Source organism: Adiantum capillus-veneris, chromosome 6 (genome assembly GCF_014529385.1).
Source record: "Adiantum capillus-veneris isolate H3 chromosome 6, ASM1452938v2, whole genome shotgun sequence".
Classification (NCBI taxonomy): domain Eukaryota; kingdom Viridiplantae; phylum Streptophyta; class Polypodiopsida; order Polypodiales; family Pteridaceae; genus Adiantum; species Adiantum capillus-veneris.
This window is the reverse complement of record NC_140936.1, coordinates 151,769,171-151,913,349: the sequence shown is the minus strand read 5'-3', so window position 1 is coordinate 151,913,349 and position 144,179 is coordinate 151,769,171. Positions and strand designations below refer to the sequence as shown.

General features: G+C 42.9%; 1 protein-coding gene and 1 pseudogene across 10 annotated transcripts; one reads left to right on the top strand and one right to left on the bottom strand.

Annotated features, from left to right (window-relative positions):
• Window positions 1–35,247: 35,247 nt before the first annotated feature.
• On the bottom strand, window positions 35,248–105,543 carry LOC147456492 (tRNA (guanine(37)-N(1))-methyltransferase-like). 10 transcript variants are annotated; one of them, XM_086514943.1, is made up of 11 exons: window positions 105,418–105,543; window positions 105,096–105,340; window positions 97,292–97,389; window positions 96,962–97,066; window positions 96,243–96,305; window positions 57,174–57,247; window positions 56,542–57,052; window positions 52,591–52,752; window positions 52,401–52,507; window positions 36,025–36,099; window positions 35,248–35,954 (listed from the first exon to the last, which is right to left on the bottom strand). In XM_086514943.1, exons 1-11 carry the CDS (start codon window positions 105,475–105,477, stop codon window positions 35,799–35,801), a joined length of 1,656 nt encoding a protein of 551 aa, XP_086371069.1. In that variant the 5' UTR covers window positions 105,478–105,543; the 3' UTR covers window positions 35,248–35,798. The 10 variants fall into 10 exon arrangements, 9 of the variants coding, with proteins under 9 accessions (XP_086371069.1, XP_086371070.1, XP_086371077.1 ...); XM_086514944.1 differs by having other exon boundaries at window positions 52,591–52,728; XM_086514951.1 differs by lacking the exon at window positions 105,418–105,543 and adding an exon at window positions 97,887–97,973 and having other exon boundaries at window positions 97,267–97,389; window positions 104,765–105,238.
• LOC147456493 (large ribosomal subunit protein eL21x/eL21w pseudogene) lies at window positions 104,195–104,742 on the top strand (annotated as a pseudogene).
• Window positions 105,544–144,179: the final 38,636 nt, after the last annotated feature.

Here is a 144,179-nt window from a genome sequence, read left to right as displayed (position 1 = left end):
TGCCGCATAATCTCCTCTAGTTGAGCTTGAGAAACTCTATAAGGAGGCTTATTAGGCGGTGAACTTCCTGGAAGAAGTTCAATTGCATGGTCATCATTGCCTCGTTTAGGAGGTAGTTCAAAAGGGACGTCGTCAATAAAGACATCTTGAAACCCCTTGAGAAAATTGGATAACTCTAATTCCTTGTGATCATTTATATTTTCTTTTGCTAAAGCATTAGGTTCATTTTGAGAATCTTTAACAAAAATAATGTACACGGAAATAGAGCTCTTTATTGACTTATTGAAAGATGTACAATGGGTATGGTGTTACCCATTTCCTTAGCATCTATGTACATATCTTTCTCCCTGTAAATTTTCCTTTCAGGGAATTTAACATTGGCAGCCATGCAATCAAACCATGGTGCCCCTAGGATTACATCCTCATGCTTGAGAGGAGAGATAAAGAAGTCCTCTTTGTCCACATACCTTTGGACATTTCCCAATTAAGGGAGTGACTGAAGCTTCTTGCCCCTTGAAAGCGCCATCTACGGGTAGGACATCTCCCATCTCATAGGCTTGGATGCCTAGCTTGGTGGCCAACTCTATGAATATGAAATTATGAGTAGAACCAGGGTCAAAGAGAATAAAAGCATCACGTTCTCTTACCTTTCCCCAAGCATGGAATAGAGGAGATCCTTTGTGGTGAGCTTCCTTCTTCTTGGATTTCGACCAAGGTAGCTCTACGAGGCTCATGGCGAGTGTTCTTTTGGGGACAAGCGCGGTACGCATGCCCTTGCTCACCGCACTTGAAACATCGGTTATCCTTGCGATAACGCTCAAGCTCTTCAGGAGAGAGTTTGTTTTTACCTTTGTAAACTCCCTTTTCCTTAGCTTTGTTGGAATTGCCCTTAGGAGACTTTTGGACATTGTCCTTCCCCTTAGGCTCATTGGAACCCTTGTTTTCCGTGGGCTTAGAATTTCTCTTAGCCCCTGTTTGGAAATTGATTTGAGAAGCCACCATAGTATGGTGTATAACTGCGGATATGGTGCGTGGCCTTTTGGGAGTTGACATACTCTGTCATTTCTTCAGTTAAGCCCGCACAAAATTATTGCTTTTGCTCTCCAAAATCCATCTTTTTGAAGATAGTGTCTTTGAGATGTAGGTCCCAAAACTTGTCTACATATTTATGAATGGATTCGTAAGGAGAGAGCTTCAAGCTTCGCCATTCGGTGAGTACTTTGTCTTTGGCATCGGTGGCCAAAAACTGCTTCATGATGGAAGCTCTTAGCTGCTTCATGATGGAAGCCTCTTAACTGCTTCATGATGGAAGCTCTTAAAGCTTTCCATGTTCGTGGAGCTTCACTATTGGCCTGTAGACTAGACCACCTTTGCCTAGCGGACTTTTGAAAGTGCATAGCTACATGGTGCAGCTTAGAGGACTCCGTGAATCCCTCATCTCCAAACGCCGCATCGAATTGTTGGATAAAGGCCAAGACTTTGTCCTTAGCACCAAAGGTGCCATCGTAGGTAATAGAAGAGATGCTCTTTCCTCCCTCTTTCAACTTCTTGAGCTTAGATGACCTTTTCCACGGGGCATAGGATTTCCTATGGCCTCTTCTTTTTTATGGTTCAAAAGCTGCACCATCGCTTTCTTCAAAAGATGAAGAATTTGAGGAAGATGGAGAAGAGGGTGAACTCTTTCTCACCTTTTTCTTGCCTTGGTTCTCTTTGTCCACACCATCACTTTCTTCATAAGAGGAAGAGAATGAAGAAGATGGAGAAGAGGGTGACCTCTTTCTCGCCTTTTTCTTCTCTTGCTTTTTGTCATCCCTCTTTGAATTATGGTGTGGAGAAGTGTGCGATGGTCTTCTTCGTTTAGGAGGTGATGGAGAGCGTTTTGCCCGCCGTCTTCGTGGAGCCATCTCCAACGAGGTGGCAGGAGACTCACTTCTTCCCCGTTATCTGCACGAAGGCAGGCGCACTGCAAGGCTGAAAAATCCCTATTCTACTTACTCATTTGCAATTAATAATAACAACCATTTATAGCTAGCTTGAGGACCTCCCTTCTTGAGCAAGAAAAGAGAAACCTTGTGCTCTGATACCAATGTAACATTTAGTGGCCTGGTAACTTGTGTGTAGCGGAAATTAACGTGAACATAGTGAGAATTTCATTAGAATAGATTCCTTATGAGCATAACAAGAGCGCTTGGGTGGAGAGAGCAACATAAAGTATAACACCTAGTTAGATAGCCATGAACAATACTTCAAAAGAGAGAAATTAAGCTATTGACAACAATTGAGGACCGGATTTACATGGAGCCGTTCCCCCCTCCAAAAGGCCTTGAATTATAGGTTTCTCCCATCAAGAGAGACATTTTACAATACAATTCTTTGTGTTCTTCAATACTAGCTAGTGCAATGAAGATGGAAGCTTCAAGCATTAAGCAAAACACTTATAAAACACAACATCAATTCCCTCACGGTCTCAGATCCAAGACCTCGCACACCTTCGAAGATGGTGAGAGCTAGCGGGGTATGCGAGTAGATTGAGAGGAAGGAGTAGTCTTAGGAGAAAGATGTACATCTCCTCACATAATCACTCATATTAGTATAGCATAGCTTAGTAATTAGCATGGTAGAGGAGATGAGCATGCATTGAAGCTTGGCTCTTCGTTGGATTTGCATCACAAAGCCAAGAGTTGTTGGTGTAGGCCTCCCTTCTCACAAGCTTGGAGTAGGTGATAAGCTTTCCATTAAAGCTTGAGAACGAGAGAGAGAGTCTTCTTGCTTCACACATGAGCTAGTGTGAGTATGTGTGGAATTATGACTTGACAAATTCAGCCCGCTCTCTCTCTTGGTCGACCCCTCTTGCATTTTACTCATGCTAACACCCCATTGGACCTCTCCCGGCTTAGCCAATGAAAATTAAGTAGCATAAGTGATAGCCTTCTGACATGTGTCCCCCTTTCCCTTTTGTGAGAGATTTAGGTAATTAATTAATGCAACTAAAATCTCATTGGACCCCTTTGTCTCCTGGCCAATAGGAATCAGGCAAGCCATTGGGCTGCTGAATGCTCATTGGACCCCTTGGGAGACTGTCCAATAGTCTTCTAGAGAGCTTAATTCTTATTGGTTCTTTTATTAAGTGCTTTTAAATTAATTAAACTAGATTTACTGTAGTCTAATTATCATTGGTCCACCTCCATGGCCATCCAATAGGATTTGAGTACACCTTGTGGGCATCTGGGCTAGGGAGCTGACATGCGTCCCTCATTCCCTTTGTGTAAAGGAGGCTTGTGAGTGTGTGTGTGTATGTGTGTTTCTCTCTCATCCCCTACTTGCAAGGCCCGCCCCCTCCTTTGTAGGATTCATGAAGACTTTTGGTACACACACAAAGCATCCAATTTTTACTAAGCTTTGACCATTCGACACAACCTTTGAATTTTGGAACCTTAGCATTTTGGAAGTCTTAATGGGCTGAACCTTAAGGTCTTTAAAGCCCATTGTTGCACATTGCTCTTTTGCACATGGCCCCCCCTTTGGATCCCTATTTTCCCTCATTTGGATCCCTACTGTGGCCGGTCTGGCAGCTTAACCAATATTCTAACTTTTTCTCCCTTGGCACTTCCCCATATTAAATGATCATTTTAACATGAGAAAATCATTTAGGAGAATTATATATTAGTTATTATGACACTAAATGTCTCTAAATTTTGTAGGTCTCGTATGTGACCCGCGTGTTGCTGCATTCAAAAAATGCATGGCTTCTATAATTCTTTTTTTCTCAGCAATTCCCACATTATGGCTTCTATAATTCTTATGATGCTATCTCCCCTCAAAGTGGAAAATATTTCCGAGAGGTCACTCATATGTATGTAAACATAGCATGTTAATTCAACAAAAGGGGTTTGTTGACCACACCTCTTACACATTTTACACATATAGAAGAGTACACATTAAAGTGGTTTTACACAGATTCAATAGGAAAGGGGTGTGTTCTATTCATGGAAAATCTACAGTTAGGGGGTTTTATAATAAATCCATAAACACACATGACATGGAAGGCCTACATATAGTGACCCCTCGAGGAAAATATCAGTGTTTAACGTCTACATCTACAAAGCCTATTGCCTTTCTAAACGTGATACACGACACTTGTTGATTGTTTCTTTAAAGCATGCATACGATAACATATCACCCTCTAATACTAAGCTTGAGATCTTCTCACATACATTACATATGTCAAGCCTAGGGTAGGACCGGGCAAGCCAAGGGCCGGGATGGAGCCATGCAGTCAAGGGGCCCTATTATTATCAAGGCAAGGCCTTCATAGGGCATGGCTAGGTGGAGAGTTGCATGCTCCAATCCCCTTTTGTCTTATACTGGTATCAGGGCTCGGTGGAGGAGGGAGCTATGGAGGAAGGAGGAAAGTATTGCATGTTGAATGCATGGCATTACATGTGATCTCTCTCTCTCTCTCTCTCTCTCTCTCTCTCTCTCTCTCTCTCTCTCTCTCTCCCCCTAATCGTTTTCGGCGTGCTACTATAGCCTCCATAGCCGTTGTTTGTGGTTTTTTATTGTATGGTGGGTGCCCAAGACCAAACAATTTGGCCAAATTAAAGATTAAGGGTGCATGCCCACTCTGGACACACACCCACATACACAGAATTCAACAAAGCTTGGCAAGGCTTTAACTCAAAGGTTCTTCACACTCTAAAAGGGAGGTGTTTCCGACAGGGGTGGACCTTGCAATCGGCATCATGTGATTTCGATAGGGTTGGACATCGCAATCGACATAAATAAAATTTTTGACGGGGACTTAAAGGGGTATGTATAGCCCGAGGCCAAGAGAAGCATATATTTCTCGAATTCGATAATCATTGATGGCCATGAAGAGCGGATTTTTCTTTGGATTTAGACATGTCAAGGGTAAGATATCAAGGGACAAGTACCACATGCAAGGCATGTGGCAAGTTGCTGGATGTTTATTTTGGAAAGCCCTGCAAGGCATGTTGCTAGGAAGAATCGTGGGCCTGCATGGTGGTCAACTTGCGATCTCAAAGCTTCATCATGAGGCTACATGGAGGTTGATTTGTGACCGCAAATCTTTGCAGACATCCTTTTACCTAAGCTACGGGGCTTTCATCGAAGCGGATTGGAATTAACTCCGAGGGCTTTCTCAAGACGAGACGAGACATGCTCGGCATGAAAGCACAAGCAAGGAATGTGGTTGGTGAGACACATATGTTTGGCAGGGCTGATTAATTGTTTTTGTTCACAAAAAATGACAACTCGAGTACGCTTTGTTTGTGTAAATATTTTTATGCATTGAGTACGGCATTCTGTTTGACAAAGTCGACAATCGGTGGGAGTTATTTTTTGTATAACACTTCCATAAGCTGCACAATGGTACTTCGTTCATGTTTTAACAACGGAGCAAGGCTCCAATAAGGCAAAGTTGCTTAGCAGTATATGCAAGTCTAGGTAAGGTCTGTAAACCATAGGGAAACATACCCCAGTATTGCCAGTTATCCAAAGAGGATAGGCAAATTACAAGTGTAATCTTGTGCTAAAGGATATGCGAAGATCGGAAGTTAGCACCAAGCAATCCAATTAGCAAGCATGTATCGCTCTAGTTGGAGTTTGTTTACCATAAGGTCAAGCATGTTTGTTGACTAGGTTTAGTCTCTTCATGTTTAAGTCAGGTTCTCAATTTTGAACACTGGTTATGGTGGGGTTGTTTACTGATGCGATAAGATAACAAGTCAAGGACTTATATTTTTTTTTATCAGTTACGTCAGTCAGTTACTTTCATGGAAAGTGAAAAGATGTACTTTTTTGAGTACCTCTTAGTTGTGATAACTCGTTTAGCATACTCAAGTGAGTTCTAAATGCAGTCTACACGCTATGATGGATATGAGCCGGTTATACAAGACGGTTACAAAGGGACAACAATGTGGAAAATCAAGATGTTATTCTTGGTTTCATTGGACCTCCTACTCAACTGTGTTTTGGTCAAACGAACAATTGGATCCACGAAGGATGGCATTGTGGAAAACATTAGTGTTCTTATGAAGATACAACCACTTTGGTTTTTGAGGACGAAAAACATTTCTCCAAGGGGGGAGTAATGCCAGACCTAGGGTAGGGCCGGGCAGGCCAAGGGCCAGGACAAAGCCATACGATCAAGGGGGGCCTATTATTAGCAAGACAGGGCCTTCATAGGGCATAGTTGGGTGGAGAGTTGCATGCTCCAGTCCCCTTTTGTCTTATAACATATGAGTTTCTGACCCTTATTTAATGGGAATAAGAGTGCTCTACTACTATTGAAGTGAGCAAGGCACGCCTGGCGAGAGAGCGAGAGAGAGAGAGAGAGAGAGACTCAGAGACTCATGCTTTGTTCTATCCAAGGCTAGCAAACTCAATGGTGCAAGCTAGATAAGTCCCCATGGTGTGAAGAGATGAGCTCTCTGAAGCATTAATGTAGTCACAAAAGTCACTTGAGAGTTGAGTTAGTACTTACCTACATCTCTATGTTTTAGTTGTGAGCAAGAAGCAGCAATAGCGTACCTTATTTGTCTTATCTACAATAGAGAGTGTCCCTCCCTTGGTGTACCTAGAGTTGGATAAATTGCTATCAAGTAAAGTGGTACAAAGTGGGAAAGTCAAACAGGTTGTCAAAGCATGCGAGATCAAAACTCCTAGTGTAATCATTGTGATTTACATGCCCAAAGTGGAGTTGGCTCTAATGTAATTATACTACTTCAAGTGTATGAGTTTACAGTTTGGATTTGACATTGACAATGCAATTCACCCCATATATTTATATGTTGCTTGCTTGATTTTTTTACTTCGCAAGGTACAATGTAATTGACATGATCACCTTATTTAAACAATAGTCAAAGAGGTCATCCTACCCATGGTTTATGTTGGGCTCGCAAAGCTACAAATCTTTGTGATACAAACCAACTAACTTAGGAGGTTGTGAAAAGGTAGGGGCTTATAGTTTTCAATGTAGTACTAGAGCTTCAAGTTCCCTGGTTATATTGCCAAAAAGACGACACGACAAGGTAACCTTTAATCATGCTTGATGTAACTCTCTCTCTCTCTCTCTCTCTCTCTCTCTCTCTCTCTCTCATGAATGATACAATGGCATAGTACATGGTGGGAATGGAGTGAGCTTTGGAGGGAGTTTTTTTCAAATTTTGCTCAACTGACCGAAAAAAAAAAGCTCGCTTTGCTCCAAAATCAATTTTTGGAGCGAGATTTTCAAAGCAAGCTTCTTCTTTTTATCCCCCTCCCCCCCCCTTCTCTCTCTCTCTCTCTCTCTCTCTCATGTACAAGTGGGCGCTACATGAGAGAGATAGAGAGATAGAGAGAGAGGAAGTTATATATATATATATATATATATATATATATATATATATATATATATATATGTAGCAAGAGAGAGAGAGATGGAAGAGAGAGAAAGATATGGATGGATAGAGAGAGACAGAGAGAGGGATTAGAAAAAAGCTCGCTCCGAAAAGCTTGCTCGAAAAACTGATTCTGGAGCGAAGCGAGTTTTTTTTTTAAATTTGTCAATTGAGCAAAATCTGGAAAAAGCTCGCTCGAAACCTCAACTCGCAAAGTACCACAGAGTGGAAAAACTATTTAGTGCTCTATGCAATTTGCACACAATTATAAAAGCATGTTCTTCTCTGAGACAAGAGATGGTACTCACATGTACATGCTTGAGCCTATCCTCCGATTCGTAATCTGCAGCATAGTAGTGACCCGGCTTAGTGAAGTGCACGAGCGAGAGCGTGTGTGAGTGTGTGCAATAATGGAGAAAGAGGAGAATAGGATACCTTGTGTTTGTAGGGGCTAAAACTCACTATCAACATGTGAGCCCCCTAATTCTATTATGTACATAATGAATAAGTATAGTAGGTGGGCATTTGGCCTAACCGGCCACATGGGGCTTTACCCCAACAACCTCCCACATAAAGGCCAATGTGGCCGTGAGAGAGAAAAGAAACCGTACAAAACCTATACAAGGCCATCATAAGTATGGCCTTAGCCAACGTCCATTGGATCAATGAATCTATGTGTATCCAACTCTAATTGTAGAGGAACTATAGAGCGATCAACCACATACTCCTCACCAAAGTGGCACACATTCCACAGGTATCTCACCATATGTTGCAAAGTACCCCTATGCTCAAGGCAAATATCAGCCACTGCACGGTTGACTTCTCCCACAAATGCGATCTCGGGTCTTGAGATCTGTCTCATACATGAGACTCCCGAATGCTAATGCAATCCTGGCAATCTCCACCAATCTGACCATCTCAGTCAATATGGCTCAGAACTCCACTCATGGAAATCACCCTGACACCCGAACTCCAATCCCTATAATCCATCCTTGTGTCCATCGCATGTCACATGCGCACTAAGAGCATCTATCTGTCATGAACCGTGTGAGGCAAGAGCAATGCCTAGCTCCAACTCACACACATCATCCTCTGGCCTAAGTATATCCATGAATGACTAAATCACGGTTGAATACTTAGCACTCAAGCCATCCATATCCGTCATCGTATCCACAAATGACATGCCCTGCTGCACAACTGTTTGCACAATTGGCTCAACATGCTCACAAACTGAAGCATCATGCAACCTATTTTCAAAGGAGACATGCCTCACCTCTGTGCATGGCTGCGTACTCACGAAGATAGTGCCGTCTTGCTCGTGAAGTACTCGCATTGCATGAATGGTGCCAACACTAGCACCTCTCGATATGACTAGCTATCCACGATGCAATCTAGAACTATGCTCGTTCAACACTACATGGCATCCACTATCTCATAATTTACTCACAGAGATTAAGCTCTGCGTCAAACCTGGCACATGGCGTACATCTCGCAACACGTATGATGCACCACTCGACAACAACAGTCTGACATCTCTTGCACCAACTATGTCATGCACTGAACCATTAGCAAGACACACACGTCCAAGCATACCACTACTATATGTGCTAAACCAGTTACGACTTGGCGTGACATAAAATTTAGCACTCACATCTCGTATCCCATGCAAAGGTAATGTGTCGTCAAAAACTGACATAAAAAAAGTCAAGAGTAAACAGGGAAACAAGTGAGAAAAACCGCTCAGATGAGGCCAAAAACCTGCTCTAATCCAAGAGCACTATGTGGTAACCAATGAATTTATCATCAACAATCTCCCTCCTGAAGAGATTATCACATACATGGAAAATGCCATAATCCGGTGAGCAAACACTCTCACAATGTGATGCCAAAACACTATGGCAAAGCAACCATTGAGTGCCAAATGCAATCAAAATGTGACTGCAAACCATGCGCATAAACAAATAAACTTGCAAGAAAAATCCGGCAGAGTTTTGGCAGTATTTGGCTATCTAACCATAATAACCATACATGCCATAAATATGCTCAAAACCATGAGCAAATCAAGCGCAAAATCCACACTCAAGCATACATGAGTTGCCCCAAATTATCAACTCCCTAAACCTAGAACACAATCTTGTAATCCTAAACACAAAGTACAACAACCACACTCTATAAGTGAGGCATATACTAGCATAAACCTGGATGAAAACCAACCAAAATATGGCACAAATTGATGCTCAAAACAATTGAAAATCAGCCTACATATGCCATTGCAAGGCGAAGAGTATCATCCTCTAAAAAGCGCACATCATGTGCATCCACATGGCAAGCATCAAGCATGCACCAAATGTATATCAAATGAGCATCCGAATTAGGTGAAAATTCAGCTCACAATCATGCTAAAATTGCTTGCAAAGCTCTTTGCAAATCTGTACACCACACTTTTTGAAATCTTCTCAATCGCACAAGTCAATGTACATAACTTGTGATGAATCCACTTTCAAATCCTGAGAGTTCGCAAGAATGCATACATCCACAAACTCAATGTATGTGCATCAATTTGTTGAAAATCTCAACCCACACTCTCTTCACTGAGAGAAAAACATAATGCGCAAAACAAGAGAATGACAAAGCTCAATTCGAGCTCTCCAAATGTAGCAAATCACCACAATAGGCATATATAGTCTTCAACTGTCTGAACACCCTGCAATCCGTCATCCAATATCTCCCAAACCATTCAGAATCTGCAAAACTTCCTTCTCCAAAGTTGTAGACCATGCAAAAACGGGTGGAAATTCCGAGAATTGACATGAAATGAGCCGTTTTTTCAGGTCAAAATAGATTTGTAAAAATCTGCAGCTGTGCACCCTAGACATGCATGCAATCTGCCAAACGTACAACAAAATCAGTGTTGAATTTGGAGAAACTTTCGATTGGAAAGTTGTGTTCCACGATGTTTTCGGCAAGGATCACGGGAATCAAGCTGAAAATCAAACTTTTTCTTAGCCAAAATTTTGTCGCAAAACAGTGCTGAAAATTTCACAGCTTCACCGCAATCTCCGTCTCAATGTCGCTGTGCTCTCCGCATTCGCCATGAGCTTTGATACCAATTGAAGTGCACGAGCAAGAGCGTGTGTGAGTGTGTGCAACAATGGAGAAGAGAGGAGAAGAGGAGACCTTGTGTTTGCAAGGGGCTAAAACTCACTATCAACATGTGAGCTCCCTTATTCTATTATGTACATAATGAATAAGGATAGTAGGTGGGCGCCTGGCCTAACCGGCCACATGGGGCTTTACCCCAACACTTAGCTCTCACTTTCAAGATGTGAGATGGTGTGCTTGTTGGTAAATGGGGAAGAGTACCTTCATATATGCACATTATAGCCCTTTCATGTTAAGAATCCTAGTATCATATCCTACTTGAGTGGTCAACTTTTGATGGGATTTGAGCTTGTTTCTCTCACATTATCATCTTGGACCAATCCCTATAGACCTTTATCTTATATCCACTTCATGGAGTCTCAATTTCCACACTCATATCCATTATTATAGGGAGTCCTTGATCATCTCAACAGAGAGCATGCGATACATTTTATTTGGTGAATTGCCACACTCATATCCATTATTCTTGAGAGTCCTTGATCATCTCAATAGACAGCATGCGACACATTTCATTTGGTCTCTTAGGTCATATTTGACCTTCAAGGATGATAATATAATCTCTCTCTCTCTCTCTCTCTCTCACACACACACACACACACACACACACACACAATATGAAACTCTCTCTTTGAGCTAGTCTCTTTGTGTCATCGAATATCTAATATCTAACCAACCCAAATGATTTTCTCATATTAAACTGGTCATTTAATATGGGATAATAAACGGGAACAAGGGTTAGAATATAGACATGTGCTTACGGATCTATCTCAACACGGGGCCAATGGTAAAGGGGCCCAAATGAGAGATGGTCTGCCAAAGAGCAAGGTTAACTAATGAAGCTTAAAAGACCTTAGGGTTAGCTTCATTAAAGACCTCCAATGGTTAGTGTTAAAAGTCCTTTTGACCTTAAGCAAGCTAGGGTTGTGCTTGAGGTAAGAACCTTAGGCAAGCTAGGGCTGTGCTTGAGGTGGGAACCCAATCTAAACTTAGGCAAGCTAGGGCTGTGCTTGAGGTGGGAACCCGACCTAAACTTAGGCAAGCTAGGGTTGTGCTTGAGGTGGGAACTCCACCTAAGGTGCTTGTCATGCTTGATGACTAAGGTACTTGAGGTACTTGTCTCAACTTCATATCAATGGAGTTGGCCACCAAGTTGGGCATTCAAGCTTTTGAGATGGGAGATGCTGTAATGGTCGATGCTGCTTTCAAGGGACAACAAGCCTCCGTTACTCCCTTGATTGGGAAGTTGAGGTTTCATGTCCTAAGCTATGTTGACAAAGAAGACTTCTTCATCTCTCCTCTCCAACATGAGGATGTTATCCTAGGGATACCATGGTTCAACCGCATGGCTGCCAACATGAAGTTCCCTGAAAGGAGAATCTACTTCACCTATAGGGGAAAGACTATGTATATAGATGCTAATGAGTCTGGTCGTACTATACCACTTGTAAATCCTCTCGCCCTTGATAAATCAATGAAAAGCTCAGTTTCTGTGTACATGATTTTTGTCAAAGAATCCCAAAAAGATCTTAATGTTTCATCAAAGGTGAATGGTAGGAATCAAGAAGAGTTAGACTTGTCTAACTTTCTAAAAGGATTCCAAGATGTGTTCATTGATGATATCCCTATGGACTTACCTCCAAAATGGTGAATGGTAGGAATCAAGAAGAGTTAGACTTGTCTAACTTTCTAAAAGGATTCCAAGATGTGTTCATTGATGATATCCCTATGGACTTACCTCCAAAACGAGGGGATGATGACCATCAAATGGAGCTCCTGTCAGGAAGCTCACCGCCTAACAAACCTCCCTATCGAGTTTCACCAGCTCAACAAGAGGAGATCATGAGGCAAGTACAAGAATTGGTAGACAAAGGAATGGTGAGGCGTAGCTCCTCTCCCTTTTGCTCTCCAGTCCTTTTAGTGCAAAAGAAAGATGGTACATACCGCATGTGTGTAGACTATCGCGCACTAAATCATATCACTATCAAAAATAGATTTTCTGTACCCCGGGTAGAAGATCTGTTTGATAAGCTACAAGGCTCTACCTACTTCAGTAGGATTGACCTTAAAAGTGGCTACCATCAAATAAGGATAGTGAATGAAGATATCCTAAAGACTGCGTTTCGTACAACGTTTGGCCTTATGAATATCTAGTCATTCCTTTTGGCTTGACTAATGCACCAGCTACATTCAATCGATTAATGGAGAAAGTTTTTAGACCCTACCGTAAATTCACTGGAGTGTTCTTTGATGATATCATCATCTACTCCAATTCCTTGGAGGAACACAAGCAGCATCTCCAAGTGTTTTTTCAAGCATTAAGGGAGAATAAGCTTTTTCTCAATCAAAAGAAAAGTGATTTTTTCCTTCAAGAGATTCAATACTTAGATCATATTATCTCTCGAGATGGTATCCGTATGGATCCATCAAAGTTGGAGGTAATAAAAGCATGGCCTAATCCAAGGAATCTACATGAGCTAAGAAGCTTTATTGGTATGTGTGCATACTATAGACGCTTCATAGCAAAATTCTCTCAAATAGCAGGACCATTACATGACTTAACAAAGAAAAAATTTAAGTATTCATGGACTGCTAAGGAGCAAAGTGCTTTTGACCAGCTCAAAGAGAAGCTTATCTCCCAACCAGTCCTTATGATTCCGGATCTCTCAAAGCCATTTGAGGTCCAATGTGATGCTTGTGGTGATTGCCTTGGAGCAGTCTTGCTTCAAGATGGGCATGCCATAGCCTATGAGAGCCGAAGGCTCAACACGGATGAACGGGTCTTAGGCATTTATGAGAAAGAGCTGTTAGTTGTTCTACATGCCCTAGACACATGGAAGCACTATCTATTGGGGACTCCATTCATCTTACAAACAGACCATCAAAGTCTCAAGTACTTCATGACGCAAACAAAGCTTTCCGACAAACAAATGAGGTGGGAAAATTTTCTTTCACAATTTAATTTTCACATTGCTCACATTGCTGGTAAGCACAATCAAGTGGCTGATGTACTTTCGCGACGACCAAAAGTTAATGCTGTGTCAATAGCAACTCACAATGATCTATCTTCTATGATAGATGAGTATGCTACTGACCCTGATTTTAAAGACATAATGTCAGCCCTTGCTTTGGGGAAGAAAGAGGAACCATTCACCTTGCAGGATGGTTATCTTCTCCATGGCAATAGGCTATGTGTTACCCACTCCCTTCGTGAGAAAGTCATGTATGAATCCCACGCTCCTCCCTATGCGGGGCATAGAGGCATTCAACCTACTCTTCGAGGAGTAGAGACGTACTTTTATTGGCCTACCATGACAGTGGACATACAAGAGTATGTTTCAAAATGTGTAGTATGCCAAAAGACCAAGTATGATAGAGGAAAGCAACCCGGATTACTCTAGCCATTGCCAATTCCTAATTCACCATGGGAGAGTATATCCACGGATTTTATCTTTGGATTACCAAAATCTATCCATGGGAAACGGAATATGGACAATAGTCGACAGGTTTAACAAGCAAGCACACTTTATCCTTGTCAAGAAGACTATTAAGGCACACCAAATGGCAACTCTCTTCATATCACAGATTTTCAAACACCATGGATTGGCAATGTCCATCGTGTCAGATAGAGATCCTACAATGACCAGTAATTTTTGGAAAGGTCTCTTTGAAAATCTAGGTACAAGATTGAATTTCTCTTCGGCCTATCACCCACAAACGGATGGCCAAAGTGAGATAGCCAATCTTATGATTCTTGATCTACTAAAGACCTATGTCACAGAAGTAGATCAACGCTCATGATGGGAAAAGTACTTAGCTCTTGTAGAGTATGCATATAATAGTGCTATCCATACTTCTACGGGAAAAGCACCTTTGAAATCATAGAAGGAAGACCTAAAAGTCCCTAGCTACTCAAAGTACATGGGAAGATCTTTGCTGCCAATGAGTATAGCCGTGACCTGCAAACATCTTTTCAAAAGATTAAGGAGGCTATATCCATCTCCCAACTAAGGCAAAAGGCTACTGCTGACAAGCATAGAAGGGCCTTAACGTTCAAAGAAAATGATTGGGTCTTACTTAAGTTTCATAAGGCTCGATTGAGGCAAAAGACAGGCAAAAACCCTACCGGGCCATCAAAAGTATTATGCTAAACTAGCAAAAAGATACGATGGTCCTTTTCAAATTTTGAAGCCAATCAATGAGGTAGCTTATCAACTCAAGTTACCTAACCATTGGCTCATACACAATGCTTTTCATGTGAGCCTACTCAAGCCCTACAAAGGAGAACCTCCAAATGAACCAATTATTGAAGACCCTCCCGAAATCGAAGATCAAGAAGAGGTACTACAACCCGAAGCTATTCTTCGGCATGAAGACAAGGTACTACGACATGGTAAAATTATCCGATGGTATCTTATTAAGTTCAAAAATTATCCTTTTGAAGATGCTAGATGGATGCAAGGAATCTAGCTTAAGGATAGTATGAACCTTGTCAACGCTTACAATGCTACATTAGAGTAACCAAGTGTACATGTTTCTTTCAAATGATTAATGTTTTTGTCTTATAAGACTAATTCTCTCTTTATTGTGCACAAATTTAAGTAGTATGCATATTAAGAATCATGTTTGGGATGACGACATCTCTCAAACACCATGTAGAATTTTTCACTCTACTTGGGAGGATGAAATGGACTAAAGAGCAGACATGCTTGCAGCAGCTATGTCTCCCAAGCACCAAATGGATTAGTCATCCATCTTGGAATGATGTCGTAGGGTAAAAAGGGATCCTCTACCCGCTCAGACAAATTGACTAATGGCTATGATTTTATCTCTTTTACCTCATAGTCGAGGACGACTATGATTTCAAGAGAGAGGTAATGTCATCAAATATCTAATATCTAACCAACCCAAATGATTTTCTCATATTAAACTGGTCATTTAATATGGGATAATAAACGGGAACAAGGGTTAGAATATAGACATGTGCTTACGGATCTATCTCAACACGGGGCCAATGGTAAAGGGGCCCAAATGAGGGATGGTTTGCCAAAGAGCAAGGTTAACTAATGAAGCTTAAAAGACCTTAGGGTTAGCTTCATTAAAGACCTCCAATGGTTAGTGTTAAAAGTCATTTTGACCTTAAGCAAGCTAGGGTTGTGCTTGAGGTAAGAACCTTAGGCAAGCTAGGACTGTGCTTGAGGTGGGAACCCGATCTAAACTTAGGCAAGCTAGGGCTGTGCTTGAGGTGGGAACCCGACCTAAACTTAGGCAAGCTAGGGTTGTGCTTGAGGTGGGAACTCCATCTAAGGTGCTTGTCATGCTTGATGACTGAGGTACTTGAGGTACTTGTCACATTTAATGAGGAAGTTGCTTGAGAAGCTTTCTATGCATGGGGGGTAAGATGCTTGAGTCAAAAAGAGAACCTACTCACTTAATGAAGAAGTTGCTTGAGAAACTTCCTATGCATAAAAATCTCAAAGTTAAGGGAATTCTAAAAGAGCACATGGGACACATGTCAGACTCTCACTAAGCTTAACCACATGGGTGCTTGAATGCTATTGGTTGGACTAAAGAGGGGTCCAATGAGCTTTTATTTCCACCTAACAAATATCTAGATATTTTCAAGCTCTCTCTCTAAGGGGAAAGGAGGACACTTGTCAAAAGACTACCCATATGCTTGATTGCATGCTGGATGTGATTGGCTAAGGGGAGAGGGGTCCAATGAGCTTGTAGCAAGTAGACTTTTCGCCCAAAGCAAGAAAGGGGGGTGCTAGGGGGATATACACCATCACCAACACTCATGGTAGAGACCATTCTCACTTGGTGCAAGTTGAGGAACACCACCTCCTTCGCCAAGCTTGTGAGAGTGAAAGCCTACACCAACACTTTTGGCTATGGAATGCAAATCCACCAAGAGTCATGCTTCAATGCTTAAGCTTGCCATCTTCTCCATCTCCATTACTATGCTATTATGTATGCTAGCAAGAAGAGTAATGATAAGTGAGGAACTACTTCTTTCTCCTATGGAATGTTTCTTCTTCCTCTTTCCTATCCTCATTCCCCGCTAGCTCTCTCCACCTTCGAAGGTGTTTGAGGCCTTGGGATAGTTAATGCTTTCTTCAAGTTTATGTTATGTTATGTTTGTGATGCATGAAGCTTTCCATCTTCATTGCATCACCAAGGTCACAAGGAACACAAAGATTGTATTGTACCAAGTCACTCTTGATGGGAGAAGCTATAATATAAATGCCTATTGGAGGGGGGACCGGCTCCATATGAATCCGGTCCTCAACTATTGTCATGTTCTCTAAACTCTCTCTCTTGCAAAAGTATTGTTCATGCCAATTTAACTAAGTACCATGTTTATGTTGCTACCATCAATTAAGTTCACCCGCTATGCTCACAAAGTAATCTCTTAAAAGTGCTTCACCTACTTTCCTAATTCCGCTACTCTCAAAGTTCATAGGCCATTTCCATTACATTGGTCTCAGAGCATTTGGTTTCTCTTTTCTTGCTTAAGAAGAGAGGTCCTTAAGTAGCCTATTAATGGTTGATTTTGTTAATTATATTAGGGTAAGTGGGACTACGATCTATTATCGGTTTTGTTGAGCCCACTATGTGGGATATGGTGCACACCTCGGGAGCTTTGGACTTAATAATGGAGTCTATTTAGACTTGCCTATGGCTTTACCATTATTGAGCCATAAGAAGTCGGAAAGGAGCTATCCCTCGATAACTTCGCTATGTTAAACTCACTCCACTACTCTCTATAATTAACCAATTCGAGCCGTGGGTGTAGATACTTAAGCGCCTATTTTCAAGGCTAAGAGGAGTAGCAACTAAGGTTTTGAATTGCCAAAGTATACACTAAGTAAACACGTAAGTTTAATTAGCATGGCTGACAATAATCAAGAGAGGAGAATGAACATTGATAACTTTGATTTTGCACATGAAGGTGCCAATGATGATGCTCCCATGTTTGTTAATTATCTTGTCAATAGGTTGCAACACGCTATTGGCAACCCCACTTTGCAAGCCGAAGTTACTCAACAACTTCGTGCTTATGGGATTTCCTTTCCTCTCCAAGAGGAGAGAGAGCTTACGAGGCCTCTTGAAGAGACCCCCAAAAGAAGACTCTCTCCCATACGAGAGGAGGAATCCAAAGATCAAGAAAGCAATGAATCCCTAAATTCCTCCAAAGATGTGGCTCCACGAAGAAGGAGGACTAAACGATCGCCAACTCCTCGCAAGAGGAAACGGTTAACCCATAGTCCTTCTCCTCGTCACTCCAAAAGGGAAGAGAGGAAACCAAGGAAGAAAAGGGCAAGAAGAGGTCACCCTCTTCTCCTTCTTCTTCACCTTCCTCCTCTACCGATGAAAGCTATGGCTATTCTCCTGGAGAATATAAGAGGGGAGGACATCGCAAATCTTACCCTGCATGGCGAAGGTCACAAAAGCTCAAGAAGTTCAAAGAGGGAGGAAAGAGTATCTCTTTTCTCACCTATGATGGAACCTTTGGTGCTACCGACAAAGTATTGGCCTTCATCCAACAATTTGATGCGGCCTTTGGAGACGAGGGCTTCACGGAGTCCGCCAAGTTACGCCATGTAGCTATGCACTTCCAAAAATCGGCTCGTCAATGGTGGGCTAGTCTTCGAGGCAATGGAGAAGCACCAAAGATATGGAAAACTCTATGAGTTCCCATCATGAAGCAATTCCTTGCAAGTGATGCAAAGGACAAAGTGCTCACTGAATGGCGGAGTTTACGGCTTCTCTCTCACGAGTCTATCCACAATTATGTGGACAAGTTTTGGGATTTACATCTCAAGGCTACTGTCTTTCAAAAGATAGACTTTGCTGAGCAAAAACAACAATTCTGTGCAGGATTACCTGAGGAGATGGCCGTGTATGTCAACTCTCAATGGCCTGACTCTATCAGCGAAGTAATCCACCATACCATGGTTGCTTCACGCATCAATTTCCAACAAGGGTTTAGACGGAATATCAAACCCATGGAAAAGAAAGACAAAAGTGATGAAAAGGGAAAAATTAATGCCCAAAATTTTCCCACGGCCATTCCAACAACAACAACAACAATCGGTCCAAGGAGAAAGGAGTTTACAAAGGTAAAAATAAACTCTCTCCTGAAGATCTTGAAACTTTTCACAAGGATCACAAATGTTTTATGTGTGGGGAGCAAGTACATGGCTATCGTTCTTGCCCCAAAAGAAATGCTCGCAATGAGACTCCTAGAGCTTCCACTATCGAAGCTTCAAAAGAGGATACTCATTGCAAAGGATCACCTCTCTCCTATGCTTGGGGAAAGGTAAGGGAGCATGATGCTTTCATTCTGTTTGACCCTGGTTCTGGTCTCAACTTCATATCAATGGAGTTGGCCACCAAGTTGGGCATTCAAGCTTTTGAGATGGGAGATGCTATAATGGCCGATGCCGCTTTCAAGGGACAACAAGCCTCCGTTACTCCCTTGATTGGGAAGTTGAGACTTCATGTCCAAAGCTATGTCGACAAAGAAGACTTCTTCATCTCTCCTCTCCAACATGAGGATGTTATCCTAGGGATACCATGGTTCAACCGCATGGCTGCCAACATGAAGTTCCCTGAAAGGAGAATCTACTTCACCTACAGGGGAAAGACTATGTATATAGATGCTAATGAGTCTGGTCGTACTATACCACTGGTAAATCCTCTCGCCCTTGATAAATCAATGAAAAGCTCAGTTTCTGTGTACATGATTTTTGTCAAAGAATCCCAAAAAGATCCTAATGTTTCATCAAAGGTGAATGGTAGGAATCAAGAAGAGTTAGACTTGTCTAACTTTCTAAAAGGATGCCTGGCATTTCATACCGACATTACCGTCATACTTACTCAAGCTCGAAAAGTAATGCAAGTTCATGAGCTTCCATTACAGTACGATGAATATATTGCTTTTGAGATGCCACCACAATGTAATAACTCAAGCATGTATGGTATGGAACAACCATTTGATGGGTATTCTTGGAGTTTCTGCATCAGATTGCACTCACAAAGGTGGAGTTGTTTCACCTGAGTGGACTCATAGACGTTCTGGAAATTTATTAGTCCTAGTCTTTTTCTTTGGGTTTTTGAAACATTATAATTAACTACTTTAAATGCACTTCTGTAACTTGGCCTTATGCTAGGGCCTTAACATGTATGGAGTTTGAGATTTTGAAGCCTCCACTACTTTGTGGCAATTTTAGATGTACAACACTTTTGGGTTGAGATGTTGTTAGAATCTAACATGACATGACTATTTTCTTCAATATACCTTGCTCACGCATCAATTTATCAACACTATTGCTCATATTTGCTCGGAATTTGGCTTTGCTCGATATTCTTTGCTCATTGATTGGAAATCCTCGAAGAAAAACAATGGATTGATTTGCAAAAAAGCTCATTCAATGCACTAAAGAATGCTTTAACTACTGCGTTTTTATTACATTTTAATAGATCATTCTTTGTCATCTATTCAATTATGGCCTATACCTGAAAATCTGCATGAGCTATGCTCTTTCATTGGTCTCTGTAGTCATTACAAGAAGTTTGTTCGTAATTTTGTTTATAAGTCTCATTATTTGACTCTCTTGTTGAAGAAAAACAATGGATTGATTTGCAAGAAAGCTCATTCAATGCACTAAAGAATGCTTTAACTACTGCGGTTGTCTTACAATAATTTGATTTTAATAGATCATTCTTTGTCATCGTTACTGACGCTAGTGAAAAAGATATTGGTGCAATTCTTATGCAAGATAACCATCCACTTGCATTTGAAATCCATAAATTTAAACCATTTGAATCAAAATTTAGTATATACGATAATGATTAAGTGATGTGCATACTTTGAAGATGAAGCATTATTTAATGGGTGTTGATTTGATGATCAAAAGTGATCACCAAAGTATCAAATATTTATCTTCTCAACCTTTAATAAACAATAGGCATATTAAGTGGGTTGCCCTTATTCAAAGTTCTTAGCCCAACATTCGATTATCAACTTGATAATGAAAATGTTGTAGCTGATGCTTTAAGTTAAAGACTCTTTCTTGATAATCTATCTATTATTACGGGTACCTCATTTGAATCTATGCATGATACTTATGCGCAAGATGATGATTTCAAAACCACATGGTTGCATATGCTTGATAATTTTGTGCACACATTTTTGGCATACCTTATACAAGATTTTCTTTTATGATTTTAAACAAAAATTGTGTATCACACAACCTGTTCGTTCTTTACTCATTGAAGAGTTGCACAAACCACCCTATGCTTGATATAAAGGATTTGGTGCTACATTTTAAAACTTATGTCGTGATTTTTATTGGCCAATTATGAAAGGTGATGTTAAGCAGTATGTTTCATCTTGTTTGATTTTCCAAAAGATTAAATCAGCGTAGGTAAAAAATTGACTCTTTTACATCCTCTTCCCATTCTTGAAAAACCTTGGGAGCACATTTCCATGGCTTTTATTTCTAGTTTTCCACTCACTGCTCACAAGCACGATATGATTTGGATTGTAAGTGATCATATCTCTAAAAAAACATAGTTCATATCGTGCAAGAAAAATATCACAACACATCGAGCTACATGTCTCTTTCTTAAAGCTGATAATATCTGATCAAGATTCCAAATTTTGTAGTGCTTTTCGGACTACAATTTTTTAGAAATTTGGTACTATACTTGATTTTACTTTTGTATTTCATCTTGAGTCTAATGGTAAAACGAAAATGTTTAATCGTGCCATCATTGATCTATTGAAAGCTTATGTTTCTTCTCAACCAAAGAGTTGGGACGATTATTTGCGTATTTTACGGTTTTTTTATAACAATACTACTCAGCCTGCTATAGGTAAATCTCTGTTTGAGATTGTGTATAGTTATTCTCTTCCTACTCTTGCTTCAGGTCTTTCTAATGTTGTGCATGCTGTTAATCGACAACAACACCTCTTGGCCACTTTTTTTGACATAAGTGTTATAGTTATTTTTCTAATAAGCCTATGTGGCTCATTTGTACAAAGTTAGTGAGAATCTACTCTATGAAGGTTCATGTAATAAGTGATAGGAACCACCCATGAACTCACGTGTAGAGAGGGGCCTCAATTTCTGGCATCAACTTAGTTTAATAACGAAATTCAGTGTCCAATTTGACAAGAGGTGCCGTTGAGTTTGCAGGCTATCACTTTAAGCCATTATCTTGCAAAATTCTCTCTCTCATGCTCTTAAGCCATGCTGTGTTCGGTAATCTTGTCTACATCATTCTCTTTTACAAGGTATCACCACCATAGCTATTTTATGTGTGTGTGTGTGTGTGTGTATGTGAATGGTGTTATCTTATATACTTTGTGTATGTACTTGGTCAAGGGAGAGATGGTGAGAGGTATGATGTGTGTGTGTGAAAGATTGAAGATTTTTTAGCACCTGTTCTTTTGATCTCTCAACGAAACCTGATCGATGTCGTTGCCTCCTATGGATGGTGATGCTTACACGTAAACAAGTTAGGAGATGGAATTGGCTATAATACTATATAAATATTTGGAATGCCCTTTCCAAGTTGAAAATACCACTATGGCTGATGCAGTGCATCCTTCAAGGCATTTCACTTGCATCAACACTTGCACATGCTACTATTACCCAATAACTAGCCAAATTGTGGTGATTAGCACCATCAACTCTGTAGTTCTTGCCACATGCATATTATCATGTTTCTTAGCCTTCAATACTCTTTGTTATTCTGTGAGGTGCATTCTCTCACCTCCAAGTTGCTTTCAAGAGTTGTGTCTGCTCTCTTGGTCATGATCATCTCATACCTCACCTCAAGGTCCACACTCTCTCCTTGTCAATATATCAACAATGTATAACACCCTAAGTTTCAAACATTGATTTTCCTTTTCCTCATTTAGCCCTCAGCCGCCCCCCCCTCCCCTCCCCCCCCCGCCCCGCCCCACACACACACACACAAAAGAAATTATAGATGTAAATTGACTATATTTGAATATGTTGACGTTAAATTCCTCCAAATTTTATCGGCTTTATCACCTTCAATTTAAAAATCTTTTAGAGGTAAATCTTAAAATTTGTAGGTGGTAGTGCAATAAACTTAGTTTTTTTTTTTTAGCACCCCCCCTCCCCTCCCCTCCCCTCTTCTCTCTCTCTCTCTCTCTCTCTCTCTCTCTCTCTCTCTCTCTCCCCCCCCCCCTCTCTCTCTCCCCATGGTCGGGCTTGGCTTGCCTAATCGGTGGCAAATGATGGGCAATGACAGGCTCCTAGCTTGCTTATCTAATATGGTAGCTTATCAGTGAGAACCCCCCCCCCCCCCCCCCCCCCCACACACACACACACACACACTCGCACCTTTCAAACATGACTTGGTACTAGCAAAAGAGTCCCTCTCTCTCACACGTGCCATCAAAGACCTCTCTCTCTCTCTCTCTCTCTTTCTCTCTCTCACACACACACACACAAAAACGCACGCCCTCATAGCCCATCAAGATAGATCCTCTCTCTCTCTCTCTCTCTCTCTCTCTCTCACACACACACACACACACACACACACACACACACACACACACAAATGCCATCAGAGGTGCATGTGGTCCGAGAACTATCTCTCTCTCTCTCTCTCTCTCCACGTATGGAGCTTGCACTCTCCTCGAGCCGACAGATGGAAGTCTCTAGAGCTCAAAGAATTCCCAAGCTTTTTAAGAAAGAGTATACATAGTTACATGACCTTCCGATTTGTGTTCAAAGAAAAAGGGAGTGTTTTTTTTTATATTGATGTCATCAAGCAACCAAAGCATAAAAAGACATTTAGAGATAAGGATTGCATTCAACAACCAAAACAAACAAAGACAAACAAAAATCTGTAAATTTAACGTCAACGTTTGCCCTCTTGACACATTTGTCAATCTAAAGCACCTATTTATAGCTTAAAACTTTGATGGTATACACTCTTCAAGAGGAGGCATTTGATATTTAGACCAGCACCTATTGTTCTATTGTTGGGAGGCATTTGACTGTGGCATCTACCCTATTGTGAAATTCTCCACGGAAAGGCATTTGATTCCTACACCCTATTGTGAAATTCCCTAGGAGAGGATATTTTAACTTTGTAGAGTGCTACACACAAGGGGAGTTTTGATGGGACGTGTGCGAGTCCACCATGGGACTCGCAGTGTTCGGGAAAAATCATTCTAACAAACATACAAAATTCCTTTCCTTGAATTTGCCAAGAAGAAATTGTAAAAAATTAGGTTATTTTTTCGGGTTTTTACACTATTTTTCTCTCTTTTGGGATGGAATTTCTCCTTTTCCCCTTGCCCTCCATCGGGATTTTTGAAATTGAAAACGGCGCGATATTAAGCTGAGACACATTTTTCCCGAACATTGCATGTGAGTCTCCTCCATATACAAGCTTGAAAACAACTCACACTAGATGGAATCCTAGTGACATCACTAATTATGCAAGCAGAAGATGCTGCCCCACTCCTATACAAAAGCCCATTTCTCAAAAGGTTATGCATCTCTTTGCACCAACTTTATCTATCTCAATCAATCTTATAATTATTTCCTTCAATAAAAAATCAGTTCTGATGTTAAAACTTTAATTAAAATAGTCAACGTTCACCAAACTCGTAACAAAAATACCTTGAAGCGCCCTCTTCTAAGGAAAATAAGTATGCTCATTTTCAAAGCACCTTAGGATAATCATCACAATTATATCTTGCTCGCTTATGTTAACTAAGAGCCGGTTCATGCACACCCAGTTAGTGTGCACTTTATCTTGAAGCCAAGAGTCTCTGCACTCGCATCCATTCACTGTCAGCTGTTTACCGAGTCCCTTTGGGGTGATCATTGTTGGTATGGACCTTGATGGGGTGATTGCACAAGTTCAAGACAACACTAGGGGTGGGCAAGGGGGATCACTTGATCCCTCCGGCCGGGGGGCAAATTTTTTCTTCACAACAAAGGGGAGGAAAAGGGCTCTTGATTCGTATGCAAATACCTCCGATCTCGAAGAGATTTTGAAGCCCTCTTTTTTTGGGGCTCGTACATTGTCAGAGGAATTAAGTGCACGAGTGATTAAGCTAAGTCAAAATAAAGCTGAAGTTGGGTATGTGATGCAGGCAAAGTTCAGTCCATAAGTTGCGCTATGAAGCTTAGAGACATGCTGTGCTCACTCGAAAGTGCTGTATTTTATGGGCCGTCGTATGATGACCCAAGGCTTATGGGCGTGGGCGACATCGGCAAACAATAACATAAATGCGATCTGCCAGTTCACGACGGTAGGAAAAGGCTTCTATGTGGCAGGATGTGCCTCCAAGAAAATTGTTCAGGATCCAGTTATGAGAGGAGGCATATGGGGAGCTTCTCACTTTGCATATGCTATGCCTTGGACGCTTGAGTTATCCCTGAATGAAGAGTTTATGGACTTCTTCCCAGTGTGGGCTATGCTCAAGGGCTTGCTGCTTTGGCTTTAAGACTATGCAGACTCAATTACTACCATGTTGGGTAGGGTGCTGTTCATTCCAAAACTAAAATGGGTAAGATCGGTCCTGGACATAAAGATCTGCATACAGTGGAATATGAGCAAGCCCATTCCCAAATATCTAGATTTGAATATGGGCAGTTTTGGCACCTACCAACAAGAGTTAGTGTTTGCCTCGTTTCCCAAATGCTTGCTACAAATGTTGCAGAATTGGTCACTATGCTAGGGACTGCCCTGAGGTGGAAGTTGCCTGCAATCCGAGGATCATGACAACTTGGAGGCGAGTCACTGGAGAGGTCAAGCCTGGAGTGGATGCCACTAGGATGGAAGTAAAGACCACTGAACAAGATTCGACATGATTGGTGGTCAAGGGGTGTGCTTTGGCATGGCTATCTCCTTGGTGGCAACCCCAAGACAGTCTGTTGATGGTCACATGGTGGCACACTTTATCAGCCAATGTATGTGATGGTTTTGTCGTTAGGATGTTATGATGTTGGTAGATGCCAAGGCTCGATTAGAGCATGGCTTACATTGAAACTTTTTTGTCTCCTTAATTTATACATCCACTCGATTGTGAGTTTGGGGAAAAAAAAAAAGGAGATTTTGTTTGTTTTTGGGAAAGTTATATTTCCAACAAGGTGAAATTCCATGATGGCCTACTGAAAAGAGGAAACTATAATCTTGAAAATTGAAAAATATGGAAGTATCGATACCGTGTGAACTAGCAAGTCATGCTTGTCCTCTTGAGATTCTTACTACCAACAAGTTACAATAACATGACAACCTTAGCGATGTGGGTTCATGATTCCATGTAGCGTGCGCGCGCGCACACACACACACACACACATCATTCCTCAAATGCGGATAGAGACTTAAACTAGCCAATTAGAGCACTTGGGTATTGGGTTATTTAGCCCTACCTCCACGTACCTCCACGTGTGGCACCTATATATCTAGTGGCATGTGGGAGATTTGGGTGATGATCTTTTCATTGCATACTACCTAATGCATTACTATGGTGGATGGTGGTTATGAGGGCCAGAGAGCATTCCTTAAATGTGGATAATAATGTAGACTAATGAACCGAACATTTGGTCCTCACTTATTTTTGTTCTATGTTTTGGTATTTTTCCGTACCTCAACCTGTAGTCCCAATATAGATAGGGCCATGTGGGAGGCTTTGGTGATGATCTGCCATTTGTATACTTCATATTGCATATACATGGTTGATGGTGGTTACAGGGATCTAATCCGCCTCCTCTGTCCTCTCTCTCTGTCTCTCTCACGCCTGCTCCTTGCCCATCTCCCAATGCAATTTGACACTCACGCAGTGTACACAATGAGATGAGAGCATCATAATAAACCCTCCTTAAAGGGATTCCAACTTATAAAGCCATGCCATATGGTTTTAAAGCTATAGCGTCTGTTTTTAAGAACCCTTTAAACATCTCTTTGAACTCCATATTGCTCATCATGCACTCATATGAATTAATATATGATGTCCAATTACCCATAAAAGTCTACAATAGGCGAAATCTAACTTCAATCTTTGTACACTACATTGGTTGGTGCTATTTACTTTTCCCACATTTCTATACATCACTTTTGCATCAGCAAATGCATCACTACTATATCTACTTGACTTTTTCGATGCTTTTATGAAACTACACTAAAGTCCATATACAAAATACACATTCCTTCCGCGATTTTTAGACCTTTGTTTATCCAATTATTTAGCCCTAAATTAGTTTTCTTCTTTCCCTAAGATTTGATGGACACTTAAGTGCCACCCTCATATCCACATTCCTCACGCTTTGAGAGTCATTGATCAGGTCATCATAAAACATGAGACACATTTCATTTGGTCCCATAGGCCATATTTGACCTTGGAGGACTATGATACAATCTCTCTCTCTCTCTCTCTCTCTCTCTCTAAGAAATTTTGTCAAATTCTTTTGCACCTTAAGAGCTTATGTACCCTACACAAAAATCAAATTTGTTAATGACATAAAAAATGGTTAAACAAGGTATATGTGTTGTATACAATACCATGTTTTGATGACATAACCTAGCATTAGATTGATGTGTCAAGTGATGAGCATTTAGGATGGGTTGGCAATGTATATGTGTTGGATCCATGAATCAATGCACGGGGCTTTTGGTATGTATCAGATGCCCAAACCATGTGGCACAAAGCTCTTTATTCACATTGCAACCACATCACAATGGTGACGGTTGCTTGTGAGCATATACTATTATACATGTCCTCATGTTTATAAGCTATTTATTAATCTAAAAATAACCCAATATATGTTTCAATTTTTTTTCTCTATATGCTTCTAGCATGGGTAGTGAATAGCAAAGCGCCCACAAACCTCATTTCTATATTATTTACCAGTGTGGTGACTCAAATTACCAAGGTTAAGAACCAAGCATTGTTCACAGCATGGTATGTATGGCAATACCTATACTGGGCAACAAATGAAACATGGGAATTGGTGCCAAAGGATAAGAAGGCAATTGGATGTAAGTGGGTTTACAAAATAAAGCATAATGTTGATGGTAGTGTGAGCATGTACAAGGCTAGACTTGCGGCCAAAGGATATGCACGGACTTGTGAGATTGATTATGAGGAGACGTTCAGCCCTGTAGCTAAGATGGCTACCTTTTTTGTGTTTATTGTAGTGGTTGCCGCATTAAAATAGGTGTTGAAACAAATGGATGTAAATAATGCACTTTTGAATGGAGACTTGGAGGAAACTGTGTTTCTTGGATTTTTTTCTCTTTTTTTTCTTATATCCACAATCATGGATAATCACTATAGGGTAGTATGTAATGAATTTTGGGGGTAAGGCTTTTCCATCTGGTCAAAGACGTAATTCACCAATGCATCTGTCTTGCTGATCACAAACACACACTATCTAGACAGGTGGTCGATGCCAACCTCAAAGTCAAAGCTGAAATCCTCCTAAATTGACCCTTTCTCTCTAGAGAGTCTCTCTCCTCTCTATTGGGTAGTAATTCTCTCTCTCTCTCTCTCTCTCTCTCTCTCTCTCTCTCTCTCTCTCTAAACATAGATTTCTCTCGTTCAACTAATAGCTCCTTCTAAAATACTTATCTTTCCCACCAAATACTCTCTATAAACTTTGGGAGTTTTTAAAAGAAATGATTATTTTTTGTGTAGAAGAACACAAGAAAACCAATGCAAGCATTGGCAAAAACCAATAGAAGATTGATGAGGTAATCATTGGGGCTTTTTAACATACCAAACGTGTGGCACAAAGCTCTTTGTTCACATTGCAACAACAACACAAGCGTGACGACTGCTTGTGAGCATACATATTTTAATGGGTATGTTATTCTTCTTTTCACTTTCCACAACACATGCATGATGGTTGCTTGTGGGCATACAATATACATGTCTTCATGTGTGTATGTTATTCTTCTCTTTCCCATAGAATGCAAAGTGCAAGAATTCGGAGAGTCCTGCAATTGTACTTTCATAAGTTTTCATGAATAGACAATCAAGGAGAATGGTGGCTTAAGGCCCTTGATTCACTATGTGCAAGAGCATATCATCTTCTCGATACCTTCACTCTTTTAGTACAATACAATACAACTTATCTCTAGTTTCTCCATGGTGACTATTCAATTGTTGCAAAGCAAGCCCATGCTCAATTTTGTTCACCACATTCCATCTCACAATCATAATTACTTAGTAAGATCTTTTCGGCTAGAGCTGTAGATGCCTTCGTAGAGAAGCCTTGTTTAGGGGGTTCTTAATCGAGGAGTATTCGTATTATTGTGGATTGGAGTGAAAGGGATACCTTAATGTGTCAAGGTAGTAACAAGCTTTTGTTACATCCCTATGCATCAAGATGGACAATTATAGTATTCACCACTACGTGCAAATGGGCCAAGGTGTGAACAAACCCTTCGCTGACGGGAGGTTAAAAAGGGCAATTGATACATCCTATTAACAAGAATCTTGGCTTATTGGGATGATTGGTAGAGTGCTCACCATACTTGGATTCTATCCCTTTACATGTTCATCCACACACTTGAATGGTATCCATCGGTGTTATGAGATGCTCACTCGTAAGATAGAGTCTTACCCATATGTTGCTAGCTTCCATGCTCAAAGGTGAGCTATACTATTTTTAACTATAAGGCAAGCTTGATGTCCATTCTTCACGCTTTTATTTGCGTATGCATGCTTTGCGTTATGTCAAGTCTACAAAACAAATCTTGTACACTTGTTAAATTAGAGCAAACATCATGTTCTTCCACATGCCATGATGACATGCAAAAACCACTTTTTAGGGTCCATGGGACCATCATGGTACATCCTAACCATGCCTCGCGAACTCTTTGATAGGATGCTTTGAGAGACTACTAGAAAGAGAAGAGGGCAAGAGAGGCAAGCAAATTGTGGGAGTTAATGGTGAGTTCTTCTTCCATGGATTATCATGTGTGTAGGTAATAGCTAGCGATAGTTCATGGATGCTTGAGTATGTCTTGTTTCAGCTCTTTGTTACCATCAAAGCAGCCCTAATAATGTCATTAACAGTTGTCAAAGGACATGGAAATAACTTTCGTGGGCATCATGGATGACTGTTGAGTACTTTACAATTTGTAGGACTATGACTATGGATGTTTTTATAGGTTTGCAATGTTTGTGGTCATTAAAAGCCACTATGGGGACAATTTTTTAGTTATGTAAAAGAACCTCTTCAAAGAGTGTAGGATGAAAAACCCTATTATATTGTGTGACTAATTTTTTCGTTTGTAAGTGCTACCTTAAAATGGAAAGGTATAAAACCCTAAATCTTTTATGTTCTACAGTGATGATGCTCTATGAGTAGCTCAATATGACTCAAAATGGGTATGTGTAGCTGATAATCTCTTCCTTGAGCTTTGGTGTTTGCAACCAATTATCTTAGTTGTAGAGAGAAAAAAAAAGGATGGACACCACATAGATGGTCTCCATGACCTCGAATCATCCTCACCTTGCACCTTCATAATCAAGCCTCTATGGTAACCACTTAGATGGTACTCTAGATTGCAACTCATGCACCACTTACCTCATGTTGCCCCAAGTTGTTCCTCCTCATTCTATGTAGCAATCTTTCATGTGGAGAATTTTTGGAATAGGTAGCCCCACTACAAGAAGAATTCTCTGATTGACATGTGGATGCTCTCTTTTTATGTGCATGTACCACTTGGCAACACATCTTGGCACAATCTCTTAGGATATAAAATGTAACAATTACATGGAAAATAGCTATTGGAACTTGTTTGAAGGTGCACATAAGGGTCGCCTAAGGAAGTGAAGGGGAACCCTTAGGCAATTTAATGTTACGTCCTACATGGTCAATCAAGTAGGGAGCCCTACATAGTAGGTTCATATTTGCATGCGCACATAACTCAAGCATCTACATGGAATGCTATTTCGATGGTTGTGGACATCACATGGGCATCCTCATGGAAAATTGGGTTATCTAAGGAGAGTGTGGGGAAGCTTTGAGGAGATCAATGGGCATCCTTAGATAACTTTATACAAGGCTTGGAAAAGAAGGTTAAGGCCTTTTTACTAGACCTCAAAGAAAATATTCTCTCTCCTCCAAGGGAGATAGAATATTTTCTTTGAGGAGATCGATGGACATCCTTAGATAACTTTACACAAGGCTAGAAAGAGAAGAGGGCAAGAGAGGCAAGCAAGTTGTGGGAGTCAATGGTGAGTTCTTCTTCCATGGATCGTCATGTGTGGGGGTATTAGCTGACGATAGTTCATGGTTTCTTGAGTAGGTCTTGTTTCAAATCTTTGTTACCATGAAAGCAACCCTAATAATGTCATTAAACGTTGTCAAAGGACATGGAAATAACTTCCGTGGTCATCATGGTTGAGTGTTGATTACTTCACGACTTGTAGGACTATGACTATTGTGGTTTTGCAATGTTTGTGGTCATTGAAAGCCACTCTAAGGACAATTTTGCGGTTCTGTAAAAGAACCTGTTGAAAGAGTGTAGGATGCAAAACCCTATGTATATTGGGTGGCTAATTCTTTATTTTGTAAGTGCTCCCTTAAAATGGAAAGGTTGTTAAACCCTATATATATTATGTTCTACAATGATTAGACTCAAAATGGGTCTATGTAGTTGATAGTCTCTTTGTTGCGCTTTGGTGTTTGCAACCGATTATCTAGTTGGAGAGAGAGAGAGAAAGGAAATGAGATGGATGGAAACCACATAAATGGTCTCCATGACCTCGAATCATCCTCACCTTGCACCTTCATAATTAGGCCTCTATGGTAACCTCTTGGGTGGTACTCTCCATTGCAACTGATACACCACTTACCTCATGTTTCCTGAAGTTGTTCCTCATTCTATGTAGCAACCTTTCATGTGGAGGATTTTTGAAATAGGTAGCCCACTACAAGGAGAATGCTCTGATTGACATGGGGATGCTCTCTTTTTATATGCATGCACCACTTGGCAACACGTGATGGCACAATCTCTGGGATATAAAATGTGACAATTACATGGAAGATAGCTATTGGAACTTGTTTGGAGGTGCACATAAATGTGGCCTAAGGAGATGAAGGGGAACTCTTAGGCAATTTAATCCCAGATAATGAAGCAACCGCTTTTTCTAGCCGCTTTAACCCATGTTACATTTACATGGCAAATTGCTATTTTCTTGTGTATGGAGTTGCACATCAAGGCAAAACCACTTTACATATGGCATGCATCCTCATGGAAAATTGGGTTATCTAAGGAGGGTGTGGGGCAGCTTTGAGGAGATCAATGGACATCCTTAGATAACTTTATACAAGGCTTGGAAAAGAAGGTTGAGGCCTTTTTACTAGACCTCAAAGACAATATTCTCTCTCCTCCAAGGGAGATATAATATTTTCTTTAAGGAGATCGATGGACATCCTTGGATAACTTTATACAAGGCTTGGAAGTGAAGGTTGAGGCCTTTTTACTACACCTCAAAGAAAATACTCTCTCTCTCTCTCTCTCTCTCTCTCTCTCTCTCTAACTCCATTGATACTTCCATCCAAGTGCTTTGGTTGTCTCTCCAAACGGAGCCATTGGTAGAAATTTGATGCCATCATGACACCTTTTAGCACAAGAATAGGTGACATCAATTTCAAAACACCCTCTAGACTCCACATCCATTTGAGTTTTATACTTGAAGATGTCTTTGCACATGCTATTGTGCATTTTGACAATTGGAAAGAAGACCTTAAAATCAAATTGGTAGAGCATTTTGTGCATTAAAGTTTGGCATTAAGAGATGCCTAAGGCATATCAGGAAAAGCTGTTTTCTAAGAGATGTCTAGGGAATATCAGTAAAGTTTTGCATGAAGAGATCTCTTCGGCATATGAGAAAAAGCTATTTTCTACACCATTCCATTTTTCGAAGAATTTTCATTATTATATTTAAACCCTAGTCATGTGACTGGACATTCAAATGTCCTTATTTCTTGTCAAAATTTTTGTGAAGATAAAACCAAAATTTTTAGGTCGTTTTCTATATGTTGTCAAATGATGAGATCAAGTATACTTGTATTCTTTTCCTTGTTGAAGGTCATATATTATTTAGGGATTTATGATAAATGTTAAGCTAAAACATTCTACGACTAAACTGTTAAAGTTTAGGCATCTCAAGTGAACTACCCAATGTGATCCCATTATTTAGTTTGGCTTTTAGGTATTTATTTTACTTATTTGTCAAAGTCTTGGGTAGGGCAATTTATTGGACTTGCTATGTAAGCAACCCCTTGCCTCCGTTGTACACACATTCAATTATTCATTGCCAAGGTTGATTGGTTCAACAGACTCTCTCTCTCTCTCTCTCTCTCTCTCTCTCTCTCTCTCTCTCCCCGCTTGGTCTCTACGCTTCCGCATTGTCGACTTTGACATGGTATTAGAACGTACGGCTTGAAGTCCTTGATGTAGAGGAGTAGCGCGGAGAAGAGCAACCCATGGAGAAGGAGCCATTGAAGAACCTGCTCGTCGTTGCCACCCTCTCCTGCCCCTGCATTTCAAAACGCAACCACATTCACTGCAGACAACCTTCTCCCCTTGGTGCAGACTCCCTTGCCAGTGTGCGTTTTGAAACGCTCCTATGCAGCTAGTGCTGGCGCCTCCCCTCCCTGGTTCCAATGTTTTGAGAAGCCCCATGCGTTCACCCCATGCCAATGCACCCCCCCCCCCTCTTGCGTTTTGAAACGCCGTCATTGGAGCAGCTGTTCCCCCTTGTTGACGCCACTGCTACACCCCAACCCGTTTGCGTTTTGAAATGCTATGGCTAGCGTTTGGTGATGCAACCTGCCTCTGTTCGTTTTTAAACGTTAGTAACAACAGGCAAATCTCCTCTTGACAGCGCTTGCAACTCCTCTCAAGTCAACCTGTGTTTCAAAACGTAGCTGCCGACACGTGTTTTCCCCTCTTTGCAGCGTTTTAAAATGTCCAACCCTTTGGAGCTCTTTGGCAACGGCACTTTTATCCCACCATTACACATTGACCCAGCGTGTTGAAATGTCGAGGGCCACCAGAAGGTCCTTGGAGTCGACGTTTTGGTGACTCGGAGCCCAAGAGAGGGACATCCGAGGAGACACTTTTGAAAGCGGCTTAGGCAACGAAGAGGCAAAGTTTTTTTGTTGTCGAGCCTTGATTTGTTCAAGGGCTTCCACATAGCAACGACGGATCGGAATTGTGCGGCGAGCATTATACGTGGGAGCGGCTTTGTGCCAATCTTGTAACTCAGGAGAGGCCACTAGTTTAAAGTTTTGGACTCCAAAGAGGGAAAGCAGATTTTGCTGAGTGGCTTGGGAATTGCAAGGGCAAGCAATGCTCCTTGTGTTGGAATTCAAGTTATTGGTGTTTGAACCCGTAGGTCGAAGTTCAATGCACATGCATCTAACAAGGAACCAATCAGACATCTAAAACACTATGGATAGGCGTGCCAATTCATTGTTGTTGGTTGGATCATGGACAAGATGTGTTCCAACAGTTCATTATCTTGGAGTTCTATATTCTGGACGTGATGTGTTCACAGATCACGAATGGAGATTATTGGATGTAGTATGGTCTACAGTTCAAAGTTTCCACACAGGCAACTGATGCTCAAGATGGGATTACTTTCAAGTACAAAGATGAGGAGAGAAACACCGAGGTGTATCTAATATCCGGGCCAGTGCAGGGGTGTCCATGGTAGCTTCTTCATTGACTTGGTCTCATTATTGATGTCCACTATGAGCTACAGAGAGGGTGTTAAAGTTTAGGCATCTCAAGTGAACTGACCAATGTGATCCCATCATTTAGTTTGGCTTTTAGGTATTTATTTTACTTATTTGTCAAAATCTTGGGCAAGGCAATTTACTAGGCTTGCTATGTAAACAACCCCTTGCCTCCATTGTATACACATCCAATCATTCGTTGCCAAGGTTCATTGGTTCAAGAGACTCTCTTGTGCTCACTCCCCTTGGTCTCTGTGCTTCCACATCATCGACTATGTTATAAACAAGCAAAGATATTGGCACTGTCAAAGAAAATAAAAAACGCCATATTGATGATTGAATGATTTTTATGCCATAACCACAAAAAGCAAAATAATAGATCTTGTTGTGCCAATTTAGTTGAAAGGAAAACAAGCACAAAAAGTAAAGAATGCACAAAATTTCAATCTTCTTTATGACCAAAAAAACAAAAGATTTTGGCATTGACAAAAGCAAATAACAAATGCACTATTGGTGATTGAATGATTTTTGTGTTGTAACTGCAAAAAGCCAACAAGTTGCATGAAGAGACCATAGCTCTTCTGCGATCTCTATTGCGCACAACGGAGGGGGAGCTATCAACATACATGTTAAATACACACAAAAAAAGTTGGTAACCAATTGGGGGCCAAAAGGATGGAACAAAATGTGATGTACTTTGAACAAAAGATTACCATTTGGAAATTTACATTACAAAATAATTACCAAATGGTGACAGGTATTTCAAGAAAGATTACCGTTAGGGGTTTTTCAAAGTACATATCTATGCTTAAGAAGTTCAGATCTATGGATAGAGGCCTCATAGGTAGACACTCTTGATTGACCTATGTTCAATTTTCATAAACATTGGTATAAAGGTTTCAAATTTTAGAACCTTGATAATAATTGGTATCTATGAATTAAAAAAGAGAGCTTTGGTAACTTTCAAATCTAGAAGGTTAGCAAATGGAAACTCAAAATTTGGGAAGTGGTAATTGCATCGTTCAACAACAAAGCAAATGAAAGAAGGCTTGTCGGATACCTAATACAAAAAATGTCAGGCTGACTGCAATAGGAAGTCAACAACCCAAAAACCCTTGGTCTACAAAATCTAGCAGTCCCTTTGGCCCCCTTCACTTCCCACAATCATCTGCTGCTCTGCTTGCTTCAATAGCGGACTGCCCAAATGACTTATTTATCCAAGAAAAGCTCAACGGCTCTGCTCTGCTCAGCTATGGTTAAGCCATTCTCAGATCTCTGTCCATTATGCATGAGGACTTGTGAAGAAAGACTTCAAAGCAAGAGAGTGACTAGGGATTGGTTGCGCTACCACTGCAGCATGGCGCTCTAATGCAACTCGATTGTTGCACGTTGAACAGTATGAGGCATCCTTTGTCCCTGTAAGTGAATGTGATCCTCCCAAAAAAACAGACCATGCTCAAAGTCTTCAACTGTAGCTGGACGATATCCTTGCCTCTTCAAGTCGAGGCCTTTTGATAGTACCTTGCATTCCCGAAGCTGTAGGTGTAGCGCATTCAGCATCTGTGATGCTCTTCATGAAGGCTACTTCCTCAGGTAAATTAAAGCTTAAGCAAAGCATGGCCTGTTACAAACAACTCATCAACTCTTGCTGAAACAAAATGTATGATAGAAGAGCTATGTTATTAACTTGCCTTGTTAGGAGCCACGTCTCTAACCTCCCATACAGTTGGATTCGTGATTGAGCAACCCAAAACACTCTCTGCATGCTGTTATCCATCCATTGCCTCTCTCTCTCTCTCTCTCTCTCTCTCTCTCTCTCTCTCTCAATCAAAATAACATGTCAAGGGCACAGCCTCAAGATAAATGTACAAAGCCAATCGCCACAAAGGTGCGATGCCCAAAATATTCTGAAATATACAGTAAGTGAACAAGACTATTTCTTGATATTTTAAAAATTTCTATCATATCTCCTAGCATGTACATTCTTCTGGGATCCAACTTAGCAAGAGGGGGCAATTTCTCCTCATGATGTATCACACGCGCACAGCAAGAGGAAGATCATCTTTGTCAATACTACGAAGGTACAGTAGCATCCCCAAGAACCCTTATAGGTTCGAAAGAAGCAGGTTGTACCTCTGCAGAAGAAGGGCCCCGTGTCTGTACACTTGTCTGCTGACAAGAGGCGCCTCTGTTTGCCTCTGCCGCCTTCTTCCTCTATTCTTTGCTTCTCTCAGCCATTGATCTCCTTAATCCTCATGATACCTCCTGTCCCTTTCGCAACACTCTCTCCTGACTTTGTTCTAGCCGATCTATCCTCCTAGTGCATCGAGCTACCATATGTCCTCCTGTACCACATACAAAACAGCGTCCTAGTAAACCAAAGAGAAATACTCTCTTCTGTATGTCACCTCCATGGATAATAGGGAGAGAAGAATCGAGGACAATTCTTCTCGAGGGGGGGTTGTAGACAAAAACTACCCTTACTATGTGGCATGTGTGTGTCCATGTAGCATGGTCTATGGATGAACTCCTCGTCTAGCATAGTCAAGAGGTGCTCACTATTAATACAGCGTCTTCATGGGCAGAGGCTGTCTAGGTGCGATCAATGTATTCCTAATGTAGAGCTGCAATAGATCCTTTCTGAGTACTGTGTTTCCCTCACTATGTGGAAGCTGGATAAAGGGTGAGTCCAGGTCATACTGAAAGGGTGGTAATCTATCCATGTCTAGTCCATGCGCTCCAAACAACCGTCTCACCTGCAAACACCAAGACTCCTGCTCGCCTGACTCTGAAAGCTGCCTAGAGGCCTCAAAGGCTCTGCGATGAGTGTCACAAAGTGATGACGTGGCTACCGACAGCAGAAACCCTAATTTCCTGCAAACCCTAATTTCTGTCAGAAACCCTAATTTTCTGAAAACCCTATTTTCTGGAAACCCTAACCCTAACTGCTGGCTGGAAACCCTAATCTGGTGGGAAATGCCACGTGGCAACAGTTCCGGGATTTGCGGCATGATTCACGGAAGAGGGGTAGCGACGCAATTTCAGCTTGCTTTGCTACGCAAGAAATTGAGAGAGAGAGAGAGAGAGAGAGAGAGAGAGAGAGAATTTGCTTTATTTACTTGCTTTCATTGAGAGAGAGAGAGAAACTGCTTTTGACTGAAAGCTTTTGGGGCTCTGCTTTTGGGCATCCCTTGTAATCTTTATATTCAAGGTTTAGGGCTCACTTCTCAGAGCATCTGGACGCAGAGTCTGAGAGTGAAACCCTAACCGCTCTTTGTACTTTGACAATTGATTTAATACATAAAAAAATACCGAAAGGGGCGCCAGTCTTTGGGGCCAATATCTCTAGGCACGGAACTCCGCCGGGCCTGTGCAAATCTATTGTGATCTGTGAATTGTTTTGAAGTGGTTATTGGGTGCTATCACGATTAATTCTTGACTTGGAGTGTCCAAGTCTGTTACAATGGTATCAGAGCACGGCCGATTTCTCTTCTACGGGAAATCCGATCCCCAATTTTTTTTCCGCGGCACCTATGGCTTCACGCAAGGATCAGTCGACTCCCTCTGCATCTGGAGATGCGGGCAGGGATCACAACGAAGATTCCGGCAGAGAGTATGGCCCGCCTCGGCCTACTAAGGCGGAGCAAAGAGAGATGAAGTGTTGTCAATTGATCGGCGCTTTGGAAAGGGAAAGAAAAAGGCAAAGAAGACTAAATCTCGCCCAGAGACTGACAGTTCTACCGAGGACTCGTCTACAGACAGCTCAGATTCCGATGATGGCAACTTTTATGCGAACAAGAAGAATTTTTAAAAAGCCAACTAGTATGACTTTCTCGAAGATAAAAGCAAGAAAGTCCGAAAGTTTAAGGAAGGTGGCCACTCGATCAAGTTCGATACTTTTTCAGGATTCTCAGATGCTTTGAAGGCTTTTTGTCTTTTATACAGCAGTTTGACATCGCTTTCGCGGGAGGACGCTATTCATAACACTCCAAGATTCGGAGAGCGGCCTCTTACTGCTCGTACTTGGTGGTCCACAGTTCTTTTAATCAAGACTGCGCCAATTAAATGGCTGAAATTTAAGAAGCTTTTTATTTCTTCTTGGTTGACGCAAGAATATGAACGAGATATACGAGCTGCTTGGAACCATCTTCGGATGACCAAGAAAGATACAATCAATGCTTACTGTGAAAGATTCTGGAGCTCTTTTCTACTCGCCTCTTCATTCAAGAAGATCTCGTTCAGAGAACAGATTGAGCGGTTCACCTTGGGTCTACCTACAGAGATCCGAGATCGCTGCTTGGAACAGAAGTCAGCTTCTATTCAAGAGTTGATGAGTCATGCGAAGCGGGGCTTTGCCATTCACTCTGGCAGTCTGATCTACCCCACAGATGAGAACATGACACAACGAGCCGAACAGACTTCTAGGAATGAAAGTAGAAAGAAAAAGAGCAACCCAGAGAAAAAGAATGCACAACCCAAGCTTACTCCTCAGGAGCGAGCTCGATTCATCAAGGAGGGGAAGTGCTTTGGATGCGGGGAACATGGACACATCTCCGCTAAGTGCCCTAAAAAGGCACACAAAGAAGAGAATGATAAGAACGACGACAGGCCTGAGAGTCCGAGAGCAGCTGAGGAACGTGGACGAAAAGGCAAGATGAAAACAGGACTGGTTCCAGATTGTGTGGGTACCGATCCGGACACCATGGATGAGAGTACAGAACTTTGCTGAGCTTGGGGCAAAGTGAAAGATCAAGAGGCCCTGATTTTCTTTGATAGAGGAGCCAAGGCCAACTTCATTTCACCGGAATTGGCGGCGCGGCTCGAGATTACTCCCGATCGGATGGGACCACTTGCAGAGGAAATTCTAGCGGCACCCGGCAAGGACGTAGCCATTACACCTGTCATTGGCAAACTTCGGTCGCATTGTCAAGGGGTATTTAGGGCATGAGGACTTCTTCATAATGCCTTTGGAGGGTTGTGATGTTCTCTTAGGGATTCCCCGGTATCACAAGAACAACGCCGTGGTTGATTATCGGGCAAGAAAAGCGACTTTGACTACAGAAAAGGGCAGAACAATTGTACTTGATATTAAACTAAAGGGCGAGTCTATCCCTATTGTATCGGCTTCGGCCATTTCAAAATTAATGAAATCCAGTCTGTTTGTTTACTCGATCTTTATGAAAGAATTGAGAGATAAGGATAGGACAAATATGTCTAAACTTGATAAAGAACGCCAAGATTTTCTCCACTCTCACACCGATTGCTTCTCAGAGAGCCTGCCAGGAGAGTTACCACCTGCTCGTCCTGAAGATCATACCATTGATTTGATACCTGGAAGCACACCACCGAATCGGCCACCTTACCGTGTGAGCCAAGAACAGAATGAAGAGATTATGAACCAAGTGAAAGACCTCTTGGAAAAGAGTCTTGTCCAACCTAGTACTTCACCGTATTGCTCTCCAGTGTTCGTTTTGAAGAAAGACGAATCTTGGAGGATGTGCATCGATTATAAAGCTCTCAACAAAATCACGATCAAGAACAGATTTCTGATTCCTAGGATCGATGATATACTCGACAGGTTACAGGGATCCTCGTGCTTTAGCAGGATTGACTTGAGTGGATATCATCACATCCGAATCGCGCCGGGAGACGTCTACAAGACAGCCTTTCGGACGACTTTTGGGTTATTCGAGTTTTTGGTGATGCCTTTTGGCTTAACCAACGCTCCTGCGACATTTAACCGGATGATGGACAGGATTTTTCGAGAGTACAGACTATTTGTTGGCACTTTCTTTGACGACATCATTGTTTTCTCCAAGAATGAGGCAGAACACAGAGATCATCTGCTTCAGGTATTTCATGCATTACGAGATCAGAAGTTAGTGATTAATGCAAAGAAAAGTGAATTTTTCCTACCAGAGATACACTTTTTGGGACACATTGTCTCAGCAGCAACTGGAGTGCAAATGGACCCGGCCAAGATAGAGACTATCCATGATTGGCCCGATTTGAAGAATGTCCATGAAGTTAGAAGCTTCTTGGGACTGTGTTCGTACTACAAGCGGTTCATACGAAAGTTTGCAGAGGTTGCTTCCCCTTTGCATGTCTTGACACAGAAAGGCATCCCTTTCTGGTGGGGATCCACAGAGGTGATTGCCTTTCAGACATTGAAAGAGAAATTGACTACGTTTTGACTTTGCCGGACTTGCAGAAGTCATTTGAAGTATATTGTGATGCTTGTGGTCGTAGTTTGGGTGCAGTCTTGATGCAAGAAGGCCATGTCATTGCTTAGGAGAGCCGATTGTTCTCTAGGCCGGAGATGACAACACAGATTTATGAGAAAAAGCTTTTGGCGGTTATCCATGCTCTTACTCAGTGGCGGCATTACCTACTCGGAGCGGATTTTACTGTCTTTACAAACCATCAGAGTTTGCGCTACTTTTTGTCACAGAAGTAGCTTTGGCAAAAGCAGATGCGGTGGGCGAACATCTTGTCACAGTTTCACTTCCAGATTGTCCATGTGCAAGGACAAAAGAATGTGGTGGCAGATGCTTTGTCTCGAAAGCCCTTGGTTCTGGCTATTTCCACGATACATCATAGGAGCTTCGAGGATATGGTCGATCAGTATGCCACAGATACAGATTTTGTAGATATTTTCACACGGATACGGGATGTGGAGACAGTAGCTGGATACTCCCTTCGGGAAGGCTACTTGATGAGAAAGACTATGTTGTGCGTTACACAGCCGTTGAGGGAAAAGGTTATGACTGAATGCCACTTTCCACCTTTTACGGATCACCGCGGCATTGCTACCACCATGAAGGGGGTAGAGAGATACTTTTGGCCGAGACTCAAAAAGGATGTGGAAGAGTTTGTGCGCAGTTGCCTAGTCTCCCAGAAGGTCAAGTTTGACAGGCATAAGGCACAGAGATTGTTACAGCCTTTACCCATACCCACCCGCCCCTGGAAAAGTATTGCGATGGATTTCATTTTTGATCTCCCGAGAACACAGAGTGGTCACGGTGGTATCTAGACTGTTATTGACAGATTTAGCAAACAGGCTCATTTCATTCCAGTGAAGAAAACAGTCAAGCTGGATCACTTAGCGAGACTGTTTGTAGCCCAGATCTTCAGATTACATGGCATGCCTGAGATGGTTGTCCCCGACAGAGACCCCAGATTCACGAGTTTGTTTTGGAAGGCAATTTGGGAGAACATTGGCACGCCGTTGCAGTTCTCGTCATCGTTCCACCCGTAGATTGATGGGCAATCTGAGATTGCAAATTCAGTGGTTCTAGATTTATTGAAGTCTTATATCTCTGATCAGAAGACTCAATGGGAAAAGTACTTACCTTTGGTGGAATTTGCCTAGAACAACCCGATACACTCTTCAACGGGGAAGACGCCATTTGAGATTGTTGAAGGTGCTGTGAAGGTTCCACCCTTCCTAAGCATGAAAGATAAGATCTTTGAAGCGGATGAATATACGCGAGATTTGGATACGGCTTTTGCCAAGGTTCGCAAGACTTTGCAGAAGTCTCAAGAACGACAGAAAAAGGCAGCGGATCGCCATCGTCGCGACTTGAAATTGAAGGAGGATGATTGGGTGCTCTTACGTTCTGAGAAGGCACGCCTAAGAAAGAAAAAGGGAAAGGAGAGGCTTTTTCCAAAGCTTAGTATGCGATACTACGGACCTTTCCAGATCACTGAAAAGATAAATGATGTCTCCTTCCGATTGAAACTGCCAAATACTTGGAGGATTCACAATGCATTCCATGTGAGTCTCTTGAAACCTTTTAAGGGTGATGTGCCTGATGATGGGGAGCCTGATGAGCAACCCGAAGTGGAAGAAAACGAGGAGATTCTTATTCCTGAACAGATTTTGGCACAGAAGAATACGAAGAATAAAGGTAAAGTCCGAAGGCGGTTCTTGGTTAAGTTCAAGAACTATCCTGCATTGGATGCGAAGTGGATGGAGGAGGAGGACCTAGCAGATACTCCACCTCGATGCTTTTGGTTTAGCATAGTCTACTCCAAACGGAACCCAGAATTCAGCTTGGCCGGAGATATGGTGCAGTGGGATGCACAAGAGGGGAGTCACTCCACTCCTTTGTCAACAGATGCCTTGATTTAGATACTAGAGTCACTGATGTCTCTTTGAGATTCAGGGATACTGAAAGCTGACAGTATTCTGAAGTATGACTTTAATAAAATGGAATTCTTGATTATGATACTGATTTGTTCTTGACTTCTCTTAAGTGTAGGAACTGATAGACGAAATGACTGCAGCACTTTGGTCTGATTGATCTTGAATAGACATGGTTGCAATAGGGGTTAGTCAATCGGACATCGATGAGGTCCCGATTGGACCTAGATGCGATTGCTAGCTACATTGCGTGGTGTAGTGATGTTGAATGAATGTTGAAGATCCGAATGAATGTTGAATGTCATGTGATGTCCTCTGATGTCTAGTGATGTCCTGTGATGTCGTGGGATGTGACTGTCGATTTGGTACATGTGCTAGATGTGTGTTCCTAGTACGTAGGTACTAACAGTCAGTGTCTACAAAGACGGTTCATGGCTTTTGTCGGTTTTGCAGGCGTAATCGCAGTCGGTTACAATGCTTTCAAGAGGGGGGTATGTCACAAAGTGATGATGTGGCTACCGACAGTAGAAACCCTAATTTCCTGCAAACCCTAATTTCTGTCAGAAACCATAATTTTCAAAAAACCCTAATTTCAGAAAACCCTAACCCTAACTACTGGCTGGAAACTCTAATCTGGCGGGAAATGCCACGTGGCAGCAGTTCCGGGATTTGTGGCGTGATTCACGGAAGAGGGGAAAAAAAGCACTAGCGATGCAATTTCAGCTTGCTTTTTGCTACGCAAGAAATTGAGAGAGAGAGAGAGAATTTGCTTTATTTACTTGCTCTCATTGAGAGAGAGAGTGTCACAAAACGGGAGCGTACACGAGCACTTAAAAATCTGAAAATTAAATAACTTTACAAATGTGAGAGAAAGAAGAAGATCGACACAGTATTGGCGACCACAAGATGGGCTGGTCCCCCCCCCGTCAAGAGTATTCTTTATTCAGGGAGAGTCGTATACAAGCACAAGAACCCAAGGAAACCCCTCCGTTCTATAATCTTAGACCCGAAGGTCGTTCTTTCCCGTAAAGGACTTAGGCACGAGGCCGTACTTTTCCCGTAAGGGACTTCGGCACGAGGCCGTACTTTTCCTGTAAGGGACTTAGGCGTGAAGCCGTACTTTTCCCGTAAGGGACTTAGGCGTGAAGCCGTACTTCTCGTGAGGGACTTCCCGTAAAAGGGAGATTCTTGCAAAACAAGCCACACAAAGCAACAACTCGCAATGCGTAATTGACAAATTATACCTCTCGCTCCTTGCTCGAAAAAGCGACCTCCATACTCCGTCGTCACTGAACACTTGCTGAATTTCCTTCGCAATGACTGATCCAAATTCCCAGCACTAACTCCTCCTGCTGCTCCTGGCGTATAGAAAAATGGAACGCTGACTGCCCTTTTATAGGCCCTTGCACCCGGCGGGAATAGAAGCCGAAAAGCAAAAGCCTGGCACCCCTAGAGAGAGGAGAGAGAGAGATCGCTGAATTCAGCCGTCCGTACAGCTTTTTGCGTAGGATTTTGGGGCCTTTGCTTTATTTTATTAATAAAGTTTAAGTGGGCAACCAAACTTTAAAATAAAGTGTGAAAATCGATGTTACACAAACACATTCCAGGCGTCCCCGGGTGCAGAACATGGCACAGATGCAATGCAGACATAGCTTCCTCACGGGGAAAGCATCTGCCCTCCCACGAAGGTTCCTGCTTTTCGTAAAAAGCTTCCTTGAACCCATCTTTATTTTTGTGCTTGCGTTCTTACACGTATTTTTCTTACTCAGTTCGGATTTCCTCCTCAGCCTACGGAATGCCCCCTTTTTGATGCACCCGTCACCCATCATGTGCCGCATCAGGAGCACTCGTAACCCGGCCCTTTCCACCGAACTTACGGAAACTCCTTCGTGATGTTTTACCGTCACCCATCAAATGACACATCAAAGTTGTCCGTTCTTGATGGCATTTCCGATAGCTACAATCTTTTAACAGTTCTTAGTGTACACAATAAAATATCCTAGAAAAAGAAATTAATCATTAAAAATAAGAAAATAGTCCAATTAGCAACATTCCTCTGGCTTCTAAACAGTTGACCTCAACTGTAGTGCTTGGATATATACCTCCAGTATCTCGGAATAAGCTGCTAATTCCTCATGTGTTATCCATTGAGCATCTAAATTTGAATAGTTCTTAAACTTAACCAAATACTTCCGTGTTATTTTTCCGGACTTGAGAGGCCGCTCCTGATGACTTACTATCTGCTCCGGTTGGAGTATTTCTTTTGTTTCCTCAACCTCAGGAGGTTCCTCAGCACTAGGCTGACTCGGAGGCGGTCCCACATACGGCCGGAGTAAACTGACATGGAAAGCATTATGGATCCTCCAATTAGGCGGTAGCTCTAATCGGATTGTGACATCATTCACTTGCTTAGTGATCTTAAACGGCCGATAATAACGGGTAGAAAGTTTTACCACCTTCCCCTTATGAGACGCTTGTTTCTTAAGTCTTGCCTTCTCAAACTTGAGTAAGACTAACTGTCCGACTGTTAAGTCTAGATTCCTCCTGTGCTTGTCTGCAGCTTTCTTATGCTTTTCCTGAGAGCGTAGGATAGCTCTCCTAACTTGCCCGTAGGCTGTGTCCAAATCCCTGACAAATTCATCTGCTGCAAAGATCTTATCCTTAGTTAAAAGGATCGGTGGAAGCAAAGGCTTACCATAGAGAATCTCAAAAAGTGCTTTCCCCGTCGATGAGTGTATGGTATTGTTGTACGCATACTCGACAAGAGGCAAATATTTCTCCCAGTCAGATTGCCGGTCTGACACATAAGCTTTTAACATATCCAATATTGTGGAATTGGCTATCTCACTTTGCCCGTCCGTTTGAGAATGGTAGGCAGATGAAAAATTCAACTTCGTACCAAGATTATCCATCAAGGCACGCCAAAAATTTCCTGTCATGCGAGGATCTCGATTACTCACAATAGACTTAGGCATTCCATGATGCTTAAAGATCTGTGCCAGAAAGACCCTAGCCATATGATCTGCTTTGATCGTTTTCTTGACTGGCATAAAGTGTGCTTGCTTGCTAAACCTGTCCACAATGGTCCAGATCGCGTCATTTCCAGTCTGAGTTCTAGGGAGGTCCATGATGAAGTCCATGGCAATACTTTCCCAAGGTTCATTACACAGGCAATGGTTGTAGCAACCCAGGCGTTTTATGCCGATCATACTTCACTTTTTGGCAAACCAAGCATTCCCTGACATACTTATCAATGTCTGCTTTAAGGCTAGGCCAAAAGAAATATCTTTCCATTGCTAAGGTCGTAGGGAGAATACCCCGATGACCCGCATAAGGCGAAGCGTGTGCTTTATCCATGATCTTCTTTCTTAATGGTTCCGCCACACATATGGCCTGATGGAGGTAGAGATAACCGTCCCGGATGGAATAGGGAAACTCATTCTCTCCACGATGTAGCTTTCCCAAAACGGTGGAGAAGTCTGGATCATTCGGATACAAATCCGGTAGTGCTTCTAATTCTTGATGATACACCGAAGTGATAGCGTTCACCCTTGGTCGCCGAGACAGTGCGTCTGCAACCACATTCTTACTCCCAGCCGTGTGAAGGATCTGGAAGTGAAACATAGACAAAAAGTTGGCCCATCTCATCTGCTTCTCAGATAGTTTCCTTTGCGTAAGAAAATACCGCAAACTCTGGTGATCAGTCTTGATCACAAAATCCGCTCCTAGAACATAGTACTTCCAGTTGGATAAGGCGTGAATCACAGCCGTAAGTTCCTTTTCGTAGATTGATACATGCAACTCTACATCCTTAAGCCGTCTGCTTTCGTAGGCCACTGCATGGCCTTCTTGGTTTAACACTGCTCCGATGCAATTGCCTGAAGCATCGCAGTGAACCTCAAATGGTTTCCTTAAGTCGGGCACTATTAAAGTAGGTCCATGGCTTAGCAAGTACTTGAGCCGATCAAAAGCTCCTTGTTGTCTCGATCCCCATCTGAAAGGGATCTTCTTCTTTGTCAAATCATGAAGTGGTCCTGCTACATGGGCAAATCCTCGGACAAACCTTCGATAATACGAACATAATCCCAGGAAGCTACGTACATCATGTACCGTAGTGGGAATAGGCCAATCTTCTACCACTTGGATCTTGGCAGGATCCATACTCACTTGATTGTGAGAGACTATATGGCCGAGATAGTGTATCTCTGAGAGAAAGAACTCGCTCTTCTTTGCATTCACATGCAACTCATGCTTTCGCAATTCTTGAAACACTAGGTCCAAATGCTTCCGATGTTCCTCTTCTGACTTAGAGAAGATGAGTATGTCGTCAAAGAATACTCCCGTAAAAGCTCGATATGGACTGAAAATGCGATCCATCATGCGATTGAACGTCGCAGGAGCATTGGTCAAGCCGAAAGGCATTACCAAAAATTCATATAGTCCAAAGGTTGTGCGGAAAGCAGTCTTATGGACATCCTCTGGGGCGATCCGTATTTGATGATACCCACTCTTTAAGTCTATGCGACTAAAGACACTTGCACCCTACAACTTATCAAGTATATCATCAATCCGAGGGATCGGAAAGCGATTCTTGACCGTGATCTTATTTAAAGACCTATAGTCTATGCACATTCGAAACGTGCCATCTTTCTTTTGCACCAGTAGAACTAGAGAGCAGTAGGGTGAAGCACTCGGCCGTACTAACCCTTTCTCTAGAAGCTCGTTGACTTGCTTCAAAATTTCCTCTTGCTGAGCAAGACTCACCCGATACGGGGGTTGATTGGGAGGAGAGCTACCCGGTATGAGATCTATGCGGTGGTCTTCCGGGCGTACCGGAGGTAGTTCATCAGGGAGTGTTTCCGTGAAACAATCTTTGTATTTTTCAATAAATTGAAAACGCTTAATTTCCAGACTAGAGAGTGAATCCCCACTAGTTTTATCCTTTTCACGTGCAAAAATCAAGTAAGCAGAAACACACTTCTTCATTTCTTTCTTAATGGAGTTATGACTTACAATTGGGAACTGCCAATCTCCTACATCAGCATGAATCTTTATTTTCTTACCCCCATGATCAAAGGTGAGGTCTTTTCCACATAATCAGGGACAGATGTCATGTGGAAATGCCATGGCATACCCAAGATGATATCACATCCCTCGATGGGTGCCATCAAAAATGATTCACGGTCCTTGTACTCGCCAATCCGAAGATTCAGCTGTCCTTGCACGGGAGTTGCATTGGTTGTCAACCCCTCGAATGCCGATCCGGATGTAACTGGTGTGCCAAGCTGAGCCGGTGTGAGACACAAACGTTCTACAGTATCCAGGGAGATGAAGTTATCCGTGCATCCTGGATCATAAAGAATCAGTACTCGCTGGTTGTTCAAAAACCCCCAGCCCTTCAGAAGTTGACGCTTCCCTTTCTCCGTTTCTGTGTTTCCTTGAACATCTGGAATTGAGTTCGAGCTTGGTGGAGCGGGTTCCTTCCTTGCTTTATCTTGCCTCGTAGGGGCGTGTTCTTGCCGTTGCTGCTTTAGCGGGCAATCCGGTTTCATATGTCCTTTCTCGCCATAGTAGAAGCATCTTCCTTCCTCTCTGAAAGTTTGAAGTTGAGTAGGAGAGAGATACTTAGTTCGCTTGCCATTGCCCTCTAGCTTCTTAGAATGATCACAGTCCCTAGATGGAGGACGTTTCCTTCCTTGGCCCCCTTGGTCATCGTAGACCCCTCTTTGTCTCGCACGGTAAGTGCTATGCTCCATTTTTCTCGGCGTCCCAGTTGAGTGCAAATCCTCAGCAATGATTGCTGACTCCATCATCCTCTGAAGAGTGTCATGCGGATACACCTTCATACTCTTTCGAAGCTGCGGTTGGAGACCCGCTTCGAACTTTCGTTTCTTTTCCTCGTCGGCGATCTTCATGAAGGGAGTGACCTTCAGAAGAACCAACCAATACTTGTCCACATAGGTTGTTACTCTCTCATGTTCCTTCTGGGCGAGCCAATCCCATTCCTTCCGTATGTCCTGCTCGAAGTCAGGCGGAAGAAACTGTTCATAAAATTCAGATTTGAATCTCTCCCAAGTTTAGGCCTGAGAACCTTCCAAAATCTTGGCTAACCACCAATTACTTGCCGTTTCCTTGAGGTGCATCCCCACATGGCACAATTTGGATCTTTCTGTGAAGTGCCCATTGGTAAGGCGACTTCAAACTGTCTGATGAAGGACAGTGCTTTGGAGATATCTCTCCGTCCGTTGTAGGTTTCGAACTTGATGTCCTTGTCGCCCGGTTTGAAGACTCTCATGCGATGTTGAGACTTGCGACCATGCTTCTTGAATCGAGGCTTATCTTTAGGTTGATGTAGGGTAGTGGTAGTAGCGGCTTCCTTCTTCTGGCGAGACAATTGAGAAGTAGAAGTCTAATCAGGAGAGTAAGATGGAGATGAGATAGAGATGTCCTTGCTCTCGTCTAGCAAAGAGAGCGCTTTTTCCTGGCCTTTCCTTGGAGTAGGCCGTTCATTCCGATCCGAAGATCCTTTGTGCACCTCGACACGTTCTTCTTCTCTTTCTTCCTGTGGTCTCACGCCAACAGTGTGGTCTGGATGCCCGGCTTCATCGGTTCCATTCGTTCTCTTCATTCCGCCCAAGAGCTTTTGGACATCTGGCAATAGTAAGACTTGTTGCAAATCCGCAAGCTGAGCTTGCACTTGTTGAAGCTCCTCTTCAACGCTTCTCCCTTGGCTCGACATGGTTCTTCCCGTTCTTCCCGGAATCGTCCTTCTTTGCAGAGAAAGAGAGGAGTCCGAGCTCTGATACCATTGTCACAAAACGGGAGCGTACACGAGCACTTAAAAATCTGAAAATTAAATAACTTTGCAAATGTGAGAGAAAGAAGAAGATTGACACAGTATTGGGGACCAGAAGATGGGTTGGTCCCCCCCCCCCCCGTCAAGAGTATTCTTTATTCAGGGAGAGTCGTATACAAGCACAAGAACCCGAGGAAACCCCCTTGTTCTGTAATCTTAGATCCGAAGGTCGTTCTTTCCCGTAAAGGACTTAGGCACGAGGCCGTACTTTTCCCGTAAGGGACTTAGGCACGAGGCCGTACTTTTCCCGTAAGGGACTTAGGTGCGAAGCCGTACTTTTCCAGTAAGGGACTTAGGCGTGAAGCCGTACTTCCCGTGAGGGACTTCCCGTAAAAGGGAGATTCCTGCAAAACAAGCCACACAAAGCAACAACTCGCAATGCGTAATTGACAAATTATACCTGTCGCTCCTTGCTCGGAAAAGCGACCTCCGTACTCCGTCGTCACTGAACACTTGCTGAATTTCCTTCGCAATGACTGATCCAAATTCCCAGCGCTAACTCCTCTTGCTGCTCCTGGCGTATAGAAAACTAGAACGCTGACTGCCCTTTTATAGGCCCTTGCACTCGGCGGGAATAGAAGCCGAAAAGCAAAAGCCTGGCGCCCCTAGAGAGAGGAGAGAGAGAGATCGCTGAATTCAGCCGTCCGTACAGCTTTTTGCGTAGGATTTTGGGGCCTTTGCTTTATTTTATTAATAAAGGGCTGCCCACTTAAAAGTGGGCGGCCAAACTTTAAAATAAAGTGTGAACCTGTTTAAACTTTTAAAATCCACACAGTGAGTTAAAATCGATGTTATACAAACACATTCCAGGCGTCCCCGGGTGCAGAACACGGCACAGATGCAATGCAGACATAGCTTCCTCGCGGGGAAAGCATCTACCCTCCCGCGAAGGTTCCTGCTTTTCGTAAAAAGCTTCCTTGAACCCATCTTTATTCTTGTGCTTGCGTTCTTACGCGTATTTTTCTTACTCAGTTCGGATTTCCTCCTAAGCCTACGGAATGCCCCCTTTCTGATGCACCCGTCACCCATCATGTGACGCATCAGGGGCACTCGTAACCCGGCCCTTTCCACCGAACTTACGAAAACTCCTTCGCGATGTTTTACTGTCACCCATCAAATGACACATCAGAGTTGTCCATTCTTGATGGCATTTCCGGTAGCTACAATCTTTTAACAGTTCTTAGTGTACACAATAAAATATCCTAGAAAAAGAAATTAATCATTAAAAATAAGAAAATAGTCCAATTAGCGAGAGCGAGAGAGAGAGAGAGAGAGAGAGAGAGAGAGAGAGAGAGAGAGAGAGAGAGAGAGAGATGAAATGAAATGAAATGTTATATTAACGTCTTCAAAAGGCCAAAATGACCTATGAGACCAGAGTGTCACAATGTGGTGGATCTGATAAAAAGTCGGAGTAACAAATGAAATGACAAAATGAAATACTATGAAATGAAATGAAATCCTAAGCTGGTAGGTGCGAACTAAGTAGCTAGCCGGGATAGCTAAATCACGGCATAAGAGATCCAGCATTGCTCACTGGCGGATCTCATCAATCTCCTCCATGGCCAGCAATCTGATCGGGCGTCGTGCATGTCGGGCCAAAGTGATCCGAATCCTCTGATGTAGCCTCCGTTGATGCTGTGTAGTCCTCCGCGGTCATGGGCGTCTGGATCTCCCCAACTCAGTCGCTCGGTCGATCAATGTGCCTCTGGTGTGAGGCGACAAGATCTGCTGTGGTAGTAGGCCCTCTGGGTGTCCATTGTCTGCTCTAAAGAAGTCTGTGATGTGTCTCTGAGACTGACTGGCCTCTCCTCTCATCAGGCTCTTTCTGTCTCTGCGCAACTCGAGCAGAAACAAACCCAAGCATCTCTAATCCTCATACCTAGTGACTGTGGAGAGTGGTCCAAAGCCCTCTCTGAACAAGTAGTGGAAGCGAACTCGTATCTCGTAGTAGACGGGGCAGTGGCATGTGTAGTGTAACTCTGTCTCAGGCTCCATCTCACACGGGGGGCATGTCCTGGCCTCTGCTGGTACTCCGCTGTATCTCCGAGTCTCGATCCGCAGCTGGTGTGAAGATGTGCGTAACTGGCCAATAGCATGCCGTATCCCATGAGACAAGTGGGTGTCCATGTATTTGGGCCTCGTCACAAAACCGTCCGCCGTAAGCTGAAGAAGATGCTCTCTGTAGAAAGCCATCTTCGTGCCCACTGCCTGTGCTGGTTGTATCCATGTCCTCCTGGTCTCTAGCTGAGTCAGGTCCTAGCAGATGAGCCTAGTGATCTCGGACTGTGTAAGAGTCAGGGAGGGTGCATCCAGTGAGTATTGGAAGGGGGGCAACCTGTCTATACTGAACCCAGGCGCCTGGAACCATGATGGCATCTCCGCATACCAACATGCTGTATCTCCCTGCATGGCTAGCCGTCGAGAGGACTCAAGTGCAAGGCGGGCGTATCTGTCTTTGGGAAGTTCCGACATGCGGTGTATGAAGGAGACAGATCTAGTGAGCACCTCAACCACTAGTGGGGGGGCAGCTAGCTCTGCTCAAATAATGGCACGTGGTACTGAAGCCTTGGCTCTAATGAGCCGCGAGATCATAGAGACCAGGGGCTTCTCCATGCCCCCCTATCCATCAGAGTGACCTGTCCTCCCGTGATGATCCAATGAAGGCCCCCAAATCTCAGCTCCGTAGAGCAATGCAGAAGCCACCAAAGTGTCAAAGAGCCAGAGCTTCGTCCGAGGCTCCTGAAACTGTACCTGCGAACACATCCTCTCCAATCTACCCAATGCCGAATGGGCTCTGTTCAATCTAGTCTCTGCTGCTCTCCTCAATGAAAATGCTGGTCCACTAAAAACCACTCCAAGGTAAGTGTAAGCGTCTGTATACTCCACCATCTCCTGGCCGTATGTGAATGCGGGCGCTGATCTCCTGATCCACTGTGGGGTGGTATTAAATACCATGACCTTGGTTTTACCAAGGTTAACAGACAAACCACTTTCATGGGCAGAGAGAACCCAAGGGCTAAGGAGAATTACCAAAACTTTGACCCAGCAATCAAAGAAAATTGTACCTTCAAAACATCTCGTACAGTTTCATGGGCTCGCATAAAACAATAGCAGTGTACACGTGGCATCATCCCCTTCCAACTTTCCTTTGTTAGTAAACCCCTGAAAACATCTGAGCCAAGGTACATCATTTCACAAGGCCCACTAAAATTAGTCCAGAAAACACACATACTTCCTGCTGGAAATGGAGCATACCAAGAAAATCCAAAGCTGAGGCAGGTAAATTCATTACTATATGATCTATGTGTTCCCAAGGTGTGGCATGCTCCAAATCATCCGATGCCTGCAACCCTTGTCCTGATGATTTGGGTTCCTTGCTTTCACCTTCACATCCTGATTTGAAAGGGAAGCCCTTGGCTACATTAAAATGCCAAAGATGATACCAAAAAAACAAGTTTCAGCAAGAGTTGAATGCTCATGTGCAAAAAGCCAGGAAAAGAGAGAGGGGTTCTTTTGTACTCAGATTTATAGAGATTATCTTTCCACCAAAAGAAAAAAAGTATTCTATAAATCTCCCAAGCCCTCCCCACTGAATAACCCCCCAATCTCCCCGTCACTTGTCCAAAGTTTCAAGATGAGAATGCATACACAATTTGCAGACTTACTTCAAGCAGATTGCATCCGCCCATCATTGTTCCTCTTTGCAGCCCCAAAGCTCTTCGTGGTGAAGAGGACCAAATCAACTCGGTTTATGTGTTCAGCAATCAAGTTGCCCATGCCTCCAAAGTGGTGAGTACATTCTGAAGCCACCTAAATGGCCCAAATTTCTTCACCAAGGTTAATATGAGAAGTGCTTACCATGATCACCATGAGACGCGTTTCATTGGGTACCACCAGATTAACAATTTGAAGAGCCATTCCAAAACGACCTTTCAAACATGGTCACTATCAATTTGAGGTACATTGTCTACACTTGAAGAATTCTCATTGTCTGCCTAGCCTGATGACTAATCGCATGGCTAACCAACCCACCTAGTCCAGCAAGTTTAGCCAATTTTATAATGATTAGGGAATCATTTTTGCCCATTGTTGGGAATGTTTGAGAACGTCCAAAGGTCCCTTGTTATAAGGGCAGCCGTTTAGTCGCCTGTAGTACACCCCATATCACTTCATTGATGAGGACACGAGTGATCCTAGGGGAGAGAAGTATGTAATGTCCATGTCATAAGAGAGGACGGTAGTAGGACATAGTCTAGGACACCCATTGAGATGGGTATCCAATGCCTCAGCAGATGTCAGTGTGAGCACGGCAAGTGTGGCCAGTCATTTAAAACAGGAGGTCAAGGCCCCATCCCTGGCGATGACCACCGCTAGCATTCTGCTAGCGGAGAGCAGGAGAGGCTAAGCTTGCACAAGGTCACCCCATAGGGGTCAGGCTGCCAGCTGGGTCATATGGGACATACGGTCTTACAATTGCACACCAAGGTCCTTTGATGCAGGCCCGGCTAGGGAGTGTTGGTGGATGATGGTTATGGTTGAGTGATTCATCCAACGCCTGTCCATAGGTGTTGCACAAGGCCGAAAGATCCTCCAACGATTGTCCCACTCTTCTTGCCCATCTCCATGTTTAGCAGTTTCTTCAAGCCCTCAATCTTCACAACCTGCATGAAATGTGCTTTAGAGATCACTTGAAGGCTGATTTGGGATGCAGCCTTGGCCACCATGCAGGCGCTTTACCCAATAGCACGATTAGTATCTGTTCTATCTAAGAGTGCTATTTGCAGGGGTGGTATGTCCAGCTCCTCATGTCAGAAACTCAAAAATCAGTTGCAAGTAATTGCATCATCAAGAAAACATGCTGGCCATTTACAAGTTTCCGGCTGTGGAAAGATATGACCTAAATGTCCTCTTTGTTAACAAAGGTTCTCACCTTCAGCTTGAGACATATGAGGTAAGATTTGAGGGACGCTCTTTAGGAGTGACACTCACTCTCCCAAAACCTGGGCAAACAATCTGGCCAAATGTCAGATTAAAAATTTGTTATACCATTGAAATGTCTTTAAAGCCACATCTGATCACAGTCTTAGGATCTATGGAGGGTGCAAGAGTGTGGCATTCATGGTGTGTGTGTAATGAAAGAGAGAAAGGCTCAATGTAAACTCAAATGATAACTACTAGATTATGCTTGATAATACTTTAGACGTCGAAATACAAAGCCTCTTATATAGGCTCAAAAGAGGATGATATCATAGCTTGTGTCACAGGGTAACACATCACGGCTTGCATCAATTGTCCTAGGTGGAAAGCTACACATGCTATCACATGGGTATACACGTGGGTTCAGCCACACAGACATTGACTACAAACCTTAGGTTGGTGCATAAGCCAAATACCATATGCCCGACAAACCTCCCCTTGGGATTTGGACTACTGACCAATTGCATAGAGATCCGCTGCCACACAGGCTAATGAGAGTCATACAAACTGATAGTCATAGATACTCGTAGTTACATAGACTATTGCCACACAGGCTATAATAGGCGGTCTCATGATATGGCGTCACACAGGCTGAAGCATCCTTCCCTCAAGCGGAAGACCATCCATATCCTCTACAGCTACCAGCGTCTACTCGTAGTTGCACCTCCCCCTGTTCCTAGTCTTCGTCTCCATTTGCTACGGTTTGTTGTTGCCACCGTTGCAGCTCGTCCATGCTTTGTCCATCATAGCTCCACGTTTGGATTTCTTCTTGAAGAAGATGTTTGGCATACATAACGATATGTGGATGATGTTAGGACAAAGACTGCTCATGAGGAAGGTCTTACCATCAAAAGTCTATGGGAAGTGTCTAGTCCTCTTACATAGAGCGCATATAAATTGTCAAACCCATAAATGATGAATAATGCATACATTTCTTCGTGTTTCGCCCATGATTATCACCTCTATGAAAAGCGGTTAAGTGCATTCTTGCGTGCTTAGGTGCTTTTAAAAGCCTCGCATACTTGGCAAAGTGCTCAATGAGTGAATGCTCATATGTCACATACATTGCTATAAAGTGGCGTTGCGGACCTGCGGCTTTCGTGTGAAGCCTCCCCTTAAAGGTTTGAAAGTTGAGTGCCCGGAATAGCACTATGTGTTGAAGGTGGGAAGGGCCTCTTAAGGTTAATAAAAACCAAGCACTTCAAATAAACAATTTCTGAATTTTGCCACGTTGACGAGCTGCCAGAGATCTTCGCAGCCGAAAATCACACTGATTCTGGAAGCCGTGAGAGTTGTAAACAATGGGGATGTGATTCATTGAATCATGCAGCACGTGCAATCAATGCAATTGGACGATTTTTTGAAATGCTGCAATTATATAGCTGTGTGTGCCAGCAACGTGTATTGGCTGCTTTGCGAGGGCTTTCGACTCCAAAGTTGCTTCACTTTCTAAACATTCATGACACTTGATCAGCACTGATGAGGCAAGGCTACTGGTGCATCAAATGGTGTGTCCACGCGGGTAAGGCCACAACTTCGCATACCCTTGGCTACAACAAGGGACTGGCGGCTTGAGGGAGACTGTCGCCAGATAACGGGACCGTGACAGCAAAATCTATGCCTCGTAGTTTGCCATCCTGATCTATGTAGCGAGAGCGGATAGATACTGAGAATCGTGTGTTTTGTTGACGGCTTATAGCCAGTTGATGACAAGCTTGTATATACGCACTACCAAGAAGTGCTGACCATGCAAAGGCTGAAGACCTCCTCCTCACTTGTTAGATTGACAAATCCAAGTGTGTTGCAGGCGAACGTGTGCTCACAGAAGGGCTGTCCCCATAATCTCACTGTTAAGAGCGCTCTCACACACAGAATATAAATGCAAAGGAAATGAACTCTCTCTCGTAATTATTGATGCAAATCTAAATGTGCCAAATACCATATGCTCAACACACAGAGAGAACCCTCCTCCATACACAGAATCGCAGAATTTTCAAGCGTTGCTGCTTGAAAACACTTTGTCAAGCTTCATCAAGAGCTATAACTAAAGAGCTAAGGAAAGCAACTCAACCTAGAAGAGATCAAAGAGACTGCAAGGATCGAATTGCAATATTCACTTCTGAGCATCCTGGAAAGACATGTTCATGCAGGTGAAAAAGTAAAAAAATCAAGATTTTGAACTGTTCACAACAAGAAAAGCATCTGCAATTACCTACTGAAAGCCCTTACTTGTGGCAGAGCTGACAGTTGCTGCCTCATTGCCTTTGCACTCCTCTGTTGCAACCAGCTGAAACTCATTTTCCTTTCCAGAAGGTGGCTCTTTCCAGTTCACTATGTGCCTGACAAAGTCTCTTGCATCCATGTTAAAGGTGTAAACTTTGCTGCTTACTTTGTTAATCTTTGTGTTGACTTGTAAATACTTTACACTGTCTGGATTAAGGTCATTTGCATATACTATGCATCCCTTTTGTGCAGCTGGAATGGCAAATGGACCAATCCCAGCAAACATATCACATATGACTTGTTTTGGCAAGAATTGGGAAACCAGCCTTATATGTTCATGCTCCAGCCTCGAATTCCAGTACACCAAGCCATAATCAACCCGAAAAGTAGCACCATATTGTTTGACTTCGGTAATAAGACTTGGATCCCCTGCCAGAACTTCAAATGTAGGAACTCTGAATTGATTTGTTATTGTGCCTACTTTGTTCAAGACCGTCCTGATCTTTGGCTTATTTTTCTTGAACAAAAATCACAAATCAAGCACTCAGCTCCTTATCATGATAACTTGAAACATACAGAGAAGTTATCATAGTGCCTTTAAAAATGCACGAGATTGAAAAAAGCATTTACGAAACTACCTCAAGAATCACTGATGCAATCAAGTGTTTGTAGCCTGCCAACTCATCCCTTATGTTAAGATGGGCAATATGCCCTGCATAAAAGCTAATTGTCACCACTTGAAAAAAGTAAGCCACAAGGCAAATTACAAAGATCTTAAAACACAAAACTATGGTCGAACATAACATTGTCCCATGTGTTTCCTATCTGTTGGAATGTGCATGAATGATTCTTAGGGCATAACTATCTCGGAAAGGCGACATTAGCAAAAAGCAAGCAAAGAAACATAGGAATAAATTGGATATCACTACAGCTACAGAAACAGATACCAGAAAACAACAGGGGTTTAAGATCAAGGTAGGAACCAGACCATCAACCAACTTAGCTGCAACTGACCATACAGACAACTCATAAGTGTTTGAGATTGATGTCCAATACTTAGGTCCACGATGACTGTGCATATCAAGGCCCAAATATGCCCAGAAATATTGACAGCTCAACAAGAGTGCAATTGTAACAAACTTGGACACTCCAAGTCAAGAATCAACCGCGACAGCACCAAATAACCACTTCAAAACAATTCACAGATCACAATAGATTTGCACTGGCCTGGCGGAGTTCCGTGCCTAGAGATATTGGCCCCAAAGACTGGCGCCCCTTTCGGTATTTCTTTTTGTATTAATCAATCATCAAAGTACAAGAGAGCGGTTAGGGTTTCACTCTCAGACTCTGCGTCCAGATGCTCTGAGAAGTGAGGCCCTCACCACTAATTTAAAGGTTACAAGGGATGCCCAAAAGCAGAGCCCCAAAAGCTTTTAAAATCAAAAGCATCAGTTCTCTCTCTCTCTCTTAGAGAGTCTTTTCTCTTTTTTTTTTATTAAAAAAAAAACAAAAGCAAAATTCACGTCGCTCATCATTTTCCAAAAAAAAAAAAAATTTTTTTTTTTTTTTTAATAATCCGCCTCCGCGATTTCCGGAATTTAGGGTTTTTGGCAAAAATTAGGGTTTGCAGGAATTTTAGGGTTTCTGGCAGAAATTAGGGTTTCTGCTGTCCGCCACGTCATCACTTTGTGACATACCCCCCTCTAGAAAGCATTGTAATCGACCGCGATTACGCCTGCAAAACCGACAAAAGCCATAAACCGTCTTAGCAGACACTGACTGTTAGTACCTACGTACTAGGAACACACATCTAGCACATGTACAAAATCGACAGTCACATCACATGACATCACAGGACATCACCAGACATCACAGGACATCACATGACATTCAACATTCATTCGGATCTTAGACCATGATTTATCGGCAATGTAGCTAGCAATCACATCTAGGTCCAATCGGGACCTCATCGATGTCCGATTGACTAACCCCTATTGCAACCATGTCTATTCGAGATCAATCAGACCAAAATGCTGCAGTCATTTCGTCTATCAGTTCCTGTACTCACAAGAAGTCAAGAACAAATCAGTATCATAATCAGGAATTCCATTTCATAAAGTCATCCAGCAGAATACTGTCAGCTCTCAGTATCCCTGAAGCTCAAAGAGACATCAGTGACTTTAGTATCAAAATCGAGGCATCTGTTGACAAAGGAGTGGAGCGACTCCCCTCTTGTGCATCCCACTGCACCAGATCTTCGGCCAAGCTGAGTTTCTGGGTTCCGTTTGGAGTAGACTATGCTAAACCAAAAACATCGAGGTAAAGTTTCACAATCCGAGGAGTATCTGCTAGGTCCTCCTCCTCCATCCACTTCGCATCAAATGCAGGAAAGTTCTTGAACTTAACCAAGAACCGCCTTCGGACTTTACCTTTCTTCGTATCATTATGTGCTAAAATCTGTTCAGGAACAAGGATCTCCTCGTTTTCTTCCACTTCGGGTTGCTCATCAGGCTCCCCATCATCAGGCACATCACCCTTAACAGGGTTCAAGAGACTCACATGCAATGCATTATGAATCCTCCAAGTATCTGGCAGGTCCAATCGGAAGGAGACATCATTTATCTTGTCAGTAATCTGGAAAGGTCCGTAGTATCACATACTAAGCTTTGGAAAAAGCCTCTCCTTTCCCTTTTTTTTTTCTTAGGCGTGCCTTCTCAAAAGTAAGAGCACCCAATCATCCTCCTTCAGTTTCCAGTCGCGACGATGGCGATCCGCTGCCTTTTTCTGTCGTTCTTGAGACTTCTGTAAAGTCTCGTGAACCTTGGCAAAAGCCGTATCCAAATCTCGCGAATATTCATCCGCTTCAAATTTCTAATCTTTCGTGCTCAGGAAGGATGGAACCTTCGCAGCAGTTTCAACAATCTCTCATGGCGTCTTCCCCGTCGAAGAGTGTATCGTGTTATTGTAGGCAAATTCCACCAAAGGTAAGTTCTTTTCCCATTGAGTCTTCTGATGCGAGATACAAGACTTCAATAAATCTAAAATCACTGAATTGGCAATCTCAACTTGCCCGTCAGTCTGCAAGTGGAACGATGACGAGAACTGCAACCGCGTCCCAATGTTCTCCCAAATTGCCTTCCAAAACAAACTCATAAATCTGGGGTCTCTGTCGGAGACAATCGTCTCAGGCGTGCCATGTAATCGGAAAATCATCGTGATCATTCTGTATTCTCGGGAGATCAAAAAAAATGAAATCCATTTCAATATTTTCCCAGGGGCGGGTGGGTATGGGTAAAGGCTGTAACAATCCCTGTGCCTTATGCCTGTCAAACTTGACCTTCTAGCATACCAAGCAACTGCGCACAAACTCTTCCACATCCTTCTTCAGTCTCCGCCAAAAGAAATCTCTCTCTACCCCTTTCATGGTGGTAACAATGCTGCGGTGACCCGTAAAAGGTGGACAGTGGCAATCAGTCATAACCTTTTCCCTCAACGGCTGTGTAACGCACAACATAGTCTTTTTCATCAAGGAGCCTTCCCGAAGGGAGTATCCAGCTACTGTCTCCCCATCCCGTATCCGTGTGAAAATATCTGCAAAATCTGTATCTGTGGCACACTGATCGACCATATCCTCGAAGCTCCTATGATGTATCGCGGAAATAGCCAGAACCAACGGTTTCCGAGACAAAGCATCTGCCACCACATTCTTCTGTCCCTGCACATGGACAATCTGGAAGTGGAACTGGAAGTGGAACTGGAAGTGTATCTTTGGTAGGAAAAAAATTCACTTTTCTTTGCATTAATCACTAGCGTGTGATCTCGTAATGCCTAAAAGACTTGAAGCAGATGATCTCTGTGTTCTGCCTCATTCTTCGAGAAAACAATGATGTCGTCAAAGAAAGTGCCAACAAATAGCCTGTACTCTCGAAAAATCCTGTCCATCATCCGGTTAAATGTCGCAGGAGCATTGGTTAAGCCAAAAGGCATCACCAAAAACTCAAATAACCCAAAAGTCGTCCGAAAAGCTGTCTTGTAGACATCTCCTGGCGCTATCCTGATCTGATGATATCCACTCTTCAAGTCAATCCTGCTAAAGCACGAGGATCCCTGTAACCTGTCGAGTATAATCGATGCACATTCTCCAAGATCTGTCTTTCTTCAAAATCAACAACACTGGAGAGCAATACGCTGAAGTACTAAGCTGGACAAGACCCTTTTCCAAGAGGTCTTTCACTGAGTTCATAATCTTTTCATTCTGTACTCGGCTCACACAATAAGGTGGCCGATTCGGTGGTGTGCTTCCAGATATCAGATCAATGGTATGATCTTCAGGCCCTCTCAAAAGCAATCGGCATGAGCGTGGAGAAAAAAATCTTGGCGTTCTTTTCTTCAGGTCAAAACATATTCAACTTTTATCCATGGTTCAGTTCTCCCAAAAGAATGAGTAAGAAAACTGAAGTTCATCAAGTACAATCTCTAAGCCCTTCATTTATCAAAGTCGCTTTCTCGGCCCGGTAGTCAACCACGGCGTAGTTCTTGTGGTACCAAGGGATCCCGAGTAGAACGTCACTCACGTGCCCTGAACACCCCTGTCATTGCAAACGAAGTTTGCCAATGCTCGGTGTAATGGCAACATCCCATCCGGGTGCCAGTCGAACTACCTCCGCCAGTGGCGTCAGTCTGTCGGGCGCAGTTCCAAATCGAGCCGCCAATTCCAAGTGAAAAGAAGTTGGCCTTGGCTCCTTCAAAAGAGCTTCTACATCCTTCACTTTGCCCCAAAAAAAACGGCAAAGTTTGTACTTTCATTCATTTGATTCGGTGCAAGTCCCACGCCATGTGGTACCAGTTCTGCTTTTCTATCTGCCTTTTCTGCCATTTTCCTCAGCTGCTCTCGAACTCTCAGACCTGTCGTCGTCTTTATCATTCTGTTCTTTATGTGCCTTATCAGGGCACTTTGCGGAAATATGTCCATGTTTCCCGCATCCAAAGCACTTCCCCTCTCTGATGAAGCGAGCTCTCTCCTCAGGAGTAAGCTTGGGTCGTGCATCCTTTTTTTTTCTCTGGGTTGCTCTTTTTCATTCTACTTTCATTCCCAGAAGTCTGTTTGGCTCGTTGTGTCATGGCCTCATCTGTGGGGTAAGTCAGACTGCCAGAGTGAATGGCAAAGCCCCGCTTCGCATGACTCATCAACTCCTGAATAGAAGCTGACTTCTGTTCCAAGCAGTGATCTCGGATCTCTGTAGGTAGACCCAAGGTAAACCGCTCAATTTGTTCTCTGAACGAGATCTTCTTGAATGAAGAGGCGGGTAGAAAAGAGCTCCAGAATCTTTCACAATAAGAATTCACTGTATCGCTCTTGGTCATCCGGAGATGGTTCCAAGCAGCTCGTATATCTCGCTCAAACTCTTGAGTCAACCAAGAAGAAATAAAAAGCCTCTTGAATTTCAGCCATGTAACTGGCACAGTCTTGCTTAATAGAAGCGTGGACCACCAAGTAGGAGCATTCCCCTCAGAGTAAGAGGCAGCTCTCCGAATCTTGGAGTGCTCTGAATAGCGTCCTCCCGCGAAAGCGATGTCAAACTGCTGTATAAGAGACAAAGCCTTCGAAGCATCTGAGTATCCTGAAAAGTATCAAACTTGATCGAGTGGCCACCTTCCTTAAACTCTCGGACTTTCTTGCTGTTATCTTCGAGAAAGTCATACTGGTTGGCTTTGTAAAAATTCTTCTTGTTCGCATAAAACTTTCCGTCATCGGAATCTGAGCTGTCTGTAGACGAGTCCTCAGTAGAACTGTCAGTCTCTGGGCGAGATGTAGCCTTCTTTGCCTTTTTTCTTGCCCGTTCCGAAGCTTTGTGTCTTGCTTCGCTTTTTGCTTTTTTCTGTCTTCTTCGCTCTAATCCGAGGAGCTAGAAGACTTGTCAGAAGAAGAAGAAGAAGAACTGGGTACTCCTTCAAATCGAACACGCTTCTTCCGTTTCTTTGCTTTATCGAATGTCGACTGACGACCCAAGTATCCCGGGAAGTCAGTGCCTTTCTTCTGCTTTTTGCCGTGCTTTTTGGCTTTCGTTTGCGCGTCAAAAAGCTGAGCAATCCGTGCATCAACCACGTTCTCCAGTTCCTTCTCCGTATATTTCTTGGAGGTAGAAGGTTTCTTGAGAGCGGGTTTCGGGAGTGGTGTTGTGGTTCTCTGCCACTCCATCTGTACCTCTTTCAAAGAGGTCTGGTTCATATATTTTACCATCTTCGGGTCCTTGGCAAAATTGAGCATCATCTTTGTTGCATCGCCAATCAATTGACGACGCTCCATCTCTGTTTGCTCCGCCTGAGTAGGCTGAGGCGGGCCATACTCTCTGTCTGAATCTTCGTTGTGATCCCAGCCCGCATCTCCAGATGCAGAGGGAGTCGACTGATCATTGCCTGAAGCCATAGGTGCCGCGGAAAAAAAAAATAAAAATTCGGGGATCGTATTTCCCGTAGAAGAGAAATCGGCCGTGCTCTGATACCACTGTAACAAACTTGGACACTCCAAGTCAAGAATCAACCGCGACAACACGAAATAACCACTTCAAAACAATTCACAGATCACAATAGATTTGCACTGGCCCGGCGGAGTTCCGTGCCTAGAGATATTGGCCCCAAAGACTGGCGCCCCTTTCGGTATTTCTTTTTGTATTAATCAATCATCAAAGTACAAGAGAGCGGTTAGGGTTTCACTCTCAGACTCTGCGTCCAGATGCTCTGAGAAGTGAGGCCCTCACCACTAATTTAAAGGTTACAAGGGATGCCCAAAAGCAGAGCCCCAAAAGCTTTTAAAATCAAAAGCATCAGTTCTCTCTCTCTCTCTTAGAGTCTTTTCTCTTTTTTTTTTATAAAAAAAAACTCCGCGATTTCCGGAATTTAGGGTTTTTGGCAAAAATTAGGGTTTGCAGGAATTTTAGGGTTTCTGGCAGAAATTAGGGTTTCTGCTGTCCGCCACGTCATCACTTTGTGACAGCAATATAAGTTCAAAAGAAACAAAACTCCTCAAAAATGATAAAGGAGTGTTTTTTAAATACTCATAGATAGAAAACTTGAATGTTATGCATGCTGACACAAAGATGTCAAATCCCTCAAATGCACCATTCAACTCTAGCACACAGCAAAACAAATACAGATAAGATCACTATAAAATATTGAATCGATGTCTTTTGTTTAGTTTCCTTGATGTGCATATATATTTACATCAAGGCACAAAAACAGAAGTTGATGAGAAAATGGATCAATTATGATGTTTGATATGAGTGTGTGAACCTACACAGAATGGCCATTCCTCATCTCACCAAGATTGAACTGTGTCATCTCTCTCTACAGTCCCTTTTAATCTGAAGCATAGAAGAAAGGTTTCCCAACTACCCAGGCAACCTATGTGTCGGAGTGTGCAGTGGAAGGAGAGAGGAAAGAGACAATGGCATGAGAGAGAAGAGAGATTGACAAAGGCTGACAAGAACGATAACTCCAGATGGCAAACTCTGAGACTGATACAAGACAAATGACACAGAGCCCCCTACGCCACATATATAGTGAGCCAGGGGAAGGTCAGACAAATATCTGTCAAAAATCACAACCAAAAATAAAACCGTCATCCTTAAAAAAATGAAATGGCCGAAACAGGCCCAAAATGGACAAAGTGCTGATGCAAACCCTAAATGTGCTTGAGATCCCTGTCCAGCAGGTGTATGGGTGGCCAGCCCACAACCAAGGGCCAGTTTACGTGTGATGAGAATCATCTAAGTAGGAGGAAAAGTATCTAGAAGGTGAATATTATTCTCTAACACCCCCTTTCATCAACAGATGTGGAGAAGCTACCGAGAAAATTCTTGACGAGTATGGAAAAGAAGAAAATCCCGAAGGAATGATCAAACCCAAAAAACGAAGACCCGTACAACACCAATGTGACAATGTCCAAGGCTAAGATGATACCGATCAAGTCGCACACGGAAGCTGATGGAGTGGCTAATTTAGAGAAACCCATTGTAGCACAACAACAAAAGACGAAAGATGAGGATCCCCCCGGGAGAGGAACACAATGAGGAAGGAGAGAAATCTGCCAAGGTGGTAAACCGGCAACAAGTCCGCACTAGAAAAGGAAGAAGGAAGCCGTCTCAAAGAAGTATAAGCCGCAAATGATTTGCCCTTCCAAGACAGACAACCAATATCAGACACGGTGTCACAAAGTGATGACGTGACATGACCTAAAGGACGGACTCCTGACGGAGAGGGGTCAAAACCGTAGTGAAAGAGGCAGAAGAACGAGTGGCCTGAACTCACTTAAAAGTTGTTCCAATTCATTGTACCCCGGCCGAGGGGCCTAAAACCTAGAAAATAAAGCGGGACCCCTAAAATTGCACGAAACTGATGACATGGCAAGCTGTACCGACTTCCACGATTTCCACCGTGAATCACGCTAAGGCACCGTGTACGGACAGCCCGGCAGGGCACTAGCTTAAGGGCAAGATGCTTTTAGACTTGACGCTTTTCATGTACCGCTTTTGGCCAGGGGCCTATAAAAGAATTTCCATGGCCTCTCTTCTGCAAGTTGGTTTGGAAGAAGAGTTGGTCAACAGACTCATGAAGACTAAGACGTGTCGTGGAAGAAGAGTCGGTCAGAAGAGTCATGAAGACTAAGACACAGTCGTGGAAGAAGAGTCGTTCAACATACTATCCTGGCTACTTGGGTCGAAAATCTACCTTTGACGCCGCCAGTACGCCAAAGGAACGTGTTCCATTTGAGGGTGTTTCCAATTCATCCTGATCTTCTTTTGATAGTTCGGAGAGTCTGACTCCAGTGATGAGGATAGAAAGAACAAGAAGAAGAGAAAGACTCAGAGACTTAGCAAAGGCAAGAAGAAAGCAAAGAAGAGTGGATCCCACAGGAAATCTCGAAAGCACTTTGACAGTTTGAATGAGGACTCCTCGTCCTCCAAGAGCTCGGATCCCTCTGAGTCAATGTACGCAACGAAGAGAGTATTCATATGGAGCCAACCAATACAACTACCTTGAGGATAAGGGCAAGAAGCCCAAGGATTTCAAGGAGAGTGGACAGACTTTAAAGTTCGATACGTTTTCTGGCTTTAAGGATGCCCACAAAGCCATGACTTTCAGCCACCGGTTTGACATCGCTTATTCGGGAGGGCGCCATTCAAAGCACTCCAAGGTACGACGAGCGGCGTCCTATTTCGACTTTACACTGTTCACCGACCACCAAAGTTTGCAATACTTCTTGTCTTAGAAACAACTTTCCGACAAACACATGAGGTGGGCAAATATATTATCAAAGTTTTTTACTTTCAGACCATCCATGTTCAGGGAGAGAAGAACTTGGTGGTAGACGCATTGTCTCGCAAGCCACAAGTTTCAGCTATTTCGGAGATTCACCATCAGAGCTTCAAGGATATGGGAGATCAGTACGCCACAGATCCAGCTTTTGCAAACTCCTTTGACCGGTTACAAAGTGGAGAGACAGTTGCAGGCTTTCCTCCGAAGGAAGGTTACTTGATGCGAAAAACTATGTTGTGTGTTACCCAGGCATTGAGGAACAAGGTTTTGACAGAGTGCCACTGTCTACCTTTTTTGGGCCATCACGGCATAGGCACCACACTGAAAGGTGTGGAGAGGTACTTCTATTGGCCGTGGCACAAAGGATGTGGACAAGTTTGTTCGCATTGCTTAGTATGCCAATAGGTCAAGCTTAACAAGCATAAGGCACCACGTCTTCTACCTCTACCCATACCTAGCCGACCTTGGGAAACTATAGCCATGGACTTCATTTTTTATCTTCCCAAGAATCATAGTGGGCATGATGGCATTTGGACAATCATTGACAGATTCAGTAAACACACAGGCTCACTTCATTCCGTTCTTGGTAAAGAAGACAGTTAAACCCGATAATCTGGCCAAACTGTTTGTCTCACAGCTTTTTCGATTGCATGGTATGCGTGAGTCTATAGTTTCGGATAGAGATCCACGCTTTACGAGCTTGTTTTGGAGGGCAATCTTGGAGTATTGGTACACCGCTACAATTCTCGTCCTCGTTCCACCCACAAACGAATGGCCATTCGGAGATAGCAAATTCAATAGTCTTGGACTTGTGAAGTCGTGCATCTCTGACCAAAAGACTCAATGGGAGAAGTATTTGCCCTTGGCGGAGTTTGGCTACAACAATACGGGGGAAGGCACCATTTGAGATTATCAAGGGTGTTAAGAAGGTTCCACCTATTCTAAGCACCGAAGCAGATCGTGTCCACACGTCTATGGGGAAGGCACCAATTGAGATTATCGAGGGTGTTAAGAAGGGTCCACCTATTCTAAGCACCAAAGATAAGATTTTTGAAGTAGATCGTGTCACAAACTACTTACATGGCATGACCCTACCTAATAAAGTTGTACCAACTTATGACCAAGGGACGAGGGGCCCTAGGGACGCAAAGAGATAAAGACCTGCGTAGAAGCCTGCTGACGTGGCAGCCGTACGAACGCCGCAAATCGCGTTGACTGCTGACGTGGCAAGCGTACAGATTTCCGCAGATCGCACTGACAATGCTGACGTGGCTACACGGATTTCCGCAGGCTACGCTGACTGCTTTTGGCTGTCAGCTTTTGGGTATTGAGTTGCTTTTGAGATTACTTGCTCTTGGGGCTCTGCTTTTAGCACCCCTTGTAATCATTATAAGTGATCTAAGGGGGCTCACTTCTAAGAGCATCTGGACGTAGAGTCTGAGAGCGAGCACCCACGGGAGTTCTACTTTGCTCAAAGATTCATATAAAAGAAATACCGAAAGGGGCGCCAATCTTTGGGGCCAGTCTTCGGGCCATGTCGACTCTTCAATTGTGAATTGTTTTGAAGTGAATCTCTCTTGTGTCGCGACAAAATCTAGACTTGGGGTGTCCAAGTTTGTTACAGTGGTATCAGAGCACGGCCGATTTCTCTTCTACCGGGAAATCCGATCCCTCTTGTCGGGACACCTATGGATTTCGAAAAGAATCAATCGACCTCTTCTGCAACCGCTGAGGCGAGACGAGGCAATACAAAAAATTCAAGCGCCTCGGTCCACACAGTACGAACTCTTGAAGATGCAACATTGACAGCAGGTTGACGAGTGCACAAAGCATATGCTTCAATTAGCTAAGAATCCCCAATTTGCAAAATTTTTGACCCAGCAGTCGATGGCTGAAGTGTATACTCAGTGCGGAAAGCCACCGAACCACCAATCAAACTGGTAACCTCCTACTCCGAGGATGTTCACTGAACAAAGAACTCCATGATGTGGTCCAGACCCAAATCAGTAAGCTTTTGGACACGAAGAAGCCATTGAAGAAGCAATTGAAGAAGCGAAAGAAGGGGACTAACTACCCCGCTTACCTGGGCCATCAATCTTCTTTTGCATCTGCATGAAAACCAAGTTCTTCATCCTCTTCTTTTGATAGTTCTTCTAGCTCTTCCTCTTCCAACTCGAGTAAGGAGGATAGAAAGGGGAAGAAGCGAAGCAAGAAGCAAGGCTTTGGAAAGAACAAGAAAAAGGCAAATAAGGTTCGATTCGGACCAGTTTCTGATAGTTCTACGGAGGAGTCACCCTCTGACAGTTCGGACTCCGACGATCATATGTTTTATGTAAAGAAGAAGCACTTTTGCAGAGCCAACCAATACGATTTCCTCAAAGATAAGATCAAGATGACAAAGCAATTTAAAGAGGGTGGACAGTTAATAAAATTTGAATCCTTTTCTGGATTCCAAGATGCTCCGAGGGCTTTGGCTTTTATTTAGCAGTTTGACATAGCCTTCTCCGGAAGGCATTACTCAGAGCACTCGAAAATCAGAAGGGCCGCATCGTTTTTAAAGGGAAATGCTCGAACATGGTGGTCCACTCTTCTTCTGAGGAAAAAAGCCCCGTTCAAGTGGTTAAAGTGGTTAAAGTTCAAACGGCTCTTTATTTCTTCTTGGTTGACCGAGGAGTACTTAGAACCATCTTCGGATGACCAAGGGTGATACTTTGGACACATATTGCAAGAGATTTTGGGATTCTTTTCTACCGACCTCTTCATTTAAGAAGGTCACTTTTAAATAATAGATTGAGTGGTTTTGCTGCGGACTCCCTACAAAGATCCGAGATTACTGCCTTGAACAAAGGTCTGAGTCTATAAAAACAATTAATGGGAACAGAACTTTGCCGTGCATGGGGCAAAGTAAAAGATCAGGAAGCCCTTATCTATTTTGATGGAGGAGCCAAGGCCAACATCATTCCACCTGAATTGGTGGCGCGGCTCGAGGTTGTGCCCGACAGGATAGGGCCACCGACGGAGGCAGTTCTAGCGGCGCTCGGACGGGATGTAGCCATTACACCTGTCGTGGATATTTGGGGCACGAGGACTTTTACATCATGCCTTTGGAAGGATGTGACGTCCTCCTAGGAATAAGATCAACGCCGTGGTCGATTGTCGGGCTAAGAAAGCAACATTGACAAATGAGAAGGGCAGGAAAATTTTACATGATGTAAAATTGAAGGGCGAGTCCATCACTATTGTATCGACTTTGGTCGTTTCAAAATTAATGAAATTCAATCTCTTTGTTTACTCAATCTATTTGAAAGAATTAAATGATGAGCAACGAACGAACATGTATGAATTAGACAATGAATGACAATAATTTTTGCACACACATCCGGACTATTTCTCAGAAGACCTGCCAAGCGAGTTACCGCCATCTCGTCCGTAGGACCATACTATTGACCTGATTCTTGGAACCACATCACCGAACCGGCCACCTTACCGTGTTAGCCAAGTCCAGAATGAAGAAATCATGAACCAAGTGAAAGACCTTCTTGAAAAGGGTCTCATCCAGTCTAGTACTTTACTCTATTGTTCTCCGATTTTATTGGTACTAAAGAAAGACGGATCTTGGAGGATGTGCATTGACTATAGAGCTCTCAGGATGAAGCAGAGCATCGACATCATCTGCTACAAGTCTTTCAGGCATTACGTGATCACAGATTGGTTATCAATGCCAAAAAGAGCAAGTTTTTCTTGCCGCAGATACACTTCCCGGGAGTCTAGGACACATCGTCTCAACAGCAAGAGTACAGATGGACCCGGCCAAAATTGAGACTATCCGCGATTGGCCAGACTTGAAAAATATTCATGAAGTTAGAAGCTTTTTGGGCTTGTGTTCTTATTACCGACGGTTCATTAGGAAGTTTAAAGAGGTAGCTTCACCTTTGCACTTATTGACTCAGAAAGGTCCCTTTCTCGTGGGGACCGACACAAGTGACTACCTTTCAGACACTTAAGAAAAAATTGACTACTGGACCAGTGTTGGCTTTGCCAGATTTGCAAAAGCCGTTCGAAGTTTATTGGTGATGCTTGTGGTCGTAGTCTGGGACTGGTCTTGATGCAAGAAGGCCATGTGATTGCTTATGAAAGCAAAATGTTTTCAAGGCCAGAATTGGTATCACAGATTTATGAGAAAGAGCTATTGGTAGTGACCCATGCTCTTACTCAGTGGCGACCTTATCTACTCGGAGCAGATTTCACGGTCTTTACTGATCATTCGAGTTTACGACACTTCTTGGCACAGAAGCAGCTTCCGGAAAAGCAGATGCGGTGGGCTAACATCTTGTCACAATTTCACTTTCAGATTGTCCATGTTCAGGGACAGAAAAACTTAGTGGCAAATGCATTGTCTCGAAAGCCCCTCGTCTTGGCTATTTCCGCGATCCATCATAGAAGCTTCTAGGATATGGTTGATGAGTACGCCACCGATCCGAATTTTTGTCGATGTTTTTACTCGAATACAGAATGGGGAGTTAGTGCCAGGATATTCCATACGCTATGGCTACTTGATGAAGAAAACAATCTTGTGTGTTACACAGCCGTTGAGGGAAAAGCTTTTGACTGAGTGCCATTGTCCACCTTTTACGGGTCACCGCGGCATTGATACACCTTGAAAGGTGTGGAGCGTTATTTCTTTTGGCCGAGACTCAAGAAGGACATGGACGACTTTGTTCGCAGTTGTTTAGTATGCCAGAAGGTCAAGTTTAACAAGCATAAGGCACAAGGATTACTACAGCCTTTACCTATTCCCACCCGCCCCTGGGAAAGTATTGCAATCGATTTCATTCTTTGATCTCCCGAAGACACAGAGTGAGCACAATGGTGGACTGTCATTGACAGATTTAGCACGCAAGCTCACTTCATTCCAGCGAAGAAAACAGTCAGGTCGGACCATTTAGCAACACTATTCATTACACAGATATTTCGATAATATGGCATGCCTGAGACAATCGTCTCCGACAGAACTCCCCGAGTCACGAGTTTGTTTTGGAGAGCTATTTGGGAGAACATTAGAATTTAGCGCAAGGTTGCAGTTGTCGTCATCATTCCACCCACATACAGATGGGCAATCTGAGATCGCAAATTCAGTTGTTATGGATTTATTAAAGTCTTACATCTCTGATCAGAAGACTCAATGGGGAAAAAATTTGCCTTTGGTGGAATTTGCCTACAATAACACGGTTCACTCTTCGATGGGAAAGGCGCCATTTGAGATAATTAAAGGTGCTAAGAAGATTCCACCCTTTCTCAGCTTTAAAGACAAGATTTTGAAGCCGACCAATACACGAAAGGACTTGAACATTGCTTTTGCCAAGGTCTGTGAGGCTATACACAAGTCTCAAGAACGACATAAGAAGGCAGCAGATCGACATCGACGAGATTTGAAACTAAAGGAAGACGATTGGATGCTCTTAAGGCACGCCCAAGGAAATGAAAGGGAAAGGAGCGGCTTTTTCTAAAGCTTAGCATAAGGCATTATGGCTCTTTCCAGATTAAAGAAAAGATAAAAGATGTCTCCTATCGACTCAAGCTTCCCAATACTTGGAAGATTCACAATGCATTCCATGTGAGTCTCATGAAACCTTTTAAAGGTGAGGTGCCAATTGATAGGGAGCCGGATGAGCAACCCAAAGTGGAAGAGAGCGAGGAGATACTCCTCCCTGAACAGATTTTGGCACACAAGGAAAGAAAGATGAATGGTAAAGTGATTTGGCGGTTCTTGGTTAAATTCAAGAACTATTCGGCATGAGATGCGAAGTGGTTGGAGGACGACGACCTAGTAGATACTCCTCATATTTTGGAACTTTACCTTGAAGCATTTGGTTTAGCTTCGTCTACTCAGATAAATCCCACAGATCAGCAAGGTTGAATCTGGTGCAGAGGGATTGCACAAGAGGGGAGTCACTCCGCTCTGTTGTCACACATTACCTCGATTAAATAGTCTCACTGATGTCCCCTTTGGGTTTCAAGGATACTGCTGGGTTGAAAGTATTCTGCTGTATGACTTTATAAAATGGAATTCCCGAAATTGAGTATGATTGATTTGTACTCTCTCATTTGACTTGTTTGAGTGCAGGAACTGAAAGACAAAATGACTGCAACATTTTGGTCTCATAAATCTCTATAGACATGATCGCAATAAGGATTAGTTAATCCGGCATCAGTGACGTCCAGGATGGATCTGGATGCGATTACTAAATACGTTGCTGACAGTCATGGTCTGAGATTTGGAATGAATTTTTTTTTGTGATTGATTTGTCATTGATGTCCTATGATGTCATGTGCAGTGATGTGACCGTCATCTTTGTACAAGTGCTAGATGTGTCGTGTCTAGTGCGTCGTACTTAGAGTCAGTGTCTACTAAAATGGTTTATGGCCTCTGTCTGTTTTGCAGGCGTAATCGAGGGTGATTACAATTCTTTCAAGAGGGGGATATGTCACAAACTGCTTACGTGGCACGACCCTACCTAATAAAGTTGTCCCAACTTGTGGCCAAGGGACGAGGGGCCTTAGGGACGCAAAGAGATAAAAACCTGCGTAGAAGCCCGCTGATGTGGCAGTTATACAGACGCCGCCGATTGCATTGGCTGTTGACGTGGCAAGCGTACAAATTTTTGCAGATCGCGCTAACAATGCTGCCGTGGCTGTACCGATTTCCGCAAGCTGCGTTGAATGCTTTTGGCTGCCAGCTTTTGGGATTGAGTTGCTTTTGAGATTACTTGCTTTTGGGGCTCTGCTTTTAGCACCCCTTGTATAATGTTTATAAGTGACTCAAGGGGGCTCACTTCTCAGAGCATCTGGACGCAGAGTCTGAGAGCGAGCACCCGCGGGAGTTGTACTTTGCTCAAAAATTAATATAAAAGAAATACCGAAAGGGGCACCAGTCTTTGGGGCCAATCTCTCTTGGCACGGAACTACGTCGGGCCGTGTCGACTCTTGAATTGTGAATTGTTAATCTCTGTTGTGTCGCGACAGAATCTAGACTTGGGGTGTCCAAGTCTGTTACAGATCGGTACAGTCAGGATCTGGACACTGCTTTTGCTAAGGTGCGTGAGGCTCTCGAGAAGCTCAAGCACGGCATAAGAAGGCAGCAAACAAGCATTGACTTGCATCTGAAGGAGGATGATTGGGTGCTTTTATCGTTTTAGAAGGCACGCCTGCAGAAAAGGAAGGGTAAGTAGCGGCTTTTTCCAAAGTTGAGTATGTGATACTATGGCCCTTTCCACATTCAAGAGAGGATCAATGACGTATCCTTCATGCTGCAGTTACCAGATACTTCGAAGATTCACAATGCATTTTATGTGAATCTATTGAGATCTTTCAAAGGTGAAGTACCAGTGGACAGGAAGCTAGAGGAGCAGCTACTGGCTCACAAGGAAAGAAAAGTGAAAGGTAAGTTGACACACTGGTACTTAGTCAGGTTCAGGAACTACCCGGCTTTGGATGCAAAGTGGATGGAGGAGGAGGACCTAACAGATACTCCTCACGATTTAGAGCTTTACCTTAAAGCTTTTGGTGTAGCACTGACTATTCCAATAGTTACCGATGAATTAGCAAGTTGAATCTGGTGTGGTACGGACTGCACAAGAGGGAAATTACTCCGCTCCTGTTAGCTCGATGGAATAAAGTCACTGATTTCTTTTTGAGATTTCAAGGATACTGACAAGCTGGCAATATTCTACCGAATGACTTTATATAAAGAAGTATTTTGACCTAAAATGAATCTGTTACATGTGCTCTCTCATGCATGTATTGACTGAGTGCATGTTTGAAAGACGATGACGGTAGCGTTTCTGTCTTGTTCACCTAAGGGGTAATGTGGATATGATAGTAACGAGATTTAATCAATCAAGACATCCGTCAGAGATCAGCATGGTCTGGGTGTGATTGCTAAATAAGTTGCAATGATCATGATTCTCATTCAAAAGCTCGACGTGGATAGTGATGTGAATGTGATGTGAATGTTCAGTGACTGCCGTCTTTGTGCATGTGCTGGATATATGTGGTCTAGTAAATCAAGTGTCTATTGGACTAGTTTTTGTCCTATGTCTGTGTTGCAGGCGTAATTGAGAGCGATTACAATTGTTTCAAGAGGGAGGTATGTCATAAAGTGATAACGTGGCTTGACCTAAAGGACGAACTCTGGACAGAGAGGGGTCAAAACCCTAGTGAAAGAGGCAGAAGAAGCTTCACCAACTTGTTAAATCTTGCCGAGTGGCCTAAACTCACTTAAAAGTCATTCCTACTTACTGTACCCCGGTCGAGGGACCTAAAACCTAGAAAATAACGCTAGATCCCCAAAATTGCCCAAAGCTGATACGTGGCAAGCTGTACGAACTTCCGCGATTTTTGTCATGAATCGTGCTAGCATGCTGACGTGGCACCGCGTATGGACAGCATAGCAGGGTGCTAGCTTTTGGGCAAGATGCTTTCAGACTTGACGCTTTTCATGTACTGCTTTGGCCAAGGGCCTATAAAAGAATCGCCACGGCCTCTCTTCCGCAAATTGACTTGGAAGCACTGTCGAGAGAAGAGGACCCTCAAACATTATACCTTTTGAAGCATAATAACAAAGAAATATCGAGAAGGGACGCCAATCTTTGGGTCCAATACCTCTGTGCGCCGAACTTCGCCATGCGGTTTTGTGTCTCTCTTATTTTGTTCAATTCTTTTAGTTTCTCTCGCGTGTGTTGCATTACACCTTTGGCTTGGAGTGTCCAAGTCTACTACACACAATAATCGAAGGAGATCCTAGCTATGTCCACCTGTGAGGGCACCACCATTAGGGTCCAAGGTCAAGACAAAGTCCATGAGAGGTCCTGCCAGTGCAAGTCAGAGAAAGACACTACATAGGAAAACTCCCTCTCGAACAAAAATGTAATGCCATACGGTAAGAACAGCTGAGAGGATGCATCAGGAAGAATGAATATCAAAGTCGAAGCCATAGCTTCGGAGTAGACAATCGTGACATAATCTGCACGTCTTAAGGGAGAGGCAACCATCAAGATGGAGAGAAGCCATCACCAAAGCTGGAATCATCCCTAAGGTCTTCACCCGATCAAGATTGCAAAGGTACATCCAAACTATAACAGTAGGAGTCATAAGACCAGGGACAAGTAAGATAGAAGCTCCACCATAGAGAGGCAAGGCTAAGAATCTGCCAAGAACTAGTATGTAAGAGAATGCCAAGCAAGCATCCACATGCCAAAGAATACTCAACTTGAAAGGAACATGTTGGAACGAAGTATTTGACGTGCCTTGTGAAAGGACGGGTCTTTATACACAAAAGTGATAAAAGGGCCGGACAAAGCAATCCCAAGTGGAGAAGTAGTAATCAAGAAAGAGGGACCAAGAATAACAAATGGAAAAGTAGCGGTGATATATACCTTGAGCCATAGCCAGAAATCAAATGCCTATAACAAACACTATATCCTAAGGGAATATCTGCAACACCAAGGGAACTCGGTCCATTATGCTAGAACCAAAGTCTAGAAATCTCATGTCTCAAGTCATCAATGAAGCAAGGGTTGAAGAAGAGCTAAAGAATGCGCCCAAGAAAGCACCAGAGCCAACTTGAGGCTAGGCGAACGTGACCGAAAGCAATCAAGGAAATTGCGAAGTCACGGCTCCGACAAATCTCCTAGCAGTCCACACCAGAACCTAGTAAGAGAGGGGGTTGTTATCATGGCTCAACACCTATGGTAGCAACAATCCCTGCCTAGATGCTAACAAAGTGTACTCGAACAAGGGAAAGGGAGTGCCGGCTAAAAATCTGAAAGCAAAAGATTCCAACGCTAATGGTGAGGTCATGAAAAAAGAGCAGCCGAATCAGAGAGCATTTGCCGACGCTGGAAGGATAGAGGTGGCAAGAGGGGACAGTTTCAACTCCAGAGTCCTGCATGGATAAGATCAAGCACTCCCTAGACAAAAATTGTTGCTAAACCATGCAATCAGCTAGGTTAAAAAAAATAACGCTAGCCCAATGTCTAATAAAGGCTATCTATAGGTTATTCGTTAAAAAATGTGAAGGCCTTAGAAGAGTGCAGTTTTTTTTTTAAAGAAACACTAACATAGGTGTTTAGAAAAAAACATTGAGTGCAAGCGCTAAATGCTGACACAACAGCAGCCAAAGCAATTTGGAAGGAAAAGAGCAAACACGCCCAAATAGCGATGGAAAATCTAGCACGCGGGAGCCTCTTGCTCTGATACAATGTCGGAGTGTGCAGTCGGAGAGAGGAAAGGCTGGTGAGCCCCATAACTTCAGATGGAGAGAGGAGAGAGGAAAGAGACAATGGCACGAGAGGAGAGACAAATGGGCAAAGGCTGGTGAGCCCCATAACTCCAGATGGAAAACTTGAGAATGATACAAGACAAAGGACAAAGAGCCCCCTAGGCCACATATATAGTAAAGCTAGGGCAAGGTCAGACAAATCTCTCTGTCAAATACCACGACCAAAAATAAAACACAAAATAATGAAATGGCCAAAACAAGCCTGAGATGCAACTTTCGATCCGAAATATAGGACTTCAACAAGTCCCAAACCACTGAATTCGCTATCTCAGATTGCCCGTTTGTCAAGAATTGCAACCGCATGCCAATGTTCTCCCAGATTGCCCTCCAAAGCAAACTAGTGAATCAAGGATCTCTGTCCAAAACAATGGACTCAGGCATACCATGTAATTGGACAATCTATGAAACAAACAGTTTAGCCAAATGATCGGGCTCAACTGTTGTAACAGACTTGGACACCCCAAGTCAGAAATCTAGCACGACACACGAGAATCACTTAAAACACTCCACAACTTTTCCACACTTTAAAAATAGAGTTGACATGGCCTGGTGTATTTCCGTGCCCAGAGATATTGGCCCCAAAATCTTGCGCCCCTTTCGGTATTTATTTTTATATTAATGCTTGAGCAAAGTTACAAAGTCGGAGGGTCCTCTCTGCTCAACTCTTCATCAGCAAGTCTCCGACAAGAGGCCCTCTCAATTCATATATAAAGGCCCCATGGGTTGTCTAAAAGCAACACATGAAAAGCTTGACATTCAAAAACTTCAAGTCCCAAAAGCTAGCGCTAAATCTTGCCAACACAATTCAAGGAATTCCGTAAGGCTGCCACGTCATCAATCAGCTTGAAACAGGAAGTGTTCGTGTAGCGGCCACATCATCACTTTTAACGCGATCTCTCGCTCTTTATTTTCTCTAGTGTCCCGAGGGCCCCATTGGACGGGACCCTAAGTTGAAACAATTTATAACTTTAACTTCTTGTGAGTTTCCGGGCGGACATGACACGTCATTATTTTGTGACATACCCCCCTCTAAGAAGAATTGTATCGCCTTTGATTACGCCTACAAAAATAGACAAAAGCCATAAACCAGTTCAGTGGACACTGACTCTAAGTATCGACACACTAGACGACACAAATCCAACACTTGCACAAAGACGGCAGTCACTGCACATTCAAATCATATCACATACAATCCATCCAGATCTAGTACCACGATTCCTGGCAACGTATTTAGCAATTGCATCTAGATCCATACCGGACCTCACTGATGTCGGATTAGCTATTTCTTATTGCGATCATGTTCATAGATTTCTCAAGACCGAAATGCTGCAGTCATTTCGTCTTTCAATCCTGCACTCAATCACAATCACATGAGTGAATACTCAAAAATCAGGTTCATTTCCGGGAATTCCAGTTCATCAATCACACACTTAGTTCATACCGTACAGAGTGTTTCAATCATTCAATCTAATCATCTTATCCCTGTGTAGCTATCTCATCCTTCATGATTCTTGTCTTGAATCGTGATCGGGTTCATTCTTGAGCCGTCATTGCTCCCAATGGCTTTCATATGCAAATTCCTCAGCATCTCATCCTCAATTTCATCTGCAAAACAGGTAAAATTTCAAGGACATGACTCACCTCGTTGAAAAACAGTGGATGTCTAGCTCAATGCTTCCCAATGCTTATAGATGCGAGTTCCTCACTCCTATTACCGGTTCTCTGTACACAAATAACAAGATCTTCCATAAACATTAATTTCACACTTGCTGAAATTTTCTGCAGAGACCCTAATTTTTCAAAGTTGTCGGAATCAAAATCGATTCGCATCAATGCGTAGAGCTTGTTGAGAGGATCATCTTTGCCTTCTGTCGCATATCCAAATTCTCAACCGTCGAAGGGTCTCTGCAACAAAGAAAAGCGTCAAAAATACGAGCTCCTTTTTCTCTCGCAAGTGGTCTCGAATTTCTTATGGCTTATGCCTTGTAAGACAGAGCGATGAAGATGGGAGCGCGCCCAATGCACGATGAAGTAAGGGTGGGAGTGGCTTATAAGTTTAGGGTCGGGACACGAAGATTCTTTAATAAAAATTTCCAATAAACTTTGGAAGCGCCAAAGTGCTCTGTCTGCTCTTTGATAGGACCAGCACAGGCCTGAAGCTCTGATACCATTGTAACAGACTTGGACACCCCAATTCGGATATCTGGCACAACACACCAAAGAATCACTTAAAACACTTCACAACTTTTTCACACTTCAAAAATAGAGTCGACACAGCCCGGCGTAGTTCCGCACCCAGAGGTATTGGCCCCAAAGTCTAGCGCCCCTTTCGGTATTTATTTTTATATTAATGCTTGAGCAAAGTTACAGAGTCGGAGAATCCTCTCTGCTCAACTGCTCGTCAGCAAGTCTCCGGTAGGACACCCTCTCAGTTCATATTTTAAGGCCCCATGGGCTCTCTAAAAGCAGTACATGAAAAGCTTGAAGCTATTGCAAACTCAATAGCTTCAAGTCCCAAAAGCTGGCGCTAAATCCTACCAACGCAATTTACGGAATTCCGTACGGCTGCCACATCATCACTCAGCGTGAAACGCACAACGTCCATACAGCTGCTGCGTCAGCGCTTCTCTCTCTCTCTCTCTCTCTCTCTCTCTCTCTCTCTCTCTCTCTCTCTCTCTCTCTCTCTCTCTCTCTCTCTCTCTCTCTCTCTCTCTATGCACTAGAGGTATACTGATTGACAGGGCCATGGAGCTTGGGAGATCTAGACGCCCGCGATTGCGAAGATCATCACTGCATCGACGAAGGATTCATCAGATGATCAAGATCATTCTAGCACGATATGGGAGACGACCAGCCAGAGTGCTTACTATGGAGAACATTGATGAGATTCGCCAGCGGTCGATGCTGGACATCTTGGGACCCTGATGTGCAGATGCTCCCTCACCCTCAGTTTCTCCATGTGCATGAGTTTGTATCATTGGATTATTGTACTGGCTAGAGAGTCTCTAGTCAATGGCCCCCCCCCCCCCCCCCCCCCCCCCCCCAGCTTGTCACTACAGCTTTCAGTCTAGTTTTTTTCTTTCATAGTTTTTTCATCTTTTCAGTTCTACAGACAGTGTATCAGATACACCATTTTGTAACCGTGATGGTCTCATAGGTCATTTTGCCCTTTTGTAGACGTAAATATATCATTTCATTTCATTTCTCTCTCTCTCTCTCTCTCTCTCTCTCTCTCTCTCTCTCTCTCTCTCTCTAGTGTCCCTAGGCCCCATCGAACGGGACCCTATAAGTTTGAACAACTCATAACTTTAACTTCTTGTGTGATTCCGGGCGCAAATGCCACGTCATTATTTTATGACAACTGTCTACTTGACTGAAAAAAAAATGAGCCTGCTTATTAAATCTATCGATGATTGTTCAAATGTCATCATGCCCACTCAAAGTCTTGGGAAGATCAAAAATGAAATCCGTTGCTATACTTTCCCACGGTTGGCTAGGGACCAATAAAGGTTGCAAAAGTCTTGTTGCCTTATACCTGTCAAACTTGACCTATCGGCATATCAAACAAACTCGTCCACATCTTTTTTAATCCTCGGCCCATAGAAGAACCGCTACACACCTATCACTGGTGGTTTCTATGTTGTGATGGCCCGAAAAAGATAAGACTGCGGCACTCTGTCAAAACCTTATTTCTCCATGTGTGTGTCACACACAAGTAGTTTTTCCGCATCAAATAGCCTTCATGAGCGGATAGCCTGCAGCAGCCACTTCCCCACTCTACCGCCAGTGAAAGATGTCTGCAAAATCTACCGTCTCCTCGAAGCTGTGGTGATGAACTGCCAAAATAGCCAAAACCTAAGGCTTACGAGACAGCGCAACTGAATTTTGCCACCACAGTCTTTTGTCCCTGATCATGCACAATCTGAAAGTGAAATTGTGACCAAGTGTCTGCCCACCGTATCTGCTTGTCCGAAAGCTATTTCGGAGACAAGAAATAGCACCGATGATTGGTGAACCTGCCAAATCGGCTCCAAGTATAGAAAGCGTCGTCGCTAAGTAAAAGCATGAATGACTGCCAAAAGCTCCTCCTCATAAACCTGTGCAACCCGTTCTTGACGACTGGCCCAATATGTCTTGCAAAAGCCATTTGAGGTACATTGGGGTCACAATCTGAGCTTATGGTCCCCTATGTGAAAGGAATCCCATTCTAAGAAGCAATCACCACAAATCTTCGAATGAACCGTCAGTAGTAAGAGATAAAAGCCAAAAAGCTTCGGACATTCTTCAAATCGGGCCAATTTCTGAGGGTCTCCATCTTGAACGGGTCCATTCTGATACCCTCCGCAGAGACAATGTGTCCCAAAAGACGGATCTCGGGTAGCTCGTGCATGGAAAACCTGTAACAGATGGTGTCTGTGCTCTGCCTCACTCTTGGAGAAGACGATGATGTTGAAGAAAAAAGGTGCCCAAAAATGACCTATACTCTTTGAAAATCTTGTCCATCATCCTGTTAAACATTGTTGGAGTGTTTGTGAGATTAAAAGGCATCACCAAATACTCGTACAAGCCAAGAGACGTCCTAGATGTTTTCTTATGGACGTCCCCAGGAGCAATATATATCTGATGATAACCGCTCTTCAGATCAATTCTGCTAAAGCAAGTAGAACCGTGAGGCCTGTCTACTATATCATCGATTTTCATAATAGAGAATTTGTTCTTGATGGTGATTTTGTTGAGAGCTCTATAGTCAAAGCAGATTCTCCAAGATCTATCTTTCTTTAAGACCCACAACACTGGCGAACAAGAAGGTGATGTATTGGGCCAAATGAGACCCTTCTCTAGAAGCTCTTTCACTCGGTCATAATTTGCCTCTTTCTTCTCGGATACTACCATCTGATTCTTGTACTGTTCTGAAATCCTATACTGTTTTGCCATCTGATTCCCCCGATTCATATTCTCTTTACTGGAAGACTCTTGCCTTGATAGGGATACCCTCCATATGCTAAGTCAATGAGCAGCATGCATCCTGTCACAAACTGGTGACGTGGCTGGCCCCTGGACACACACCCCTGCTGGCTGGCGCCCGGTTATTGCACCGAGACAGGCTGACGTGGCAGCCCGGAAATCGCAGTGGAATTTGCAATGGAAAATACGTTGCTGACATGGCAGACCGCACGGAATTGCGCAATCTACGCTCGCTGATTTACGGCAGCTTTTGGGGCTGAATGGTTTAATTTTTGAAATCTTTTGGACATTGCTTTTGGAAGTTAAAAGCTTTTAAGTTTAGAAGATTTTTGGGGCTCTGCTTTTGGGCATCCCTTGTACCTTTGAATAAGTGGGCAAGGCCTCATTTCTCAGAGCATCTCGACGCAGAGGGTGAGAGTGAGCACTTGCCTACTCTCTTGTACTTTGAACACAGATTAATACAAAAAGAAATACCGAAAGGGGCGCCAGTCTTTGAGGCCAATACCTCTTGGCACGGAACTACGCCGAGGCGTGTCAATTTTGTGAACTGTTTTGAAGTGAATCTCTGTGTCGCGGTAGAATCTTGACTTGGGGTGTCCAAGTTTGTTACAGTGGTATCAGAGCGCGGCCAATTTCTCTTCCGATCCTTTTCTCACGGCACTTATGGATTCCAACAAAAAAATGTCGACTTCTTCTACATCTGCGAATGAGAGAGAAGATCACGAAGAAGATTCTCATGAGCAAACTAAGGATGTGTACGGCCCACCTCGGCCTACTCAGTTTGAGATTGAAGAGATGGAACGTCGACAATTGGTTGACGAGGCAACAAAGCAAATGATAAAAATTGCGAAGGATTCGAAATTTGCAAAATTTTTGTCTCAGCAATCCATCACAGAAGTACATACCCAATGGCAGAAGGCCACAGAGCCACCCATCAAACCGGCAATCAAGAAACCTCCTTCTCTAAGGATGTTTACAGAGCAAGAATTACAAGAGGTGGTTCAGACACAGATTAGCCGGCTTTTGGACACAAACAACAAATCCAAAACGCACGAGAAAAAGCACAAGAAAGCAACTTACTTCCCGGGTTATTTGGGTCGTCAATCTTCTTTTGCCTCGGCAAGAAAACAGAAGAAGCGTGTACGATTTGAAGGACTACCCAGTTCTTCTTCTTCTTCTTCCTTTGACATTTCTTCTAGCTCTTTTGACTCGAGCGAAGAAGACAGAAAAGGCAAAAAGCGAAGCAAAAAGCAAAGCTTCGGAAAGGGGCCAAGAAGCCTAAATTTCGCCCAGTTTCTGACAGTTCTACAGAGGAGTCACCCTCAGACAGTTCGGACTCCGACGATCACATGTTTTATGCAAAGAAGAAGCATTTTTACAAAGCCAACCAAGATTACTTTTTCGAAGATAAAAGCAAGAAAGTAAAAGAATTCAGAGGTGGACAGTCAATTAAGTTTGGCTCTTTTTCTAGATTCCGAGATGCTCCGAGGACTTTGGCCTTCATACAGCAGTTTGACATAGCTTTCTCTGGAGGGCATTACTCAAAGCACTCCAAGATTAGGAGGCCTACATCTTTCTTCAAGGGAAATGCTCGAACATGGTGGTCCACCCTTCTTCTGAGGAAGAAAGCTCCAGTTAATTGGTTGAAGAAAGGCTTTTTATTTCTTCTTGACTGACTCGGGAGTACGAACAAGATTACGAATTGCTTGGAATCGTCTTCAGATGACCAAGGGAGATTCTCTGGACGCTTATTGCAAGAGATTTTGGAACTCTTTTCTACCAACCTCTTCATTCAAGAAGGTTTCGTTTAAAGAACAAATTGAGCGGTTTTGCTGCAGACTTCCTACAAAAATCCGAGACAACTCCTTGGAATAAAAGTCAAATTCTATTCAAGAATTGATGGGTCATGCAAAACGGGGTTTTATGATACCCTGGGCAATTTGACTTACCACTGATGAGATCTTGACTCAGAGAACCCAACAGACTTCTAACAATGAAAGTAGAAGGAGAAAGAGTTCCCAAGAAAAGAAAGACAAGGATACACGACCCCGGCTCACTCTTTGAGAGAGGACGAGTTACATCAAAGATCCGCGAAGTGCCTTAAAAAGGCACAACAAGAACATAATGAAGATAGGCCAGAGAGTGTGAGAGCAGCTGAGGAACGTGGCATAAAAGGCAAGATGAAAGCAGACTGGTTCCAGATTGCATGGGTACTGACCCAAGCACGATTGATGAAAGTACAGAACTTTGCCGAGCTTGGGGCAAAGTGAAAGATCAAGAAGCCCTGATTTTGTTTGATGGAGGAGCCAAGGCCAACTTCATTTCACCTGAATTGGCGGCGCGGCTCGAGATTACACCCGATCGGATGGGACCACAAGCAGAGGCAGTTCTAGCGGCACCTGGACAGGACATAGTCATTACACTTGTCATTGGCAAACTTTGGTTGCATTGTCAAGGGTATTTGGGGCACGAGGACTTACATAATGCCCTTGGAAGGTTGTAATGTCCTCCTTGGAGTCCCTTGGTACCATAAGAACAACGACGTGGTCGATTATCAGGCGAAGAAAGCGACATTGAAAATGAAAAGGGCCGAAAAATTGTACTTGATGTGAAACTGAAGGGCGAGTCTATCCCTCTTGTATCGGCTTTGGCCGTTTCCAAATTAATGAAATCTAGTTTGTTTGATTACTCGATCTATTTGAAGGAGGTAAATGATGAACACAAGACGAATACGTCTAAACTTAATAAAGAACGCCAAGATTTTCTCCACACTCATGCCGATTGCTTTTCTGAAGGCTTGCTAGGCGAGTTGCCACCATCTCGTCCTGTGGATCATACCATTGATCTGATACCTGGAAGCACTCCACCGAACTGGCCACCTTACTGTGTGAGCCAAGCCAAGAATGAAGAGATTATGAACCAAGTGAAAGACCTCTTGGAAAAGGGTCTTATCCAGCCGAGTATTTCACCCTACTGCTCTCCAGTGTTGTTGGTTTTAGAGAGAGACGGATCTTGGAGAATGTGATTGATTATAGAGCTCCAATAAAATCACCATCAAGAACAGATTTCCGATTCCGAGGATCGATGATATTCTTGACAGATTACAGGGATTCTCTTGTTTTAGCAGGATTGATTTGAAAAGCGGATATCATCATATCCGAATCGCACCGGGAGATGTCTACAAGACAACTTTTCGGACCAGCTTCGGTTTATATGAATTTTTGGTGATGCCTTTTGGCCTTACCAATGCTCCAGCGACTTTCAACAGAATGATGGAAAGGATTTTCAAAGAGTATAGATCTTTCAGACATTGCAAGATCACAAGTTAGTAATTAATGCCAAGAAGAGTGAATTTTTCTTATCGGAAATACACTTTTTGGGACATGTCACACATCGTCTCAAAAGCAGGAGTACAGATGGACCCGGCCAAGATTAGCACTATACGTGATTGGCCCGATTTGAACAATGTTCATGAAGTTAGAAGCTTCTTGGGCCTATGTTCTTAATGCCGGCGGTTCATTAGAAAGTTTGCAGAGGTCGCCTCCCCTATGCATATTTTGACACAGAAAGGAGTCCCTTTCTCGTGGGGACTGTCACAAATGGGAGCGCATAACAAAATAAAATATGGTCGGATAAATAGAATATATCACTTAATATTGAAGCCAAAAGATATAGAGAGAAATAAATAGAGAGAGAGAGAGAGAGTGACAAGATCGACACAACACTGGGGACCAGAAGATGGGTTGGTGTCCCCCCCCGTAATAGTATCTTTATTACTGAGGAGAAGTCTATACAAGCACTTGAACCGAACGTATTACCACGTTCGTTCTAGAATAAAACTTGATGGTTCCTAAAAGCCTTAGCTTCCGATTCCTAGGGCAAAACCCTATCCCATGCAACTTTCGTTCCTTATTCCAATTCCTCGAGAATCAAGGTTCTCGCCTCTGGATCTCACCTTCCAGACTCAGGGCATGGCATCCCTGCTACTCTTTTATGACTCTGTTTCCAGAGTCCTTCCCGCAGAATAACTCCGCTTTCCCGAACACGAAGTCCTTACTTGAGAATCCCAACTTTCGGATCACAACTTGAGAGACTACCTCTCTCCGATCCGTGGATCTACTTCCCAAACCCGGGTGGTACGAAACCCTTGGGCTGATCTGGCTCTAATTCCTCAAAGTGCTTTCTCTGCTCCTACTCCCTCACTAAGAGGAAGTACACCTGCAAGCAAATACTTAGAGATCATAACATGAAAATCGTTACCTTTAAAGTCTCGACGCTCGAAACGCAACTCGGTTCTCGAAAAGCAATTCCCCGGAAGAGATCTCTAAAGTCTCCACGCTCGAAACGCAGCTCGGTTCTCGAAAGCAATTCCCCGGAAGAGATCTCTACATAGAAAATCCTCTCTTTCAATCCTACACACAAAAGAGGTGTGTTCTCGGGTTCCTTCTCGTAAATCAGCCCCGTCTACGACGTTTATGGGCTGAAAACAGACAAAAACAGCAACTAGTGGCGATGGAAACACGCTCCGTAGGCACTTCTTCGCGAGGGAACTCGCGCACTGGGTCTTGGCGACATCTAGTACACTTAGGGCAGCCATGGGCATCACCCGCAACGTCTTCTTTGCGGCTGAAATCTGCAGCAGCATCTCCTCCTTGCAAAGATTGGTCTTTCCTCTGAGTGAGGGCATGTGATGCTTTTATAGCTCCTGGCCACAGGCACGAATAGCTGAGTGCAGGCTACACGCGTAGAGATCGCGGCCGGGTTTTTTTTTTTTGCATTGTTCTGCCAGAAAAAGAGAGAGAGAAAACGTTGGGCTGATCTGTTGCCTTATTTATCAGATGGCTGCCCACTTATTAAGTGGGCGGCCGGTGTATTTTAAAATAGTCTGAATCTGCCCAAAAACTCAATAAAACCTTCTAAGTTAAAAACAATGCTTTCACAGCACTTCCCAGGCGTCCCTGGATGCAATCACATGCACAGTTGCAATGCAGACATAGACTTCCTCGCGAGAAAGCATCTGCTTTCTCGAAAAGCAATTCCGCTTCCTTAGAAAGCATCTGTTTTTTCCTCAAAGTTTCCTCTAAACCCATCTTCATTCAAGTGGTTGCTTTTCCTTGTGCACAATTCTAACACAGTTCGGAATTTCCTCTCGACTATGGATATCCCCTTTCCGATGCACCCATCACCCACCTTGTGACGCATTAGGAATACCTATCACCTAGTCCTTTCCTACCGAACTTACGGTACAATCTCCTTTACGATGCTCTATGTCACCCATCCTATGACGCATCAGAGATGTCCGTTCCCGGATGGTCGAATACCTCTTACCGATGCTCCCTGTCACCCATCCGATGTGACGCATCAGAAGTACCCGTTCCTGGTGGCCTTACAGATATTCCCGTTCTCAGTGCTCCCGTCATTACTTTGAATGACGCACTAGGAATACTCTGTACTCGGATGTCTCCGATGAGAAAAACCCTCTCACTTAAAATTCCAATAATTCATTTAGAATTATTTTTCCTTGGTGTTCCAAGCGAGAAAACCCTCTCACTTATAAATCCAATAATTCATTTAGAATTATTTTTATGTCAGATAAAGCCAATTTAGCAACAGGGACCCACAAAGGTGACTGCCTTTCAGACTTTGAAAGAGAAATTGACTACAGGACAAGTTTTGACTTTGCCGGATTTGCAAAAGTCATTCGAAGTATATTGTGATGCTTGCGGTCGTAGTCTGGGTGCGGTCTTGATGCAAGAAGGCCATGTCATTGCCTATGAGAGCCGATTGTTTTCAACGCCGAAATCGACAGCACAGATTTATGAGAAAGAGCTTCTCGAGGTTATCCATGCTCTTACTCAGTGGCAACATTACCTACTCGAAGCCAATTTTACGGTCTTCACTGATCATCAGAGTTTACGCTACTTCTTGTCACAAAGCAGCTTTCGGAAAAGCAGATGCGGTGGGCTAACATCTTGTCACAGTTTCACTTCCAAATTGTCCATGTACAGGGACAGAAGAACTTCGTGGCAGATGCTTTGCCTCGGAAGCCGTTAGTCTTGGCTATTTCCGGGATTCACCATAGAAGCTTCGAGGACATGGTCGATCAGTACGACACAGATCCAGATTTTTTGGATGTATTCACGCGAATACAGAATGGGGAGGTAGTAGCGGTTATATTCCGTACGCGATGGCTACTTGATAAAGAAAATGATGTTGTGAGTTACACAACCGTTGAGGGAAAAGGTTCTAGCCGAATGCTATTGTCCAACATTTACGGGTCACCGCGGCATTGATACCATCTTTTAAGATATGGAGCGTTACTTCTTTTGGCGAAGACTCAAGAAGGATGTGGACGACTTTGTACGCAGTTGCTTGGTATGCTAGAAGGTCAAGTTTGTTAGGCATAAAGTACAGGGATTGTTACAGCCTTTACCCATTCCACCCGACCCTAGGAAAGTATTGCTATGGATTTCATTTTTGATCTCCCGAAGACTCAGAGTGGACATGATGGTATCTCGACTTTTATTGACAGATTTAGCAAGCAAACTTATTTCATTCCAGTGAAGAAAACAATCAAACCGAACCATTTAGCGAGACTATTCATTGCCCAGATATTCAGATTACACGGTATGCCTGAGACAATAGTCTCTGACAGAGATCCCCGATTCACGAGTTTGTTTTGGAAGGCTATGTGGGAGAACATTGGCACACGGTTGCAATTCTCATCATCTTTCTACCCACAGACATCTAGATGGGCAATCTGAGATTGCAAATTCAGTCGTACTGGATTTATTGAAGTCTTACATTTCTAATCAAAAGACTCAATGGGAAAAAAAATTGCCCTTGGTGGAATTTGCCTACAATAACACGATCCACTCTTCGCGCGGAAGGCGCCATTTTGAGATTATTGAAGGTGCTACGAAGGTTCCACCCTTCCTTAGCACGAAAGATAAGATTTTTGAAGTCGACCAGTACACGAGGTTGGACACTGCTTTTGCCAAGGTCCGGGAGGCTTTATCGAAATCTCAAAAAAGGCACAAAAAGGCAGCAAATCGACACTGTCGTGATTTGAAATTAAAGGAAGACGATTGGCTGCTCTTATGATTTGAGAAGGCACGCCTAAGAAAGACAAAGGGAAAGGAGCGGCTTTTTCCAAAGCTTAGTATGAAATACTATGGACCTATCCAAATAAAAGAAAAGATAAATGATGTCTCCTTTACACAGAAGCTGCCTGATACTTGGATAATTCACAATGCTTTTCATGTGAGTCTTGAAGCCTTTTAAAGGCAATGTGCCCGATGTTGGGGAGCCAGATAAGCAACCTGAAGTGGAGAAAGCGAGGAGATACTCGTTTCAGAACAAATAGATAGAAAGATTATAGGTAAAGTGATTAGGCGGTTCTTGGTTAAATTCAAGAACTATCCTGCATTGGATGCGAAGTGGATGGAGGAGGAGGACCTAGTAGATACTCCTCAGATTTTGGAACTTTACCTTGAAGCATTCGGTTTAGCATAGTCTACTCCGATAGAACCTCGATTTCAGCATGGGTGAATCTAGTGCAGCGGGTTTGCACAAGAGGGGAGTCACTCCGCTCCTTCATCAACAGATTACCCCGATTTTCGATAGAGAGTCACTGATGTCCCTTTGGGTTTCATGGATACTGTTAGGCTGACAGCATTCTGCTGTATGACTTTATGAACCGAAATTCCCCAAAATAATGATACTGATTAATTTGTACTTGACTTGTTTGAGTGCAGGAACTGAAAGACGAAATGATTGCAGCATTTTGGTCTCATAAATCTCTATAGACATGATTGCAATAAGGATTAGCTAATCGGGCATCTGTGAGGTCCCGACTGGATCTAGATGCGATTACTAAATACGTTGCTAATTAATCATGGTTTGAGATTTGGAATGAATTTGAATGTAATTTGTCATGTGATGTCCTGTGATGTCAAGTGATGTGACTGTCGATTGGTACATGTGCTAGATGTGTTGTGTCTAGTGCGTCCGTAATAACAGTCAGTGTCTACTATGACAGTTTATGGCCTCTGTCTGTTTTTGCAGGCGTAATCGAGGGCGATTACAATTCTTTCAAGAGGGGGGTATGTCACAAATTGGTGACGTGGCTGGCCCCCGGACACACACACCTACTGGCTGGCCCCAGATATTGCGCCGACAGGCTGACGTGGCAGCACAGAAATCGCGGCAGAATTTGCGGTGAAAAATACGTTGTTGACATGGCAGGCGTACGGAATTACGCAATCTACGCTAGCTGATTTACGTCAGCTTTTGGGGCTGAGTGCTTTAATTTTTCAAAGTTTTTGGAGAGTTGCTTTTGGAAGTTAAAAGCTTTTGAGTTTAGAAGATTTTTGGGGCCCTGCTTTTGGCCATCCCTTGTACCTTTAAATAAGTGGGCAAGGCCTCATTTCTCAGAGCATCTTGACGCAGAGTTTGTGAGTGAGCACCTGCCTACTCTCTTGTACTTTGAACACAGATTAATACAAAAAGAGATACCGAAAGGGCTGCCAATCTTTGGGGCCAATACCTCTAGGCACGGAACTACGTCGGGCCCCGTCAATTTTGTGAATTGTTTTAAGGTGAATCTTTGTTGTGTCGCGGTAAAATCTTGACTTGGGGTGTCCAAGTTTGTTACACATCCCAAATCCTTGCTGAGCATATCCAATAAGTCTTTGAATAGAGTCAAACTTCTACTCTCAAATCTCTTTTTGGCAAACGAAGTGTTCCGTGAACCAACTCCCAAGAAGGCGACATCAAACTGCTATACAAACTCAAGGGTTCGAAGGGTGTCTTGGTAGCCTGAAAACGTCTTAAACCGGATGGCCTAGCCCCCTTTTTCTTAAACTCCTTGGTCTTCTTGCTCATCTTCTCATTGTCAAAAGAGGACGAGCTCTCCTCCTCCGTACTGCTAGATGGCCTTCAATGCCTTCTAGACTTTGTCAAAAATCTACTTTTCTTTCTCTTCTTGCTTTTTCTCCTCTTCTTCCGCCTTTTCTCATCCTCTCTACATGTAGAGAACGGCGAACTATCGAAACTCTCTAAAGACGAACAAAAAATCTAAGTCATCCTCGAAACGAGCACACTTCTTGGATTTGCTTGTCACCTCAAACTCGACTTTCAGCCCAAATAACCGGGAAAACCCACTGATTTCCTTTTCTTCCGAGAGTGCTTTAAGCCTTTCAGTATTTGGTTCACCTTCGTTTCAAGAGTTTTGTCTAACTCTTTCTTTCTACAAGTACAGCTTTCACTTCTTTGCACTCCTCTATCCTTTCAGCTTTCTTCCCGATTTCAGAGGAGAATCAATGGCCTCACGTCATCTCGAGCGAATCTCACCCATCGGGCAAATCTTCAGATATCTCGGGTCTCTAAAGTACTTCATCAATCTTTTCACACACGTGTCAACCTGCAATTGACATTTGTACTCCAATCTGGCAAACTTCCCCTTCGAAATTTGCCCAATTCTTCATTCTTTTCTTCAATTCCTGCGCCGGATTTCAACTTTTCCCGCCGAGAGGTGTTATCTCTGTCAGATTCTTTGTAAAAGCCCAGGTGTAATCTGAGGTTCTTTACGGCTTATGCCCTCTAAGACAGAGCAATGAAGACGGGAGCATGCCCGATGCATGATGGACGAAGGGTGGGAGTGGCTAATAAGTCCCGGGTCGGGACACAAAGATTCTTCCACAAAAACCTGCACGTGCTGCAAAAGGGATCACATCCTCCGTAGAAGAAGAATCTTTCTGAGCTCTGATACCACTGTAACAACCTTGGACACCCCAAGCGAGAAATCAATTGCAACACAAGAATTGCAACACAGGAACAGAAACTTCAAAATCACCGAACCTTAAAAGAGAGAGAGAGAGAGAGAGAGAGAGAGAGAGAGAGAGAGAGATGAAATGTTATATTAACGTCTTCAAAAGGCCAAAGTGACCTATGAGACCAGAAAGTTACAATGTGGTGAATCTGATACAAAGTCATAGTAACAAAAATAACAACAATAACAACATAACAAAACAAAATAAAAATACTAAGGAAACCTAGGCTGCTCGATGTGAACTGAGCAACTGGCTCTAAATAGCTAAATCACAGGAGATCCAACATCAGTCGCTGGCAGATCTCATCAATCTCCTCCATGGTCAGTAGTTTGACCGGGCATCGTGCATGCTTGGCCAAAGTAATCCGAATCTTCTGATGCAGCCTCCGTCAATGTTGGGTGGTCCTCCGCAGTCGTGGGCGTCTGGATCTCCCCAGCTCAAACGCTCAGTCGATCAGTGTGCCTCTAGTGTGAGACAAATGTGAGCTCTATTGTGGTAGTAACTCCTCCGGCTGTCCAGTGTCTGTTCTAAAGAAATCTGTGATCGTCAGGCTCTCCCTGTGTTTGCGCAGCTCGAGCAAAAACAAACCCATGCATCTCTGATCTTCGTACCCCATGACTCTGGAGAGTGGTCCAAAACCCTCTCTGAACAAGCAATAGAAGCGACCTCGTATCTCGTAGTAGAGGGGGCAGCGACATGTGTAGTGCACCTTTGTCTCAGGCTCCATGTCACACATGGGGCATGTCCTGGCCTCTGCTGGTACTCTGCTGTATCTCCCAGTCTCAATCCGCAGTTGGTGTGAAGATGTGCGTATCTTGCCAATAGCACATCGTATCGCATGAGACAGGTGGGTGTCCATGTATCTAGGTCCTATCACAAAACCGTCCTCCGTAAGGTGGAGAAGATGCTTTCTGTAAAGAGCCATCTTCGTGCCCCAACTCATGTGCTGGTTGTATCCATGTCCTCCTGGTGTCTAGCTGAGTCAAGTCCCGGCGGATGAGCCCGGTGATCTCGGACTGTGTAAGAGTGAGAGATGGTGCATCCAGTGAGTACTGGAAGGGTGTCTATGCTAAACCCATGCGCCTGAAACCATGATGCCATCTCCCCATACCAGCATGCTGTATCTCCCTGCATGGCTAACTGTCGAAAGGACTCAAGTGCAAGGCGGGCATATCTGTCTCTGGGAAGTTCCCATATGCAATGTATGAAGGAGACTGATCTGGTGAGCACCTCAACCACTAGTGGGGGGGGCGCTAGCTCTGCTCGGATAATGGCACGTGGTACTGAAGCCTTGGCTCTAATGAGCCACGAGATCATAGAGACCAGAGGTTTCTCCATGTCCCCCCATCCATCAGTGAGACCCAACCTCCTATGATGATCCAAAGAAGATTCCCATACCTCAGCTCCATAGAGCAATGCAGAAGCCACCAAAGTGTCAAAGAGCCAAAGCTTCGTCTGAGGCTCCTGAAACTGGACCTGCGAACACATCCTCTCCAATCTACCCAATACTACATGGGCTCTAGTCAATCTAGTCTCTGCTTCCCTTCTTAATGAAAATGCTGGTCCACTAAAAACCACTCCAAGGTAAGTGTAAGCATCTGTATACTCCATTGTCTTCTGGCCGTATGTGAATGTAGGTGCTAACCTCCTGATCCACTGTGGGGTGGTATTAAACACCATAACCTTGATTTTACCAAGGTTGACAGACAAACCACTTTCGTGGGCAAACCTATGCAAAGCATCCAAGTGACATTGCATCCCCTCAGGGGAGTCGGAGATCGACACAATATCATTAGCATATAACAATAGTGGAATCCATGTCCCTACCAGTTGTGACCTCTATCACCATCGCTCTCAATGTAGTCAGCAACATCATCACAGAGAGAGAGAGAGAGAGAGAGAGAGAGTTCCACATCCAGAAGCATTGGCCCCAAAGACTAGCGCCCCTTTCGGTATTTGTTTATCATTTATCATTGCAAAGTACAACTCCCGAGGGACCTCTGCTCTCGGGGCTCTTTTATTCTTACAAGGGATGCCCAGAAGCAGAGCCCTAAAAGCAATAAAAGCAAGCAGGTTCAAAAGCATTTTCTCTCAAAAGCTAGCGTTGGAGATTCCTGAAAGCAGCCAGCACAGCCTGCCACGTGGCACCTACAGCACAAATTGCAAAAATTATGTATGGCCCTGCCACGTGAGCATCCGTATGATCTACCACGTCAGCATGTCAGCGCATTTTACTGAAATCTCTCTCAAAAGTCAAGCTTTTGGTATTTGGGGTTTTAGGCCACTTGGCCAGTGCTCCATAAGTTCTTTAAGTTGATTGGTACAGTTTCTATTGTCCACTCAGCCATTTCTCTTCCAGTTGGTCATGCCACATCATCACTTAGTGACAATTGCCACAAAATAATTCAATTGCTATATTGCTAATGTGATTGAACACTAAAATTTGCCACAAATGACAGTACGAGGGATAATCGACATCGTCTAGTGTACATAAAAACTTCCAAGACCGACTCCAGTAGGACATATCTAAGAGGGAGAACGTAGCCGAGATGTTCGGCGGTGGAGCATGATCTCATTCCCACCACATTCTTCTTTGCCCCCCTTGGCAGGGGCGTTTGGGGGAAGCACCCCTAAAGCCACAAAGTAAATCCGTTTGTAGATATGATTCTGTATGTATTGTTAGTCAAAACTGGGGGGGGGGGGGGGGGGGGGGGGGGGGGGGGGGGGGGGGGGGGGGGGGGGGGGGGGGGGGTTACAATGTGGTGGATCTGATACAAAGTCAGAGTAACAAGATGACAAAATGACAAAATAAAATACTATGGAATCCTAGATTGGTGGGTGTGGACTAAACAGCTAAAAAAGCTAGCTGGGATAGCTAGATCACACGAGATCCAGCATCGATCGCTGGCGGATCTCATCAATCTCCTCCATGGTCAGTAGTCTGACCGGGCATCGTGCATGTCGAGCCAAAGTGACCCGGATCCTCTGATGCAGCCTCTATCGATGTTGTGTAGTCCTCCGCAGTCGTGGGCGTCTCGATCTCCCCAGCTCAGTCGCTTGGTCGATCAGTATGCCTCTGGTGTAAAGCGACGAGCTCTGCTGTGGTAGTAACTCCTCTGGGTGTCCAGTGGTGGCAGCTCTAAAGAAGTCTGTGATCTGTCTCTGAGACTGGCTAGTCTTTCCTCTCATCAAGCTCTCTTTGTGTCTGCGTAGCTCGAGCAAAAACAAACCCAGGCATCTCTGATCCTCGTACTGCATGACTCTAGAGAATGGTCCAAAGCCCTCTCTGAACAAGCAATGGAAGCGGCCTCGTATCTCGTAGTAGACGGGGCAGTGGCATGTGTAGTGCAACTCTGTCTCAGGCTCGATGTCACACAGGGGGCATGTCCTGGCCTCTGTTGGTACTCCGCTGTATCTCCCAGTCTCGATCCGCAGCTGGTGTGAAGATGTGCGTATCTGGCCAATAGCACATCGTATCCCATGAGACAGGTGAGTGTCCATGTATCTGGGCCTCGTCACAAAACCATCCTCCGTAAGCTGGAGGAGATGCTCTCTGTAGAAAGCCATCTTCGTGCCTAGCTCCTCTACTGGCTGTATCCATGTCCTCTTGGTGTCTAGCTGAGTCAAGTCCTGGCAAATGAGCCTGGTGATCTCGGACTGTGTAAGAGTCAGAGAGGGCGCATCCAGTGATTACTGGAAAGGAGGCAATCTGTCTATGCTGAACCCATGCGCCTGAAACCATGACGTCATCTCCCCATACCAGCATGCTGTATCTCCCTGCATGGCTAACTGTCGAGAGGACTCAAGTGCAAGGCGTGCATATCTGTCTCTGGGAAGTTCCCACATGCGGTGTATGAAGGAGACACATCGGGTGAGCGCCTCAACCACCAATGGGGAGGCAGCTAGCTCTGCTCGTATAATAGCATGTGGTACTGAAGTCTTGGCCCTAATGAGCCGCGAGATCATAGAGACCAGAGGCTTCTCCATGTCCCCCCATCCATCACTGCGGCCTGTCCTCCCGTGATGGTCCAGTGAAGGTCCCCAAATCTCAGCTCCATAGAGCAATACAGAAGCCACCAAAGTGTCAAAGAGCCAGAGCTTTGTCCGAGGCTCCTGAAACTGAACCTGTGAACACATCCTTTCCAATTTAACCAATGCTGCATGGGCTCTGGTCAATCTAGTCTCTGCTACCCTCCTCAATGAAAATGCTGGCCCACTAAAAACCACTCCAAGGTAAGTGTAAGCATCTGTATACTCCACCTTCTCCTGGTCGTATGTGAAGGCGGGCGCTGACCTCCTGATCCACTGTGGGGTGGTATTAAATACCATGACCTTGGTTTTACCAAGGTTGACAGACAAACCACTTTCTTGGGCAAACCTATGCAAAGCATCTAGGTGACATTGCATCCCCTCCGGAGAGTCAGAGATCAAAACAATATCATCAGCATATAACAATAGCAGAATCCATGTCCCTGCCAGCTGTGCACCTCTATCACCATCTCTCTCAATGTAGTCAGAAACCTCATCTACATACATACCAAATAGAGTAGGAGAGAGCGGGCAGCCCTACTTCACCCCAATAGTGGAGTAAACCGGTGTGGATAGACCCTCTGGGGTGCGTACATGCCCCATTACTGACCTGTATAATGCCATGACCCCCCAAATGAGTTCTGTGGGTACTCCCATCTGCTGTATTCTGCACATCAATCTCGCTCTGAGAGAGAAAGAGAGAGTGGCACATGTGTGTGCTCAATGCTCCAGAGTCCAGTGATTGATCAAATCCAGATGGCAAAGCTGGACTTAGCGTTGAGAAGACATTTCTCTAGTGATGTATACCCTGGACCTACAGCTCCTTCCCTTCATCATCACCCTCCTCTCCACACACGTATGCACTACCCTTACGACTTACTGATCTTTCTCATATAGGCCTTAATAAAGCTTTCTTTCTCTCTCTTGCAAAGGCAATAAGGTAGTCCCACTCTTTTCACACTCTGTACAATGAGACAAAACCTTTGGTCCCGCGATGTTCAATACATGGTTGATCATACACCCCAAAAAAATACTAGTACAGCTGATCTGTTAAATTAATCTACCCCTAGAAGCTACCAGCCAAGATTTGTTCTCATACCACTAAATTAAGAAATCCACTCAAAAAAAGAACAAAAACCCTGCAGGATTATCAACAATGTCATGGCATTTGTTGAAGCACTTCTGATAATGGAAAATAAATCAATAAAGGTGTGAAATTGACAAACCAATTGTCTCAAATGCTGACTGTATCTCACAGCCATCTGGAAGCAATGCCTTCAGAATATGATCTGCAAAACATGACAAAGACAGCAACATTCAAATTTTCACTGCTGGAAATAAACAATCAAGCAGCCATAGTGTTCACAAGAATGCAAATAAAATTTTCATTAAACTGACCACGATAATACTCATTCCTTTAAGTACATAAACAGTACCTTAGACCAGGGCAGCCTTGTATTCAAGCGAGCAATCGCCAGCCAAGGAAAGAATTTTAACAATATGTACCTAATAGATCTCTTAGGATGTGCCGAGATTTGTGTACGGTGGTTTAAGTCCACCGAGCAATTGGTAATAATACAGGATCGTGCATTTGCAGCTGCCGGCAGTGACGTGCTCTTTTTGGCATGGCTGATATGATTTGGTAAAGTGCACAAACACTCAAGTTTCTCTCCCTATAGTTTTTCCAACAGCTTCCCTAACACCAATAACCACACACAAGGCGGCCTTTTTCCTGCACACTCATTTACTAAACTACGAGACTAAGTCCCTCAAGAAGGCAAGGGTTTATTAATTTTTTGACCCATACCACTTACAATCACAACCTTGTTGAATAAATGATGCTAATCAATGAAACAACCAATTTTCCTACGGTTGAACCAATAGATACAGTTACTCTTAACAACTAGAAATGTGTCAAGAGGGAAGGAACTAAGTACTGGCCTACCAGCTGGCCAATAATTGTAGCCCAGCATAACTTGGTGTGGAATCACTTCAAAATCGGTAACCGACCTTAAGGAAGCCAGTTTCTCAGCTGGAATCTCAGAAAGACCTGAAACAAGAGTTTAGTAACATTTAAACTTTGCGCTGAGGTGATAGAAAAAAGCTTGATGTCCTTTTCCACTTGAATGTTCTTCTAAAGAAAGTGTGCATAACCTCTAGATTCTTTCAAAATGATGTGCTCAAGGTGACAGAATGCAACAGAATGGAGATGTTCCTTGCTTACTTTAGAATTTAACAACGATTAAGTACCACGATTTAGAACAAGATAATGTACTTGAGTCAGAAACTTTATCAGAAAGGATAACGAGTCGAGCATCAGAATTTGATGGATCAGGTATTATATGCCTAACTCGAGGCATGCTGAAAACAAACCTGGAACAAGAAACTGGTGCATCAGTTACGGAAAATCATGTGATGAATTTAACAGATACAGTGCTGAGCATGCCATGAATTGTTCACAGCTGCATAGCAGCATACAAACGTTTTTTACATCCACCAGAAAACTGACTAGGTCTTTTGTTATAGACATGATGAGGAGCTTTTCTTGGGACCAGACAAAGGTGCACCCAAAGCTGCTTGCCACAAGATGTAGATACGGGTAGTGTTTATCCACTCAAAATCCATCCTTTCAATATATCTCATAAGCCAGCATCATTACTGAGCATAGCCTCAACCAAACTTTCTTTTCCCGAAAAAAAAGTTCTTTATATTAGTTAAAAGGGCCCCCCCCCCCCGAGCGCTACCCTGCCAGAGAGGAATACAATGGGGAGACTCTCCCAAGAGAAAAAAAATGCTCAGAGGCTACATTGTACAATAGATATAAAACCAGCCAAACAAATAGCTTGAAGTGCCAGCAAAGAGAGCCTCACTCCACCATGATGAAGAGCCCTGCTTGCTAGGGACTGCTGAAGGCATGGCGGCACTGCTGGAGCCTGGATGCTGTCAGACCCTGGACCCTGTCATAGCGGTTGCACATGTGTGAATTAGCTAGCATCCGACAAGCTGTCCCCCCCCCCCCCCCCCCCCCCCCCCCCCCCCCCCCCCCCCCCCCCCCCCCCCCCCCCCCCAAAAAAAAGCCCCTTCTCTCTCTTTCCCCATTGTCTCTCCTAACTAGGTCACACTATCTACAACAATCTAAAAGCAAAGAGCAGGGTCAGAATCTTAGACATAGTCACATGGAGCGCAAAAAGGGAACGGAGAACAGGGACCCGGAATGGGTAAGAATTTCCGTTCCCTGTGATGAATTGTTACGTGGAACAAGGGCCAGAATGGGAAACAGGAACGTGCGATAGGGGATGGGACCCCAGAAATGGCCATTCTCTGTGAGTAGGGTCAGAAATTGTCAATCATGCTGCTGATCCCCAGATGCTGTTAGTACTGACGCACTAGGAACACACATCTAGCACATGTACCAATCGACAGTCACATCACACGACATCACAAGACATCACTAGACATCACATGACAAATCACATCATTCGGATCTTAGACCATGATTTATTGACAATGCAGTTAGCAATCGCATCTAGATCTACTCAGGACCTCATAGATGCCCGATTGACTAACCCCTATTGCAACCATGTCTATTCGAGATCATTCAAACCAAAATGCTGCAGTCATTTCGTCTATCAGTTCCTGCACTTAAAAACAAGTCAAGAACAAATCAGTTTCATATTCAGGAATTCCATTTCATAAAGTCATACAGTAGAATACTGTCAGCTCTCAGTATCCCTGAAGCTCAAAGAGACATCAGTGACTCTAGTATTCTAAAAACCAAGGCATCTGTTGAGAAAGGAGCGGAGTAACTCCCCTCTTGTGCAACCCACTGCACCAGATCTCCGGCCAAGCTGAATTCGGGGTTCCATTTGGAGTAGACTATGCTAAACCAAAAGTTTCAAGGTAAAGGTTCACAATCTGAGGAGTATTTGCTAGGTCCTCCTCTTCCATCCACTTAGCATCCAATGCAAGATAGTTCTTGAATTTAACCAAGAACCGCCTTCATACTTTACCCTTATTCTTTCTATCCTTATGTGCCAAAATATGTTCAGGAACAAGGATCTCCTCGTTTTCTTCCACTTCGGGTTGCTCATCAGGCTCCCCATTTTCGAGCACATCATCTTTAAAATATTTCAAGAGACTCACATGAAATGCATTGTGAATCCTCCAAGTGTCTGGCAGTTTCAGTCGGTAGGAGACATCATTGATCTTTTCGGAGACCTAGAAAGGTCCATAGTATCTCATACTAAGCTTTGGAAAAAGCCTCTCCTTTCCCTTCTTCTTTCTTAGGCGTGCCTTCTCAAGAGCACCACTCATCCTCCTTCAATTTCAAATCGCGACGATGGCGATCTGCTGCCTTTTTCTGTCTTTCCTAAGATTTCTGCAAAGCCTCGCGAACCTTGGCAAAAGCCGTGTCTAAGTGGGGCGTGTACTCATCAGCTTCAAAAATCTTATCTTTCGTGCTTAGGAAGGGTTGAACCTTCGCAGCACCTTCAATAATCTCAAATGGCGCCTTCCCCGTCGAAGAGTGTATCGTGTTGTTGTAGGCAAATTCCACCAAAGGTAGATACTTTTCCCATTGAGTCTTCTGATCCGAGATATAAGACTTCAATAAATCTAAAACCACTGAATTTGCAATCTCAAATTGCCCGTCAGTCTGCGGGTGGAAAGATGACGAGAACTGCAACCGCGTGCCAATGTTCTCCCAAATTGCCTTCCAAAACAAACTCATAAATCTGGGGTCCCTGTCGGAGACAATCGTCTTGGGCATGCCATGTAATTTGAAAATCTGGGCCACAAACAGTCTCGCTAAGTGATCTAGCTTGACTGTTTTCTTTACTGGAATGAAATAGGCCTACTTGCTAAATCTGTCAATAGCAGTCCAGATACCATCGTGACAGTGACCACTCTGTGTTCTCGGGAGATCAAAAATGAAATCCATTGCCAGGGGCAGGTGGGTATGGGCAAAGGCTATAACAATCCCTATGCTTTATGCCTATCAAACTTGACCTTCTGGCATACCAAGCAACTGTGCACAAACTCATGCACATCCTTCTTGAGTCTCGGCCAAAAGAAGTATCTCTCTACCTCTTTCATGGTGGTAGCAATGCCGCGGTGACCTGTAAAAGGCGGACAATGGCATTTAGTCATAACCTTTTCCCTCAACGGCTGTGTAACGCACAACATGGTTTTTCTCATCAAGTAGCCATCCCAAATGGAATATCCCGCTACTATCTCCCCATCCCGTATTCGTGTGAAAACGTCTACAAAATCTGTATATGTGGCATACTGGTCGACCATATCCTCGAAGCTCCTATGATATATTGCGGAAATAGCTAGAACCAACGGCATCCGAGACAAAGCATCTGCCACCAAATTCTTTTGTCCCTGCACATGGACAATCTGGCAGTGAAACTGTGACAAGATGTTCGCCCGCCGCATCTGGTTTTCCAATAGCTACTTCTGTGACAAGTAGCGTAAACTCTGATGTTCTGTAAAGACAGTCCGCTCCAAGTAGGTAATGCCACCATTGAGTAAGAGCATGGATAACCGCCAAAAGCTCTTTCTCATAAATTTCTGCTGTCAATTCCGGCCTTGGAAACAATCGGCTCTCATAAGCAATGACATGGCCTTCTTACATTAAGATCGCACCCAGACTACAACCACAAGCATCACAATATACTTCAAATGACTTCTGCAAGTCCGGCAAAGTCAAAACTGGTCCCGTGGTAAATTTTTCTTTCAATGTCTAAAAGGCAGACACCTCTGTGGGTCCCCACGAGAAAGGGACTCATTTCTGTGTCAAGATATGCAAAGGGGAAGCAACCTCTGCAAACTTTCTAATGAACCGCATGTAATACGAACACAATCCCAAGAAGCTTCTAACTTCATGGACATTCTTGAAATCAGGCCAATCACGGATAGTCTCTATCTTGGCCGGATCCATCTGCACTCCTGCTGCTGAGACAATGTGTCCCAAAAAGTGTATCTCTGGTAGGAAAAATCCACTTTTCTTTGCATTAATCACTAGCTTGTGATCTCATAACGCCTGAAAGACTTCAAGCAGATAATCTCTATGTTCTGCCTCATCCTTGGAGAAAACAATGACATCGTCAAAGAAAGTGCCAACAAATAGCCTGTACTCTCGAAAAAATCATGTCCATCATCCGGTTAAATGTCGCAGGATCATTGGTTAGGCCAAAAGGCATCACCAAAAACTCAAATAACCCAAAAGTCGTTCGAAAAGCTGTCTTGTAGATGTCTCCCGGCGCGATTCTGATCTGATGATATCCAATTTTCAAGTCGATCCTGCTAGACCACGAGGATCCCTGAAGTCGGTCAAGTATATCATCGATTCTAAGAATCGGAAATTTGTTCTTGATGGTGATTTTGTTGAGAGCTATATAATCGATGCACGTTCTCCAAGATCCGTCTTTCTTCAAAACCAACAACACTGGAGAACAATACGGTGAAGTACTAGGCTGGACAAGACCCTTTTCCAAGAGGTCTTTCACTTGGTTCATAATCTCTTCATTCTGGGCTTGGCTCACACGGTAAGGTGACCGGTTCTGTGGTGTGCTTCCAGGTATCAGATCAATAGTATGATCTTCAGGACGAGCGGGTGGTAACTCGCTTGGCAGGCCCTCTGAGAAGTAATCGGCATGAGAGTGGAGAAAATCTTGGCGCTCTTTATCAAGTTCAGACATGTTGGTCCTATCCTCATCACTCAACTCTTTCAAAAAGATCGAGTAAACAAACAGACTGGATTTCATTAACTTTGAGATGGTCCAAGCCGATACAATAAGGACAGACTCGCCCTTAAATTTAATATCAAGTACAATGGTTCTGCCCTTCTCTGTTGTCAATGTCGCTTTCCTCGCCTGATAGTCGACCACGGTGTTGTTCTTGTGGTACCAGGGAATTCCCAAGACAACATCACAACCTTCCAAAGGCATTATATAAAAGTTCTCATGCCCCAAATACCCCTGACAATGCAACCGAAGTTTGCCAATGACAGGTGTAATGGCTACGTCCCTCCCGGGTGCCGCTAGAACAGCCTCTGCAAGTGGTCCCATACGATCGAGCAGGAGCGATCTTGAGCCGCGCCACCAATTCTCGTGAAATGAAGTTGGCCTTGGCTCCTCCATCAAAGAAGATCAGGGCTTCTTGGTCTTTCACTTTGCCCCAAGCTCGGCAAAGTTCTGTACTCTCGTCTAGTGTGTTGGGATCGGTACCCACAAAATCTGGAAGCAGTCCTGTTTTCATCTTGCCTTTTCTTCCACAGTCCTCAGCTGCTCTCAAACTCTCAAGCCTTTCGTCGTCCTTGTCATTCTGTTCTTTCTGTGCCTTTTTAGGGCACTTCGCGGAGATATGTCCACTTTCCCCGCATCCAAAGCAGTTCCCTTCCTTGATGTAGCGAGCTCTCTCTTGAGGAGTGAATTTGGGTCGTGCATCTTTCTTTTCTGGGTTGCTCTTCCTCTTTCTACTTTCATTTGTCGAAGTCTGTTTAGCTCTTTGCGTCACGATCTCATCTGTGGGGTAGGTCAGACTGCCATAGTGAATGGCAAAACCCTGTTTCGCATGACTCATCAACTCCTGAATGGAAGCTGACTTTTGTTCCAAGCAATGATCTCAGATCTCTGTAGGAAGACCCAAGGTAAACCGCTCAATTTGTTCCTTGAACGAGATCTTCTTAAATGAAGAGGCGGGTAGAAAAGAGCTCCAGAATCTCTCACAATAAGCGTCCACTATATCCTTCTTGGTCATCTGAAGATGGTTCCAAGCAGTTTGTATATCGCGTTCATACTCTCGAGTCAGCCAAGAAGAAATAAAAAGCCTCTTGAATTTCAGCCATTTAACTGGCGCTGTCTTGTTTAATAGAAGCGTGGACCACCAAGTCAAGCATTCCCCTTAAAGTAAGAGGCAGCTCTCCGAATCTTAGAGTGCTCTGAGTAACGCCCTCCCACGAAAGCAATGTCAAACTGTTGTACAAAAGACAAAGCCTTAAATATCCTAGACTAGGGGCCACCGAGAGACACACAAAATGACAGCGCCAGTATTATAGAGTGGGAAAAACGATGGCAGAAACAAGCCGAAAATGAGAAAACTACCTCACATAGGCTACTCCAGCACAAAACAACCCTCACTCTCTATGATCAGCCCCTCGGAAATATTGGGGCTCTGGCGACTGCGCCAGGAAAGGCCATAGAGGTGACACTCTCTAACAAAGGACCCTATTTTACAACATATGGCTCCTCATAGTCCTAATTCAGGGTGTGTTGCGTAGCAAATGGGAATTCAACAGCCTCATACGTTCCCTACATAGGGAAAGAGGGGACACTCCAATTTCGGTATTAATGGGAGAGCCGGAGGAGGCATTGTATCCATCTCTTGTTTGCAAAATTGCCCTTGCATGGTTTGTTCCGAGAGATTGGCAACCCAAGCTTACATTTGTACTAATTAACTCTAAGAGGATCGATACAAAGTGACAGCCATGAGGCTCTTATATAGATGCCAAAAGTAATTACCCCACTCAACTTCAAAATAAACATGTCACAAACGAAAAAAACCCAAAACTGTCCGTTAAACATAGGGATTAAACAAATAGGCGTTCATTCAAGATGCATAAGTTCAAAAAAGTGTGGACGCATGTCATATCAGAGCATGTACTTCAGGCGCCTTTTCGCTTGAAGGAGAGCACAAGCAACTACTTGCAGCAGGCATCTCTAGCAACCTTCTCAAGCAAGAACCCCTTGCAAGCCCTAGTGTTTTTCATAGATAAACCTAGCGTTTTCAGCAGCCATTCCAGCATTCCAGATCAGTCTTTGGACTATCGTTTCAACAAGCATTTGCAGCACTCAGTCAAGACAGCGTTTGTAGCAGACAAATCAGCATTTTTACTGCAGTTAATTCAGTATTTTCAGCCTTGATCTACTGGCGTTTTCAGCCTGTTGTCCACAAATAAAACCAACCAAGAGTAGCAGCGTTTTTGACACAGCTACCTCAGCATTTTCAGAGATCTGCATCAGCATTTTCAGCAAGGTCAAACCAGTGTTTTTCTCAGCAGCTTTCATCTCATAGCACGCTCTTTCACACTACAACCTTCTCGAGCTAAATTGCTTTCCGATCAGCTCCCAAGCAAGAAGTTAGCATTCTAAAGCAGCAGCAGTAGCAAGCGAGGATGCCTGCAAGACATGGGCAGTGGTCTCGCACTCGTAATTTCTTCTCCCCTCGCTTCAGGCCCAAGGGTTACATACAGCTCTCCACCTACCTACGCACCTACAGGATTGGTGACTATGCGGACATCACAGTGAACGGCGTAGTGCACAAGGGCATGAACCATAAGTTCTACCATGGTCGCACAGCCATTGTTACTAAGCGAGCCATTGGCATTGAGGTAAACAAGCAGGTGAATACCAAGATTGTGAGAAAGAAGGTTCATGTCCGCATTGAATATGTGCAGCCATCTCGATGTAGAGAGGATTTTATTGAGAGGGTTAAGAAAAATGATTTGTTGAAAGCTGAAGCTAAAGCCGAGGGCGAAAAAAATTCCAACAACAGAAGGTCCCAAGCCAGGTTTCATTGTGGAGGGAGCCACTTTAGAGACCGTGAACCCCATCCTGAATGATGTTGTCAACGATTTGAAAGGAGATTAATTAGATTTTTATCCTGGATCTTGAAGTCCACAACAGTTTTGCTTTTGCCCAAAGATTTTGACCTTGCCAAAAAAAGAGAAGGATCTCTCATATACCAACATGCTTCCATTGTGGAGCAATGTCTTTGTGCATAAAGGTACACTGGTCCTTGCTCAATCATAGTACATGGCTGATCTTCTAGAGGAACATCTGCTCAACCCACCACAAAGGGCCCTTGGGTCTGCACCTGAAAAGAAGACTTGACAAAAAGGAAAACACACTTGCCCAACCATAGTACATAGCTAAACTATTAGAGAAACATTGGCTCAACCCATCACAAGGGCCCTTGGGACTTTACCAAAAATTTGAAAACTTGCCAAAAAGGATAAAAACATTCATAGAGGGTGTGTGAAAAGCTGCTACAGCTCAACCAAAAATATGAGGTACCCGGATAACAATTTTGACACAGATCCCGAGTGTTGTTTTGGCACCCGCAGTGCCAGAAGATTGTAAGGGACATCAAATTTGGACTTGTCGATTGGAAACTCGCCAGGAGAAAGAGCTTCTGCAGCATTTTCAATGCGAGTCGGGCACTTCCCTGCGGTGCTCATGGAGAGGCGGTAGCTTAAAGACTCACAAATTGCGTGTAAACGAGGCAACTTTCTTGCGGACCACAGCTTGAAACAAAGCCCCTGCACAATCATATTCAACTACAAGTTGACTCTCTCTCTCTCTCTCTCTCTCTCTCTCTCTCTCGTAGCGAGCAAACCTGGTGAAGTTCTCGCCAGCCTAGGCTTGTAGGGGTTGCCGTGAAGTGCAGTAAAACCATGTTATATGATTATAGTATATACCATTGCTTCGTGAGTAAGAAGAACATGGGTATGTTACATTTCTAAGGCCAAATTTCAAAAACAAAAACTAGGACCCCCATAAAAGAGAGTTGAATTAGAAGTAAATTGATTAAGAATAGGGAGAGAAGTTTGTAAGAATGAACATCTAGACCATTCTATCTCTAGTCATCATGCTCCACTTTTTTGGTATTCTTTGTTCAAAATATTATGATGACCAATATACATTTCATGGTTTTGACCCCTTAATTAACAAATGTGTTCGATCATTTGATGCACCCTTCCTTAAACCCCAATATACATTTCACTGTTTTGACCCCTTAATTAACAAATGTGTTCGATCATTTGATGCGCCCTTCCTTAAATTCTTCATATTATGTGTATGAGGTAAAGATTATTTCAATCAACATCATAGCGATTACCTAGCCATTAAATTCTCTTGACATGGTCAATAATACGTAAACAAAATATATCATGTATTCAAGTACTTGATACTGTATACTTGCAAGATTAGCATTTGCTTGATGATTATCTTCTTTTTGCCCAAACCAATCACAATCGACCCTTTTCATATTGAAATCTCCTCGTCTGCATAGTAAAAAATAAAATTTAGATACATACTTCAATAAAAATATGTAGCAAGGAAACTAGGAGATGCAGAACGCAATATTGCTATGGTTAAATTCTCCTTTTACTTATCAAAGCATTTCTCCATGTAGTCCAATGTTAGCCATCCATTTTCATGCATTGTACACTTTGCCATTTTACTTGTAGTTAAGGACCTCAATGCCAGCTTTTAGTAGACAATTTTGTCCATTCTTTAGAATAATTCGGTAACTTTGTGGTTTGTGAATATTACAAATTGCATCTCATGACATCCAACATATGTGGCTAAGGAGCTTGCTAACATCTAAGGCCCTTCTTTCAGTAAGTAAACAAAAGCAAGAATAAACAACACAGAGTAGATTATTGAACATAGAATTGAGAAAAATTTAATGAGATACACAATTATGCTCATGTGAGTCAAAAGGTAGCTAAACGTATAAAGCTTTTTATTTAGTTCAAAAAGTACTTTGGTTACACAAATGTAAACTACTTGTATAGGTCCTCCAAAAGGACTTAACTAGGTACTAAAGTCACAAAATAAGTAATTAAGCAAAGATGCTCAAACATCTTTGATACATGCATGCATAGGTGCTCATTGTGATGGTGTATGTGTAGGTATAGGTCTACATAGCATGTGTTTACATCATGCCTATGAGGCTAATTGGGGGCATCGATAGGTGGAATAGATTGAGGATAATAAGTTGACCTCCTCAACAATTGTGATTGGAAAAGCTATAAATTTTGCTACACTCCTTAGAACCAGGGAACCGCCTAGCTTAAAGTTATCTACACAAGCTAAATTTTCCAAGTATGCAAACAAATTGAAACCATAAAGAGATTCCTTATGTTTAAAATAGTTGAAAAGTGCTACACTCCTTAGAACTAGGGAGAAACCTAGCTTAAAGTTATCTACACAAGCTGAATTTTCCAAGTATGCAAACAAATTGAAACCATAAAGAGATTCCTTATGTTTAAAATAGTTGAAAAGTGCTAGCTTGTAGAAGAATTGTGTCACATGTTGGTCTTAGTTGCGTTTGATACTTCAACATTTGCCCTCAACATCAACTTCATAGTTGATTGATGACTCTACAAATTTAGTTTCAAAGATCCAATCATTTAGTCATTCTTTTCTTAACTTTAAGGATGTCTCGATGCTTGTGAAAAGAGCACCTACAAAGTGGTTTTGTAAAGACATTTGCTACACATTCACAAGGTGAAAAATGTTTCAGAACAACTTCTTCTAAAAATATATTTATTTAAACACTTTGGTTGCATAGAAAGTTGGATGTTGAACTTGAGCTTGAATGGCTTGATTGTCATTGAAGATGGTGACAGGAGTAGGCAAGTCTTGCATATCGGTTTTTGTGAGTAATCCTTGTAGCTATGAAGACTGTTTTTCAGTTTCCCTAAGAGCCTTATAATATAAGAGAGTGAAATCTTCTCTTGCTTCTTTGAAATCCAAGAGACTTTACCATCTGCAAGATAAAATAAATGACTTTTAGTCTTAGTGAATGATTGGCCTTGTGATGGTAAGGTAGATGAGACTGCCTCTAATAGAGTGTAATATCCTTAAAGAGCTTTGAAGGAGGTATGATTTTAGCTTTGCAAGCAGCCTCCATTAGGGTGAGCACAAGTTTGCAATGCTCCATCCAAAAAAATTTCATCTTCATAGAAAAGAGATTTTTCTTCTTGCATGCTAGAGGTCAACAAAGCATTGCTAGCTTGATGAGGTACATTTTTCTCATCTATGACACATGTACCCTTATTAGGAGGCTATCTGTCTCTTTGAGATCTCTCAAAGTGAGTTGTGGGGTTGAATCATCAATTGGATCTTCTTGATTGTCTGGAAGTTCTTTTATGAGGAATCCAGGACATCTTGGAGCCAAATGACCCAATTTTAAATGATACAGTCATCGTGTTTAAGTTGACTTTTTCCTCCCTTCAATAAGACATCTCTACTCATTAAAAAACATATCCTTCAAGATCATAGAATCTATGTGCTTTGCTTACTTTAGATAGAGCATATGTCCTTGTTCTTTGGGCATGTAAGGTGCCCCTTGATGTTGTGCTCATTGCAAAAAAAAAAAGCAAAATGCATGTGATATATACTCTCGATATACTCGTCTTCACTATTAGACTGAAGAACTTTAATGCTCTTGCCACATTGGTTCTCTACCCATTGCCTTTAATTTCTTGAGCTTCTTCAAGACATTACTTTTGTGTTTGATGAATTGGAACCACTAATATCACTCTATTCATGAGAGTCACAAAATGTTTACTTTTATTGATGGTTTTGTTTTGAGTTGTGTAGACACCTGAACTAGAGTGGACCTTGTAGTTGATCTTTGGAAGGGTTCCCTTTGAGACTGCCATAGGACATGACATGGCAGTTGGAGAGGATGAATTGACCTTGTAGTTGATCTTCGGAAGGGTTGCCTATGAGACTGTCATAGGACAATGACCCAAGTACTTTCTCAAGATTTTATGTTGGATTCCTTGAATCATAACTTTCTTTTGCATTTTTAGCATGGATTGGAATTCGATGTTTCTCAAATCTTTTGCGTCGCAACCCCACTAGAGGAGGCTATCTCCTTTTACATCCATAGCTTCTCCAAAAGATGAAACTAGAGCAATTAGTTTTTTTATTTTGAAGCACATTACTACACTGCATCAAATCCGATGCTCACATATGCATAAAACGACTCCATGATGTACACGCATAAACAACGTCACTAAACCAAGTGAGCCCAATCTAGGTTTAACAACTCAGCTGAGCAAAAAGTATGTAACCATAATGCAACTAGTGAGTGAACATAGTGCTCAAAATGCATCCCACAAGAAAATTATCTGCAAAGATCTAACTAGTCCAAAAACTTATAGAACCTGTAAAGCCTATAACTGCATGTAATTTGTAGCCACCCAAGCATATGCAACTCTCACTCCTACAAGAATGGATACAAGAACACTAAATCTGTGTCCAAACTGACAAAATCTATCAAAGTGAGAGTAAAAACTCAATCATTGTCAAAGTGGGAGTCATGCTCGACCACTAAACCATCATAGTATACCGTTGATCCACACAAAGCATGGCAAGAATTTGGGAAAAATTTGACAGAGTTTCCCTTGCAAACTGAGTAAAAGCTCAAAAAATATCACCAAAATCACATAAACCATGAACAGACACTTAATGTCTGAGTAGTAAAACCACATATGGCATACATAAACTGCCAAAACCCTACCAATCTAGCTCACTCTTAAACGAGTGGCTTTATGGACAATTGTACCTATCCAAAAACCCATAAACCTATGAATCTGCCATTTGCAAGTTATACCTAGCTCACGAAGTATCCACATATACATACCTAGCATAACCGCATAAAACCATGTTGAAACTACTCTCTCGAATGACCCACACAATCATACATGACCACATAACATGTGCATCATAATCCGCATTGAAAAGGATGCAACAAGTGAGCAAAATGTTGAAATCTAGCATATACTACCTTGCCAATCAAAAAGCACATCGCTCAAAAATCAAACACATAGAATAGTCAACCACGTGGTGTGGTCGTAATTGCCATCCAATGGCCGAACTTGCTAATGGGAAATTTGCTCTAGAATGGTTTGTGGGAGCTGCTATGTGTCGATGTGTGTGACTGAAGGAGGAAAAATCGTCGTCGAGGCAAGAAAGGGAGAAACATTTTAGCCAAAATTGTTGAGGAGACAATGTCAGAGCTGATGCCACTCTCTCTTGATCATCTTTTGGTAAGTTGATATTAAGACATTGAGGGGAAATTGTTGGAGCAAAATCGATTGTCAAAGCCTAGAAGAAAGTCAATAGTTGAATCGCCAAGTCGACGTCAAAGCCAAGAAGAATGCCAAAAGCCAATATTCGATGCCGTAGAGGGCGTGCTCGCTAATGTCGGGACAGAGCCAAGAGCTAATGTCGCTCTCTACCTATCATCGAGGTCACCGCGGGGAGAAAATGTCAAGTAGAATGGACTCACCAATGCCATATGCACACTTGAGGAGAGCCGTTGTGCTCTCTCTCCCTCCCTCACTCTATGCCAAACCCATCGGAGGATGTCAAACCAATGTTAAGGAAAGCTCGAGCTTACCATTGGCTCTTTCACACAATGACTGTGCGTGTGCACTATTGTGCGCACACTCACAATAGCGCGTGCATCTCCTCTCTTTTCTCCGCAACCAAGAGCTCCTATCTCTCTATTTGTTTCGAGAATTGTGTGTGTGTGTATGTGAACACACCCTTAGAGATAAAAACAAATTCACTCTTCTATGATCCATGTTCTCTGTTGACAAACTGCTTATGAGGTCAATTCTCCCCAATCCTCTACATAAACTTTGCCTTCATAGTAGTTCAGATTTTGCATGCATTCGGTTGCCCAACTATAGCGCTATGGTTTGTGGCAAAAAAGTGCTACTAAATTTGTCGATCTCTTGCATATCCCCAAGCTCTACCTGCTTGGTGTTTGCAATTTGCACGATTTGATTCTTTGCTCTTGACGTATGGTTCCTCTTTGTGTGTGTGTGTGCATGTGAGTGTGTGCACACAAGCAAGCAAAGCATGAGCTTTGATTACGAGATGTCTGCCTGATTTTCCAATGCTCACATCCATGCGTTGGCTACCCCATGAGGTTCCCAATGTGTGTGTGTGTGTGTGTGTGTGTGCGCATGCTTGTGTGTGTACACACAAACACACACAACCTGCTCAAAGCCCTACAGAGAATGTAATTCTCTCAAGATTCGAAACCTGTTAGCTGCTCAATTTGTTGTAGGTTGTGGGGTTGCCTACTGCTCAACCTACTGCTCACTCTTGCTCTATAGAGATACCCGATTCCTCTCAAGTTTTCCTACAGACATCCCCAAATTCTCTATGCCAAACTCCAAGCTGGAAGACCTGCATACACTAGGAGCTTTGAGCTACATCGATCTCCTCCGATCTGCCTTCTCCTTGCCGGCTGGATCGTCAAGCTCCCGTAGCCACTGCCATGGCTGATGAGCTCACTGCAAAGCCATCCGTAGCTCTGATACTAGTTGAAAGGATGCGCAATGTGCAAATGCATTTGTGCAGGGAAGGGGAGAAGGAAAGCATGCACAATATTGTGTGGGTGGAGCAAGTCCTTAAGTGAGGGGCTCCTTATTAGTGTGTATATGTACAAGGGGGGTAGTGGTCAGTGGGGGCGGTTGAACATTGGATGTCCGGCCCCCGGTAAAGGCACGTTGCCTTTACCTTAACACTAATAAAGTTTCCACCACATTTGCTACGAGTGATGATAGCCGAATACTTTACTCTTGTCTATACAGATTTCACCCAGTAATGACCAACATAATCTACTTCATTCCAACCATTTTGGAGACACCATGCGGAACAAGCTCCAACTCATAAACGCAATTACCTCTATATTATTGTGGCTCTTCATCCACCTTTTTAGTAATTGAGCGCCTTGAAATCCTTTTGCTCAACTTGGGGTATTGGTGGCTACTGAGCACTATGTGCTCCAAAGTACTCTGTATTAACTGGCTCTCTTGTGAACTTCTTAGAATGCTCTGCTCCATGTTTTCTTTTTTGATGGTTTGCAATCAAAGGATGTTTTGCATTACTTCTATTGTGTAGACCAATAGAAAAAAAAATTCGTTCAAACAAACTCTCAAGTAGCTCTACCAACTTTATATTTGGAGTTATAAAGACCGAATTCCCTACAGTGCTAGTTGAGCCCTTGTTCAACACCAAGAGGACTCTTGTAGACAGGGTCGAGTCCGATATGAATTGGATCTGATTCCCAAATAGCACACCATATTTAACTTGAGTTTGTATGTGTCCCTTAGGTATAGACAAGATAACAAATATTTCACTATTACTGCTCTCCGCAAAATCTATAGGGTAGACCATTGCATACCTTGCCGGATAGCCAATGAATATCGGCTCATCACAAATAGTATCCAAAATCAAACTAACCTTAGAGGACAAGGAAGAAGCCATTTCTGTAGAGATGGTGGTTGGTTGATAATTGTTAAGTATGAAGGTGTATTTATAGACAACATGTATCTTCCTACACCTCTCCCTCTCCCCATTCAGAACTACTCTCTCTCTCCCTCTATCTCTCGCTCACACCCTCACTCTTTCTCTCTCTAACCCTCCTCAGGTTGTCCTCTACGGCTGTTGATCGCGCACAAAAATGATGGAGCTCACAAATGGAGGAATCCGATGAAGCTCGTAATCCAATCTGGTGTAACCAAAACCACTTTGAGTAGCTCATAGTTGAATTCAATGAGACCTTTGTAACCTCGGATGTCCTCTTTTGCTCACATGACTGAAGTGTCATTTAGTACGCTACTTGAATGCTTAGCATGACAAAAGAGAGAGAGAGAGAGAGAGAGAGAGAGAGAGAGAGAGAGAGAGAGAGAGAGAGAGAGAGAGAAATCCAAGCACGTCTCCTCTCCCCTGTCCCTAAGCTATGGTGCACACTCTATCTGGCTCTTCGTCCTCCAAACAGAGAAATAGACACCTTATCTTCTCAGCTTCAACCATTAAACCCATGGTTGAAAATTAAGTTGATGTGTGGGCCGTTTATACCCAAGCTTCACGGAGCTCTGATACCAATTTTATGCTACTCTAATTCCACATGACCAAACTACCTAAGAGAGGGTATGGTCAATAGCTCACCATCAAACCATGAGAAAAATGACTTACCATCATCCTCAAACCCCTACTATGATAGTGTGGCCTACCTGTCCACATTGGTCCGATCGCTCGGGCGCTCTGACTGAGCGGTCTCCCCATGAATCCTGCTTTTTTGTCTCGATGAGTGAAAAGCGGTTGGCCCGGCTTTTACCATTGGTATTGCCATCCGGGCACTCTTGTTAAGTGGTCTCCCCCTAAACCCCGCTTTTTGACTCAACGGTTGGAAAGAGGTTGACTCGACTATAACTATTACATGCTACGTGACTAGCACACATTTGGCTAGCCACACATTTGTTTGAGTTCACTGCTAATAATTCCTAAGCCTTTGACAAGAGAATTTTACCAGACCTGCCGTAATGATTGTGGCTAAGAAAAAGCACTATCATATTGTGAAGCTAGTGTGATATGGTTGGAATTGAATATAGAACCTCCGATGAGGGAATTGCATATATTCTAGCAATAAAAAAAATGTTATCAATTGACAAATCACAACACCACCACAAGCACATATACTTGTGACCATAAGTAAACAATGTTGGAATTATGGTTGTAGGGATGCAAACACAACTTGGAGAACATGAAGAAGCTCAAGGCACACAACAAAAATTGCATCTTAGTGTGAAAATAGAAAGATAAGTTATCCCTAGAATGATGGGAGTATATACAATGCACGGGGGGGAAACCTCCTACTGAGGAAAAAAATGCCTTGGCGATCCCAAGTGTATTCACACATATCACTACCATATATATGACAACAAACCCCCCCGATGATTGATATGGTGAACAAGAGCTTGCACATAGTGTTAGGTAAGTGTCGTGTCCTACGGACATGATCAATCCACAAAGGGAAGCAAGCCTAAATCTTTGCGGTAAGCTTTGAACTTATCACGAGGCAATGCCTTTGTAAACAGATCTATAAGGTTGTCCTATGTTGGCATATAAACTAAACTTGATCTTTCTCGTTGAGAGGCTCTCCCTGACATAGTGATAATGCACCTCAATGTACTTTGTGCGAACATGAAATATTGGATTCCTTGCAATTTCCAATTCGCTCTGACTATCAGTGTAGATGATATTGGCAGTGTCCTGTCGAACACCCAAATCAACCATAAGGCGTCTAATTCATGCACACTCAATTGTAGCTATAAAAACTACCATGTACTTAGTTTAACAGCTAGAAGCGGATCATTAGGTTGCTTCTTGCTCAACTATGATATGTGTGAACTATCGAGCAAGAAATAAAAACAACTAGCCCAAGTTTGAAAAAGCATGCAAATCTCGTAGCAATGATCCCCCTTGGGATAAAACAACCCAAGATATAAAGTGCCACTTAAGTAGCGAAGGATCCTCTTATTAGCCTGTCAATGCTTAGACCTTGGGCTATGCATAAATTTGGTAACCTGTGAGACTGCAAATCGAATGTTCAGCCTCATACTGCATACATAAATAAGGCATCCAACAATATTTTGATAAAGAGTGGCATCTGCAAGATCTCCAACATCATGAAGACTCAATTTCAAACATGCTTCCATTTGACGAACCTCCTGGTTCGTCTAATGGCCATGGAACAACTTTGGAAGTGAGCTTCATGAGTGAGATTTTCTTATGTTGCACTAAAAAATGGAAAAGCTTGCTTCGTGACTCACTTGCAAAACTCGCTCAAAACCTGCACTCTATGATTACCAAAAACCTTTAGCCCTCCATTTCTCTTCTCTCTAGCAATTTTCTTTGAACCATTGACGTTATGCTCACTTTCATGACAATATTGGAATTTCCTTTTCTTCTTCTTTTCACCATAAGAAGACTTTTTGGACGATGACACACTTTCCAACTTGCTTGCATTATAACTAGTGTGCCTTACATTCTTGCCTTTTGTATACACAAAGGTTTAGATTTTTGTATGTTGTTTCTTTTTTGCTCTTCCCTAAGCAAGAGAGAAAGAAACTCTTGAAAACTAAGTGGATTTGTAATATTTTTTGTGGATAAATTTAGAGAAGTACAAAAAGTTGAATCCGAAGGAGGCACCGAAGCAAGAGTCTTTCAAATCAACTTACTATCGAGAATGACCTCATCAATGTTTAAGAGCTCCATTTTGAGATCTTGCACCAATGTGACATGCACAATCAAGACATCATCCACTTGAATTTCAACCTGTCTAATTGTTTCTTCAGGAATGAGATATGAGCTTCATTCTTGTTTCCAAACAAACTACTCAAAATATCCCAAGATTCCTTGCTTGTCTTGAATATCTTTATGTGCGGCACAATGGATCTCTTACATATCAAATGGATAATGCTAAATCCCAATGTGCCTTTGATCCCACCTTCTTTGCTCTAAAGTCAAAGCAAATGTAGTAGTAGAAGAAGCCGCACCACCTCTTTATGGAGTAGCAACAACAACATAATGGCCGTTCTTCTAGGCCTAGAACATAATCTCAAATATACCATGTAGCAAGAACCTGTTGGGGTATAAAGCCCAATGTGGTCGCCCAGGTAAGTGGGCGGGCCGCTAGGTATGTACACATATTCTTTTGTAAAAACCTAATAAGAACTCACTATGCTCTACACATTACAGTAGAGCGAGTTCACCATATCGTCGTGCTCTTCTTCTCGCACTCTCTCTCGCGTCGCACTTCCGCTCGTACTCCTTCAACTGGTATCAGAGCTCAGATCGAGGCTCGGGGCAGCACTGCAGGAGGCTAGAGTCACCAACTTAGATTGGAGTGAAATTCGACAGGCGAAGACACGGCCCAAAATCTCGTGGGCGTGCCCGAAGGCCTTGGTGTGCTCAGAATTTCATTATGAGGTCATCTCGGTTACCGTTCGGCTTCGACAAAGTTCTATGCATGCCATGTTCGACTACGTGGTCTCAGCGGGTGCAGATCCGACTCTGCATATTTGGGGTTTTCGGCCTACGACTGCAGGTGCTGAGGATATCGACACTCCCAGAGTGTTGATTTGTGGTTGTCTACACATCGAAGGACGGCTCACAGTTCTTGGAGGCGTGTCACATACAACACGGGCGCATCTACACACAGACTGTAGGCGACATCCACTAGTTCATCAGGTAGCTTGTGTTTGCTTCTTGATATTCCAGATTTCATCCTGACATTTCAGGTACCTCCACATGGGATGTATTGTCAGAGATGATGTATGTCTGTCGAGGGTTTGCTGGCTGTGAGTCACGCAGCAAACAACCGCCGCAGCGGTTACAGCATACAGTGGGATGTATGACTTTGTGGGAAGTCTATGTACTGTCAGATTTACTGCAGCCTTTGTTGAGGGTCGAGTGAGGTTTTATTGAGCTGGGGGATTCTCGAATGTTGAGATCCTTTCGGTGATACAGGTCTTGGAGCGATCCCTCGAGCACCCTTAGATAGGCAGCTAGGATGTATTGACTATGAGTTGGACAGTTGGGATTGCATCTTTGCTTTACTCCCGTTGAGGCATTGTCGCAGTCTATGCTTACAGGACAGTCAGAGACAGTACAGGTGCAGGACAGGTTTACCCACAGCTTACAGTGTTAGAGAGACAGCGGTTTTTTTTTTAGCTGTTTTGTGGTCTGTTTTTAGTACACCAGAGCCATTTTACAAAGGAGACTCTGCCAGAATTTCTGCAGAATCTGAAGCTTTCTTGGTTCATTTGACAGGTTGATATTGGTTCAGAGGTCAGTTTACATGGGAAACTCTGCCGAATTTTTCCCAGGAAAGTAAACTACTATGAAGCGTAGCTATGGCTGGATCACAAGACACTGCTCTTTACAATATCAAGAAGCTGGATGGAACCAATTTCCCATTGTGGAAGCAGCAGATTTGGCACGTGTTGGTACAAAAGAAGCAGATAAAACCTATAAAGCTCAAGGGGATAAAACCAGAAGATATGGACGAAGATGAATGGAGCGAAATGGATGAATTGGCACTTTCTACCATTATGCTGACTTTGGCAGAAAGCGTTTACTTCAATGTAACAGACGAGATGTCGGCTTATCAAGCATGGTTAAAGCTGAGTGATCTTTATGAGAAGCAGAGTGCAGCTTCACAGGTATACTGGCTTAAGAAGCTTGTTGACTTGAAGATGAAAGAAGGGACACCTATGTCCAATCATCTGAATGAATTCAACACAATCTATAGTCAGTTGTCAGCTCAAGGTGTCAAGATTGATGAACCTGTTAGAGCTATGTTCCTGTTGATCACATTGCCGGAAAGTTGGGACACTTTTCGCACAGCTTTGAGTAATTATGCACCTCCAGATGGTTTGAACATAGCAGGTGTAGAAGGAAGTCTGCTTACTGAAGAAACCAATAGAAAGACAATGGACAAAGGCAAAGGAACAGCCTTAGTTGTCAGGGGAAGGACCAAAGAAAAGTACAAAGGTGGAAAGAGGAATCAGTCTCGTAGCAAGTCCCGCAGTGCTAAAGGCAAGAGTGACATAGAATGCTACCATTGTGGCAAGAAGGGTCACATGAAAAGAGACTGCAGAGAATGGAAAGCAAAAAAAGGCAAAGAGAAAGCTGAAGACCATGGTGAGAAGAACAAGTCCTCAGTGAAGATTCAAGAAATAAATGTGACAAACATTGTTGCAGAGGATGACAGTCTAGTGTCAGGAGACATCTACTTCTTGAAAAATACAATGGACTCAGCTCTTCTTACAGCATCTGATGGAAATGCACTGAGTGACTGAATTATAGACTCAGGGGCATCACTTCATGTGTCTCCAAACAAGGAGTGGTTTACCTCTTATGTGACCACTAAAGATCATGTTCGGCTAGGCAATGGGCAGACATGTGAGATCTTAGGTGTTGGAGATGTTCAATTGAAGTTTCAGAATGGCTCTTCTTTCACGCTAAAGAATGTGAGACATGTTCTCGCAATTACAAAGAGCTTGATCAGCACAGGTTTACTTGATGATGATGGCTACGTCACCACTTTTGGACAGAACATGTGGAAGATATCCAAGGGTTCTATGACAGTAGCACATGGAGTAAAGTCTGGAGGACTTTACATGATTTATGTATCAAATGTCTCTAAAAATGTAATCAATGTAACCGAGCAGCCAAACGTTTCTTTGTGGCATAGCCGGTTAGGACATATGTCCAAGAAGGGAATGGAAATCTTGTCTCGTTCTGGTTATTTGCCTGGCTTTTCATTTAATGATTTTGAATTCTGTGAACATTGTTTGTATGGTAAGCAAACACAGCAGCCACATAAGCATAGAAGCAGTAGAAGAGATACACAGTTGGCACTTGTTCATAGTGATTTGTGTGGACCTATGCCTAACATATCTCTAGGGGGAGCTTCTTACTTTATGACATTTATAGATGATTACTCGAGGAAAGTATGGGTTTACTTTCTCAAGCACAAGGATGAAGCGTTTAGTGTTTTCAAAACGTTTGTGACACTTGTGGAGAATCAGAGTGGCAAGAAGCTTAAATGCTTACGCACTGACAATGGTGGAGAGTATGTTTCAAAGGCCTTTCAGGACTTTTGTGAGTCAAAAGGTATAAAACGTGAACTTACTGCTCCTTACAATCCTCCTCAAAATGGTGTTGCTGAGAGGATGAATAGGACCATACAAGAGAAGGTCAGAAGTATGTTGTCTAATGCACAGCTGCCAAATGGGTTTTGGGCTGAAGCTGTATCAACAACTGTTCATCTTGTAAATAGATCTCCTAGCAAGGTTTTGCAGAAGGATTCAGTGCCAGAGATGGTATGGTCAGGCAAAATGCCCTCATACAAGCATCTCAGAGTCTTTGGCTGTGAGGCATATACTCACGTTCCAAAGGAATTTAGGAACAAACTTGAGCCAAAGAGTAGAAAGTGCATCTTTCTAGGCTATGGTAATTCTGGTGAGATGGGGTACAGACTTTGGGATCCCGAATCCAGAAAGGTTTTCCGCAGCAATGATGTTCACTTTAATGAATCCAATTATCATTCTAAACCAGAGAGGGTTGAGGAGATTAGAAGAGTTGTCTTCCAAGAAGATGGACCTGCACGTGCAAGACAAAATGTCAGGGCTCAAGAGGAGCAAGGACAGGATAGAGTGGAACCACAGGTTGTGGCTTCCTGAGCCACCTATTGTGCGTAGATCTGGACGTGTCACGCGACCTCCTGATAGGTTTGTTCCATCTATTAACTATGTCATGTTGGCTGATTGCAATGAGCCTTCATGTTACAAGGAAGCAGTGCAAATGAAGGACTCCGGGAATTGGCAATTGGCCATGCAGTCAGAGATGACAGCTCTGCATAAAAACCAGACATGGAAGCTAGTTAAATTACCACAGGGCAAAAAGGCTCTACCTTGTAAATGGGTTTACAGGTATAAGATCACCGCTCATGATAGTCAGCCAAAGTACAAAGCAAGGCTTGTTGCCAAGGGCTTTAAGCAAGAACAAGGCATTGACTTTGATGAAGTCTTCTCTCCGGTGGTCAAGATGACTACATTGAGATGCTTTCTTGCATTGGTTGCCATATTAGATTTGGTGTTGCACCAAATGGATGTCAAGACAGCGTTCTTGCATGGTGATTTAGATGTGGAAATTTACATGCAGCAGCCAGAAGGGTTTGTTGAGAAAGGCAAGGAAGATTGGGTATGCCAGTTGTTAATGAGTCTTTATGGCTTAAAACAATCACCGAGGGCATGGTACCATAAATTCCACAAGTTTATGCTTTCTCAAGGCTACAAACGTAGTGAGTTCGATCACCGTCTATATACAAAGAAGGCTAAGGATGGTAGTTGGTTGATCCTTATTTTGTATGTGGATGACATGTTGATTGCTGGCAAGCACTTGGAAGAAATTTCAGCTTTGAAGTCAAAGATGGCAAAATCGTTTGACATGAAAGACATGGGTGAGGCAAGTCATATACTTGATATGCGCATTGAGAGAGACAGATCAAAGAAGTTGATTTGGTTATCTCAAACAGAGTATATTGACAAGGTTTTGCAACGTTTCAATATGGAGAAGGGAAAGGCACTGAGTGTTCCATTGCCACCATATGTGAAACTTAGCAAACAAGATTGTCCTGTGTCTGAGGAAGAACAGGCTGAAATGGATAAGATTCCATATGCGTCTGCAGTGGGTAGTTTGATGTATGCAATGATTGCTACTCGCCCAGACATTGCATTTGCAGTGGGAGTAGTAAGTCGATACATGTCAAACCCAGGCAAGAAACATTGGGAGGCAGTGAAAGGAATATTGAGATACCTGAAAGCTACAAAGAGTATGCGTATATGCTATGGGAGTCAGGAGCTAAGTGTAAAGGGTTTTACAGACTCAGATTATGCAGGTGACTTAGACAACCGAAGGTCTACGTCAGGGTATGTCTTTACATTGGCTGGTGGACTAGTATCATGGCGTTCTAGATTACAAGATTATGTTACTCAGTCTACTACATAGGCTAAATATGTTGCAGCATCAGAGGCATGCAAAGAATCAATTTGGCTTAATCGACTAGTAACAGATTTGGGAATCAAAGAAGAGATGCCTGTGTTATATTGTGATAGTCAAAGTGCTATACAATTGGCTCGCAATCCAGTTTATCACTCAAAGACAAAGCATGTGGATGTGAAGTATCATTTCATCAGGGAAATGCTCGAGGATAAGCAACTTCAGCTTGTCAAAGTTCACACCACAGAAAATCCTTCTGATCTACTTACAAAAGGACTTCCCTCAGAGAGCTTTGTGCATTTTCGCAAGCAGATAGGTGTAGGGTAGTACATAACTATAGCTTAAATAGTAGCTTCTCTCACACTTAAAGTACCACATTGGACTTTAAGTGGGAGGTTGTTGGGGTATAAAGCCCAATGTGGTCGCCTAGGTAAGTGGGCGGGCCGCCAGGTATGTACACATATTCTTTTGTAAAAACCTAATAAGAACTCACTATGCTCTACACATTACAGTAGAGCGAGTTCAGCATATCGTCGTGCTCTTCTTCTCGCACTCTCTCTCGCGTCGCACTTCCTCTCGTACTCCTTCAGAACCTGCTTCACCAAGAATGTTCATAAAGAATAGTTGGTTCCATTCAGCTCATCATCACTTGGAATTACATTAGTAGATTTGTTGTTGTTATGATTAGCCACCCCACAAGTATTGGCAACAACACATCAAAACCTCAAGAGAAGTACCGACACAATCTCAAAGCAATATTTCTTCACCAATATGGCAAATCCAAACTCTACTTATATCCATAGATTGTCATGCATAAACCCATATCTCATATACACGTTGAAGAAAAAATTGCACGCATGAAACTTTTGTATGCATAAATAGGTTATCTTTTGATGTGCTACTTTGATGGAGATTTTAAGGCCAAAATCAGCTCCGAGAGGGGTTAAAACCCCATTATACTTTTTGAGAATACTCTTGGAATGCCGAGGAAGCTACAACAATGATCAGACTCAAACACTCTCAAAAGTGCACGCGTTGCACATATAAAAATGCAGAATTGTACACAAATTTTGGTGGCTCCCATATCAATTGTTGGAAATGCTGGAAGCAAGATGAAGATAGCGTAGACAATGGACGTGCTAGTCTCTACAAAGAATCAGCACTATGTGTGTATGCTCATGTAGATAGACTATATAGAATGTGTGCGCATAGTAGAGTCACCGATGTATAAGTGACTAAGCGATTGAGATGCTAAAAGGCTTAGTGACACATCACTAGCTGGGAGGCGAGGGAAAACCTGTAGGAAAAAAGTGCTCTACATTAGCTCATGGAACACAAGCACTACTTAGAGAGATATCCAACAAGTTTTCTAATATATGTTACACATTTTTGGTTTTCTATAACAAGCCTTAATTAATGAAGGAGACATGTATACATTTGACTTATGCATGTGAAACATTGGTTTTTTAGTTTACGAGTCCTTCATGTAAGAGCCTCATATGTGTGCTTTTCATTTTTTGGCATACCCATAGTGTTTCCTTAGTCTGTTTGTCTTGACTAAAATTCTATTAAAAAAATTTCATTTTATGAAATTCCCCTATTGGTGAATAAACAACGTTTTCATTCCTAGGTTTACTACATGCATCATTTCTTAATAATAACCTTTCAAACACATATTAAAGTGATTGGTATATTTAACAACATATAAAACTGTCAAAGCTTTTCATCCAACTCACTTTGAAGTTTGGGTGTCCTTTGATGTTAAAGGTCCTTCAAAAGAGTTGTTGCCTCCTAGAAAAGGTCTAAGAGAACATTGGATTAGGGCATACATCTTCCTCTTATTCACATGTGTCAAATATTTTAGTATTTTGGGGCTAGAATACCTTCAAACCTCATAAATGAGAACACGTGGTAAGTGAGAACACATGCTAAGTATGTTGACACTTGAGTTTGAAGTCTCTCTCTCTCTCTCTCTCTCTCTCTCTCTCTCTCTCTCTCTATATATATATATATATATATATATATATATATATATATATATATATATATATATATATATATATATATATATATATATATATGTGTGTGTGTGTGTAATGGAATTGGCCTATTTAATTTGAGAGTAGCGGAAATTAATGAGAGTACTTCTGATAAATGACTTTGTGAGCATAGCGGGTGAACATAATTGAAGATAGCAACATAATCATAGAAATTAGTTAACTTGGCATGAACAATACTTTTGCAAGAGAGAGAATTTAGAGAACATGACAACAGTTGAGGACCAGATTTATATGGAGCCGGTCCCCCCTCCAATAGGCATTTGTATTATGATTTCTCCCATTAAGAGAGACTTGTTACAATACAATCTTTGTGTTCCTTGTGACCTAGGTGATGCAATGAAGATGGAAAGCTTCATGCATCACAAACATAACATGAACTTGAAGAAAGCTTTAACTATCCCAAGCCTCAGTCCCAAGACCTCAAACACCTTCGAAGGTGGAGAGAGCTAGCAGGAAATGAGGGTAGGGAAGAGAAAGAAGAAACATTTCATAGGAGAAAAAAATAGTTCCTCACTTATCATAACTCTTGTTGCTAGCATACATAATAGCATAGTAATGAAGAAGAAGGAGATGGAAAGCTTAAGCATTGAAGCATGGCTCTTGGTTGGATTTTCACTCCATATCCAAGAGTGTTGGTGTAGGCTCTCAACCTCTACTTGCTTGGAGAAGGAGAGGGAGCGCTTGCACTTTGCATAGCACACAATGAGCGTGTTTGCGAGTGTGTGTGGGTGAGTATACCCCCTAAGCAACCCCCTAGCTTGCTTGGGTCGACCCCCCCTTGTAGCTCATGCTTGAAGCTCATTGGACCCCTAGCCAATCACAAGCAGGAGGCATTACAAGCAGCAAGGGTAGCCTTGAGACAAGTGTCCCCCTTTCCCCTTTGAGAGAGAGGGCTAGATAAATGCTAAATCATTTAATTAAATCTCCTAAATTATTATTGGACCCCTTGGGTGGCCAACCAATAGGCTTCAGGCACACCAGGAGGGCAACATGAGGAGGAACTTGACAAGTGTCCCTTTTGCTTTATTTGAAGGAGTACGAGCGGAAGTGCGACGCGAGAGAGAGTGCGAGAAGAAGAGCACGACGATATGGTGAACTCGCTCTACTGTAATGTGTAGAGCATAGTGAGTTCTTATTAGGTTTTTACAAAAGAATATGTGTACATACCTGGCGGCCCGCCCACTTACCTGGGCGACCACATTGGGCTTTATACCCCAACAACCTCCCACTTAAAGTCCAATGTGGTACTTTAAGTGTGAGAGAAGCTACTATTTAAGCTATAGTTATGTACTACCCTACACCTATCTGCTTGCGAAAATGCACAAAGCTCTCTGAGGGAAGTCCTTTTGTAAGTAGATCAGAAGGATTTTCTGTGGTGTGAACTTTGACAAGCTGAAGTTGCTTATCCTCGAGCATTTCCCTGATGAAATGATACTTCACATCCACATGCTTTGTCTTTGAGTGATAAACTGGATTGCGAGCCAATTGTATAGCACTTTGACTATCACAATATAACACAGGCATCTCTTCTTTGATTCCCAAATCTATTACTAGTCGATTAAGCCAAATTGATTCTTTGCATGCCTCTGATGCTGCAACATATTTAGCCTATGTAGTAGACTGAGTAACATAATCTTGTAATCTAGAACGCCATGATACTAGTCCACCAGCCAATGTAAAGACATACCCTGACGTAGACCTTCGGTTGTCTAAGTCACCTGCATAATCTGAGTCTGTAAAACCCTTTACACTTAGCTCCTGACTCCCATAGCATATACGCATACTCTTTGTAGCTTTCAGGTATCTCAATATTCCTTTCACTGCCTCCCAATGTTTCTTGCCTGGGTTTGACATGTATCGACTTACTACTCCCACTGCAAATGCAATGTCTGGGCGAGTAGCAATCATTGCATACATCAAACTACCCACTGCAGACACATATGGAATCTTATCCATTTCAGCCTGTTCTTCCTCAGACACAGGACAATCTTGTTTGCTAAGTTTCACATATGGTGGCAATGGAACACTCAGTGCCTTTCCCTTCTCCATATTGAAACGTTGCAAAACCTTGTCAATATACTCTGTTTGAGATAACCAAATCAACTTCTTTGATCTGTCTCTCTCAATGCGCATATCAAGTATATGACTTGCCTCACCCATGTCTTTCATGTCAAACGATTTTGCCATCTTTGACTTCAAAGCTGAAATTTCTTCCAAGTGCTTGCCAGCAATCAACATGTCATCCACATACAAAATAAGGATCAACCAACTACCATCCTTAGCCTTCTTTGTATATAGACGGTGATCGAACTCACTACGTTTGTAGCCTTGAGAAAGCATAAACTTGTGGAATTTATGGTACCATGCCCTCGGTGATTGTTTTAAGCCATAAAGACTCATTAACAACTGGCATACCCAATCTTCCTTGCCTTTCTCAACAAACCCTTCTGGCTGCTGCATGTAAATTTCCACATCTAAATCACCATGCAAGAACGCTGTCTTGACATCCATTTGGTGCAACACCAAATCTAATATGGCAACCAATGCAAGAAAGCATCTCAATGTAGTCATCTTGACCACCGGAGAGAAGACTTCATCAAAGTCAATGCCTTGTTCTTGCTTAAAGCCTTTGGCAACAAGCCTTGCTTTGTACTTTGGCTGACTATCATGAGCGGTGATCTTATACCTGTAAACCCATTTACAAGGTAGAGCCTTTTTGCCCTGTGGTAATTTAACTAGCTTCCATGTCTGGTTTTTATGCAGAGCTGTCATCTCTGACTGCATGGCCAATTGCCAATTCCCGGAGTCCTTCATTTGCACTGCTTCCTTGTAACATGAAGGCTCATTGCAATCAGCCAACATGACATAGTTAATAGATGGAACAAACCTATCAGGAGGTCGCGTGACACGTCCAGATCTACGCACAATAGGTGGCTCAGGCAGCCACAACCTGTGGTTCCACTCTATCCTGTCCTTGCTCCTCTTGAGCCCTGACATTTTGTCTTGCACGTGCAGGTCCATCTTCTTGGAAGACAACTCTTCTAATCTCCTCAACCCTCTCTGGTTTAGAATGATAATTGGATTCATTAAAGTGAACATCATTGCTGCGGAAAACCTTTCTGGATTCGGGATCCCAAAGTCTGTACCCCATCTCACCAGAATTACCATAGCCTAGAAAGATGCACTTTCTACTCTTTGGCTCAAGTTTGTTCCTAAATTCCTTTGGAACGTGAGTATATGCCTCACAGCCAAAGACTCTGAGATGCTTGTATGAGGGCATTTTGCCTGACCATACCATCTCTGGCACTGAATCCTTCTGCAAAACCTTGCTAGGAGATCTATTTACAAGATGAACAGTTGTTGATACAGCTTCAGCCCAAAACCCATTTGGCAGCTGTGCATTAGACAACATACTTCTGACCTTCTCTTGTATGGTCCTATTCATCCTCTCAGCAACACCATTTTGAGGAGGATTGTAAGGAGCAGTAAGTTCACGTTTTATACCTTTTGACTCACAAAAGTCCTGAAAGGCCTTTGAAACATACTCTCCACCATTGTCAGTGCGTAAGCATTTAAGCTTCTTGCCACTCTGATTCTCCACAAGTGTCACAAACGTTTTGAAAACACTAAACGCTTCATCCTTGTGCTTGAGAAAGTAAACCCATACTTTCCTCGAGTAATCATCTATAAATGTCATAAAGTAAGAAGCTCCCCCTAGAGATATGTTAGGCATAGGTCCACACAAATCACTATGAACAAGTGCCAACTGTGTATCTCTTCTACTGCTTCTATGCTTATGTGGCTGCTGTGTTTGCTTACCATACAAACAATGTTCACAGAATTCAAAATCATTAAATGAAAAGCCAGGCAAATAACCAGAACGAGACAAGATTTCCATTCCCTTCTTGGACATATGTCCTAACCGGCTATGCCACAAAGAAACGTTCGGCTGCTCGGTTACATTGATTACATTTTTAGAGACATTTGATACATAAATCATGTAAAGTCCTCCAGACTTTACTCCATGTGCTACTGTCATAGAACCCTTGGATATATTCCACATGTTCTGGCCAAAAGTGGTGACGTAGCCAGCATCATCAAGTAAACCTGTGCTGATCAAGCTCTTTGTAATTGCGGGAACATGTCTCACATTCTTCAGCATGAAAGAAGAGCCATTCTGAAACTTCAATTGAACATCTCCAACACCTAAGATCTCACATGTCTGCCCATTGCCTAGCCGAACATGATCTTTAGTGGTCACATAAGAGGTAAACCACTCCTTGTTTGGAGACACATGAAGTGATGCCCCTGAGTCTATAATCCAGTCACTCAGTGCATTTCCATCAGATGCTGTAAGAAGAGCTGAGTCCATTGTATTCTTCAAGAAGTAGATGTCTCCTGACACTAGACTGTCATCTTCTGCAACAGTGTTTGTCACATTTATTTCTTGAATCTTCACTGAGGACTTGTTCTTCTCACCATGGTCTTCAGCTTTCTCTTTGCCTTTTTTTGCTTTCCATTCTCTACAGTCTCTTTTCATGTGACCCTTCTTGCCACAATGGTAGCATTCTATGTCACTCTTGCCTTTAGCACTGCGGGACTTGCTACGAGACTGATTCCTCTTTCCACCTTTGTACTTTTCTTTGGTCCTTCCCCTGACAACTAAGGCTATTCCTTTGCCTTTGTCCATTGTCTTTCTATTGGTTTCTTCAGTAAGCAGACTTCCTTCTACACCTGCTATGTTCAAACCATCTAGAGGTGCAGAATTACTCAAAGCTGTGCGAAAAGTGTCCCAACTTTCCGGCAATGTGATCAACAGGAACATAACTCTAACAGGTTCATCAAACTTGACACCTTGAGCTGACAACTGACTATAGATTGTGTTGAATTCATTCAGATGATTGGACATAGGTGTCCCTTCTTTCATCTTCAAGTTAACAAGCTTCTTAAGCAAGTATACCTGTGAAGCTGCACTCTGCTTCTCATAAAGATCACTCAGCTTTAACCATGCTTGATAAGCCGACATCTCGTCTGCTACATTGAAGTAAACGCTTTCTGCCAAAGTCAGCATAATGGTAGAAAGTGCCAATTCATCCATTTCGCTCCATTCATCTTCGTCCATATCTTCTGGTTTTATCCCTTTGAGCTTTATAGGTTTTATATGCTTCTTTTGTACCAACACGTGCCAAATCTGCTTCTTCCACAATGGGAAATTGGTTCCATCCAGCTTCTTGATATTGTAAAGAGCAATGTCTTGTGATCCAGCCATAGCTACGCTTCACAGTAGTTTACTTTCCTGGGAAAAATTCGGCAGAGTTTCCCCTGTAAACTGACCTCTGAACCAATATCAACCTGTCAAATGAACCAAGAAAGCTTCAGATTCTGCAGAAATTCTGGCAGAGTCTCCTTTGTAAAATGGCTATGGTGTACTAAAAACAGACCAAAAAACAGCTAAAAAAAAAACCACTTTCTCTCTAACACTGTAAGCTGTGGGTAAACCTATCCTGCACCTGTACTGTCTCTGACTGTCATGTCACTGTCCTGTAAGCATAGACTGCAACAATGCCTCAACGGCAGTAAAGCAAAGATGCAATCCCAACTGTCTAACTCACAGTCAATACATCCTAGCTGCCTATCTAAGGGTGCTCGAGGGATCGCTCCAAGACCTGTATCACCGAAAGGATCTTAACATTCAAGAATCCCCCAGCTCAATAAAACCTCACTCGACCCTCAACAAAGGCTGCAGTAAATCTGACAGTACATAGACTTCCCACAAAGTCATACATCCACAAATTTCCCACTGTATGCTGTAACCGCTGCGGCGGTTGTTTGCTGCGTGACTCACAGCCAGCAAACCCTCAACAGACATACATCATCTCTGACAATACATCCCATGTGGAAGTACCTGCAATGTCAGGATGAAATCTGGAATATCAAGCAGCAAACACAAGCTACCTGATGAACTAGTGGATGTCGCCTACAGTCTGTGTGTAGATGCACCCGTGTCGTATGTGACACGCCTCCAAGAACTGTGAGCCATCCTTCGATGTGTAGAGAGCCACAAATCAACACTCTGGGAGTGTCGATATCCTCAGCACCTGCAGTCGTAGGCCAAAAACCCCAAATTTGCAGAGTCGGATCTGCACCCGCTTAGACCACGTAGTCGAAAATGGCATGCGCAGAACTTTGTCGAAGCCGAACGGTGACCGAGATGACTTGAGAATGAAATTCTGAGCACACCAAGCTCTACGGGATCTCCCACAAGATTTGGGGCCGTGTCTTTGCCTGTCGAATTTCACTCCAATCTGAGCTGGTGACTCTAGCCTCCTATAGTGTTGCCCCGAGCCTCGATCTGAGCTCTAATACCAGTTGAAGGAGTACGAGCGGAAGTGTGACGCGAGAGAGAGTGCGAGAAGAAGAGCACGACGATATGGTGAACTCGCTCTACTGTAATGTGTAGAGCATAGTGAGTTCTTATTAGGTTTTTACAAAAGAATATGTGTACATACCTGGCGGCCCGCCCACTTACCTGGGTGACCACATTGGGCTTTATACCCCAACATTATTTGTACCAGGGATGCCTTGTGTGAGTGTGTGGGTGTTCTCTCTAATCCCCCCTCATGTAGGGCTCGCCCCCTCCTTGTAGGGATTGAATCTTTGACTTTTTGACACCTCAAGCCCCTCATGCATAGGCCCAATTCCCACCACAAGCTTGGCTCATAAGCACTTTAAGCTTGGGCTGGGTTCTCACCTCAAGTGCAACCTTAGCATCTCAAGCATGTCAAGCACCTCAAGCATCTCAATAATTAAGCACCTCAAGCATCTCAAGCACCTTAGTCATCAAGCATGACAAGCAAGACAAGCACCTCGAGTTGGGTCGGGTTCCCGCGCCTCAAGCTCAGCCCTAGCTTACCTAAGGTCAAAGGCCTTTTACACACATTATTGGAGGTCTTCAATGAAGCTAACCCTAAGGTCTTATGCTCCATTTGTTAGTGATTGTTGATTATTATAAGGATAAATTTATGGCAAAAGGATATGCTCAAGAGAAGGGCATTGATTTTGATGAGACGTTTGCTCCCACTTGTCGTATGACTACCGGTGGCAGCATGCATAGGCATCTCATACTAGTTGTAATGAACATCAATTGGACAGAAAGAATGTGTTTTTGGATGGTGATTTTCATAAGGAAGTGTAAATAGAGCAGCCTCATGATTTTGTTTAAAAAGGGAAGGAAAACCAAGTGTATGGTTTAAATCAAGCCCCACATGCTTGGTATGAAAAGATACATGCTTACTTGGTTGCACATGGTTAGTCCAACTGAAAGTGCTTTGTGTGAAGTGTGCAGGTGATATTTGTGATCATTGTGCTCTATGTTGATGACATGTTTCTCAATGAACCAAATGAGGGACATATTACTGATTTTAAACCCGATTTGAATGCCTCTTTTGAATGTCAAATTTGGGAGTTTTGCATCATTATTTGGGATTCGGATTAAGAAGATTGATTGAGGTGTTACTTTGTGTCAGAAAAAGTACATTGAGACATTGTTACATAGGTTCAGCATTGAATTTTGCAAACTATTGCTACTTCTATGGGGATAGGTTTGAAACTAAGTATTCATGACTTTATAGATTACTTTGATGTCGCTTTTTATTGGCAAGTTGCTTGTTGTCTTATTTATGTATGCATTATGAGATGAGATATTTAGCATGCAACCTCAGAGGTAAGTAAATTCATGCAGAGCCCACGGTCTACAAATTGGAAGGCAGTTAAGTGGATTTTGTGAAGGGAGTGGCACTGTATATCTTGGGTTGTTTTATTCGAAGGTAAGCAAATTTATGCACAACCCACAGTCTACAAATTGGAAGGCAGTTAAGTGGATCTTTTGATAAGTGAGTGGCACTATATATCTCGGGTTGTTTCATTTGAAGGGGAGATCATTGTTGCCAAATTTACATGTTTTTTCTAACTTGAATTGGGTTGATTGCTATGATACACGAGTGTCTACTAATGGTTTTTGTTTCATGCTCGGCAGCTCTGTGCATATCGTGGTTGAGTATTTACAATGAACACTAATGGACACGAGTGTCGGCTAGTGGTTTTTGTGCTCAATAGCTCATTCATATCTTGGTTGAGAAAGAAGCAACCTATAATGGGCACTTCTTGTTGTGAGGCTAAGAACAAAGCAGCTATAATCTTCACTGATAGTTGAAGTGATTTAGTAATTACAAGGAACCCAATGTTCCTTGATTACACAAAGCACATCGATGTACATTCTTGTCATGTTAGGGAGAGACTTTCTACAAGAGAGGTCAGCTTGGCTTATGTGCCTACGTATGAAAACCTTGTTGAAAATTTCACAAAGCATCTGTCTCGTGAGAATTTTGAAGATTTTGCAAATCTTGCAGATTGATCACATAGGGTCTCACACTTTCCTCTATATCAGTGCCATCTCATGTTCACCGCATCACTCCCAGCGAGATTTTTCACTATATTATGGTAGTGATACATGTGAACACACTTACGATTGTCAGTACAATTTTTTTCCTCGTTAGGAGGTTTTCCTCCCCGGCTTGTATGTACACCCATCACTATAGGGAAAGCATTATCATTTGTATTGGCACACTAAAAGATACTACATCATGTGTTGTGTGCTCTTGAGGTTCTCCTTCGTCTTCTCCATGTACACATGCATTCCTGCAATAGTATTCCAACAACTCTTAAGTATGACTCTATAGAAGATGTGCATCCTACCTGGGTGTACCACTCCTATCTTGATGGAGTCGATGCAAATGACTTTGGGGAAAGTCTTACTTGTAGATGTAGACGTGTGTATTTTGTCTAAATTGTCTTGAACTTTATTGAGGTTTAGATTCTTGTTGCTTTCTTACTTGACTGCTTTGTTGTGAGACTTTAGAGCGTGTGATTTGTGGAATTGGTAACCACAAAATCTTTTGGCCTTCGTGGAATCTTTGTGCACGCAATGACTGTTGTGTAGTCAACCAGCCTTTGGACACATTTTCCATGTCGCTTTATTGTCCTCCCATTTACTTTCATCACCTTCACTTAGCTTTTTCACTTGGACTAGTGTTTTTGACACTAGGGCCTATTATGACTAGTCCTTTGCTCTCTAAGTGAGGGATACTTTCGTTGGAACACCTTGGTTATTTTCTTGATAGCTTGTGCATTAGCTTCTTCTTGAGATAGATGATATATACCTCTGGGATTGGTTGATGTAAATTCATGAGGTGGTTGAAAGTTAGAGGCTTGAAGGAGCTCCATTTTGATCAACCTTGTGCCTTGGATTGAGTAGGAATCTGTGATCATACACCCATTCATCTTTGTTTTATGTTTCTATTGAGCTAGTACTGAGTGCTTTGGCACCCACTTTTTAGAGTTTGTCTGAACTTCTTGCTAGTATGGTATGAAACACTTATTGATTTTGGGTTTGTTGTGGCATCCTTTGGGACTTCTTCTTGACACTTGCTTTGTTAGCTCCTACACTAAGATTACTTTTACCTTTGCCGTAGGGATCACAAGTAGCTTGGATAATTTTTTTCACAATTGCATCAACTAGCTTTGAAAGCTCCTCATGGGATCGCACAAAATTCATCTAAATTCATCAAAGAAAAATTGCATCAACTAGCTTTGCAAGTTCTCATGGCATTGCACAAAATTCATCTATATTAATCATAGGAAAAATGTTTGACATCATAGGACCATTTAACTTTTCCTTCCTTTGATGTTTAGGGTCCTTAGTGACTTGAATTGTCCTAATGGTGGCTATCTTCATCACAACATTGAGTTTGAAACTGGAGGGCACATGTATAATTGTATCTAGGATGTGCATCCACTCTTGATTGATTGAATCATCATCAGAGAACTCTTGGAAGATGGCCTTTGTTTAAGGGGATGTTAGCTTCCATTTTAGTTGTGTTTACATTCCTAAAGTTACTATGTTTAGCTTCAAAAAGGAAAAGATTTTCCTCTCTCTCTCTCTCTCTCTCTCTCTCTCTCTCATATACTTCATCATCCTCACTTTGTGGTTGGGATATAGCTGATCCAAAATCTTCTATCAATATTCTTGCTATTTCTTTATAAGCATGAGTGACTAGATTAACCGTGTTGTCACTCCCTCATGATGCCATAGCGCCAATCTTAGTCAACCATAAGTTCTCTCATGAAAGGACACCGCAAAATCACTTGGTAGTTGGGGGCACAGGATCCTTCACAACGGAAGCATTGAGCGGTGAGTAACACACCCTTGCCCCTTTGAGCTTGCTAGGATTGTATAGTTGTGTGCTTGCAGCCATTCGTAGCTTGCACACGGTGTTTTGGTAAGTTTTCAGCCTTGGACACGTGCGGCAAAGCGCACATTTTTGGCGTCGTTGCGGAGACTGCCTTGCACTAAGCTTGAGGAGCACTCATTGCTACCTTTGGAAACCTTTCTTTCATCTGTTTTCAGCTTTTTTCTGAGTTGTGTTACATCTATTAGTGGCTGCAATGTGCAGGTTTTAGAAGGATTTGTTAGTTCTGTTAGTGACGCAATGTGCAGGTGTTGTTAGATTTGCTAAGTTCTGTAAGGTGCAAGTGTTAGTAGTTCTGTTAGTTAGTGTAGATCTGTAATGTACAGTAGACAGTGAGTAGTAGAGAGTGTGAAGGTTTATTGTTCTGTTGTCAGTGTGTAGTTTACTGTGTTGGACTGTGTGTGAGCAAAGATAATTAGTGTTAATTAGCTATGTTAGCTGTAGGCAGGTTAGACAGAGCTGCCACGGACAGCTGTGTGAGCTCGGCGCCCATGCGTAGCATTATCCACTGAAAAGTTTTTTTTCGAAAAGTTTTTTTTTCAAAGAAAAGAATTTGTTAAAAAAAAACACTCGAAAAATCTGAGACCAAAATGAAAAAAAGACTCATTTTAAAAGAAAGGGATCTCTTCCCAAGCTTAATCCCAAGCTCAAGCCCAGGCCCCAGCCTCAGTCCTCAATCTTACGATATAGTATAGACACTACTATATATATAAAGACTAGCACCTCAAGTGAGGGGAGGGCATGTGGGACAAGTTTCTCAAGTCCTCCACCATTCCCTTCACACTTACCCTTTGGACTTACTAATTTTAACCTTCTTTCCGACTAGAAAAAGATTGTTTTTAGGATTTCGAGGGGTTTAAGTAACCGAATCGGGGATTGTAAAGCACGGCACGTCCCTCTAACCAAGACACTCGTTTTGAGCTATCATACGCTATATTCTGTGGCTTGGTTAGCAAAAAGGATCATAAAAATAAAAAAATTGAGAGTAAATTTGGGTTGCAAACGCCCAAAAAACTAGGTGAGCGGCCTTCACGAACACTCACCGACACTTTTAGAGTGTTGAGGTCACATGCACCTACGGTCTGGTCGTGTGCTAGAGGATGATCACAGAGAGAGTGTCTCCGTTTATGCAGGCACTCATTACTCCTCCACATTAGGCTCTAGGCCCTTAGCAGGAACCCAAGGTAGTACCACTCATGACCCACATATTGCATCTAGTGACTCTTCCTCTGACTACGACATCATGGAAGGTTACCCGACGCCCAATCTTGATAGTTCAAGCCAAGACATACATGCCATGGGCCCACGGTCCGGGCCGAGCATGCTTAGTCGCTTAAAGGAGACTTTCAGTAGAGCCACTCGCTCCAAACATGGAGCTAGCGATGTAAATGAAGGGGGTGGGGAAGTAAATTCACCATTCATGACCAATGTAGACCCCATGCTCCTGGAGAGTGTGCATGTGAATACTCCATTCACTGCACCCCCTAACTCTTTAGAGCTATTCCCCTCCGAGGTTATATTACCTAATGGTAGAAGCCTTGTTGAAGTGCAAGAGGTTGAGCGATATATCCTTGCAGCTAGGGAAAAGGAAATCGAGAGTTTCCGCAAGGCATAGTAATGGAAAGAGCTAAAGGCAAAGGCCCCTATGTCAACATCCATGACAGTCGAGCAATCAAGTGCTTGTGAATTAGCAACCACTAAGGGTCAACCCATAGAGAGTCACATTGCATCTAGTTCAAAGGACACCCCTAGCACCTCAATCCTAGATGGAGCGTTTCTAAATGAAAACTGGGAGTATGAACTACAAACAGAGACTTTAACCGATCTATACACGTCACACCTATCACGTGGATTGGTTAGATGTCCTACAATCTACATCGGATACTACTAGCATAGAGGATCAACAACAAAGAGTTTGTGATGTTATCCATAGGGTTATTGAGCTGGAGAGGAAGAACAAAGGTATCCACATGCCCTCAACGGGTCTCATGATATCCTTGGATACAGGGAAGGCTAAGCAACCAACTTTATCACAAACGGAGACTCCCTCGGTAAGCCCGATGGATCCTCCATATGTTGTTTCACGAGGGGTCTCAGTACAATCTGAGCCCACAAGCGATCGCTTTACCTTTCCAAGTTTAGCTCATCTTTCTCTTGATGACACCACGGCTACCATGCCTACCCCAATGATGGGCATGACAAAAAACACGCCATGGACCTCATTTATTAGTGTTACCATATACATGTAGTAGTGATGTGTGTGAACACACTAGGACCGCCGGGGCATTTTTTCCCTCTTTAGGAGGTTTTTTCCCCTGAGCATTGTATATATGCCCATCACTCTAGGGCTATCTATCTTTCCATTGCACACTAAGTAATACACTCTCTGTTGTGTGCCTTGAGCTTCCTTCGTCTTCTCCAAACTGTGTGTATTTCTCTGCAACCCTAATTCCAGCAATTGGTATCAGAGCAGGTTGCATCCTCCCGGGCTTAGTCGCCAGCTGCTCCAGTACACGCCTACTCACTTTCTCCGATTTTAGTGAGCTTTGGCGAGTGTTCGCAGGTCGACAACTATTTCAGGAGATCTCGTAGAGCTTGATCTGCTCAGATTTTTGATTTGGGCTCATTTTGGCCTTCGTTTCCACGACAGGCAGTACTGCACAGGCTATTTTGTCATTTTGTGCACAATTTCTGTCAGTGCCGTTTTCTGCATAACAGGTGCCTTATAGTCTTCTATGTTTTGTGCTATATAGCACGTGTTGTTCCCGCTCCGTTTCTCCTATTTTCGGGGAGTTTTCACATCAGGTGCAACATTTACCATGGCTGACAACAACAACACAGATGTGTTCAAGATGTTTGCTGCTGAGGACAGGTTGGATGGGGACAACTACCCTATGTGGGCTTATATGATGCAACATGTTCTTGTGTCAAAGGGCATCTAGAACATTGCAGGGCATTGATGTACGTCTTGGTTCTGAGGATATAGGCGATGTTGAGGATGTTGCAGTTCTTGCAGCAAGGATTGCTGTTGTTAGAGTTGTTTTGCCTATGAAAGAACAAGCTCGTTGGGATGTAAAGGATGCGCAAGCTCATGCATTGATTGCGTTGTCTGTGAAACGCACCATTGTTCCTCACATCCGTTCAGCAAAATCTGCAAAACAGACTTGGGATATTCTAGCAGGTCTTTATGTAAGCCGCAATGAGGCTAAAATTTCTTTGCTACGTAAAGAGCTGGAGTCGAAGATTATGCATGAGGAAGATGATATGGACACTTTCCTTGCTAGTGTCAAGGATATCAATAAGCAGCTTATTTCTGCAGGTGAAGTCATTTCAGACAGTTCCCTTGTGCAGACTGTTCTTGACGCCTTACCAGATTCTTACTAGACTTTTGCTAGTATTTGGAGACTTATGACCCAAGGAAATCCAAAAGTTGTCAAGTTTGATGCATTCTGCACATTGTTGTTGCAAGAGTCACTTTCCAAAAAAAACAAGACTAGACAGCGTGCAGTTGAACAGGCTTTTATTGCTTCTCAAAGAAAGGGTGGTAACAGCAATGCAGCCACTTCTTATGGTTCTGCTGCGAGTGGCAAAAATTCTGTTCCTAATGCTTCTGCTGGCAGCAATTCGTTTGGAAATTATGGTGATAAGGGCAAAAAGAAGATGCGTTGCCATTATTGTAAAGCTAATGATCACTTGATCAAGTCGTGTCCTAAGTTGAAGGCCAAAGAGGCTAAGAAGAAAGAGGGTGGTTCCATTGCAAATGCTGGTTCCACTACAAATGCAGCCATTGTTGAGTCTTCTATGACAGGAGACTGTGATGATGATGTCGATGCAGAATGGGCTTTTAGCGCAGAGTGCACTTACAATCCTGCTGTCCATGATGCATGCTTGTTAGTTGTTGCAGATTCACATGTATGGTATTTTGACAGTGGTGCTACAAAGCACATTACCTCACATCGTGAATTGTTTACCTCTCTCGAGTCTGTCCCTCATGGGAATTCAGTCCCTTGTGCCAACAATGCCTCTTATCCAGTTCAGGAAGTTGGAAAGATTGTGCTTGCTGTTGCAAATGGCAGTTCCTTTACACTTGTTGATGCACTTTATGTACCTGGGATCAAGAAGAATCTCTTGTCTGTAGCCGCACTTGCTAAACTTGGACTTGTAGTCAAATTTGTGGATGACAGATTACAGTTCATGATCTCAGTTTTAGTGATGAAATTGTTGCATCTGGCCTTTTAGGCCGTGGACTGTATAATCTCACTTTGTATGACAAGTGTGGACAAAATTTTGCAAATGCTGTTGCAAATTCAAGGGCTATTTCAAATGCAAAACTTTGACATGCACGTTTTGGTCATCTGAATTTTGTCAGTTTGCTGCGTTTGCAGAAATCTGATATGGTTGCTTCTTTGCCGCCTCTTGAAGCACCTGTCAAACATGTTTGTGAAGGCTGTAATTTGGGTAAGATGCAGCGTTCTAAGTTTCCAAAGGATGGTTCAGTTCGAGCCACATGCAGGTTGCAGCTTGTGCATAGTGATGTTTGTGGGCCCATGAAAACTCCGTCCTTGGGCATTTACCTGTACTTCATGACTTTCATTGATGATTACTCGAGGCATGCATGGATATTTCCGCTTAAAGCAAAGTCCGAAGTTTTTATGTGCTTCAAACAATTTCTGGCTATGGCTGAAAATGTCTCAAAATGTACTATGGGCACCCTTCGTTCCAATCGACGGGGGGAGTATATGTCTCATGAATTTAATGCATTTTTGGCTAGTCGTGGGATAAAACACCAATGTACAATGCCTTATACACCTCAACAAAATGGTGTTGCTGAGAGGAAAAATAGGTCACTTACGAAAATGGCACGATGTATAATCAAAAGTCAAGCTTTGCCGCATTCTTTTTGGCTTGAGGATATCATGTGTGCCACTTATGTACTTAACAGGTGTCCTACGAAAGCTTTGCAGTCTATTACTCCATATGAAGCATGGCATGATAGAAAGCCTTCTATTGAGCACATGCGTGTTTTTGGCTGTTTGGCATATGCTTTGGTGCCACAAACACAACGCAGAAAATTGGATGATAAGGCTGTCAAATGTATTTTTGTTGGTTATAGTGCTGAAAACAAAGGTTACAGGTTGTATCATCCGCAAACAAAACATATTCTGGTTTCACGAGATGTAGTGTTTGTGGAAGATTCTGTTCAGCCCTTGCTGTCATGTACTAGAGACAGTAATGTCAGCTCGCACGACATTTATGACACTTTGTTGCCTCTTTTTAGTGGTGGAAATACAAATGTAATTTCCAATGAGGCAAATGTACACCGTATGGGGGTTTCTGAAAATGTTACAGATCAGCCTAATACTGATGCAGCTGTACATGATGTACTTGATGAGGAAAGGGCTGAAAATGAGCAGGCTAGAGGTATGCCAAAATGGCTGGTGCACACTTTGCGTGATAGTAAATTGGATGCACCTTTGTCTAGTCGTACTCGTTCATGCTCTCGCCATGCATCTTATGCATCAGATTGTTATGCTTTGGCTATGTCTAGTTTACATGATGTTGAGGAGCCTTTGTCTTTTGATGAAGCACAGAATTCAGAGAATTGGATGGCTGCCATGCAATCAGAATATGATGCACTTATAGAAAATGACACATGGACTTTATGTGATTTGCCTCCTGGCAAAAAGGCCATTGATACAAAGTGGGTTTACAAGTTGAAACGCAAGCCGGATGGTGAGATCCATCACCATAAGGCTTGACTTGTTGCAAAGGGTTATGCACAGCAAAAAGGCATAGATTATGAAGAGACTTTTGCTCCCACTTGTCGTATGACTACTGTGTGTTTTCTATGTGCATTGGCAGCTCATTTTGGTTGGGATGTACATCAATCAGACATTGTTACTGCTTTCTTGAATGGTGACATATTTGAGGAAGTTTATGTAACGCAGCCTCGCGGTTTTGTCATAAAAGGACAAGAGGACAAAGTGTGCAGATGTAAGAAGGCTTTGTATGGGTTGAAGCAATCTCCTCGTGCTTGGTATGAGAAAGCTGACACTCATTTGGTTAAACGAGGCTTTCGTAACAGTCCAACAGAAAGCACATTGTATGTAAAGCGTGAGGGTGATGTACTTCTCAGTGTGGTTCTTTATGTCGATGATTTGCTAATCACTGGACCAAATGAGAGACATAATGCTGAATTTAAGGCTGATTTGAATGCTACTTTCAAGATGAAAGATTTGGGCCTGTTGCATCATTATTTGGGTATACAGTTTAAGCAGTGTGATGGTGGTATTGCCTTGTGTCAGAAAAGTTACATAGAGACATTGCTATGTAAGTTTGGTTTTGAGGATTGCAAACCTATTGCCACTCCCATGGAAACAGGTTTGAAGTTGAGTCTACATGATGCTGGCGATCCTGTTGATGTCACTCTTTACCAAATTGTTGTTGGCTGCCTCATTTATGTATGCAACACGAGGCCAGATATTCAGTTTGCAGTCTCACAGGTCAACAGATTTATGCATAGCCCAAGGTCTAAGCATTGGCAGGCTGTCAAGAGGATTTTCCGCTACCTTAGTGGCACTTTACACCTTGGCTTGTTTTATCCCAAGGGGAGATCATTGCCGCCAGACTTACATGCTTTTCGGACTCAGATTGGGCTGGTTGTTTTGACACGCCAGTGTCCACAAGTGGTTTTTGTTTCATGCTTGGCAGTTCATGTATATCATGGTTAAGCAAGAAGCAACCTATTGTGGCCACTTCGAGTTGTGAAGCTGAGTACAGGGCAGTCTTCACACCTACGGTTGAGTGTGTATGGCTCAGACGCCTTATGGCTGATTTGGGTGTTGGACAGGACACTACCAACACTATCTACACAGATAGTCAGAGCGCACTGGCAGTTGCGAGGAACCTAGTTTTTCATGCTCGCACAAAGCACATTGAGGTGCATTACCACTATGTCAGGGAGAGGCTCTCAACAGGAGAGATCAACTTGGCTTATGTGCCAACACAGGACAACCTTGCAGATCTTTTCACTAAGGCATTGTCTCGTGAGAAGCTTGAAGCTTTCCGCAAAGCTTTGGGCTTACTCCCCTTTGTGGATTGATCATGTCCTCAGGGCATGGCACTTCCCTTTACTCATGTGCCAGCTCTCGTTCACCGCATCACTCCAGGGGGGATTTTTTACCATATACATGTGGTAGTGATGTGTGTGAACACACTAGGACCGTCGGGGTTTTTTTTCCCTCTTTACCAAGGTTTTTCCCCCGAGCATTGTATATAAGCCCATCACTCTAGGGCTATCTATCTTTCCATTGCACACTAAGTAATACACTCTCTGTTGTGTGCCTTGAGCTTCCTTTGTCTTCTCGAAGCTGCGTGTGTTTCTCTGAAACCCTAATTCCAACAATTAGTAAAGTACCAATGCCTACAATAGTACCTATAAGTGTGTATCAATCATATGCACCAATAGGTCCTCGTACTCATATAGCTCCTACCTCTCTCATTGTTTCAACAACTTATGCTCCACAACCACAACATCCAAGCTCTTATTTTAATGGGACCATACTAGCTAGCACTAGCATGTGTCACACCCTACGTGTGTTATGCCCAGGGCCACACATATGAACTTTGGGCCACCACATGGCACAACATCGTACCCAACTTGGAACCCAAGGGCTGCATATACGCCAAACCCAATGCCAACCCCCATCCCACATGCAGTCTCGAGAGCGATGTCCCCACTATACCTGCTCACTTGGGTGACTTGGCAATATTTTCTCAAGCTATCGGTTGATCTATTGCTGAAAATATACGTAACACGCCTGATAGAGAGCCTAGAAGTAAGGCAGTACAAATAGCCAAGCTCACATAAAATTTTAGTGGAGACGGGGATATAAGAAAGCATATCAAAGTATTTGAATAAATATGTGATTCCCTACGAGAGCACAATGACCTGCGTAAGAGTAATGCTTTAAGCCTGACCTTGAGTGGGAAGGCTGGGGATTGGTATAGAACCCTAAGAGTGGAAGAGAATACAATTTACTCTACTCTTAGAAGACTGTTCTTGAAAGAGTAAGTACGAGAGGGAGTACTTTGGGGTGTAGCATCTTACCTCCCGAAAGCCCAACGAGAGGAAGGATCCGTGAGAGACTTAATTAGCTGCTTGAAGCATTTGAATTCTCGTTGTAATCCAAATGAGCACTTCGATAATAACCAATTTCTCGATAGATTCATTAGGGGACTACGACATGAGGATATCTACAATGGCCTAGTCATTAGAGGTATCACCACTTGGGAAGCAGTCACCACCAAAGCGATCCAATTAGAGGATAATCTAATGATTCAAGGAGAGAGTGTCTGTTGAGCCTAAATCTACTAGCTCGCAAGCATCGGGGCATGAGCCAATGACCATAAAGCCTATTGCGAAAGAGCCAAAGATATCTGAGATGACTTTAGCAGATCTCACCAAGGCCATTCAAGAAAATCTTCGAGACAATTGTGCTCCACAAAACAATCATATGTATCCAAGAAGGGAGCAACAATGGTGCTCAATTTTCTATGGTCCACATAGTACTAGTGAATGCCCTACGTTTAGAGTAAAATTCAATGGCAATTGCAATGCATGTGGGAGGTATGGTCATCAAGCCAAGGATGCATAGTGTTTAAATGCGCGATGGCCAATAGACCCCATAGCTAAGAACTTATCAACACTCTCCCTTCCAGCTATAGGCTCCTTAGGAATTTTCTTTTCACTTGAGGTAGCTCTTGATTGTCGTGCCTCATTAATCTCATAGGTATTTGACTTTGACTTACATTTTCACACCCCACCCCCTTTATACTTCTTTTTTCCCTCTTGTTCAAGTATTGCATCCAGCAAAGGTAATTTTTTTGGGGTTTCCTTAGATGGAACAAATAAGGCATGGCTTGGTCTCAATCAACTATTTGGTTGAAGGAGAACCTCACAGCTTTCTCAAGAGCGTAGGAGATTCCTTAAATTGCTCTCATAGATCCTTGATGAGAGTACTCTAACCTCCATAGCCAACTTGACAGTGTTAAGACAACCATCAAGTTTATCTATCACAATAGAGATTGCTAAAGCTACATCAGACACATCAAAATAGGTTTGTCTTTTTTAGTCCCCTCGCCTTGAGGTCCTTTGGCCGCCTTGAGGCCTCTAGGTTTTTGGTGAAATTTGTCCTTGCAATTGTGTGAACATGAACTCAAGGCGGTGAATTCCATCAGGTATTTCTAACTCTATGGATTCATCTTTGATATGTCAATTCCATCATTAGTCCCCTTATCCTAGGTTTTCTTTTGGGTTTTGGCACCTCGGGTGCAATACCCACTTTTGGGCTTCCTTTGTGAATTAGGAGTGAGCTCTTGTAGCATTTGGGTCCTCATTTAAGGGCACTACATACTAGTTTGCAGCTACTCTACCTTGGGTTTTGTCACCACTCTAAGTAGGATTAATTCACACTCAATTTTAGATGAGTTCAAAGAGGGGATAACTTCTAGATAGCACAATGGCAACTTACCACTTGTTTTGGGCACATCCTTTGGCATGTCTTTAGGTGCTTCTTTGCAATTTCTAGTTAGATTATCTATCTACAACCTACACAATCGCTAGGAATGTTTGGCCAACTAGTTTTATTCCTCTCAAAATCCTTGTCGGCAAGAGTCTAATGGGAAATATTTTAGGCAATGTGGACCAAAGAATTTTGAGCAGGCAATAAAGTGAAACTTCTTGGTCTTTAACTAGCTCTCTAGCTACATCCATCTTGTGCTAGCACTCAATGACCATAAAGCTATTGATTTTTCAAGCCCTTGATGCTAGCATTTTAAGGAGCCTAAAGCTATCGATTTTTTAAGTCCTCAAGGAAGCATGAGACTAGCCTCTCTTGTGTTGAGGTTTTATTGGTTGGACTTCTAGTTATGTATTGCTTCAAGTGCACAATAGTATCCCTCGTGGGTCCATACTCTCATATAAGGGTGTTAAGTCCCTATCTTGGTGTGAGCATCTAAAAAGTATTTCATTAGGGTCTCAAATTCATGTAGCACACTCAACTCAAGTATTTAGAATCAGTCCAATGATTGTCCCTCTCATGTGAGACCAAAACCTTGCACCCTTACGTGTGTACTTCATACTCATTTTTCATAGACCACTTGCTGAAAGTAGGCAACATGATCATAAAGATCACGTGTACCATTGAATTTTTTGCATACTCTTGCTAGCTTAGATGGCCTCATCTATTCGTGCCAAGTATCGATGGGTCTAGTCAATGGGTTTTCACACTTTTTTATGTAAATACTCCTCTAGGTATGGTCGTCATAACCCTTGGTTGGCTAAATGGCCATCGTTTTTGTTAGGCTAAGAGGCAACAGAGATTGGAGATAAAATTGTGTACACTACCTTTGTGCTTGAAACCCATGTTGTACACCAAAATTTTGCAGCTTCTAATAACTTGTTTTGTTGCATGGCCCTCATGGTAGCCAAATGGAGGCATTGTCTTCAGATGTTGATGTGGTGTAACCATCATTTTGTTCATTGTGTAAGAAGGAATTTCCTTGCATATTTTGCTCAATTTCTGCCCCTTGCTCGTTTACTTGCCTCAAGTCATGAATTTTGAAAAATGGTTGCCCTAGCCATGTGTGATTGCCTAGCATGCAACTATCAACGTGTTCATGGTCAATACCCCATCAACCATTGTAGAGAAAGTGCACATGAGTGTCTCCCTTCTTGGATATATATATCAGTGAACATAAGGTGTAGCAATTATCTATAGACAAGTCTAGAGGTGTTACATGGAGATTTCCTTGTAGATTCTTATAAAAGATGACTCTATGATCATCTACAAAGACTCTAAGACAAGGAAAAGAAGCAACAAAATCATGAAATTTTAAGTGAAAGATGTGTACATCATTGGCATGTTGGTCCTTGGTTGTATGCTCCTCTTGAAACTTGTTGGGCAAACCATGTTGCATATGAGCTTGCAATTGAACTTTCTCATTGCTTGAGGATATAATGGATCCCTTCAAAAGTAAGTTCATGATTATTATCCATTCTAGGAGTCCTTATATATTGATATCCTTTGCCATGTCGTTTGTCTTGGTGTTTTCAATAGCCCTAAGTTGTGGCCTCAACACATTCGATCCCGAGTCTCTAAGATTGAGCCACAAGAGTGTGATGCCTAGAGTTTATCAAAATTCTTAAGTCTAAGGGTTAATGAAAATGGCCCTTGTAACCCACTTATTTAGCCTAAGGGGTTTAGGTAGTCACTTCCAAAGCTGCCAAAAGGCTAGTGTTTGATACCCCAATCTTATCTTTGAAGCATTAGATCATCCTTAAAACTTCATAATTCCAAAAACGTTTTGACATCAATGTTGTAGAGCTTGTCAAGAGCTTTGCTTTTATCTTTAAAAAATTGCCACCAAAATCCATACTAAGGAAGTTATTGAGAGATATTTTTATTATTTGTTGAGATTAAAACACATCTTCTTTTTGCTCTTTTCACCTGAATTCCCAGACAAGGTGTTTCCAACAGAAGCACTGGAAACATGTGATTTTTCACTCGCCAAAGAACCATGAGAAGTGGCTACATTGTTGTTACCACCTTTTCCTTGAG

Excerpts from the sequence above, each read along its gene's own strand:
- LOC147456492 (XM_086514943.1), bottom strand. The coding sequence starts at position 105,477 with ATGGTTTTACTGCACTTCACGGCAACCCCTACAAGCCTAGGCTGGCGA. Across the intron at positions 97,390-105,095 it reads GTGTCAAAATTGTTATCCGG|GTTTGTTTTCAGCATGCCTC; the intron begins GTACCTCATATT and ends TTCTTGTTCCAG. Across the intron at positions 52,508-52,590 it reads CTCAGCTTTGGATTTTCTTG|ATGTTTTCAGGGGTTTACTA; the intron begins GTATGCTCCATT and ends ACCTTGGCTCAG.